This window comes from Delphinapterus leucas, chromosome 1 (genome assembly GCF_059928025.1).
Source record: "Delphinapterus leucas isolate spDelLeu-1000000601 "Yukka" chromosome 1, BTC_Dleu_Yukka2, whole genome shotgun sequence".
Classification (NCBI taxonomy): Eukaryota; Metazoa; Chordata; class Mammalia; order Artiodactyla; family Monodontidae; genus Delphinapterus; species Delphinapterus leucas.
The window spans coordinates 99071707-99215885 of record NC_143129.1 but is presented as its reverse complement, the minus strand read 5'-3'; the positions used below and the strand labels follow the sequence as shown (position 1 = coordinate 99215885).

Here is a 144179-nt window from a genome sequence, read left to right as displayed (position 1 = left end):
AGAAGAAATAGAAAATATAAACACATCAATCACAAGCACTGAAATTGAAACTGTGATTAAAAATCTTCCAACAAACAAAAGCCGAAGACCAGATGGCTTCACAGGCAAATTCTATCAAACATTTAGAGGAGAGCTAACACCTATCCTTCTCAATCTATTCCAAAATATAATAGAGGGAAGAACACTCCCAAACTCATTCTACGAGGCCACCATCACCCTGATACCAACCAGACAAAGATGTCACAAAGAAAGGAAACTACAGGCCAATATAACTGATGGACATAGATGCAAAAATCCTCAACAAAATACTAGCAAACAGAATCCAACAGCACATGAAAATGATCATACACCATGATCAAGTGGGGTTTATCCTGGGAATCCAAGAATTCTTCACTAATGCAGAGCAACAAATGTGATACACCATATTGACAAATTGATGGATAAAAACCGTATGATCATCTCAATAGATGCAGAAAAAGCTTCTGACAAAATTCAACACCGATTTATGATAAAAGCCCTCCAGAAAGTAGTCATAGAGGGAACTTACCTCAAAGTAATAAAGGCCATATATGACAAACCCACAGCCAACCTCGTTCTCAATGGTGAAAAACTGAAACCATTTCCACTAAGATCAGGAACAAGACAATGTCACCACTATTACTCGATATAATTTTGGAAGTTTTAGCCATAGCAATCAGAGAAGGAAAAGAAATAAAAGGGATCCAAATCAGAAAAGAAGAAATAAAACTGTCACTGATTGTAGATGACATGATGCTGTACATAGAGAATACTAAAGATGCTACCAGAAAGCTACTAGAGCTAATCAATGAATTTGGTAAAGTAGCAGGATACAAAATTAATGCACAGAAATCTCTTGCATTCCTATACACTAATGATGGTAAATCTGAAAGAGAAATTAAGGAAACACTCCCATTTACCATTGTAACCAAAAGAATAAAATAACTAGGAATAAACCTACCTAAGGAGACAAAAGACCTGTATGCAGAAAACTATAAGACACTGATGAAAGAAATTAAAAATGATACAAACAGATGGAGAAATATACCATGTTCTTGGATTGGAGGAATCAACATTGTGAAAATGACTATATCACCCAAAGCAATCTACAGATTCAATGCAATCCCTATCATTACCAATGGCATTTTTCACAGAACTAGAATAAAAATTTCACTATTTTTATGTAAACACAAAGGAAACCAAATAGCCAAAGCAACCTTCAGAAAGAAAAATGGAGCTGGAGGAATCAGGCTCCCAGACTTCAGACTATACTACAAAGCTACAGTAATCAAGACATTATGGTACTGGCACAAAAACAGACATATAGATCAATGGACTGGGACAGAAAGCCCAGAGATAAACCCACACACATATGGTCACCTTATCTTTGATAAAGGAGGCAAGAATATACAATGGAGAAAAGACAGCCTCTTCAATAATGGTGCTGGGGAAACTGGACAGCTACATGTAAAAGGATAAAATCAGAACACTCCCTAACACCACACACAAAAATAAACTCAAAATGGATTAAAGACTTAAATGTAAGGCCAGGCGCTATAAAACTCTTAGAGGAAAACACAGGAAGAACACTCTATGACATAAATCACAGCAAGATCCTTTTTGACCCACATCCTAGAGAAATGGAAATAAAAACAAAATTAAACAAATGGCACCTAATGAAACTTAAAAGCTTTTGCAGAACAAAGGAGACCATAAAGAAGACGAAAAGACAACTCTCAGAATGGGAGACAATATTTGCAAAAAAACAGCTGACAAAGAATTAATCTCCAAAATATACCAGCAGCTCATGCAGCTCAATATCAAAAAAACAAACAACCCAATCCAAAATGGGCAGAAGAGCTAAACAGACAGTTCTCCAGAGAAGGTATACAGATTGCCAACAAACACATGGAAGGATGCTCAACATCACTAATTATTAGAGAAATGCAAATCAAAACTGCAATGAGGTATCTCCTCACAACTGTCAGAATGGCCATCATCAAAACATCTACAAGCAATAAATGATGGAGAGGGTCTGGAGTAAAGGGAACCCTTCTGTGCTGTTGGTGGGAATGTAAATTGATACAGCCACTATGGAGAACAGTACAGAGTTTCTTTAAAAATCTAAAAATATAGCTACCACATGACCCAGCAATCCCACTACTTGGAATATACCCTGAGAAAACCATCATTAAAAAAAGTTATGTACCAAAATGTTCATTGCAGCACTATTTACAATAGCCAGGATATGGAAGCAACCTAAGTGTCCATTGACAGATGAATGGATAAAGAAGATGTGGCACCTATATACAATGGAATATTACTCAGCCATAAAAAGAAATGAAATTGAGTTATTTGTAGTGAGGTGGATGGACCTAGAGTCTGTCATACAGAGTGAAGTATGTCAGAAAGGGAAAAACAAATACTGTATGCTAACACATATATATGGAATCTAACAAAAATTTTGTTTTGAAAAACCTAGGGGCAGGACAGAAATAAAGATGCAAATGTAGAGAATGGACTTGAGTACACGGGGTAGTGGAAGGGTAAGATGGGAAGAATTGAGATAGTGGCATTTAAATATATATACTACTAAATGTAAAATAGACAGCTAGTGGGAAGCAGCTGCATAGCACAGGGAGATCAGCTCAGTGCTTCGTGACCACCTAGAGGGGTGGGATAGGGAGGGTGGGAGGGAGACACAAGCGGGATGGGATATGGGGTTATATATATACATATAGTTGTTCACTTTGTTATACAGCAGAAACTAACACAGTATTGTAAAGCAATTGCTCTCCAATAAAGATGTTAAAGAAAGAAAAGAATTAATATAAAGCCAGTAATCTTCAGAAAAGAAGAGGTTGGTTGGGCTTGCCTTACTGGTTGCCAGAAATGATGGAACAGAGCTTAGAAAAGCACTACTGATAAAGCAATAAATAATGAATTTGACTACACTAAAAATAAAAATTTCTGTTCATCAAAAGACACTATAAAGCAAATCAAGCGATAAGTAAAAAACAAATCACTGAATGGGAAAATATTCAGAACACATGTCACTGATAAAAATCTCACAGTATATAATGAATTCTTACACATTAATGAGAATAAGAAAATCCACTGGAAACCTCAGAATATTTCTACAAGCACTTGAATAAATAGAAACTCCAGATGGCCTATAAGCATATCAAAAGATACTCATCTCCATTGATCACCAGGAAAACACAGAGATGATCAAGGAAATCCACATTGAAACAACATAAGATATAATTACACATTTATTAGATCTACAAGAGTTAAAAAGAAAATCTAACAATACTCTTGTCAATGTTATGGCAAAATGGAAATTCTCATACCATGATCGTACCATTATGGGAGCACATAAGTGTTACAATTTTTTTGGAAAACTAGTATGATATTATTTAGTAAAATTGAATGTAAACATACCACGTGGTTCATCAAGTCCTTACCTGGGTAGGGAAACTTTTCACCATGAACCAGAAGGCAGGTACAAGAAGTCCATAGCCATTTTGTTTATAACTGTTCCAAACTAGAAACAATCACAGTTTATGGATAGAATTAAATAAAATGGGTTATATTCTTAATATGACATATAATACACTAAAACATGAATGAATCTCATAAAAATAAAAATAATGTATAAGTATAAATACAATATATATGTCATGATGTTGTTTATATAATGTTCAAAACTGGGCAAAGCTATTTTGTTAGAACACATTCATAGGCACTGCCATATTTAAAAAAAAATTAGGAAAATATCACTGCAGGAGCCAATATAGTGTTTGCCTTTGTGAGGAGGGAGAATTTTGTAATCTTGAAGGCATAAACAGAAGGCATATCTGACATCGCTTTTTTTTTTTTAGAAAATGGTGGTGGTGACATGAGTATTCCCTTTATCTTTAAACCTTGCATATATATATTATATGTATGTTTCTGCATATATATTTCAGTTAAATTTTTTTAAAAATCCATAGCATACCTGGTGTTGATAAGCAAAACCCATTTTCTCTCATTTCTGGTTAATAGCTATGCTTCATTTTTCAGACTTGCTTGCAGTTAAGGATGGGTGTAAAACAGCATTCTAGCCAGTAGTATATGAGTGGACGTGATATGTAGGACTCCATGGCATGGCACAAAATATTTCCTAAATGTGGTCCTCCATGCTTTTTTTTTGTTTCAGATGACTGTAATAAAAACACCCAGCAAGGCCTTCGAAGATCCCATTTTGTGTTGGTAGAGGATCTTGAATGGTCCTGTCTGTTTGTATGTGAGTAGGAAATAAGTGTCTATTGTGTTTGGACCTTTTAATATTTTCAGCCTACTCTGAGTAATATACATAATATCTAAATTTTTCATAACATTAGAAGGAAAAATACGGAGAGTTCGTGTTTGCATAATAATCTCTTAACACAATTTTTATTGGTATTATACTAATTATTTTTTAATTTCTAGTGAGCAGGGGCAAGTCTCTGATTGGGTATCTTAAAATTATTTTTCTATAATTCAGTATGAATGAAACAAGGTTAGATCTGTAATTAGTAAAGAAGCAGTAGTTACACACATTAGCTGCAATAGGGAGAAGTTTGAACATTTTTGTGATTTGAACGATGTTCATGTTTCTCACCATCTTCAGATATGACTGAGGATTTAAATTGCTTTTGTCCTGATCCGTCATGGTCACAGAGGGACTAATCTGATGAACTGTGAAAATTTTAATGTCTTAATTACATTGATTGATTTTTAAATGATAGAATAATCTCGTATCCTGGAAAAGTCCTGCTTGCTCATAACACATAATTTTAAAAAATATACTGTTGTATTTAATTTGCCAAAATTTTAAGAATATTCTATCTATGGTAGTGAGGAGTATTGGCCTGCAGTTTTTTTCCCTGTAATGTGGTGAGAAGTATTCCCTCCTCTTCAATTTTATGGAAGAGTTTGTCTGGAATTGGTATTGTTTCTAAATGTTTGGTACAATTCTACAACAAAGCCCTCTGAGCCTGGAGTTTCTTTGTGGGAAATATAATAACAAATTCAATTTCTTTAATGGTCATAGGACTAGTCAGGTAATTTACTTCTTCTTGAATAAGCTTTGGTAGCTTGTAATTTTCAAGTAATTTGTTCATTTAATCTGAGTTGTGGGGTTTATTATCATAAAGTTGTTCATAACATTCTTTTACTGTCCATTTAATACCTGTAGCATCTGGAGTGACAACCTCTCATTCCTGATATTGGTTATTTGTGTCATTGCACATCATTTTTGGATTAGTACGGCAAGAATTTTATCAGTTTATTGATCTTCTGAAAGAACTAGATTTTAATTTCACTGATTTTTCTCTACAGTATCTGTGTTCTGTTTCACTGATTTCTGCTCTTATTTCTTTCATTCTGATTATTTTGGGCTTCATTTGCTCTTCTTTTTTTAGTTTCTGAAGTTACCCCAAAGTTACTGATTTGAGGTTAATGATCTTTTTTCTTTTCTAATACGTGTCTTTAATGCTATAAATTTTTCTTTATGTAATAATTTAGCTGCATAATCTATATTTTGATATGTTGTGCATTCATTTTCATTCAGCTCATAATATTTTTTAATTTCCTTTTTCAGGTATTTTTAGACATGGATTATATAGAAATTTTTTTTTTAGTTTCCAAGTACTTAGCAATTTTCCAGATCTATTTTTGTTATTAACTTGTAATTTAATTACATTGTTGTCAGAGAATATTTCATAAAACTTGAATCATTTTCAGTTTATGGAGGCTTGTTTTATAGTCCAGAACAGAAGATGGTCTAACTTAGCAAATGGTTCATTGCACTTGTAAAGAATGTGTATTCTGCCATTGTTAGGTGATGTGTTCTACAAATATCTATTAGGTCATGCTGGATGATAGTGCAGAAGGGTGTAACCCTTACTGAATTTCTCTCTGTCTTATTAATGACTGAAAGAAGGGTATTGAAGTCTGACTATAACTGTAGATCTGTGCATTTACCCTTCAGTTTTATCAGTTTTTGCTTCATGTGTTTTGAAGCTATGTTATGAGACACATAAACATTTAGGATTATTATGTTCATTTTTCATGATTATAAAATGCTTTTCTTATCCATGATAATACAGTTTCTTCTGAAACCTCATTTTTTCTGATATTAATATAGCCATTACAGGATTTTTTAAAATTAGTGTTAGTATGGTATATCATTTTCCATCCTTTTACTTTTTACTTATTTAGGTCTTTGTATTTATAGTGAGGTGTCTGAGACTTAGAGAATCTGGATGTATTATCAATCTTTCTCTTTAATTTTAGTTGGTCCAGTCCATTAAGGTTAAATTCTTCCCCAAACATGTCTAAAACACAGAAGTCAATTATTTTGCACTTTCATGGAATTATCTCAAGACCTATTCAGTGTATTTTAGATCAACTGAAAATGACAAAATTTGTAAATTAAAAAAAAAAGAATTCAATATTTGGATCAAACATGTAGATACTCTACTAGTCCAGATCAAAGTCACATACATTCATCTTTAAAGCAGAAATTCACAAAAAAGATTAATTTTTTTTCTGAGGGTATTTTGGTGTATTTATTCATGACAGTTTTGTATCTCAATTACATACTTTTAATTTTCTACTTGGAAGATGCCTATTCTGAATAAAAAATTATTTTCGAGACACTGTCCTCTGAATACTATATTGAAAAAATCCAATTAACTAACCCAAACTGCAGTGCTCCAGGGCATTCTTCTTTTTCAGTGGAGAAAACTATAAAAATAAAAATTAATACTCACAAATAAAAACATAGTTGCACAGAGTTAATTTTTTTCTGTTGATTTACCTCCCCCTACCACCCAACTTTCTAAAGTATATTATTATTTCCCTATTTCTAAAATTAGTCACTAAGATTAAAGTATTTCTTAGGGATTTTTTTTGCCCCTGCCAGACACAAACCTTGACAGCTATCAGAGACTTTATCTAGAAGAAAACAAACATCAAACCTGTAGCATTTCAAGGATTTTCCCTTCCTAAGCTTTACTATTCTATGTGTCAATATTGATCATTTTGTTTGTTTTTCTATCAGTTAAACTTCTAAACCAGGGGGGTTTCTGTTTTAGTTCCTTCTCAAAAGCCTATAATGCTGTTAAAGAGTTAAATTTTAAAATTAGGATAAAATTTAATCTTGACCATGCCAATTATACAATAATAAACCTTTTGTGTATTTATGTCATTCATTGTTTTTTAAGCCAGTTTGTTGGGGGGAAAATACTAAAAAAGAAATATTTTAACTTTCTGGGCTCTTAATTTTCAAGGACTAAATATATTCTCAGAGTATTTCAGTAAGAGGGAATTTATTATAAGAACACATGGGAAAATGTAGCCTTAAAGGGACTGGAACATTTTTCATTAAATAAGACAGTTAAGAATACAACAACACAGCCAAAGGTAAATACCTGAACAAAATATAGTAACCTGCACTATTCTAACTTTGTTGTATACATTCACTTTTAATTCTTGTATAGAATTTCAATGACAAAAAACATAAAAATAACTATATATCTATCTTAACAGGTATATGATATGTAAAGATGTAATTTGTGACATCAATAACATAAAAAGGGAGTGAATCTATAAAGAGGTCCAGTTTTTACATGTGATTGAAATTATCATCAGTTTAGAATAGAATGTAATACCTTTAGGATGTTTTATATAGTTGAACTGGTAACCACAAAGAAAGCACTTATAGAGTGTACACAAAATAAAATGAGAAGGGACTAAAAGCTTGTCACTAAAAAATAGTCAAGGAAATACAAAGGAAGGCAGTGAGAAAGGAAATGAAGGACAGAAAAGCTATAAGACACACAAAAAACAGTTAGAAAAAAAATGGCAATAGCAATTACTCCCCTGTCAGTGAGTTCCACAAATGCAAATGATTAAATTCCCTAATCGAAAGCCATCTATTTCTGAATGGATTGAAAACAAACAAACAAGCAAACCCGGGATACAACTATATTCTATCTACAAGAGACTCACCTTAGATCTAAGGATACACAAAGACTGAACAGAAAAGAATGGAAAAAGAAAAATAGAGCAGAATAATTTCAGACAAAATAGACTTTAAGTCAAAAACTATTACAAGAGACAATAACACTGTATTATGATAAGGAGTCAGTTCAACAAGAAGATAAAACAATTATAAATATGTATGCACCCAAAATCAGAGCTTCTAAATATATGAAGCAAATTTTGACAGAATTGAAAGACATAGGCATAGACATAGATATAGATATCCACACAATAAAAGTAGGAGACTTCAATATTTTTAGTAACAGATGGAACAGCCACAAAGAATATCAGTGAGAAAATAGAGGACTTGAACAACACTATAGACATATACATATATATTCCACCAAACAAGAGCAGAATATACATCCTTCCCAAATGCACATGAAACATTCTCCAGGGTAGACTACATACATATTAGACCACAAAACAAGTCTTAACAAATTTAAAAAGATTGAAATTGTACAACATATCCTTTCTAATCACAATGGAATGAAACTAGAAAGCAATAGCAAAAGGAGAGCTGGGAAACTTTACAAATATGTGGAAATTATACAACACCCTATTAAACAACCAATGAGTCAAAGAAGAAATAATAAGAGTAATTAGAAAACATCTTGAGACAAATGAAAATGGAAACACAACATACCTAAACTTATAGGATGCAGGAAAAACAGTTTTAAGAGGAAAGTTTATATCTGTAAATGTATACAGTAAGTAAGAATAAAGATCTCAAATCAACAATCTATCTTTATACCCTAAGGAGCTAGAAAAAGAGCAAACTAAACCTGAAGCTGAAAGAAGAAAGGAAATAATAAAGATTAGAACAGTGATAAATGGAATAGAAAAAATCAACAAAACTAAGTGTTGATTTTTTTGAGATAACAGAATTGACAAACGCATAGCTAAATTGAATCTAAGAACAAAAGAGAGTAGACTCAAATAGGTAAAATCAGAAATAAAAGAGGAGACATTTCAACCAGTGTCACAGAAATAAAAATTATTATAAGAGAATACTATGAACAATTGTATGCCAACAAATTAGATAACTTAGAAGAAATGAATAAATTCCTAGAAACACCCAATCTACCAAGATTGAGTCATGAAGAAAAATAAATAGGCACAGACCAATAGCTAATAAAGAGATTGAATCAGTAATCAAAAACCTCCTGACAAAAGAAAGCCCAGGACTTCAGTGGAGAATTCTGCCTAACATTTAAGAAGAATGAATGCCACCTTCTCAGACTCTTCCAAAACATTGAAGAGAAGGGAACACTCACTAACTCTCTTTGATGAGGCCAGCATTACCCTGATAACAAAGCCAGAGAAAGACACTACAAGAAAAGAAATCTATAGACCAATAACTCTGATGAATATTGATGCAAAATTTCTCAACAAAATACTAGCAAACTGTATTCAACAGCATACTAAAAGGATTATACACCATGACCAAGTGGGACTAATTCCTGAAATGTAAGAGTGTTTCAACATATGAAAATCAATCAGTGTAATACACCATATTAACAGAATGAAAAAAAAATCATTTGATCATTTCAGTTGATGCAGAAAAAGCATTTGACAAGATTCAACACCCTTTCATGATAAAAACACTAAAAACTAGGAATAAGAGTTTACCTTGACATAATAAAGTCCATACAGTCATACCTTGGAGATATTGTGGGTTTGATTTCAGACCACTGCAATAAAGTTAATATCACAATAAAGTGAGTCACAAATTTTTTGATTTCCAAAAAGTTATATTTATAAATGTTATATTTACACTATACTATAGTCTATTAAGTGTGTAATAACATTATGTCTAAGAAACAATGTACATACCTTAAGTAAAAAATTATTGCTAAAAAATGCTTACTATCATCTGAGACTTCAGCCAGTGATAATCTTTTTGCTGATGGAGGGTCTTGCCTCGATGTTGATGGTTGCTGATTGATCAGGTGGTGGCTGCTGAAGATTGGGGTGGCTGTGGAAACTTCTTAAAATAAGACAACAGTGAAGTTTGCTGCATTAATTGACTCTTCTGTGAATGATTTCTGCTCTCTAGCATGTAAAACTGTTTGATAGCATTTTAACCACAGTAGAACTTCATTCAAAATTGGAGTCAATACTCTCAAACTCTGCCACTGCTTTATCAACTAATTTTATTTAATATTTTAAATCATTTGTTTCTTTTTTCATCAATCTTCACAGTATTGTCACCAGTAGAGTAGATTCCATCTCAAGAAACCACTTTCTTTGCTCATCCATTAGAAGCAACTCCTCATCCATTAAAGTTTTATCGTGAGATTACAGTGATTCAGCCACATCTTCAGGCTCCATTTCTAATTCTAGTTCTCTTGCTATTTTTATCACATCTGTAGTTACTTCCTCCACTAAAGTCTTGAACCCTTCAAAGCCATCCATGTGAGTTGGAATCAACTTCTTTCAAACTCCTGTTTATGTTGATGTTTTGACCTCTTCCCATAAATCACAAATGTTCTTAATGACATCTAGAATGGTGATTCTTTTCTAGAGGGTTTTCTATTTACATTCTCCAGATTTATCGGAGGAATCACTATCCATGGCAGCTATAGCCTTACAAAATGTATTCCTTAAAGAATGACTTGAAGGAAATTTCTTCTTGATCCAAAGGCTGCAGAATAGATGTTGTGTTAGCAGGCATGTAAACAACATTAATCTCATTGTACATCTCCATCAGAGCTCTTGAGTGACCAGGTGCATTGTCAATGAGCAGTAATATTTTTAAAGTAATCTTTCTTCCTGAGTGGTAGGTCTCAACAATGGGCTTAAAATATTCAGTAAACCATATTGAAAACAAATATGCCATTATCCAGACTTTTATTTATAAAGCATAGGCAGAGCCAATTTAGCATAATTCTTCAGGGCCCTAGGATTTTGGGAATGGCAAGTGAGCATTGGCTTCAACTTAAAGTCACCAGTTGCATTAGTCCCTAACAAGAGTATGCACGTCCTTTGAAGCTTTGAAGCCAGGCATTGACTTCTCCTTGCTAGTTATGAAAGTCCTAGATGGCGTCTTCTTCCAATAGAAAGCTATTTCATCTACATTGGAAAATCTGTTGTTTAGTGTAGCCACCTTCATTAATGATCTTAGCTAGATCTTCTGGATAACTTGCTGCAGCTTCCACATCAGCACTTGCAGCTTCATCTTACACTTTTATGTTATGGAGATGGTGTCTTCCCTTAAAGCTCATGAAGCAACCTCTGCTGGCTTCAAACTTTTCTTCTGCAGCTTCTTTACCTCTTTCAGCCTTCATAGAATTAAGAGAGTTAGGACTTTGCTCTGGACTAGGTTTTGGCTTAAGGGAATATTGTGGCTGGTTTGGTCTCCTATATAGACCACTAAAACTTTCTCCATATCAGCAAGAAGGCTGTTTGGCTTTCTTATCATTTGTGTGTTCACTGCAGTAGCATCTTTAAGTTTTTTCAATAACTTTTCCTTTGCATTCACAACTTTTACAACTAATGCTATAAAAGACCTTGATTTTAGCTTTCAACATGCCTTCCACACTAAGTTTAATCATATCTAGCTTTTGATTTAAAGTGAAAGACATGACTCTTCCCTTTACTTGAACACTTAGAGACTATTGTAGGATTATTAATTGGCCTACTTTCAATATTGTTGTGTCTCAGGGAATAGGGAGGTCTGAGGAGAAAGAGAGAGATGGGGGAATGACTGGTTGGTGGAACAGTCAGAATACACACAACAGTAATCAATTAAGTTAGCCATCTTAAATAGGTGCAGTTTATGGTGCCCCAAAACAATTACAATAGTAACATCAAAGATCACTGATCATAGATCACCATAGCAATTATAATAATAATAATAAAGTTTGAAATACCATGAGAACTACCAAATGTGATACAGAAATACAAAGTAAACAAATGCTGTTGGAAAAGTGGTGCAGATAAATTTGTTCAATGCAGGATTGCCACACACCTTCAATTTGTAAAAAACGAAATGTCCGAGGAGCACCATAAAGCAAATGCTATAAAATGAGGTACACCTGTATGTCAAAAACCTATAACTAACATACTCATTGGTAAAAGACTGAGCTCTTTTCCTCTAAGATCAAAAACAAGAGAAGGAGGCCTGCTCTTGCCACTCCTTTTCAACATAGTATTGAAGGTCCTAGCCAGAACATGTAGGCAGAAAAAGAATAAAAAGCCATCCAAACTGGATAGCCAGAAGGTGGAGGAAGGAGGGAGAGAGGAGTTGTTTAATGGATATAGCATTTGAGTTTTTCAAGATAAAAAAGTTCTAGAGATGTTTCACCATGATATTAATATACTTAATTCTACTGAACTGTACATTTAAAAATAGTTAAGATAGTAAATATTATGTTATGTGTTTTTTAACACAATGAAAATAAAAAGCTCTTGATTTCTTCATTAATTCTAATTTAGAGGAAGTTTATCCATGTCATTAAATTGTACATTTAGCTATACCATTTCTTTCAAATAGCAATATCATTCTTTTAATATTAATTTGTGTTTACTTTATTGTTCTTCTCTGGCCACTTGAATTGAAAGCTTAGTTCATGAACTTTGGATATGTTTTGTTTTTTAATAGTTCAGTTTAAGCTGTGCATTTTCCTCTTAGTATAAGTTTATACTTAACTTACATGGTGTGGTATATATTACTTCAACTGTGATTCATTTGTAAGAAACTTGTAAGTTTTACCCTTTTCCTGTTTTGCTCTTTTTCTGCTTTGATATATAGTAAAATTTTTATTGATATAATTCATTTTTAATTTATTTTGGTTAGCGAAGATGATTTATACATGCTTGTTTTTAGTAATATTATGAGCTACATTTTTCCATGCAATATGTAATTATAATGCTCTTTTCTTTTGCTTGGCAGAAAAATCTATATATTTTGATTATAGTAAACTTGTTAATTGTGTCATTTAAATCTCATATATAAGTATCCATTATTTATCTACTCAACCTGCTGATTTATTAGAGAGTTATGTTAAAATTTTCCACTATGTTTGTAGTTTTATCAATCTGTTCTTTCATTTCTAAAAGTTTTTGGTTTATTTCAAAGTTATGCTATTAGTTATTTAAAGATTGATGACTATTAATTCTGCCTTGGAGTTGCTTCTTTGACTCATATGAAGTTTGTTCCTCCCCTCCTGTTTATGCTTTTCACCTTCAATTCTATTTTGTTGGTGTTAATATTGTTTTAACTACTTTCATTCATGTTATTTCTATGAATTAGTTCTAGGCAAGGAGAAAATTATATATGCTCTGTCATCTTTATCCAAAAACCTTAATAAATTTTGTTTAGAGTTTTTTCAGGGTCTAAATGTGGTTAGTTCCAAAGAAAGATCTTTCATTTGATGATTTTATTCTGAGAAGAAAGATGCAAAATGGAGGAGCTAAAAAAAAACTAAACTGGAAGAGAGGAGGATGAAATCACTACATAGTGGGAAATCATGGGTGAGGAAATTTTTCAATAATATTTTCATTGGTGGAATAAGCAGGAGGAGTTATAGACAGAATAATTTGATATTTTAAAAAATATTTTAGAAAATATGGATATTTGGTTTTTGATATAATTTTCTTTAATCTCTCACAAACCCTTCAGTAATACCTATACTTTTTATCAGCGTTTTAAAATGCCATCTGTACATGTGCACATGTGTATATTTTTATTGTGATGTTGAGCAGAAATTGGCCTTCAGTCTCTGAAAACAGAGACTGACCATGGAAACCTAGTCTTATTTGAGTCACAAAAATATTTGGGGCACATCACAATGCTTGATTTTTTTATGTCCCTCTTTATTTTTAAAAATCCTTGTCTACTGGAAAAAATATATTTGAAATCTTAGATCAAAATTAAAGTAAATATGATTTTCATTCTCTGTCACCTAATTCTTATTAAATCTCTCACCAAAATGTTCACATTAGGGTCTACTTTAAGTAGACTCTTCATGGATCTAAGATAACACCAATCATACAACAGATAAATGGTATATTGATTCTTTTATATATATATATATATATATATATAAAACAGTATGTCAGAATTTTAAAGTGTGGACCAAGTGATATAATGTGCATAGAGTACATTTACAGACTGTAGTTTAGATCCATATTTTCTTTTTGAAATCTAAAATCACCCATGCTGAGACAGAGGAAAAACTATTTGACTCATTTTATGATGAGGTTATTGAGTGCAGTTGTTAAGCATTTTTCTTAAAGTTGCCTACTTGCTGTATAGTGAAGCCAGAATTCAAACTAAATTTTTCTAACACTCAAAATTCTTTCTTCAATAACATAATTATTTCCATGATAAATTTAGCATAAAAGTAAAAGTTCTAACATTCAGAAAAACAAAAAGCACATGTGGTGAGAACTATGTAGGAAACCAGAAAATTACACATTAATGCAGATAATGTGTTTTTGAAGATTAAAGCTGTTTTTTATTCATTTAACTCTAACATATGTGACTTTACTCAGACTCATAGCTCTACTTAAAAAATAAAGTGATTTTTTGGTGGTGAGGGGGACTTCCCTGGTGGTCCAGTGGTTAAGACTTCACCTTCCAATGCAGCAGGTGTGGGTTCAATTCCTGGACAGGGAGCTAAGATCCCACATGCCTCATGGCCAAAATAAACAAACAAACAAACAAAAAAACAGAAAACACCCCAAAAAAACCCCCATAAAACAGAAGCAATATTTTAACAAATTCAATAAAGACTTTTAGATAATGGTCCACATAAAAAAAAAAAGTGATTTTCATGGTCATGAAATGACATTTGCTTTCATCTTCCTATGGCTCTGTTTGTGTGTTACTTGCAATAGAGTGTTCATAAAGCAATGTATTATTAAATCACTCAGACATAATACTCTACAAAGAGCCTATGAAAATGATAATGACTATTCCTAATTAGCTGATCATCCAGCTATAATTACTGTAGGATAAATTAGGCTATGAGTATTAAAGAAAATAATGAAGTGCTTCTGCCACAGTTTTTTTTTTCTTTTCCTTTTTTTAATGCAGTACATTTAGCTTAGAAGGACAGAATAGGTTTAATTTGCCCCCATCCTCTGTCTGTATAAATAAAGCAAATCAGAATTTCCAAAACCTAACCTGAGAAGTTTAGCTAAAGGTTTTATTGCAGAACAGCTCTCTTGATGGGGAAGTACTATTTATCACCGTCGGTTTTGACCCCACTTGTTTTGATCATGTTATATTTCACATAGAAGACTTTCATGATTACCTTTGAAAGAGCACTGATCTGTTGTTGTTTAAAAAAGGCAAATAGAGCTCTGAAATCTAAGATTGTGGTTTTGGATGAGATTAACCAAAATGTATTATCACATTATGTTTGAATGATTGACAGCTTGTTACTTGGAATTTATGTCACAAATGATTTTGTATGTAATCATATTAGTCTAATAAAAATCAAAAAGTGGCATCAAGTACTCATATTATTAAAAATAGTCTTGCTGAATTCTCTGCATTTGCATGCATAATTAGATAGAAGATTCAGATGACAATTGACATGTGACAGCTAATATAAAATCTAATGTAAAATGAATGTTTAAACACTTGAAAATGGGTATGCCTTTCAATTCCTTAGAATTAATTTAGAAGAAGCCACTTTAAACTATAATAGGCAACATGAATCATATAATTTTGTGATTTTGAACTACTTAAAGACAAATCCTTATTTATATAGATTCTTCTTGATTGTATTCTCTGTCTACATATGATCCTTGGCAATTTTAATTCAGATTTCTGTCTTGCTTAAGATTTAGCTTTTAAGTAATTATGCTTTATAACACATTTGGGTCCTTAAGTTTGAATGGGTTCAGCATGGTAGATTAGTGCATGCTAGATTCTTCTCACCAATGTATTGGAATCCTTACATTCCGGCATCAAGTGAAAAAAATTTAAATGATGATGAACTTAGAATTTTAATAGACCGTAATTAATCTCCTCTAGCTTTTTCCTAAATGTGAATCTAACATATCTGCTTTCTATACTAATTATAATATTGGTTTCAACAGTCTAATTTGTCATGCAAAACAGCTTTTATGTTACTTTAAAGTCAAAGTGGTACAGTTGGTAGAAGTTTGCTAGTTTTGAATACTGACACATAATAAATACTCTAAGAAGTTCTGCTGAAGCCTTGTATTCTTAGAAATCTAAAGATGCCCCTTTGAATTCAGCAAAGACTTATATATTCTTATCGTTTTACAATCTCAAATATTCCTATTTCCAAGGATAAAAAGAGGGCAGAATACAAGGCTAAATGAGAATGACATCATTCTCTTGGGCCCGGTTTTTCAATGTATTTGAAGGACATATTCTGTTTTGTCTGCTAAGTCAAATAAAAAGTCAGCCTTTCAGAAGGATACACTGGTCACAGTCTCACAACCTGAATCAACCTTTGTCTGTCACAAGGAGACAGACCTCTCAACTAATATTAGAATTCATCTACAATATTCTCCAACTTAACTCATTGAAGTCAGTATCTATATCTTGACTTAGCTGGAGTTAGCTCAAGAGCCCAGGCTCTTGAGATGCTAGTTAAGGCTTCTCAGATGCTCCGTATAGCCCTAAAAGGCTGCATTTATTTGTTCAAAAATATTTATTGTTTGATTAGAATGTACATGGCTCTTGCAAGAGTTGAATGAACTGCAGTGAACAGGTATATATTAAGCTGACTTGACGGAGCTTACAATTTATTGAAGATAGATTTTAAAAATGCCTACCAGAAGAAACGTAGCAATACAGATTATAATAAAATTTATTAACAAAAAAGAAAAATAGGAGAGGCGTTAGAAAGACTTTCTGTAGCAGACATATTTCTTCTTACAAACTGAATGGTGAGAAAATGTTAGCCAGAAACACAGAATAAAGAATATTCCAAGGAACAGGCACAACATGAACTTCTTTCCACACCTGATATCTCTACATATTTTGGGATGACCACTCCACGTATATTTTCTTTTAAATGTGCTGCAATGTCATGCCTCCAATATTTGTTCAAGTTGAACATATACCTGCTTCAATGTTTCTATCTATGTAAGATTCTCTGTGTTTAGCAGATTGTATGTAGGCAGTTTGCAATACTGGATATCTCACACAAATCAAAAAGGGTAGGGACTTCCCTGGTGGTGCAGTGGTTAAGAATTCACCTGCCAACGCAGAGGACATGGGTTCAATCCCTGGTCCAGGAAGATCCCACATGTCGTGGAGCAACAAAGCCATGCACCACAACTACTGAGCCTGCACTCTTGAGCCTGCGAGCCACGACTATTGAGCCTGTGTACTGCAGCTACTGAAGCCCCCACGCTCTAGGGCCCATGCTCTGCAACAAGAGAAGCCACCGCAATGAGAAGCCTGCGCACCACAACGAAGAGCAGCCCCTGCTCTCTGCAACTAGAGAAAGCCCACGCACAGCAAGAAGACCCAACGCAGCCAAAACATAAAAAATATCAAAAAGGGTGGAAATATTCATTCCTTATATTTTAAGGTCAATACTACACTTTTGCACTTGTGTGCCAATATGTTCTAGCATACTGACTTGTATTGAAACTGCATTCTGGGGTTTGAGATAGACAAAATATCACTGAGAGTACACATTTATTTTTATTCTTTGGTTGAAAAGAAAGCAATAATAGTAAAGCACATGCACTTTATCACTGGAATTAAATTGGTCATTGACAACTCAGCTGTGAGCAAGTTTGAGAAAACATTGGTACTACTTAAGTCTCTGGCTGTGCAAGGATAATGTAAGCTAGAAAGAAGTCAGAATGAAGCTACAGGCTTGTGAAACTGGAGAATCAATGTAGAACAAATTTATTCTGTTTTTTTTTTTCTTGCTGAATTGAATTTTAGTGCTTTATAATAATTCACGCATGCTGACATAGTAGTAAATAAAATATAAATGTATTTTAAATCTTGATACTAACAGAATAGAAAAAAACAAATTTTATTAACTGCCAAAATGTTAAAATATACCAATTTATATTTAAGACTTTAAAGTGTTTATACCTAGTGAAAAGTAATTTTATTTATTAGAAGTGTCTCTCCATTTGAGAAAGGACATTTAAGGTAAACTAAAGATTTGCTTATTTCTGTTAATTGGTTAAAGTACTTTTACTAAAATGACAAGTAAGCTACATCTTATTCTTACTCTCTCCCCAACAATTTTGTCTAGATTTTTTTAGAAAAATAACACAAGTTTTAAGAATTTTCCTTAAATGAAGAAAAGTGAAGTGAAAATTATTTATACTGACTACATCACCCTCATGAACCTGGTATACTTATGCAATTAGGAAGATCAAAATTTCAACTCCATCTTGTATCTAAAGAGTAATGAATTGCTTTAAAAAATCAATAGTCTGAAGGAAATTGTTGTCACACTGGAATAGACTCCATCATTACACATTTATCATTTGATTTATTGAGACTTTCTGTGCTAAATATGTAGCTTCAACTCACTTGTCATGTCAATTTTTTTAATGCATCTCAGACCTTTTTGCACAAGAAAACAATAGAGCTAGTTCATCAAAAGCATTAATCAAAGCTCATAACAATTTGTAGCTCCTTTTCTTTTTTAGAATTTACTGAGTGACTTTGTGTTTATTTCCTCCATTGAGCACTAAAAAGTAAGTCAGGCAAGCACATTATCCCCATTTTTGTAGATGGTTAAATTTAACCACAGAGAGGCTAGTGGTTTGCTGAAGACTCACATCCAGAAGCTGATTTGGAATCTGAAGCCAAATTTTCTGAATAAATTGAATACTTTTCACATCATTCACTTTACAAAACCTGAATTTCTATCAATAATTAATATATGTTTTAGCTCTATCCCCAAATGTATACCCTATTTTATAAGAGAGCTTCACATTTATATTTTTATTGGAAATCCATCATTTACTTCACAGTACTAAGTTGTCCCAGCTCATAAAAGCCTTGGCAAAAGTTTAGTTTTAGGGAATATCATATTATAATACTACATTGGAATACACCATTTTCCCTATCAATGTAGAAGCCCAAAATCACATCAATTGTTATTTTTAAAAATCAATTAAAATAAAGGGGGTGGGGAGAGAGAGAACAACTTATATTTTATTTGGTTATACTAGTTTGTGAGCAATATTATAATGTTAACAAATTATAATCAATTTAAATCAATCACTGTGTAATTTTGGTTCAATGGGAAATATAATTGAATATTGATAATTGTCTAAAAGTTCTATCGGAGCCTATTTACAGCCAGATAGATGAATGCAGGATGTCATGGGGGGAAAGCCAACACCATGTTGGAAAGCCAAGCTATAGGATGTTGCTTTACACTCTTATTACTGCAGTTCATATAAGATATTTCATATATATTATCTCTATTTTGTTAACTCATAGCTTTGAAAATGTCTAGGGGTAATGCTAGACTTCAATAATGTAGAGTGCATTAAGTGTTATTTTGATCAGAAACTCAGCAAAGTTCCCCTCACACACACTCTAAGTTAAAGGAAGAAGTATATGTGGTATTCGGTCAAGTTTTGGAAAATAAAGAAGCTCATCATCCTCTATTTAGTGTTCTATGACCACTATAGTGACTTCCTCATCTGTAGTCACATCCCCCACCCTTTGGATAAGTATATATATTAGAGGTTCTTTTATCTAATAGACATGAACAAAATGACCCCAAAGACTTACAGAACCCATGCAGCAAGGCAAAGCAGAACATATTTCACTATTCTCATCTTCATTTTTGTTTTTGTTTTTAGTTAAAACCTTACCAGTTTAGCATGATGGATGCTTATTGCTTTGATCATGATTTTCTTCTTATTTCCTTCATTTCCTGTGTGACTAAAACACTCCCATCGTCCACATTCTGTTCACTTAATGGAATCAGTATATGGAAACATTTGAAACCAGTTCTCATTAATCATGCATTTCCACCACTGCTTCAGTGAGTAATTGTATCTATGTGTTAATAGTCTTAAAAGAAACAAGCTTATTTTCTCTATGTGTAGTCCAGTACAGAAACCTTGATCATGAATAAATATTAGCTATAACTCATCATGTTCCATAATATATATATTGAGGAATTTATTTTGGTTTAATTTTGAAAACTCTGTATTTATTTATAGATTAGACAATTCCAAATGGGGATTTAATTTATTTCATATTTGCAGCTATATATGCTTTTCCATCTAGAAAACTTAACTTTATTAAAATTACTTTTTTCATTTTTCTTAGGCTATTGAAATGTAAAAGCTAATTCCTCAATATCCAGAGCTACGAAAAAGTAGTTATCTAGAGTACCCAGATAGGCTTATTTAAAACTCATGCATGGGTGTGCTTAACAGTTATTATTTGATTGAGCAGATGTGGCAGTTTATAAACATTTTGTATTATATAAAACTAGAAATAGAAGGTCAAACAAAAAGTTGAGTATTGGTACAATTAAATTTCAGAATCTAAAATTTCTCTCCATAGGCAAGGATGTAGAATTTAGTTAAAACATTTTAAGTAAATTTAGCTGGTCATAATTCCTCTTTTTTGTTCTGCTATGAGAGGCAGCTCTTAAATTACACTCAATAATGATTCTTTTTCTTCCTGTGGGAGAAGACCTTTTAAGTAGTTAGATTTACAGCAGAGCTACAATTTAAGACTAGATAATTTGCTAGTATAGATACTATTCTTTATTCACAAGTAAACCATTGCCAGCTTTGTGTCCAAGAAGGTTTAATTTCTTTAGTCAAGGAAAGAAAAAGAACATGCATTTCTTTCTATTCTTTGTCATACTAAAAGTTTTGATAGTTCTTGCAGTAAAAATCAAACAAAAGTTACTTTGTTAAACCAATCATATTCCCCAAAATTTTCTCTTGGAAACCATGTTAAAACAATAAAACCACTAGCATTTTGTGGGAAAACCAGTCCATGGAATAAGACTTGAAAAATATGAAATGAGTCTCTATAAATTATTAAAGTGGGTTAATATGGACACAGATCTGGGACCAGAGCTGATTGGGTTAAGGTTTGGAACTTGTTCTAACTCAGGAATGTTCTAGGGGTAGGGAAGGACGGCCATACATTAAGAAAAAAAGTCTAAAGTGACCTTCTTTTTTTTTTTTTTTTTTAAATTGGAGTATAGTTGGTTTACAATGTTGTTAGTTTCTGCTGTACAATGAAGTGAATCAGCTATATGTATACATATATCCCCTCCTTCTTGGACCTCCCTCCCACCCCAACCCCCCCATCCCACCCATCTAGGCCTCTATTTTGTTTACAAGCTTTTGTGAGCTTCTATTTTGTTTACATTGATATCTAAGAGAATTATGTTTAGTAGATGAAACCCATTATCATTTATTACTAACGACTTTAGATTGTTGAGAATAAGAGTGGTTGAGACATACTTGTTCTAGATGTATCATCTTGTTAGTATCAGTGCACCATTCAGAAGCTGTGGAAACTAAAGCAAGATACTGATTCTAGGACAGTTCCAATGTTTTTCAATTTTCATGTAAGAGTAGGACAGATACTTGGTTTAAAGAAGAGACCACATTCAGGATTTTGGATTGAACTTGTCTTTGGAGAGCTACAAGTCAGGTTCCATAGCTCCTCTCCACTTGGTGTTGTCTTAAGGAAGTTAAAAAAGAAATCACACTGTTTTCTTGCCACCTTCTGTAGTCAGTCTTTTATAACACCTGTTCTGAGGGGAAAAACATATAAAGCTTAAGAAGCATTACGCTGAGGATTGAACACACTCACCCATACAAGGTTATGTGGATTTGACAAAATCGTGAAGCTAAATGGTGAAATTGGGGAAAAACCCCTTGGTTTTATTGAAGAACTATACTAAAACTCATTCAAGATATAACAACAACAAAAATCCTAATTTTTTATTTACAATTAGTGTAATACTCCTAAAAATATTCCTACCTTGGTTTTTCTTCCGGGATTTGTTGGTTTGTTTGTTTATTCAAATGTTTCACTGAGTGCAGACACCTGGAGTACTGCAAAACATGCATTATCTATAGATTCAAAAGGAAGATTTTTGTCCTCATTTGTTCCCACTATCAAATGTATCTGGGTTAGCATACACAATGAAGATTAATGACGTATCATGAGTGCAGTATGGTTCCTGAAAGGCTTCTACAATTTGGAATAAAGGTCTTAATCACATGAAAAACAAAGCTGTTCATGTTTGGTGAAATAGTATTTCATGGAGATACACAATATTTTAATTTTAAAACAAATAAAAATGATTTTGTTTGTAGATGATTCTCACCTCCTTGGCAGAGCTTAAGACACTAATCTCCTGCAGTTAGTGGGCAGACATAGCTAAAGACCAGTCCCAGGACCTAATTATAAGAGTGTCAGAAATTCACAATAGGCTGAAATTATCAGCCCAGCGAAGTCACCTGTGCCAAAAGCAGTCTCTTCTAAGGAAGGATTCTGGCCCTCAAACTGAAGATGGAGATATGTGAGTGAAAGAACTTGAGAATATTGAGCTCCCAGATTTTCCTGAACTCTAGGTGTACAGAGATTTTCATTTTACCAGTTGGAAAAGTGGTTATGCTCTCCCCATTGCTTATTTGAATATTATGTAAAGGCCTTCAATACAGATGCCTTAGAAGACAATGCTTGTCCTCAGGATGTCTCCACTTCCCCTCCTGACTAGCAAGACAATGATTAGGATTAAATTTCAACATGCTTATCACAGTTTGGAAGTGCTGAGTATGGTAATAGAAGAGAGGGATTATGCACCAAAGGAACTGCAGGAACTGGCTAACATACAGAGCAGTAATTAGAAAAGAATGCCTGGGAGTATGTATTGAAGGTGGAGTATCAAGGGGGGATTAAATATAAAGCTTCCTAAGACAGAACGTGTTGACATGGGGCACTCTCTTGCTACATAGAGTTTACCACCCTCGTGAAGGCTGCAGGAATTGGGTCTAATACGCTGCTGTAATGCCTCTAATGAGCTTAGAAAATGTGATGGCCGTATAAATAGAGATTCCAGAATAGCTTTGGAAGGAAGACTGTGGAGGAAAGGATAAACATATTTGGAAAAATAGCAATGCTAGACAGGGTTTACTCTATGAGGCAGGGATACCCGGCGGCTGTTTATGTTCCTCACTTTTCTGAAGCAACCAAAAGTATATTGATGATGGGAACAACAAAACTCACTGAGCTTCATGGAGGCTATACTTCGTAAGACAGTGCTGATGGTAGGAGTTGTTGTGACAAAACTGGACCCCATGACAGCAATGAGAAAACCAGGATCCCAGGTTAAACAAAGTCTGATGGTAGTGTTTGTGTTTTAGAAGCAAGGTGGACAACAAGATCAGAATGGCATCTGGGGCCCTAACTTGCTGAGAGAAGGCATCATTTTCTCCATGCTCAGCTAGGTCATTGGGGGTCTGTTTATAAATGGAGTCCTGGATCTAGGGTCTGTGTATTTATCTTTCTAGTTCCTAATTGTAATAAAAACAGTGGAAATAATTAGCAGTTGTAAAAATCTTACAAATTGTTTGTCCAGTAGAGTAAGATCCATTGCAGTAGGAAAACCAAAGTGAAAGCCCCTGAAACTTTCCCCTGTTACTAAGACGGTAAATAAAAATAGCATCCAATCTTAGAAAGAATGGCAATGATTAATGCCACCCACAAGCTCTAATGGTGCTACACAAATACTTAAAGATTCAGTGCTAATGTTCCTCTTACATTTACATTTAATTCTCCTGTCAGGTGAAGACCAGAGTGAACATGGCAGATGACAATGGACTACCATAACTTAACCAAGTAGAAACCCCAATTGCGCTTGCTGTGCTCTATGTGGTATTTTTTTTAACATGGTTTTGGGTAAGTAATGAAACTATTGATGGGAAAAATGCTATCATTTCATTACCCATCTGGATGGAGTATTAGAAATAACTTGTATTTATATGAGATTGACAGTAATCTTGTCTAAAGGTTAGGTTAATTCTCTTGCTCCCTGTCATAATGTAATTAAAAAGGACCTGGATGGTCTGGACATTCCAGAGGCTATGACATATGTCTTCAACAAATAGCCATTATATACTTTTGGATGTCATGTCCCCAACAGGTAACATACAAGGAGTGGATGTAGCAATGGCCCCTTTTACCATCACTCCCGGTGACTCACTTGTGAAGTTCATGTCTCCTGATCCCATGAATTTCAGCATTGTTGGCCTAGAGGTCCCGGGTTCTGACAGGGGACACAAGTAAGAGTTCCACTAACATGCAGTTAAAGCTTCTACTCTTTGGGAAATTAGTTTCAATAGACCACAGAGCACAGAAGGAAGTTACCAGTTGTCCCTGGATATCATGAAGAGGAGGACTGATGCTATATAATGGGGTTTGGAGAAACATGTTTAGTACCCAGGTAATCTACTGGAGCATCTCTTATTATTCCTATGTCCAGTTTTAACTGTAAATGAGCAAATAAAGCAACCATATACTCATTAGAGCATGGTAGCCAGGCAGGCCACCTGCCCCCACAGAAGTGCTCTACAAGGGAAAGGGAATCTCTTTCTTTTTTTGCGGTACGCGGGCCTCTCACCATTGTGGCCTCTCCCGTTGCGGAGCACAGGCTCTGGATGCGGAGGCCCAGCGGCCATGGCTCATGGGCCCAGCCGCTCCACGGCATGTGTGATCTTCCCGGACTGGGGCACGAACCCAGTCCCCTGCATCGGCAGGTGGACTCTCAACCACTGTGCCATCAGGGAAGCCCCGGGAAAGGGAATCTTGAGTGTGTGCTAGAGAAGGAAGATAATGAGTATCAGTTAGGCTTCCTGACCAAAACCTGAGGTAGCACGTGTAGCTTATCCCACAACTCTTTCTTTAATACGTTTTCTCAGAATATGACCAACTAGACTCTTGTAAAAGGAAAGAAGTGGATTTTCATGGTGCTAGGAGTGAATTGTAGGTTGTTTTTTCATGCACCACCCTATTCCCTATCAAGGGTCATTTTACTCATCCACCATATCAGTAAGGTGCAAATAAAATGGCTCTCTGTAAAAAAAAAAAAAATCTCTGACTTGTAGTACTTGCCAATTTCTATTGTGTAAAATCTCCCATCATGGCTGCTTTCAAGCTGCTACCAGTTTAACACCTAGCCTGCAAAATTCATGAACGTTCCTGCTGTGAATGTTGGCTGCAAAGAATTCACAGGTGAGCCCTCTCCAGAGAAATGTCTTGGCTGGATGGATAATTATGCTATCCACTCCCTACTACTGGGTCAGCAGGAGGCTAATCAATGAATGGCATGGGGATACAAAAGGTCATCACCCTTGCCTCAAGTTAGGAGCAACTCTGATGTTTAATTTGTGTTTCTGAGGTCCCCATGGCAGCAGGATTAATCCAGTCTCCAGTGAGGATCACATCCTTGCTTAACTTTCTCTCCATATCCTATTCTGCTTCTTTCTCTCCCATTCTTCTGAGAGCGTGCTGTGAAAATATAAGAATCTCCATCTCAGACTCTGCTTCTACAGAAACTGACCTGAGACATTCACCAATAAACCCTCCCTGTTCCTTAACCTTTATGTGTGACTGTGTGCTATTTTCCTTCATTCATCTTGCCAAAGCTCTACAAACATAAGTAAATGACTTCTATATTTGCTTTATGCTTTCTTTCAAAGAAATTCATTTTCAAATGTGAAGAATAGAATCAACATGGTTGATAACATTAATGAATAATTTCTACTTATATTCCAAGAAGAAAATATATAAGTGGGTATTTTGACTTTGAACTAATTCAACTCTTAAAACTCAGAATATCTCATGACACTAAACAAGTTGCAATCACAAGACCACCATCAGAAAATCTCAAAAAGATAAGCCAAAATCACCAATTTTTTAAAACATAACACTGTGAAATAGTGACACCAAATTTAGTAAGTAGAACTAGTATCTTAAGAAACATGAGAATAAACACAAAGGAACTTAAAATATAGTTAATATATTTAGAGGAGTAAGAAAGTGTGTTAAATCTTTGAAACAGTATAAGTCACTTACAAATATAACTAAATAGAAATCTTTGAAATAAAAAATAAAATCTACAAGAAAAACCCAACTAAATTAATGACTGAATAATAATAAAATAGGCTCATCTGAAAGGCTATTTGGCAAACTGAAAAATTGAAGCCAGGAAATTTCCCATCGCTAAAAAGTCAGAGATGAGAAATATTTCAAAAGCCTAAAAGGCAGAGGGTATATACAAAAAGATGCAAAAAGGATAGATCCAATCTAAGAGCAATTCTGAAAGGAGAAGTAGAGGCAATATTCAAATAAATAATATTAAAATTTTCTATTAGCTAAAGATAATGTTCTTTCTAAAATTGAATGGTTCCACTAAATACCAAGGAAGATAAACGATGATAGATTGGTAGATCGGTAGATTGATAGATGATAGATAGAATGATAGATAAATAGACGGATAGATAAAACTTGGTGAAATTTCACTACATCTTGGATAAAGGCTGCATTACAGCTATGTGGATAAATATCAATATTAAACTTGAAAGGAAAAGTGAGAAAAAGGTTTTATTTAATTTAGAGTGTAAAAGGAAGGATTGTATCTTGAAATAGGATTCACAGCATAGAAAGTAGAAACATTCTCTGTGAGAGGGAAGAGCTTCCTGTCTTCCAATCTTTTTACCAACAAATACATAATTTCAAATGGTAAAGTCTTGATATGTAAAAGTTACGTAGAACTATTAGGAGCATAACTGTTTCCTGCCAGATCCAGCATTAGATAGACAGTTACATAAGGCTGGAGTAGTCCATCATGTATCTTTATTCAGATATGTGCTGGTGACCACCTGACCTGGGCTCTGTGTACTTCATTAATCTAGCTAGGGGTTAACGCTGTACAACATTGTAGTCCATGAACAACATCCTTAGTCATCATTCCTAATCTTCACTGTGGTACTGCCTGGTGCAAGAATGTTCCTGAACTCATTGTTGTGGAACAAGAGCAGCTTCATTATTACCCAAGTACCTGTTAGGGTTGTGCTTGTAAACACTGAGATTGGATATTGGTTTATCCTGCAAAGGAAAACTCCCAAACACTTCTGGAAAAATATAATAGGTCCTCTACCAAAACAAAGCAAACAACAAACAAAACAACAACAGAAAGAGTTATATTAGGTTTAGATTTCTTTTTGGCAACACTAAACGTTAACAGTAGGCTTTTTTTTGTTTGTTTTTTTTCTTTTTGACACATCAGAATTTCTCAGAGCAAGTTATTTTCTGGATGTAAGATATCAGAGGAGGTCATTGACTTTTTCAGGTCAATTGGTCTAAAATTTTAAACCAGACATACTTGAGGTTATTTATGAGAGCTATTCTGTGACAGAAGCAATTTGCTGTAATTCTAGTCATCCTCTTGGTTTTGCAGTGAATATTGTTTTTCCACCTGTTTCTTGGACTTCTTATCACACCAGGATTAAGGCACAAACTTTTAGGCACATTTGAAAAACAAGTGAAGTTTTTGTAAGTTGATTTTACCTTTCTCAGTGCAATCTTCTTTACTTTCCACTAGGCTATCCTTCCCCTCCTTCTTCCTACTCCTTCTCCAATATACATGAGGCCTCCAGCTACTCCTTTATTCAGAACGCTTGGACTCCCTATCACTGGCACTACAGTACATTCCTGGCTCTGATCTGTCCCCTCTGAAAACTCAGACTTTCTCCTTTCTGATGTAAAATTACAGTGTAATTAATACTTGCTGGGAATACACAACACAGTGTATACTCTGTAGTCAGATATCTGGATTCTATCCCCATGTTGGTTTACCATAACAAATACCACAAAGTACCACAGACTGGGAGTATTAAACAATAGAAATTTACTGTCTTATAGTTTTTGGAAATAACAGTCTGAGATTAAAGTTTTGGTAGGGTTAGTTCCTTCCAAGGGCTGTGAAGGCAAATCTGTTCCATGCCTCTCTTCTACATTCTGGTGGTTTGCTGGCAATCTTTGCATCCCTTGGCTTCTGCTACATCACCCAGATCTTTGCCTTCATCTTCACATGGCATTCCTCTTGTGTGTATGTGTCTTTCTTCAAATTTCCCCTTTTATAAAGGAACAAATGATATTGGATTAGGGGCTGCCCCTATTCTAGTACAGCCTCTCAATTAACTAATTACTTCTGCAATAACCCTATTTCTAAATAAGTTCACATTCTGAGGTATTGGGGGTTAGGACTTCAACATATGAACTGGGGTGAGGACACAATTCGATTCATAACAACCGTAACTACCTGAACCAAAATTTTTGCTTCTATTAAAAGTAGAATGACAGGGACTTCCCTGGTGGTGCAGTGGTTCAGAATCTGCCTGCCAATGCAGGGGACATGGGTTCGATCCCTGGTCCGTGAAGATCCCACATGCCGCAGAGCAAATAAGCCTGTGTGCCACAACTACTGAGCCTGCACTCTAGAGCCTGAGAGCCACAACTACTGAGCCCTGCATGCCACAACTACTGAAGCCCACACACCTAGAGCCCGTGCACTGCAACAAGAGAGCCCCAGTAATGAGAAGCCCATGCACTGCAACGAAGAGTAGCCCCCACTCGCCCCAAATAGAGAAAGCCCACACACAGCAACAAAGACCCAAAGCAGCCAAAAATAAATAAATAAATAAATTAATTAATTAAAAAAAATTAGAATGACAGAATTATTTACTCATAGTGTTTTTATGAGGATTGAGAGAATTAATATCTAGATAGCATTTAGAACAATGTTTGACATGTAATAAGCACTCCTGATAGTGACTAACCTATATATGATATTAATACATTTTAATAAAGATGTTCAGGAGAAATGATTTTAACTCAGATCCACCAGAACTTATGGGAGCTATATGTATTTTCAGCAGGCAGAATTTTTGGTTCTTTATTTTTTACAAGCCAAGCAAAATAGCATTAGGGAAATAATCATGACATTGATACTAAGTGCTGCTTATAGCTCCTGAAATATCAGTCACCTGGCATTAAAAAAAAAAATCACACAGATTTACTATCAGGAAGGTTTTTGGTAGTATGTTCCGATAGCTCTCATCTATCTGGTCACGCATTTCAGGAGAGTCATGTGACATATTCTTTAGCGTTTCATTCAGGAAATGACTTCTGTAGTTTGCTTTATGTGCAAAATTTTGATTTTAAGATAAAATTCTAAATGTATATTTCCATACATTAATGTGGGAAAAAAAAGAAACAATACTAGAAAATCCTCTTAGGCTGTTTAAATTAAGGCATAAACATATTCAATACTGTTAAGATGTAAATTAACTACATATTGCATTCTGATACAGCTGTATAAATGTTTATACTTCTATAATCTTGATAATAATAAAGGATTGAGGTTATTTTTATACATGTATTTTCTAAAAACCCATTAACACCTTTTCTACCTGCTTGCACTTTGTGTTTTATGTTGTGATATTGACAAAATTATCAAATTCTTGCTGCAGTTTGGCTTGCACATTATATTTAATTGTGCTGCAAGCTCATATGACTAGAGATTATAAGAAACATTTTTAGGCAATTAAAAAATGAGCACGAACCCAAGATTCCAAAGTGATGGAAAGAATTTAAATGGGGCAATAAAAATTTCAGACCTTCAGAAGAATTTGCCATTCTGACAATGTAGACCTTAACTCTCCTATTTGGTTTCTTTAAATCAACTTTATTGAGGTGATGCCATACAATAAACAGCACATAAAGTATATAATTTGATAAATTTTGACTTATGTATATATTCATCCATCATCATATTTGAGATAACATATCCATTAACCATAACTGTTTCATTGTAACCTGATCTAACTATTACCTCTTGGCCCTATCCATGCCTTACCCTCTGTCTCCAGGAAATCATTGTTCTACTTTCTGCCACTTAGCTTGCATTTACTAAAATAAAATATAAATGGCATCATGCAGGATGTACATATTCTTCTTTGGCCTCTGTCACTCAGCATAATTTTGTGAGATTTATCCATGATGTTTGTGTATCACTAGTTTATTCTGCTTTGTTGCTGATTAATATTACATTGTTTGGCTACATATAGTTTGTCCATTTACCTGTTAATGGCCATTTGGGTTCTTTCCATTTTTTTGGCTATTACAAATGAAGTTGCTATGAACATGAATGCACAAGGTGTGTAGTGATATATGAATGTGGTTATCTACTCTCTCGAGGATACTTAACCTCTGTAATTTAAAATGGTCAGATTGATCTGGGTCAAAGTGGTCACATTTGACTTGGGACAGAAAATGAGTTTTAAAGTGATATGTCTGTAAAGAAATTATCATCTACTCAAAAATCTTTAAAAACTTGTCATAGAATTTTGAAGCAGCCTATGAAAAAATATAACACATCACTTCAATATAAAATTGGATGAGCCTACTGACATTGTGGAAAAACTAGGTCATGTTGGTCACCTGTGATTTGTGTGCTGGCTCTGTCAAAAAAGAATTCTCATTTTGTAAGCTCCATTTTATATCAATTATGACCAATATTTTCAAATTTTATGTTTTTCTGTAAAAAACAAACAAACAGAACCCCCAAAACAGTGATTAGAAAGTTTTGGTGCTCTTTGCACAAGTTGAAAAATGCCAATATTTGACAAAATGTCTTATTTCTATACTTTGATGAAGATGATCTACAACTTATTATGATTCTTTGCTTTTAAGTTTGGTTTTGGTAAGTGGTAGCATCAGAGATTGCTGCTGATCCTGAAAATCCTATTTACCTATACAAAAGTCATCTTTTTCATTAAAATCAGGTCCTGTTCTAAAGGTTTTGTTAAAATTGGGAGCAGAATATCAAGATGTTTCTTACATGAAAAAAATAAACTGTGTTTCCAGAATATAAATATAAATATAATTTGACTGAAAAATGAGATAAATCTTTTGATGTAAGGCTCTTGATCACTACTTTAGATGCTTCCAAAAAATGATGAAGTCTATTGGCCAATGTGTTCTTTTAGATAGCGATACCATAAGAAATAAAATATTTGAATATTTTTTGTGAAAAAATTTGATTAAAAGTGACAAAGTCATTAGATAAAAATGAGAAAGACTTTCATTGTACAAATAAATCTGTAGACATTGAGGAAACTAAACAAATTTTTTAAATGATACTCTTAGGAGTGACCATTAATTTGCAATGTGTATTTTTTTTTCTAATAGATAATATGAAGAATGGAAATCTTGCCAAATACAGCTTCTGTTGACTTGAAGACAAAGAAAGTGATGTAATGCAAACTCAATTTAAAGGGCCTTGAATTCTAGTGTTTCTTGAACATAAACATTCTCATCTCATAATAATCTTTGGGATCTCAGATTCTCCATCTCTTTATATATCTTTGGGAGTCAAGGCTTACAGAAAATAGCAAGATAAAAATGTTGACCTAGGGCTTCCCTGGTGGCGCAGTGGTTGAGAGTCCGCCTGCCGATGCAGGGGACATGGGTTCGTGCCCTGGTCCGGGAGGATCCCACATGCCGTGGAGCGGCTGGGCCCGTGGGCCATTGCCGCTGAGCCTGCGCGTCTGGAGCCTGTGCTCTGCAACAAGAGAGGGCACGGCAGTGAGAGGCCTGCGTACCACAAAAAAAAAAAAAAAAAAGTTGACCTATTAGATTGCAAAAATGACACTGATTTGGGCATGTCAACAAAAATTTACAACCTCAAAATTTTATTCATGCCCTATAACATTATTCTTTCCATTAAAAATTTACTCTCTGAAATAAATTTGTATTTATTTCATTTTTTTTAGGAGGGGGCATATTTTGCATAAAAATGAAATCACAAATATTATGTTCATATTTTATACTCATAAAGAACATCATTTAAAATGCAACAACATAGATATATCACAAGAAAATTGTATTTAAAAGCAGCTGTTATTGTTTTTATTCTGAAGGTCTGTGGGAGCCATTTCCTTTATCAGACACTCAAAATACAGAGTCAATATACACTGATCTACAAAATATTTAATCAGTTTGTTAGTAGAAATTAATTCTATCTTTAGGTGTAAAAAGCACCTTATTTGACAAAAGATGTGATTAAGTTAATGATCTTAAGAAGAGGTGCTTATTCTGGATTATTTGGGTCCGCCCTAAATGCCATCACAAGTATCTTTATTAAAAGGAGGCAGAGGGATTGTAGATACACACATTGGAGAAAGTGATGTGAAGATGGTAGCCGAGATTAGGGTGATGCTACTACAAGTCAAAGAATGTCAAGGTCTTCTGGCAGTAGAAAAGGCATGGAATGGATTCTCCCCCAGAGCCTCTGGAATGACTTCTGTTGATACCTGGGTTTGGGGCTATGGACCCCATAACAGTGAAAAAATAAAGTTATGTTGTTTTAGGCCACCAAGATTGTCATAATTAGTAATAGCTGCCCTAGGATACTAATACAGATGTAAATAAAAAATTTGTAACACGATATTAGAAAATAGAATTCAGTACTAAAATAATTTTATGCCATGACCAAGTAGAGTTTATAACAGAGATGCAAAACTATTTCAAAATTTGAAAATTAATCAATGTAAACCACTAGTTAACAGGTTAAAGAAGAAAAATCACATGAACATATAAATTGATGTAGAAAAAGCATGTGATAAAACTCAACATCTTCAAATATCTACAGCTAACATTATACTTAATGTTGAAAAATTGAATGGTCTAGCCAGTGAAATAAGAAAAAAAAAAAAGAAGTAAAAGACAGCATAAAATATCATACAGAGTGCTGTGGTCCTCTAAAAATCAGGAGGGACTTTCCCTCAAACCGAAAGTTGATTCTCATTGCTTTTACTGATGATGACACATGCAAAAGGGTGTGAAAAGGTGAGAGCAAGACCTCTCAAGCAGGCCAAACATGGCTTGAGAGAGCAAGGAAGGAGACTTCCTGGGTTTTTACTCAGGCTGGGATGAATGTTCCTGCACAGTCAGGGACTTGTGTTATCTAAATCTCCCATGGGCTCCAAAGAATACTCAGACTTTCTTATTGGTTGTCCATATAAGGAGCAAAAAGGGAAAAGGGAGTGGTGAAACTTAAAGGTTTTCAGTAAAATGTAGTCAGGCTCTTTATCACACAAATGAGAAAGGAAAAAATAAAATTTCCCCTATTTGCAAATGACATAATTGTCTATGTAGAAATCTCAAGGGATCTAAGAAAAAAAAAACACTTCAAGAACTAATAGGTGACTTTAGTGAGGTCATAGGATAGAAGATGAACATACAACAATCAGCTTTATTTCTATGTATTAAATGTAAAAATTTAGACACTGAAATTAAAATATAAAACCATTTACAATTACTCAAAAAAGAAATACTTAGATGTAAATATAGCAAAATATACAGGATTTGTATGCTGAAAACTGTAAAAGTCTGGTGAAAGAATTTAAAGATGTAAATAAATGGAGAGACATTATCATGTTCACTGATTGGAAGACTCACCATAGTAAAGATGCCAATTCTCCCCACATTGTTATATAGGTTTAACTCAATTATCAAAATCTCAGCAACATTTTTTGTAGATATTTACAAGATTATTTTAAAATACATACAGAAAAGCAAAGAAACTACAGTGGCTAAAACAAATTTGAAAAAGAGTAAAGTGAGAGGAATTGTTGATGCTGGAACAATTGGGAATCATAGGCAAAAACAAAAAGAAGAACCTTCATCTAATTAACACAACTTATACAAAATTAAATCAAGATGAATCACAGATTTAAATGTAAAATATCAGACTATAAAACTGTCAGGGAAAAAATGGACAAAATATTCAAGATTTGGGGCTAGGCAAAGAATTTTTAGACCTGACAACAAAAACATAATATATATAAGGAAAATTTGATAAATTGGACTTTATCAAAACTAAAAACTGTTTTTCCCTGAGAGGAACCCTTTTAAAAGGATAAAAAGACAAACTACAGAGTGGAAGAAAATATTTACAAACCACGTATACAGCAAAAGACTAATATCTGGAATATAGAAAGAACTCTCAAAAGTCAACAGTAATAAAACAATCCAATTAGAAATGGGCAAAAGACATTCCTATTGTACTCATCAATGGTCAAGTGATATAACTTCTTATAAAGATTCACTTTTGCTGTTTATTGGGTTTTGGATAAGAAAATCTAAATTGTTACACACCTTGGAGAATGTTAGCTGTGTTTGTGCCTCAGCTCACTATTATAGGAATTGTTCTGGCTAATTTAATTAATGGAAGGTCAATAATATTAAAAAAGCTTAGAATGTCTTTGTTTGGAAGTAATAGAATACCCTGTTACAATGGCTTTAAAAATTGGGGTTTATTTTACATAATGAGAAAAGTCTAGAAATAGGTAGTTGCTGGCATTGAATTAGTAGCTTAACAATATTAGGGCTGTTGTATTTAGTTCTCAGGTTCTTCCCCTCATGGTCACAAGATGACTGTCACGACTGCAGCCATCATATTAGCAACTGAGGCAGGATAAAGACAGAGAGCTAGAGGAACCAGCAATGTTTGTGCCAGACAGAACAAAAACTTTCCTAGATTCTCCACAGCAGTTTTTCAATTGTGTCTCATGGTCTAGAGCTGTGTCATTTGGCCACCCCTGGCTGAAACTCAAGAAGAAAGAAACTTGGAGATGGAGATTTGGTCACTCAACAAAGAGAACCTGCCACAGGCATGGAAGAGTTGTGCTTATGGAAGATGATAGCAGCACTGAGAATAATTAAAGGGGCTTCCTTTTTAGATATCTGAGATGTCTCACTAGATATCTGGTGATCTGGTGACATGGGGCCCAAGTAGACTGTTGCCTTTTGAGGAAATAGAAGATGAGTCTTGTGGGAGAAGATATCTGTCTGGAAGAGAGCCAATTCAGAATCTCATGGACAGACTAAATGAAGAGTTTACTGCTTTCCTATCCTTATTATATAAAAAAGAAAGACAGTCATTTTAATATCATTGAAGAGAAATGAGCTCCTGAGAGCCTTGATGAAACTGTAGATTTCTTGTTTGTTTCTTATGGTGGTCAAATAACATTTTACGACACATTTTATTAAGTTCTTTTGGGAGTGTGAAGCACTGCTCTTTTGGAACTTTTTTCCCCAGATATATGTGTGACCTTTAGTGGAATTCCCCATAACAGTGAAGTTGATCCTTAACGGCAAAGTTAAATCAACACAAGGATTACCCACAATGCACCTTCAGAAGGATGCTGAACATCATGTTTACTCAAGAGGGAAAATGGGATGCTCTTAGGTGTTAAAATCTAAATAGAGAATGAAATAATTATAATCTAAAGTACTGAGCATACTTGCATTTCATACCTTGGTGGGTTTTTTGGTTTGTTTATTGTGATGGTGTGTTTCTCTGTCTGAAATTTCTCTCCATGCCTCTCCCTTTCTACCCGATACAGAATTCGTATATATCTTTCCTAAGTCAAATCACTATCAGTTTTTCTGCCAGTTTTTTTCTGAGCCCAATACCTTATTTACCGCTGCCAAAATTCATCATCATCTCTCTAGAACTTTTAGAGATAATCTGGCTGGATTTATGAACAGGTTACTTTCAGTACTGACGAATTGCGTATCTGCTTGTCTTCCTTAAAACAATGGATATATTACTTCAGTGTGGATGTATAATTTATTTTTGAATTCTTAACACCTCACAGAGACATTCAGTCATTCATTTGTCACCTGTAATTCATCTAATAATATTTTCTGATTTTCATTAGTCACTTATAATTAATCTAACACTTAGTGAATGTCTATTATCTACTTGGCAGTAGTTTAGTGATAGGTTTGTAAGGGTGAAAAAAAATATCAGATTAAGTCCTGGCACACAGTGGTGAGAGCAGTGAGACAGAAACTTCAGGTAATCTAAAATGTAGTGTGAGGAGTAATATACATGTAGGAATGCACAAGGTAAAATTAGGGTACGTATTTTGCAGTAATAAATTTTTGTTTAATTGTCACGGGCCACCATCATATATATTATGCTGATATATGATGGGCATATCATATATATATTCTTTGAAATGTGGTATGAGGATATTCATTGTCATAGAGTAAGAAAAAACAGACTATTAACAACCAAAGAAGTCTCTGGTTTCTGATGTGAGCATTACAGAACCTTTTAAAAGAAAGAATAGAGAATGGAATGACTAGAAAATAAATTATTATTCAGTAATTTATATCTTTATTTGATGCCACCATTGTAGTGTATATATATATTTTTATAAGCTCTACTGATAATTTTAAGAGATGCTGAATTTATATATAAATATCTATGTTTATATCTCTATCATCTATCTATCTATCTATCTATCTATCATCTATCTATCTATACACTCACTCAGGTACTATTTCAAGTATTTGGTATTCTGTTGCTAGCAGTACTCTTGCTTATCTCTGAAAAAGGCATGTGAAAACTGAACCAAGCTGACGTCATCCTCTGAGTATAGCTGTATCCTTTTTATTCTCTGAAGTGGAGATGAACTGAAGGTACCAGGCACACAAGTACTCTTTTCCCTTCTTGTACATAGTATAGCTCTAATTTTACTATTTTCAGGTTTGAGAAGTTTTAAATTAAAAAAAAAAGTCTTTTTGTAATGCCCTACACTATGTTTTTTTGGACCTCTCACTGTTGTGGCCTCTCCTGTTGCGGAGCACAGGCTCCAGACGCGCAGGCTCAGCGGCCATGGCTCACGGGCCTAGCCGCTCCGCGGCATGTGGGATCTTCCCGGGCCGGGGCATGAACTCATGTCCCCTGCATAGGCAGGCGGACTCTCAACCACTGTGCCACCAGGGAAGCCCTACACTATGGGTTTTGGTTCAGACAAATTGTGTTCATTCAAGCCATCCAAGTTTGAAATCGATCAATCAATCAACTTAGAAACATCTATTGAACTCTCCTACAAATGGCATTCACTAAGACAAGTACTACATACAGCATTGGGTAATTTAAATCCAGCTTTAGTGGTTCTCTCAGAAGGCAAATAAAAGTCATATAATTTTCATATTTCCTTCGCTTTGGAGCAACCATCATGATTTAACCCATGACACATTGCTCTTTATAATGAACATGAATGTTATTTTAGCATGATAATTTCTTTGTGTTTATGTTGAAATTAATCAACAATAAGGACCTCTCTCCATAAATATACATGTATTTAAAAACAAATGCAAACCTTGGGGACTTCCCTGCTGGTCCAGTGGTTAAGAATCTGCCTTCTGAGGCGGGGACATGGGTTCGATCCCTGGTCAGAGAACTAAGATCCCACATGCCACACACCGGGCAACTAAGCCCGTGTGCCACAACTACTGAGCCCGCATGCTCTAGAGCCTGCAAGCCACAACTAGAGAGCCTGCACACCGTAACTAGAGAGTAGCCCGCACAATGCATCTAGAGAAGCCCGCACACTGCAACAAAAACACCCTGCATGCCACAATGAAGATCCCACGTGCCACAACTAAGACCCAACACAAATAAAGAAAGAAATATTTAAATAAATAAAAATAAAATGCAAATCTTCTTTGGGAATAGAAATTTTTTAATAGAATATAATTAACTTGTAGAGAATTGAAACACTGAAGTTTCATGTGATGTTTAAATACAAATGATAAATTTATCATTTAAAAAAATCTGAGCATTACATTTTCTAAATCTTAGAATTTTATTTCCTTACGTTTCTCTGATGAAAATAATTCAAATTAGACTATGTATTACATATAGTTATTTTCATCAGGTACATTTTCTAATTTATCCACAGGGAGTTACAGATACAGAAAAGATCAAAGCATAGATATGGTTTTACTTAATAAGAAACTATTCCTGTTTTTTTTAAAGCAGCATTCATCATTCAACAACACTCAGTGTGTATATAAGAACTATATCCCAAGAAGCTGAGAAAAATATAAAGATGAACAAGACACAGTTCTTCTCCTAAGGGGCATTTAATCTAGTAGACAGTGTAGAATTATGCTCACAAAGAGCAAAACAATGCAAAAAATTATATTTGGGGCTTCCCTTGTGGCGCAGTGGTTAAAAATCTGCCTGCCAATGCAGGGGACATGGGTTCGAGCCCTGGTCCAGGAAGATCCCACATGCCGTGGAGCAACTAAGCCCACGCGCCACAACTACTGAACTTGCGCTCTAGAGCCCATGAGCCACAACTACGGAGCCCACGTGCCTAGAGCCTGTGCTCTGCAACAAGAGGAGCCACCGCAATGTGAAGTCCACACACCACAGTGAAGAGTAGCCCCCACTCTCTGCAACTAAAGAAAGCCCGTGCACAGAAACAAAGACCCAACACAGCCAAAAACATATTAAGTAATTAATTAATTTAAAAAATTACATTTGATAGCATGATAAATTGTTAAAGAATTCAGAAGTAGGGGAGGAGGAACAATTATTTACTGGTGGACAAAAATTATAACTAACTAACCTCCAGGTAACCTAATAGCTTCATTAACTAAAACTCCCCATCCTCTGTACAAGTTATACTGATTAATGTCCCCCAAATTCTCAAAACTAGTAACTAAGCTACTCTTCAATATGGCCATACCTATCTGCATCCAGCAGTTGAACTGAATGCCTACCAAGAGTCAAGTGTGTATCCTCAAATCTGTTTTTGCCAATAGTGTTTATTATTACAATCACATAATTTATAATGAAATAGTATTGAAATATTGTATCTTTAAAAATCATGTTGAAATCTCTGGGAAATTTTAATGAAATGACTCTAAGAATTGCTTTCAATATAGAAATGTGATAGATATTTTAAAATATTTGAAAAAATACATCAAATTACTTCATATACATCTTTGTTCTTGCCCCAGTTCAAAGAAAATAATATTGAAAGTTGCATTCTGAATATGGTGAATAAATCAAAGATTAGAAAGTTAACCTTCATTTCATACATTTTATGAAAAAAATAAAATATTAAAGGTGTCTGTAGGCTGCACTCTTCTAATCCATATCACTTTTAAACTTCATTTGATTCCAACAATTTTGTGCAAGCTATAGTGCAGGTATTATCATCCTCTTTTTGCAAATGAAAAATTAAGCTTTATTTAAATTATGACTTCCCAAACCACACAGCTAGATGACCAAGATGGAACTTTAACCAAGGTTATTTAAAGTTGGGTCCAATGTTTGTTCCTACCTCTTTATAAGTAGAATATTTTGGGGAGAAGAATTAATTTGCTATCATGGAGTAAACTGATCATGTATATGTGAAATGTATATATATGAAAAAGAATAAGAGATAAAATATCAGCACACTAGTTGGTTGCATAGTGTCTCCCCCGAAATCTTTGTCCACCTGGAACCTCAGAAAATGACAATATTTGCAGGTATAACTAAGGAAAGGAGCCCAGGATGAGATCATTCTAGATTACGGTGGGCCCTATTTCAACAGCAGGTGTATTTATAAGAGACAGAAAATGCCAAGGATTGCCAGAGCTACCAGAAGCTTGGAGATAAGTGTCAAATGGATTCTGCCTCAGAGACTCCAGAAGGAGCCAACCATTCCAACATCTTGATTTCAGACTTCTGGATTCCAAAACCATGAGTGAATAAATTTCCATTATTTTAAGTCACCAAGTTTGTGATAATTTGCTATGGAAGCCATAGGAAACTAATACTACTATTAAGACACATCAATGAGAAGTCATAGGTGTATTTTCTGTCAGTATTAGCTCATTTCAGGAGTCAAATTACTACTTATTTGTCAGACATTGAAAACCTTTGGTATTATAAAGGCATTGCTCTTTTTTAAAGAAACAGAAAATATTTCTGTACCTATTCTTTTCTACTATCTCAGTTCCAGAAACAATGAGTTTTTTCTATTTAAAATGGCATTAAAAATCAGGAAAAAGGGGCTCCCCTGGGGGTGCAGTGGTTAAGAATCCTCCTGGTCGATGCAGGGGACATGGGTTCGAGCCCTGGTCTGGGAAGACCCCACATGCTGCAGAGCAACTAAGCCCATGCACCACAACAACTGAGCCTGTACCCTAGAGCCCATGCTCCGCAACAAGAGAAGCCACCACAATGAGAAGCCCGTGCACTGCAACAAAGAGTAGCCTCGGCTTGACGCAACTAGAAGGAAGCCCATGCACAGCAACAAAGACCCAACACAGCCAAAAATAAATAAAATAAAATAAAATAAATAAAACATTTTTAAAAATCAGGAAAAATATCTAATAAAAAATACTTGCAAGTATATTTCTCTAGTAAAAAGACCTCTTTTAAAAAGTAGTTTAAATTGCTGTTTTTTAATTTAAAACTCCATGTGATTATGTTGGTTCCAAATGGTTCCACTTACAACTATTTTTTCTTGCATTTAGTTGTGAAATAGTGGGCTACATAAGGCCAAAAGTGAACTGCACATTTGTTTTTTCCAGTTTGAAACATAAAATTGAAAAATTTAAGAGGATTATAGTGGCTCAGGGATAAATGAAGAGAATATGCATTGGAATTTGTGATTAACTTGATTCAATGATAAATATTGAAAGGAATTTTATCATCTATAGTTTAATAAAGCTGTTTTTTAAAATGGGTTTTTCACTCTGAAAGCTAATTCATGTTAAGTAGCTACTACAATCAGAAATTTGATACAGAAATAGAGTCCAGGCCACTAGCATTTGGTTCAGAAGGCCACATGTAAGAGTCATAGGTGTATTAGTCAGGGTTCTTCAGAGAAAGAGAGCAGTAAGTTATTAATTAATTAATTATAAGAGTTGGCTTATGTGATCATGGAAGCCCTGGTGCCTCAGGATTTACCATCTGCAAACTGAGGAAACAGGAAAGCTGGTGGTGTAATTTAGTCCAGATCTGAAGAACTGAGAATCAGGAGTACTATGTCTGAGAAAAGGAGAAGATGGACATCCCAGCTCAGGCAGAGGAAGTGAATTTGCCCTTCCTCTGCATTTTAGTTCTATTCTGGCCCTCAGCTGATTGGATGATACCTTCTTTACTGAGTCTATTGATTCAAATGCTAATCTCTTCCAGAAACACCTCACAGACACACCTACAAATAATGTTTTACCAGCTATCTGGGCATTCCTTAGTGCCCCCAAATTGACACATAAAATTAACCATCACAATAGGGTACCAGAAATGTGCTCTTCTTTTACCTCTCAGCTGTACTGCTACCCAGTTTGGCTAATCATTGACCCATGCGTTCAATGAGTGATTCTCAACCTTGGCTACACATCAAAATTACCTGGAAAATTTTTTTAAATGCCTGGGCCTCACCTCCAGATATTCTTATTTAAATAGCCTAGGGTGTGACTTGAGTATAAGGATGTTTTAAAATTACTCAGGTGATTTTTATATACAGCCAAGGCAGATACTCATTGAATTAGATGTTTGCATCACATAGCTAACCACTACCAACCCCCTAACCCAACTCCAGGAAACATTATCAGAGTGTACTTTATTGAGATAGTCTGGGCTACTGTATGTAATTTTAGCTCATAGGGAACTTTTTCACATAATATTATGTAATTTTTCTCCTGGAAAAATATAGACCACTCCACAGTAAAGAGAATTATTATATTTATAGGCTTGGAAACAGCTAACTCTATTCTATTTTATATATCAGTTAGAGAATAGAGCATGGTAAATTGTTCCTTGGATATAGCACTGTTTCTCAAAGTGTAATCTTTATACTATCTCTATTAACCAAATTGCTTAATAATAAATAAAGAAATGAACAAGTAAGTAAATCACGTTCTTGAACTCTCCTCCAGACTTAACTGAATCAGAAATTCTGATTCTGGACATCCATGGTCCAGTCAGCTAATGCTAGAATGACTGGTACAAAGCATTGTAATCTTTGGGATACATGTGACCTATAAGAACTCTCCTGATTACTTTGTTCATCTGAGATTTGTGATTACACATGTAAGAGCATGTCCTGTACCAGTGAATGTTTAGAAGGGAACTGTCTTAGACAGATTTGTCATTTACTAGCATTGGTCAAGCTGCTTCTAAATTTAAGATTTATGTCCATTAATATCTAGCTTAAATGGAATTCTTTCATGCTATAAAAAAATTTCACTATATGATAATAAAAAGAAATTCTGAATATGAGGCCCAGAAATGTATGTTCTTAAGAAGCAATCTGGGGGATTCTAGTGTACACTAAGGTTTGAAATACATTGGTACAAGAACTCTATCCTATCTAAGCATTTACATTACTCTCTTCTAAACTGGATTTTTACATCTCATTATATGTGTAAAAGTAAAGCATGAATCTGAGAAGGAAAAAAATGAATACTTGACTTTAAAAAGGTTAAATGTATTAAGCATTATAACTCGGTTGTCTCTGAGAAATTCCAGTGCCAAATACTTAGAAACACAAAGTAATGACTTAGCTAATCTCCGTTCATATGGAATCTATTAAAAATTTTAAATACCCCCAAAGATTATTGAAAGAGCACTTCAAATTTTAAGTGGTAAATCTATTAATAAAATTTCTGTGTGTAGATAATTTTTGTATATGAAATCTCTTTTTTTCTACTGACATAAACTAACTTCAAGGAAAATTAGAAAATTAAGAAAAAATCTTTAAAGGTGGAAATATCTTCAGAGGTAACAAAGTTTAAATTCAGAGAGGAAAATGAGATATATAAGACTGAATTCCAAACTAGATTTTTCTCTAGTTTTTTCTACATTGGCCATTTCTCCTTTATGTGTTCGTTTACTTTTCTACCCCCTTAGAACCAATCTTTCATAATCTAATTTCTAAATATTATTTCAAGCCATTCTGGTCAAAGTTACCATTGCCTCTCACTTGGACTATTTAAGGTCTTCAATTTGCCATGGAAATGCCCTCCAATTCATTCTGGACATAGTAGACCAATTATATTTTCTAAAATATAAATGCTACCATGTTATTCTCTGGCTTAAAATTTTTCAAAGTTTTCTTATTATACTAAAGATAAACCTCAAGTCCTTTACATATATTACAAGCTCTCCATGATTTGGCTCTTGCCTTCCTTTCCAGTCTCACAGATGTGGTTCTCAGTGGGGGTTTATAGAGAAATATTGAAGTTTGTATGGAGTGCTATTCTTTGTCACAAAAACTGTGTGGGAGGGGCACTATTGCCATTTACTGGATAAGGACTGGGATATTTGATATCTTTCATTGCACAGGAAGTGTCATATAATGGAAAATCCCTTGTGGCTCTTACATTTCTGACTAGATATCATGTAGATTAAAAAAATCCATTTAAATTATTTTAGCCAAGGATGTAAATCACTTCTACATATGAAAACAAATATTTTTGGAATGCTATTAAGATTTGATCATTTTCCAGGTAGGTAACTGCTGTGTAAATCAAGAGAAGAGTGCACTTTATTTGGAAGGTTACCAAGAATTGCTTACCATTTTGGAAAATCATGCCACATGTGCAAAGCAATGGAAATTCAGCAAAGTTAATTATTGTTCAGGTTTCAGCTCTAATCCCACCTAAAATCTGTCATGCTGGGAAGGAAAACTGACTTTTAATGATTAACTCCACCCCAGGGACACAGTTTGAGGGAAAGTTCAGGCTGAAATTCAGTCAGCACGAATGTAAAAATAACTTAGTCCAAACATAATAGATACTAGATGTATGATAATGTCTAGATACCAGCAATACTGAATGGTAATCTACTTATTACTTGGGACAAAAAAGTCCCATAGTTAAAACTCAACTCTGAGATTCACAAGGATCAGATAAGATTAACACTGTATAGAATTATCAGGGAGTTTTAAGGAGGAATTGAGATGAGTTGGCATTAGAAATGTATACCGCTTGGTTAGGTAGAGTAGAAGGCAAAATGGAGATGGCAAGGAGGAAAAAGGAGATTAAAAATACTGAAAGGTAAGTAGCAAAAAAAAAAAAAGGCACATTTTTGTAATTTGGAATCATGAAAATATATCACCACCCAGAAAAATGGCAAAACCTAAATGTGAACTTTGTCCTTTAATGGAAGAATCTTTTCAGCAGGGTCATGAACTGCCATGTTGCACAATTCCAGCGGTTAATGTTTATATTGTATTTTGTGTTGCTCCCTGAAGTTGTGTAAAATAGATGCCTTTCTTAGATTATTACCTCTTTACTGGGGATATGCCCTTTAACAGGATAATTCTGTTTCAACTTTCACTGTAACACTATATGTCTGTTATCTATTCATTCCACATACATCTTGTCACAGGCATATTTAATCATTTATTTCAAGCCTCAGTCATTTAAAGCTTTGAAATTGATTGAAAATAGAGGTCAGGTTAGAGAGAAGATATTTCTTTACCTTCAGAATGCTAATATACTTGATTGAATGCATGAAGAATTGCACAGACTTTGAGTTGCATTTGAAGAATAGGATAATGTAGTGTTCCCTTGCTTAAGCATGTTGCTAATCCAGTGCATTCATATTAGAATGTTTTATATTAATTCACCAAGAAAGAACGTGTGCATCTTGTATGGGTGTCGGGGGGAGGTCTGGGGGAGGCATTTAAGAATTGCCAAGAAGTTCAGCAGAGGCAGAAGGGGACTTGGCTATAGGTTTCTGAGCCACTTTGCCTGTTTTTCAGAGTAAGGAAACTGCATACAAGAATATATGCTTGTCCCTTCCACAGTCACAGGCTTGCTATTCCTCAGAGCCATTTAGGGCTTAATATTGCAGATGCAAACCTACTTTTTATAACTTCCTAAAGCAGCTTCTACAGTATGGATTTGCTCAGGGATACCCTAAAATATGGATATTGTTTAAAATGTAGTTTACTGATCATTTTTACTTCCCCTTCACTTCCATGCATGGAATGAGAGTGAGTACTGAATCAAGTTTACAGCTTAAAATTGTACTAAAATTCTGATTACAAGAAACTTAATAATCATGTTTTACTTCTATTGTTTAATTGGCTGTAAACTGTTGATGGTAATCTTCTAAACAATTCCTATCAAGCTTACAAACTTAGGCCACATTATGAATTCATCACATAGTAGTGTACTCCTACCAGTTTTATTGTCAATCCTGGTGAAACAAATTAGGCTAATTATATCCTGAAGTTTAAAGTTTTGCTTGAGACTTTATTTGCTCCTGAATTACAAATTTAACAAATCAATTTTTTTCCCCAAGGTGTAATATCCCTTTAGTTTGCCCATATGTTGGCCTACCAGCCTTATACCCTGTATGCCTTCTCTTCTCTCCCAGTCTTCTACTATTTCTTATTTATATTGTTTAATCAACAAAGTGAATAAGAACAGAGGTTCTGGACAGAGACTCCACAAGTTTAAATACCAAATGTATTGGTTACTAGCTATATGGCCTTTGAAAAATCTTTTATGTCTAATTTCCACATGTAAAAATGAGAGTGAAAACACTATTGATTTTATCCATTTGTTATGATGATTTAAGGAGATAATGCATGTATTCAGATTAGCACAGTACCTGACATGTAAACAGATTCTATAGATAGTAGTTATTGTTATTTATGGTGTTACATATTTAACATAATTTCAGTAAATTTATTGTCAAATTTTTCTATTTGCTGTTTTTTACATATTATAATAATATGGATTTACATAGATTTTAATATTCAAATAAAGAAAACATTTAACTTGTCTTCTTTCTTTAGTATTTTTTAGCATCATAACCAAATATCTTTTATTAAATAGACATATTTTGATATCTTGTTTTTATGTAAAGTGCACAAGTAAGTGGCAAGCTATACTTCACAAAAATTTAAAGAATTATACTAATATGGATATCTACACATGAATATAGTCTAATGATTTATCTATAAAATTGTTGCATTTTAAAATATTGGGCTGTGGCAGGAGGACATTTACAGCATTGAACCTTTATTCCAGTAATTCTCACCTTTTAGATTTTAAGAAGTAATTTCAAAGGAAAAATAAAAATCATGAATCCATACCTAAGAGTAATTTCACTTTCTGTGAAATTTTTGGCTTTTAATCAAGAAAATATATGATTGTTCAAAGCTACTATAAGTTATTTCTTTTAACAGGATTTATAAGTTTCTTCAAGACAGCAATTTTTAAATACTTATAATAAGGCTATGTGTGGGGCTTACATTACTCGGGTTGAAACAATGTTTAGTGAACCAAACCTTGTAACTGCCCAATACTTTCAGACTACTGATTTCACCTCCAGGAATACCACGTCCAAAGAAAGAGTGCACTCCCTTCACTTACATTATCTTTTTAGTTCATTTTTCCAAAGGTAACTATTCTCTAGCCATTGGTAACTCAAGCAGAAACAAAAACAAGTAAAATCAAGTAATGAGTGGCATATAAAGTTTTGCCTCACATTCAAATAGCTACTTTAGGAAGCAGAAAGAATTTATTTTTTCATTTTGTGTTTTAAAGCAAATTTTTGCCTTTTCCAATAGAATGCTCAAACTTTCACTTCTTAACCAAATTGGCAGCCACTTTAGAATCAATGATGTGCTTTAGTGTGATAACCAATAAATTTGGTTACATACTATATTTTTTGCCAAAAAAAGAGTCCTTTAGTAGTCAGGAAAATAATTCAATAGATATTATTAGACCTAGTGTAAGACCCTCTCGGGTTAATAAAAATATGTTTCAATATTAATCATAACTGTGTCACATACCACTGTTATTTACAGAAAGACTTCTCTTGACTGATGTCCAGAAGTTACAGAGGTAAGAATTAAATAGCTATATTCTTAACAAGTATTTGTTATTGCGATATTAATATCAGACAAAGGAGACTTTAAGACAAGGAGATTATTGAGAGAAGTTTTCATAATGATAAAAAATGTCAACTTGAGGAATATATAACAATATTTATTTGTGCTCCCCTGTATTCAATATATATAATGTCAAAAATTAACTAAAAGAAAAAAATAAGCAAATATCATAATTGCCAATTTTAACCCAGCTTGGTATAAGAAACATACAATTAACTACATAATTAAACATACAATTAACTACATAATTAATTAGCGTATATAGAACATTGCACTGAACAATTTCAGAATAGATGGTCTTTTTAGGTATACAGAGACTACATTTAATCAGTTTTTAACTGTAAATTTACCATATGCTGGGCAATAAAGAAAACCTTAAAAAAAAAAAGAAAACCTTAATAAATTTCAAAATGTCAAAATCCTACAGACTATGTCTTGAGCCTAGAAGAAATAAACCAAAATTGAATAATGACGTAACAAATTTAACAGAATATAATTTTATAGTCCCCAAATGTTTGGAACTTAAGCCCTTCAAAGTAACTTCTGGGTCAAGAAAGATCCACAATGGACACAAAGATAGCCTCTATGTAAGAATTCCATCTTCCCTGTGGCAGAAACCATGTGAATTGTCCCTGAGTCTACATGGAGAAGGAAAGACACTCAGCTATCTTTGCCAGAGTATTTGGCATTTGGGTGAAGCCTCTCTGAACCTCACATGAGCCCAGTCACAAGGTAAAGGTAATTAGCAACTCCAGTCTGTCATTGGCAGGATGAATAGAAAAATTGCCAACCAAATTCTATTTGAATTCCTGACTCACAAAATTGTGGTATATAATGAAGTGTTGTTTTAAGCCACTGAGACGGCCTTCTAGGTCAGCTGAAGCTGCTAGAACTGTCATTCAGAATGATAAAAATTTATTCTGAGACTAAAATCCAAGTTCAACCATTATTTGAAAGGTACTTCAGCACAGGAAAAGTTTGGAGAAAGAACTACTCCATCCCTTGCTGGTGCCAAGGGATTATTATGGGGATTTTGGAAGCTATGGGGGGTCACAGAGTACACGCAGTTTCCTATGTCTGGAGAGCAGGGAACATAGAGAAGGTGGAGCAGGATGTAGTCTCTGGGGCTAATGACCAGTTAGTTAGGCCTGGTGTTTTGAATTGGTCTCAGCTTATTGGTAGTGATGCTACTGGCTAGGAATGCCTATGCACTCACTTGAGCCTGTATTCCTTGTGGCAAGTGCCCACAGAAATTTCCCTGAATACAACCAATGCTATGGCATGATTGGACCCTTATGCTTTTTCTATGATTGCAAGACTTACCTCAGCAACAACCATCAGGGAACTTTGAAAAACCTAAGGTTTACTACTCATGAGTACTGAAGAATGCACAGCAGGTCTGGGGCCACACAGTGAGGTTGTAGGTAGAGAGAGAGAGACAGAGACAGAGAGAATGAGAGAGAGAGGAGCGTGTCCCTTGGGTTCTACCATTACTGGAGTCGTGGGTGGGGACCTAGGGTTTCATGGGTTCACGCTTCACTGGCAAATTTAAAACATAAGAGCAGGAATGGGGGTGAGGGGTTACTCAAGTGGTCAGTTATCTAGGTTACTCAGGGCTTTCTAAAAGGGGAACTTCATGGGTGGAGGTGGCCTTGTTTCTTAACTAGTTGTTTGGTTAGTAGCTGTGTCATTCAGCTGGCAATTTGTTTATTCATGATGGATGTCTTTGAAATCAAAAGCTTAATGTTGGGCATTTACATTACAACCAAAAATACTTATTGTCAGGCTCTTACACTACACCTGTGTTTTAGTTGGGTGAGTAGGAAGTTACTGGACATGAGGAATTTTCCAGGAGCCTTGACATTCTCATGGGACAGCTGAAAAACTCCTACTCATTCTTCAGTTGCTGAATCTAAATGCTCTGGAAAGGATGGGAAGGGTCTGTGAGTTTCTCTTGTCTAACCTGCAGGGACTAAGACATGCCTGAAGAAAATTTGTCCCACTTAAATAGTGTCACTGCCTTGGTGAAGAAGTCACACATGCAAAGATGTGACCAACCAGAGAAACGATGCTGGACTTGAGTGTCTTAATGGACTCCAAGGAGGGAAATGCTGACACCCTGGACCACCAAGAATGGTATGTATTTAAAAAATAATAGATAGTGATGATTAAGGACTAGAAGTCTTACCACCACCACTAACATCACCACCAGAGCTCCACAAATGCTTTTTAACCCTCTAGCACTTAGATTAAATCCAAAAAGCATCCTGAAACTTGATGAAAAATATTCTGTATATAAATGAAAAAAATTAGATTGGCTGATTTTGCTCTGACAAGACTTATATTACATTTCAACCTCTAGGATAAGCAAGAGCTATAGTTAGAATTTAAATTCAGTTGCAGAAAAGTAAAGAATACTGATTTTTTTAAAGGTTTTATTTAGTATTATACTTTTCATAAATTTACTATTCATTAGTGTGCTTTAACATAAGATTTAGTAAATATTCTATTTTTACAAGTTTTATTTGACCACAATTTATCTATTAACCATTTTTGGAATCCAATATTAAAGGTCAAATTCAAAATTTACCAAGTACCTAAGGATTTAGTGAATTTAGTTAATTTTGATAATTTTAAATGTCATAATCAGAACATGTTTTTATCAGCTCTTTCTTGAGATACAAATATAAATTGCTCTTTTATATTCATTTATAGTTATTTTCATACATAAAGGCTGTTCTTAATCATCTTTCCCCAGTCCTGCTGTCACAGAGATAGAAAACAGTATAATACATTTCAATCTCCACAGGTCACTTAAAATTATCAAATGACCTAGAGATAAAACAGACTATGTCTTTTACTAAACCCCAGGAGTCACTAATGTTTCTTTTAGCCTAAAGAAATAAGACAATTTACTTTTCTTGCTTAAAGTATGATAAAATTCACTTATCCAACTTAAGAACTTTGTTTCATTTATATGTATATATTTTTTTTTTTTTGCGGTACGTGGGCCTCTCACTGTTGTGGCCTCTCCCGTTGCGGAGCACAGGCTCCAGACGTGCAGGCTCAGAGGCCATGGCTCATGGGCCTAGCCACTCCGTGGCATGTGGGATCTTCCCGGACCGGGGCACAAACCCGTGTCCCCTGCATCGGCAGGCAGACTCTCAACCACTGCGCCACCAGGGAAGCCCCTGCTCTGATCTTTGTGATTTCTTTCCTTCTGTTAACTTTGGGTTTTGTTTGTTCTTCTTTCTCTAGTTTCTTAGGTGTAAGGTTAGATTGCTTGAGATATTTGTTGTTTCTTGAGGAGGATTGTATTGCTATAAACTTCCCTTTTAGAACTGCTTTTGCTGCATCCCATAGGTTGTGGATCATTGTGTTTTCATTGTCATTTGTCTCTAGGTATTTTTTGATTTCCTCTTTGATTTCTTCAGTGACCTCTTGGTTATTTAGTAATGTATTGTTTAGCCTCCATGCATTTGTGTTTTTTACACTTTTTTCCCTGTGATTGATTTCTAATCTCATAACATTATGGTCAGAAAAGATGCTTGATATGATTTCAATTTTCTTAAATTTACTGAGGCTTGATTTGTGACCCAAGATGTGATCTATGCTGGAGAATGTTCTGTGTGCACTTGAGAGGAAAGTGTAATCTGCTGTTTTTGCATGGAATGTCTTATAAATATCAATTAAATCTCTCTGGTCTATTGTGTCATTTAGAGCTTGTGTTTCCTTATTAATTTTCTGTTTGGATGATCTGTCCATTGGTGTAAGTGAGGTGTTCAAGTCCCCCACTATTATTATGTTACTGTAAATTTCCTCTTTTATAGCTGTTAGCAGTTGACTTATGTATTGAGGTGCTCCTATGTTGGGTGCATAATATTTACAATTGTTATATCTTCTTGGATTGATCCCTTGATCAGTATTTAGTGTCCTTCCTTGTCTCTTGCAACATTCTTTATTTTAAAGCCTATTTTATCTGTTATGAGTATTGCTACTCCGGCTTTCTTTTGGTTTCCATTTGCATGGAATATCTTTTTCCATCCCTTCACTTTCAGTCTGTATGTGTCCCTATGTCTGAAGTGGGTCTCTTGTAGACAGCATATATATGGGTCTTGTTTTTGTATCCATTCAGCAAGCCTGTGTCTTTTGGTTGGAGCATTTAATCCATTCACATTTAAGGTAATTATGGATGTGTATGTTCCTATTATCACTTTCTTAATTGTTTTGGGTTTGTTTTTGTAGGTCCTTTCCTTCTCTTGTGTTTCCCACTTAGAGAAGATCCTTTAGCATTTGTTGTAGAGTTGGTTTGGTGGTGCTGAATTCTCTTGGCTTTTGCTTTTCTATAAAGCTTCTGATTTCTCCATTGAATCTGAATGAGATCCTTGCTGGGTAGAGTAGTCTTGGTTGTAGGTTCTTCCCTTTCATTACTTTAAATATGTCATGCCATTCCCTTCTTGCTTGTAGAGTTTCTGCTGAGAAATCAGCTGTTAACCTTATGGGAGTTCCCTTGTATGTTATTTGTCATTTTTTCCTTGCTGCTTTCAATAATTTTTCTTTGTCTTTAGTTTTTGCCAGTTTGATTACTATGTGTCTCAGCATGTTTCTCCTTGGGTTTATCCTTTATGGGACTCTCTGCGCTTCCTGGACTTGGGTGGCTATTTCCTTTCCCATGTTAGGGAAGTTTTCAACTGTAATCTCTTCAAATATTTTCTGGGGTCTTTCTCTCTATCTTCTCCTTCTGGGACCCCTATAATGCAAATGTTGTTGCATTTAATGTTGTCCCAGAGGTCTCTTTGGCTGTCTTCATTTCTTTTCATTCTTTTTTCTTTATTCCATACTGCAGCAGTGAATTCCACCATTCTGTCTTCCAGATCACTTATCCGTTCTTCTGCCTCAGTTATTCTGCTATTGATTCCTTCTAGTGTAGTTTTCATTTCAGTTATTGTATTGTTCATCTCTGTTTGTTTGTTCTTTAATTCTTCTTGGTCTTTGTTAAACACTTTTTGCATCTTCTCGTTCTTTGCCTCCATTCTTTTTCCGAGGTCCTGGATCATCTTCACTCTCATAATTCTGAATTTTTTTTCTGGAAAGTTGCCTATGTCCACTTCATTTAGTTGTTTTTCTTGTGTTTTATCCTGTTCCTTCATCTGGTACATAGCCCTCTGCCTTTTCATCTTGTCTATCTTTCTGTAAATGTGGTTTTTGTTCCACAAGCTGCAGGATTGCAGTTCTTGCTTGTGCTGCCCGCCCTCTCTAGAAGCCCCAATTTCTTAATCTGTCACTATCTATGGAGTATTACAAAGAAAAATAATATGATCAATGCAAAGTGTCTCACATGGTCCCTGACACTCAGGAGGTACATAATAAATAGGAGTGGATATTGTTATTAATATGTAATAATTTGCTTTTCTAATGAAGCTGAAAAGTTCAAAATTCTTTAGAGAATTCAATCAGGACCTTTTTACCATACTGTGGTCCATGTTACCTCTTGATACAGAAGCAACATACCCTAAGGCATTCGTTCATTTACAATGTTCATTTTAAATATTCGTCCATTGTAAATATTTGTTCATTTACATTCGTTCATTTGTAAATATTTACAAAATTTCTTTCCATCTCTTTTAAGGTATCCTACATAAAGAAAAAGAATCTGTCTCATACTGATTTATCTTTCCAACTCACTTTCCCAGCTATTACACACATACAAAAGCAACAGTTTTCTATAAATAGAGGTTCACTTTTTTTTATATAGATTTTTTTTTTTTTTTTTTTTTGCTGTATGTGGGCCTCTCACTGTTGTGGACTCTCCCGTTGCGGAGCACAGGCTCCAGATGCGCAGGCTCAGCAGCCATGGCTCACAGGCCTAGCCGCTCCACGGCATGTGGGATCATCTCGGACCAGGGCAAGAATCCGCGTCCCCTGCATCGGCAGGCAGACTCTCATCCACTGTGCCACCAGGGAAGCCCTCATATAGATATTGAGTTATTCAGGCTTTTGTTTTGTTTTCCCCAACTACTTTAATTTCCCAATTGGGCTGATTTCAATTTTGTAAATAAATAAATAAATAACAAATTACCTATAGATGTGGGTGTATTTCTGGCCACTCTATTGTGTTTTATTGATTTATTTGCCTTTATTTTTGCCAACATCACACAGAAAAGATATTTATATATGAAAAGATATTAAATTCCCAGTATGTGTGAGATGTGTTACTTTGCCAATATGGTTCACCCAATTTTATTTAGGTTTAAAAAATTTGATATCAAAAATATCAAAATGGCAGGCATTAATTTTATAACTGAGTATATTACTAAGGATATGAATAAAGAATTATTTTCAGGCCTTTTTAAGATAAACAAATTTCACACAAATGTTATTCTTGAATAAATATTAAGCAGGCTGATTGATGATACTTGATTTAGACAATGTTTTATTTGTCCTTCTTTGTCATGGGCCATTTGTAGCCATCAACTAAAAATGTTTAGAAAAGAAAAAAAGAGAAAAGAGTTTCTAGAATATTAGCCCCAATAGAAGATTTTAAAAGCAAGGAGAAATCCCTATCACAGCAACTTGCACAAAATAGGCAACAATAAATATATGCTGTATGAATCAATGCATGCATGAAAAAATGAATGTTCTTGAAATAAAGATTGCTCTGACCATAATCTACAATATTATGATTGACATAATAGCTACTTTCATATAATGGCAAAGGCTGATCATCCTGAGATAATATAACAATTTTAAGAAATATCAGGTTTTGAAATAAGATATGAATATGAACTCTGTTTGTCTCACCTTTCACAACTATATAAGGCAGTATACATTCAAACTTTTATGTTTGTAAAATTTCTTTCCATCTCTTTTAAGGTGTCCTACATAAAAAAAAAAGATCTGTCTCATATGGACTTATCTTCCCAACTCACTTTCCCAACTATTACACACACACAAAAGCAACAGTTTTCCATAAATCTTTCGATGGTTGGTTAATTCCAAGTCAGTTAGGTGCTCACAGTGTGTTAAAATTATAATGTATTTCTCTTTCTGAAGTTTGGATTTAGTTCAGACCTTGGAATGTGGAATTACAACAAAACAAATCTCACCATTTGGAGGTTTGCAAGTCATATTTTTTACCTTTTTTGTCACTGCATCTCTTTACAAATTCAAAAGTACATGAGAATAAACATACACTATTCCCTGCAGTTTGTGAGTACAACAGACATTTATGACAAGTAAATTGCCAAGAAAACATTTACAATAAATATGATTTTGATGATAAGTTGTACCTTTAAAATAGAAATTAAAATTTCCAGGCATCTAATTTTTATATTACAGACTTAGGAATAGACTCTTCTCATTTGAAGAATTAAGTGTGTTGATAATTACAGAGTAACAAAAACTTACCAGCTACAACTGACTGCACTGCTGTAGAGCTCAACCCTATGGAAGGCTTAACTTTTTTCCCTAGTTGCTAATAAACTTCCCAAGTTGCTAAAAAGCTAACTTACAATACAGATGATGCTTCATAAAGACAGGTCTATATAACATCCTTGGGCAATCATGTTCAGATACTGCAGACTTTCAGGTTAATGAGAAAGTTGGATGCAAGATCTGTGAAGCTTGAAATCAGTGAAATTTCAAAAAATAAATGTTGACAAGTTTTTCAAGGGTCTGTAAATATGATAGAAAAGCTTACCATTTGAAATTTTCTAATTGACTCAAAGTCATTCTCCTAACAACATTTTTGGTTAAAAGCTGAGGGAAGGTGAAGTTGGCATGGGTGGAGCCTACTTCAGAAAGTATAATCCTTCTTAATTTTAGCTAAGAGACTATTGAAACAGTTTAAATTCTATGGAAGGCAAAATATTTAGCCATTTCCTTTATTTCCCCCAGAAGTAATCAGGAGTCCTGGTGGTTATTCATTGGGCCTGTAATTTAATTTTGTTCAAGTAAGCAATCTGAGAAGATGCTAATTGAAAATTAGGACTTTTCAGATGTAGTTAACAAAAAAAGGCATAAAATAACACATGTGTACTCCTACAGTATCAAGACTTTGCTTTTCTGAATACTGCTCGTACCTGAACTCTGGAAATCAAGCAACAGAAGGCATTTTAGATATTCCTCTGTCAATTTCTAACAGAAGTTATTCATATATTCATTCATTCAAAAATAATTGTTGAGCACTGACTCAAAAGTTCTTGGTACTATGCAAGTTGCTGGTAAAACAGAATAAGAAAGGATGCCTATCCTCAAGGAGATCACCAACTCATATAGATTCCAAATTAGTTATTGATATTTGCAACATGTTTTTATAGGTACTATAATAAAGATAATTAAAGCACAATGAAGAAAATCTGGTCAATCCTCTTTGAGTTGGTGAAAGCACACAAAGTTTCACAAAGAAGATGAAGCTTGAGCAGAATTTTAAAGAAACAAAAAAGATTTCCAAAGATGTAATATAAAGAGAAAGACATTTGAGAATGAGGAAATGCACATGGGTACCTTCTTGACTGATGATAAAAATGTACGTTACAAAGCTACTTATGTCCTTTTGATATAACGTTTCTACAGAGGGCATTGATATGTAGCCTAGTTTGAAATATTGTATGCCCTAAATTTAGGTGTGGGGACTATTGAAACATTTTCACTACCTTTACCTGGAGCCTATTAAGTATTAAGCAAACAAAATATAATCACATAATGTGGAACACTTTACTGATGATTTTTGTGTGGTTCCTTAGAAAAGAATTTTCTCCATGCATAGGTGTTAATAGTCCGATCACGTACTTCAAGAACAGAGAATCATATTTCTAATGTGTTATTTGAATGCAATTGCGGGGTAGTTTTAGACTATAATCTTCTGAAATATTGTAGGATTTCTTTGCTTTAACCTGTGCACATTTGAGCTAATACATTTTGTTACTAGAATTTCACAGATCAAATTCACACAGTTGTTTGTATTCTCTCTTCCTCAGATTTACTAATTTAACAAATGATTTGTTAGTTTCCAATCATAACACATATATATGTAACTAAGTTGTTTCTTATTTGGGAGGGAAAATAATGTAGTTTCTCAAAATATAATATTATGACCCTCAACTGCTAGGATTAATGGATAAATTTGTCTTCTTTCTCCAGTCCCCAGCCTCCTTCCCTGGTATGTCCTTCTCCAGAGATAAGGGTGGGTGTCACCATTCAAATGCATTGCCTTGATGGTGGAAGACTATGAAACTGATGTATTATTCTCCATAACTGGTTCTTTGTTGCTGTTGCATGTTCAAAAGATGGAGATCTGCTATCACTGTTGAAGCGTAAATTCCCCTTTATATTGCTCACCTTAAACTATTAATGTCTTCTGAAGATCTGCAACTCTTCTGCAATCTGTCTGGGCAGATCCTTCTTCTTGCACTGCTTTCACTATTGTTGCGAAAGACCTTTGCTCTTTCCAATGCCATTCCTGTTGTGCTCTTGGTTTTCCTGAAAATATAAACGAAAAATTCACATTTGTGAATGAAGGATTAAGTTAATAAATATTGATAAATCTAACTACTTAAAAAAAATTATGTACTCAGAAAGCCTACTCAAAACAGAAAGCATTGACCAAGAACTCTTATACATGAGCAGAGAATAACACATTTTTGGTGGTGTAGGCTGAGAACAGAAAAGTTGGCCTCAGTCATGCCTTTGACAGCCAAATAAGGAGAAATTTGCGGGGGAAGGGGGTCAACATCCATATCTGAAGCTGTAGATTTCCTCAGGCAGATAATTTAGTTTCTTAAATATAAAAATAAATAAGATGTAATCTTTGGCACTACAGAAGCTTATAAGTGCATTGAATATATGGAAGAATACAGAGTAAAATATAGTAAAAGCATATAGGTGGGAAGAGGGATGGATGATAAGTAGAGCAAAGTAGGTAGCAAGCAAGCAGGGAAAAAGGTCCCAAATTAGTACATGGCATTATGTTTTGGAAGCATGGCTTTAAATTCTGCCTCAGAAACATGGCATAGAGGATGCTGTCTATGTGCTCCTAAGATCTCCTTCACTGGACCAGTGCACCTCCCCGCAGCTTTTGACTGTTGACTCATAATTCCTTGCCTCTGCCAGAGCATTGCCCTCACCTGAACTGGATCTGCCTCTCTGAGGAGTTTTGCACCACAGCAAGATCCCAATGACAGATGGACCCTGGGATACAAAGATAGTGTCCCTGATCCTCTTGCCTCATGGTGGAACCCTCACTCTCCTCCTGAGAGCATTTCTTTAATGCATCACTTTTAAAATAAAGATCATCTAAGGCTCTGCTTTTCGGAATCCTACCCAAGGTGATGCCAAAATGCATTCTTGGAAACAGATTATAAGGACAGGGTTCTTAAGGTGGCTCATTTGCTAGCAGAGTGGCAATAAAACCCCTAAAAGGTAGGAAAAATATCAATAGGGCTTAGGATGCTGTAATAGCGACTGCTCAGACTTTCACCAATTACCTAGAACAGGCTGTTTATGGAAGGGAGTTCTCCAGCTGGTACAATATTTCTAACATTTCAGAGGCAAAATGTAAATAGCAATTATAAGAACGGTGGAACTTGATGGCTGTTGCTAAGTGTCACTGATGTACTGAAGAGAGAAAATTAGATCAATCTTGGGATGGTCAGAAAGCTTTCTGGGCAGCTGTTTTGGACACTCTTATTGCCCACAGCCAGAGGGAAGAACAGAGATGAAGACCAGGTACAGGACCAAATTATAAGACTGGGAGATCTGTAAAGAAGGTGGAATTTTAGTCTAGACAAGTGTCCAAGGCCAAAAACGTAGCCTTAATAAGAAAGGAGTGATCCTGAGACTTTAGACAGGATATGTAGGCTGATGCACTTGAGAACAGGGAGCCCTCAATTCACCTCATAGCCTCAGTACCAGCCCGCTCTACCTCTCACCTATGGAGAGGCCTCAAATGAGTCAGATGCCTTACAAAACATTGCTTGCCCTCCTCGGGATCTGCCCCACCTACCTTGTTCTACATGCATAATTAGAGAATAATGTGCCACTCTGTCCGGTGAAATCATTTTCCAGTTAGAGAAACATTTGGGCAAAAATAATAATTTGAGTAAATAGCATTTATTCTTAAAATGCAAAAATCACTGTGGGAAAGCTGACCCTTATTTATTGTACTTAGTATGAGCCATGCTAATCAGGCCAGCATTAAGCAAGTCTGACTGCAAAAGAGCTTGGCCTTCTATGGGAGGAGATGGATTATATGCCGAATGAGCTGCAAGATCCGGCTAACATGTATCAGCAGGAAAAAGGAAAATATGTCCAGGAGTGTATTCTGAGAGTGCTGGAACAAAGAGAACAGACAAGAGACTGAAAAATAGAGTTGTTTTTTTTTTGTTGTTTGTTTTTTCTGGTACGCAGTCCTCTCACTGTTGTGGCCTCTCCCATTGCGGAGCACAGGCTCCGGACGTGCAGGCTGAGCAGCCATGGCTCACGGGCCCAGCCGCTCCGTGGCATGTGGGATCTTCCCGGACCGGGGCACGAACCGGTACCCCCTGCATCGGCAGGCGGACTCTCAACCACTGAGCCACCAGGGAAGCCCCAGAGTTTTTTGATATGAGAATATTTTCTCATGATACAGGATTTAACATCCTGGCAAGGGGCTTGGAAAGTATTCCTAATACACTGTTGGATTGGCCCTTAAGCTCTTGGAAAATTAAATGGCCCACACTAATTGAAACAGGGAAGCTAGAAATCTGACAGATTGGCATAAAGGATAAAAAACTCAAAGAATTGGGCATACTAGGTTGAGTCCACCATAAAAGATTGAAAACCTACAAGATGACAATTTGTCAAGATGAAAAGAAATGTGCTCATAAGGAGGACACCAGCATCACTGAGAACCCAGCAGTGGTCATCCTTTGTCCACAGGTCTGAGGAGGACATGCTCCCTTGTATCAGTGGGATGATAGGAACCCCACATAGCAAAAGCCAGGTGGCAGCACTTCAGTGCCAGAAGAAATGTGGATGTAATTACTAAAATGAGCAGCAAGGTCAGAATAGCAGCCAGGGGCACCTGGCTTGCCGTGATCTGTGGAAATGCTAGTAGAACATGACATTCTCAGGTCAAAATAGATGGCTGCCAGCAAAAGAACTGAATATAAACAGGTTCCCCCCACTACCGGAAAGTAGAGGGTGCCTTTGAAAACTTTCCTAAGCTGAAGTGGCATATAGTGAAGAAGCAATCACCCTGGGGCACATCTTGCTAATTAATGCACAAAATAAATTGAGATAAAGCACAAATGCTCACACAGTTCAAAGCTCTGTCAGTGTGGTTTCTGGGAAAGAACTTGGCGGTGCCACTCTTGCTGCTCAGGGTGCACTGCCTCTATAACAGCTCCCTGAAAAACAAACACAACGCTATTTTTGCTTTTCACCTTTTCTGTAAAAGTGAAAATCCTCTTCAGATTTCTTTTGGTTAGTGAAAACAGGTACTAATATTGGTCTTTTGTAAAAGTGAAGTGGCATAAAGCAAACTTTCAAAAAGTAGGAGATACCTGTATATATAAACAAAGAAGAGGCAGAATGCTACCCAACGTAGAGTAAAAATCCTTTGCCTAGTTTCTAGAATTGAGCCTGTGTTCAGATATAGAACTATTTGACTAAAAGAGAGGTTGTGTCTCCATGAAGAAAGACCTTGCAACAAGAGGCAGATGACAATGTATGCTGTTGGTACCCCTTTACTGGACCAGTGTACTGTTTCCCCAGATGTAGGGAGTGGTGGTTTCTAAGGGCTCACAGATGTCCCTTGTACAACATATTGGCTTTGAGGGAATGGGAGCTGTTTTGCTCAGGAGATAATATGCCCCCTGATCTCCAACTCCTGAGGCTGTCAGAGGCTACTGACTGGATGACACAGGGTACAAAGGGCTGGCCCCTTGCCTCGATTGGGACCAACTCTGTGGTGCAATTGATGCTCCAAGATGAGCTTAACTTTCTTACCCTGCCCTACCTTGCTTTCTCCTAAAAGTACTCCCTCAATAAACACCTTCACAAGTGATTTCACGAAAGTCACTAGTTCAGACTCTTCTTTCAGAGAACCCAAATTTAGAACTATGCTGACAGTGAAAATCCTGTCTGTTCTGGAGGCAGGAGAAGAGGCCTGATGGCATGTTGTTGTACCCTGTGGGTCCCTCTCAGTGTTTAGTCCACAGCTGAGGGACAGTAAAAGTAATCTTGGCTCTCCCGGTTGATAGAGTATGCAAGTGATAGCTCCTCTACATACACCTTGGTTCCATCATCTGTAAAATTAAGCTATTAATAATGTTTTTGGGATATTATATCCATGAAATATACTCATTACAAGACCTGGCTCAGAATAAGTGTTCAATACATGGTAGCTACTTTAATTATTTTGTAATAGCTTTTACATGCTATTTCTTCATAAGACACCCTATAAGATTTATTAATAATATTATAAACATTAAATGAAAGCTTATCTATGTGTTAGACCCTGTCTTAAAGCATTTTACTTGCATCCATGTAATCGTTTCAGTTACTCTGTGAGATTAGCAATATGCATATTTATGTTTTGCATATGAAGAAGCTGAGGAATATATGGATACATGGCTAGACCAAGTTCTCACAACTGGTGAGCAGTGGAAATGGGATAATAAGTGCAAACTCTGATTCCAGAGCCCACACTCTCAATCATATACTTTGCTGCTTCACTGTCATTTGTCCTAATGGTGACAAAAAATTTAAGAACTAATTTGAAGGTAGATAGCATTTTTTAATAAAGAAAATACAAATATTGTGTCTCCCTTAATGCCATCATCATTTTCCTATCAATGCTTTTTTGGGAGTATTTAATCATTTGGATAGGTTACATCTGCAGCACAAAAAAATCCCAGTAAATACCTTTTATTTTACCATTTGGTTCCTATTGTGATGCAAAAATGGTTTGGATGGGAAATATGTGACTATTATGTTTTAGCAGAGGAAATTTGGAAACAGCTTGGCACTAAATCTGCTTATGTAAGTCATATATTTTTCTATATAGAACTTGAAACTTTACAAATTCTTTCCTATGTGAAGATTAGCTTTTCAGAACTATTTTGTATTTTGAATTGTAGGAAATTCTTTAAATAATACAGGAAAGAAAATGCCTTCCTTGATTTCTGCATCTTTTAAAAATTTCTTTTGATGATAGAAGCTAAGAAGCTGATGGTTAAAATTATATGATACATTTGTGGTCAATTTCATATAATCAACACATTTTCCTAGTTCTAAGTATACTATTGAAGGCATAGTTGTAATAGTAAATTAGTGTATGTGCCTGCCATTATGCTAAGCAGCTAATCTGTATAGTAATACTATGAAGTATTATGATCCTCATTTTATAATGAGGAAACTAGGGGTTCCGGGGGTGCAAGGAAACCACCACAGTCACAGGGACTATGACACATCAAAGCCCCTTCTCATTTTAATCAATATGTTATGCTATTTCCCTGAAGAAAAAGGCAGAATCACTCAATTTGTAAGAATGTAGGACATGTAGTAGACATATGGAGAAGTAGTGGGTAGGAGAAGAAATACTGTATGTTTTCTGGTAATTTACTGACAGGACTAAAATAATTCAGATACATGCTTGTGTTGTTTGAGCAAGTTACTTTCTATTGATTTCTTAAATGATGCAACTTTAAATCCTCAAACATATAGTCAATTCAATTAAGAAAAATCAGTCAAATTGTTTGTTTTGGGGGTCGATTTATCAGAAGGTTTAGAGGTGTATTCAAAGAGCAATGCATGGAATCATACACCTGGATTTGAATTGTGGCTTTTCTCCTTGTGATAATTCCTAACCTACTTGTGCTCTATTTTTGGCTTCTGTAAAATAGGATAATATTGCCTAACACTTATGGTTGTGGAGGAAATTAAAGATCTTGCATTTGGTACATGATAATTATTGCTACCATCATTATTAGACAGATTTTATATAAGTTTTATGACAACCATAATTCAAGAGTTCGGTGTTTTTTTTTTTTCCCTATATTAATGACATTATGCCACATAGAATCCAATCATTATTATCACCAAGGTAAGTGCATTAAAGTAACTATTTAAAATAGTCTTTGTTACTTTAGTACCTAGAAAGATCTTTGTATTAGTTTCCTAGTATTGTTGTACAAGTACCACAAACTACGTGGCTTAAAACAGCAGAAATTTATTCTCTCATAGTTCTGGAGGCCAGAAGTCTGAAACTGAGGTGTTGGCATAACGATGCTCCTTCCAGAGATTCTGGAGGAGGAGGCTCCTTGCCCCCTCTGGCTTCTGGTTGGCTTGCAGGTGCATCACTCCAATCTCATACCTCCAACATCACACAGATATTTTCTATGTCCATGTCTACATTTTCCTTTTTTCATAAAAACATCAATCATATTGGATTAAGGGCCCACCTGACTCCAGCACTCATTTTAACTTAACTAATTACAGCTGCAATGACTCTGTTCCTATATAAAGTCACATTCACAGGTATCAGGGGTTAGGACTTCATCATAACATGTGGGGGTACACAATTCAACCTATAACAGTAAGTAACTTTTAAAAATTGTCAATGGCTCTATTTCAGTGAATCTAGCATTCCCCCTAGTCCTACTAGTCCTTGGTTCAACCTGACATGAAATCAATCCCACCGTTTTCACTTCCCCTCACCCCCAGACTCCCTTGGTTGTTACCAGTATGGCTGTGGGCTTCCCTCAGACCATATAGTCTTCCAGTTGCTACTTTGCATCACATACTCCCTGGATGATTCCTTTGTTTGGCATTTACTAGGATATTTTTCCCCAGATTATTACTTGTTGTAAGAATCACTAACACAGTTGTCATGTTGTGTCATTTGCCGATGTCTGAGCATAGATTATATCTGGAGAAATTTTTATTCATCATCAAAATGATGATTTACAGACTCTTAGATGATATGAAAATTTATCAATTTCCTGACATATATAAAATGCTCCACCATATCATATTTATTTAGTTTGGAATATTATGCACTCACATGCATATTATTGGTAAAACCAGAGATCAGTAAATCACCATGCTGCTACAAAGCAATGTCTTTATCCATAAAGTTTCTTGTCCTTCCTTCTGTGATATCATTTTCTTATTCACTATTTGTATATGTTGTGGAATAGATGTATATTTATTTACAGCTCCCATAAACTTGCCATATTTATATAACTTTAGTATAGACTGCCTTATCAGTGGCTCAGATAATTTTTTATACTAAAAAAAATTAAATTTCAAAGCTAATTCTGGAGTAATTAAAGATTATTGTCTCATGAAAATAAATTATTTAGAAATAAATTCTTTATTTTTATGTTCAAAATATATTTTTGGTCTCTCAAGCATTTTCCCTGCCAAGTGAACTATTTTTTTAGTAAACTCATCGAACAGATATCTGTACCAGCACCATGGCAAGCATTTGAGAGTTACATAGACATGTAAATCAGGGTCTTGACCTCAAGGAGATAAGATTCTATGAGGGGAGAATATGATGATATAAACTACCAATAGCTACATACTACAAGACAGAATGAAACCAGTGCTATAGAGACATGTGAGATGCTATAAGCGAAACAGAAAATGTGGTTGTATGATTCAGACAGAGGCTTCAAGTAGGAGAAAACTTTGACGGGCTTTGCAAGATTAATGGAATTTCTGAAGGGGAGAACACTTCAGGAGAAGGCACCAGCATGAACTCAAGCATTCATTAAATTCATCAAATATCTATGAAATGGATTTTCTGGGCAGCAATCTTTGTTTAGTACTGAGGTAGCTACTGAGATGAATTAGAAAAATAACTTGCTCTTAATGAATAGGTAGTCTTTACAAATATGAAATTCAGCTGAAATAACAGAAAAAAATCTCCTAGGGGCTGGATATATATTCAGTTTGACCAAAAAGATTGAATTCACCAAATCTTAGTGCAATTTCCCACTTCACTTGCCTATCATATTGCAGCCTAGGTAGATTTGTTTCAGTTTATAGTGATGCTAAAGAATAATGATTCATTACCCCAAAACAGACTGTTTGCTTTATTTCTATTTATTGTTCAGTTATGCTTTAAACATGGCTCACTGTGGTATGTTTCTTTAACTTTTATAGTTTTTCTTTTTCTTGTCTTCATTTTCAAGTCAGAGCTAAACCATTATTCCTCACCCCCACTGTATAGTTTATTTATGTCTGTAAATCACTTTCTTCACAAATCTGTATTATTAGACATTTATTACTTTATATATCAGTCCTTATTAGATGGTGATTTCTTGTAAGACACATATTTAGTTTCATTTGATAAGAATATTTTTCCAAAAGTAAAATATGACCTTCCTACAAATGAAAAATGAACATGTATGAAATATTTTTATTTAACTCATTAGTTAATGAGGGAACCAGTTAAAGTTAAAACTGGTTCAAATGAGACTCCAAAGTACAGACATACATATAGGCCATTGAAATATGAAAATGAATTTGCCAATAGGTGCAAAACTGATCAATATCCACAGGGTGGAAGTTAATTTAATACCCATGGGCCAAATTGGATCTCTATGGACAAGAATTACTTTCATTACTATCAGTATTTTTATACCTTATTGAACTATAAGATCCAACCCAAGAGAAGACTCAGACATCTATTAAATCAGAAACTTAAAAGGATCTGCTAGAAAATGCTCTACTTTCTGTTGAAAGGACACACAGTCCTTTCACCCATTTCAAAGGTTTCAAAGGTTTTTACAATGAAACATATGTCTTTTTTACCTTTATGTGGTATTCAGTTGATTACTTCATTGTTGAATAAATGTATTATGTTTGTTTAGCTTCTTTCCTAATCGGGTAAGGAGAATTCTACCTAAGACAAATATTGGTGTAGCAAAAGAGCCTTCGAACTGGTATTAAAAGAGTTAGAGTCCCAACTCTGTCATTAAGTAGTTATGTGATATTGGGCAAATCTTACCTTCTTAGAACTGTATTCCTTTTGTCTGTAAAGTGCAGATAATAATATGAGTTCTCAAAACTTACTTTGAAAACACAAGATTAAAAATGTGATAATGCTTTCTAAATTTTAAAGTGCTTATCTAAAAGTGAATTGTTATTTTTATGGTATTTACTATCAGGTTTTCTCTGTAGTTGTACAGCCCTTCTATTTTTTTTTTTTTTTTAATCCACTAGTGTACCATTAACTAGATCGCTGTGAGAATGATGCCTCTCAGGAAGAAGAAAAAAAATCTGACAAATGCTTCTGCATTTAACCCTATTTTAAACTCTATAATAATCTTAGAATAACTACTTGCTCTTTTGGAAGTTTTCCAACATAAATACATGAATTAAAGCTTTAGAGATTTATCTTTTTCTTCACAGAAGGTTTCATGCTATGAGCAATACTTTAAAGATGTCTAGGCCTCTAGCTCAATGTGCACTCTAAATACGGAACACTGGGATATGGTTTTATTCTGATCTACTTTTGAAAATATTTTAGTGAAGAGAATGATTTTCATAGATTTCTTCTTTATGCCAAATTTAATAGAGGTCTTCACAGAGCAATCACTTCATTTAAAGGAGAAAATAGATTTTTGATCTCTTATACACCTGCTGGTTTGTGTGAAATGCTGTTTTCTCTAGTGTATAGTTTTTATTTTTTGGCTAGTTACTAATGTGAAACGGGTGGAGTTGATAATACTTTAAAGATTTTAAATAAAATTGTAAAGGCTCCTGAGGCAGAAGATTCATGTTTTATCTGCATGAGATACTTTTGAAGGCTTTCATCTATAATAATCCTTTCATCATGAGGTGATGAGTTGGAAAAGAGGAGTTGATGTGAAAAGAATTCAAAAGATGATACAATAGAAAAAAGCTGGTAAATAAAAAGCACTGAACCCCTGATTAGTTCACAAGCTTACTTTTAGATCATAATATTTGAATACCATGGATCTCTGCTTTCCTCTTCTTTCCTTTCTTCTTCTCCTTTCCCCTGTGAACCAACATCTATACTATTTCTCAATACTGACCACAAAAAGAATAGGGGGGAACTAAAAAGTGGAAATTTAATTAAACTGATGAGATAAAGTCATCTTAATATTATTCCATGAAAGTATTACAATGGAGAAAAGGAGTAAGAAAGAAGTTAGTGAGAAATATAGTCAATCTCTATTCTTTCCTCAGTGGATTCTAAGTGCATGTGCTACAGAAAGAAGACTCAACTTTACCGCACCTTAGCTTAGCCCTGTAGACAACTGCCTAAACTGAGTTATCCTAATAAAGAAGAGCATAAAAAAGTGACTGTAATAGCATGTAACACAATTTTCCCTTTTGTCTCAGATTTTTAGCGGATCCTCCAGAAGTCAGTTTAGTAAGTGTGAAGTACCCTCACATACTGAAGTGACATTTCAGGTTATCTATGAAAGATGTTTAAAGAAAGTCTGAAACCAGACTATCTGAAAATCAAGGTTCATCACTCACCACCTCCAATAACGGAGATGGCATGGAATGTATTGGAGGTTTGATGAGGCTATTGAGAGAATCTGTTTAGAGAGTATATAAGTGTATTGTGTGGTTCCCCATTCCTTGGAAAAGAGGAAATTAGCAGACTGGGGAGGTTAAGAGAAGTTTTGGCATCAGCTAACACTCAGAAAATATCAACAACATGTACTCCCACACATGCACAAAATTGCATGTCTTTCTTTTTTATGTCTAGTTTTTTGCTAAAAAGCAACTAAATAAATTATTTTTGGATTCTCACAAAGGCCACAAAGGACAGTACTTTTTCAGCAAATAAAAACTAGTGAATAATTTTTTGTAATTAAAAACTTACTTGAAGTGTCTCGTCAATGATAGTGATCCAATAAATATTTGTTGATTTATGAATAGATGTTGGATTTTAGATTGAACTGGCAAACTGGCAGGATAGCCCCAGAAAAGCATATGTTCAGGGAATTAAGGAGCATCTAATGAAGGAATTGTCTTAAGGAAGGAAGTAACCAGGGATGAATATCTAAACCTTGTAAGAAAATTGAAGTCTGCAGATAAGAATCTTGAGAAAAATGCCAGTTGCCATTAGAGTTCATTCTAGCTATCTTGGACTTATATCTGGGTCCCAGGGAGAGCAGGGACTGTAAATAAAAACCAAAAGAGAAGTTTTACCTACCTCTGAAATGCATTGGGGAGCCCTCTAAAAGAGTACAATACCAAGGAGAATCCTATTCTTCTTGTCTACAACTCTCTCCTCTCTCCTCTCTCCTGTCCCTGCTCTAGGATGGCATGGGCCAACACAAAGCTTTAGCATTCTGAAGGCTCAAAGGAGAGATACTGACGCTGCTGAATAGCTGACCTGATAACAGCCCCAAGTGGATGAGCACCGATTCTCCTGGACACGGTGCACTGGGGAGAAAATAAGGGAGTTTTCTTGGTGCCTAGAAGAATGCTTGGACATTGGAGAATTTCATTTGAGAGGTGCAATATTGGGATTAGGCATGGCTTGAAGGATTTCTAGGGACTTGGCAGAGGGCTGAAGACAGCAGATTGGGGAAAGAACTGGCATAATATAGATACCTAGTTTAAAGTGGATTTACACATACCCCATAGAATGGTGAGCTATGTAGAAATGCTGTTTACAGAGAGTAAGCTCAGTTATTTTGTTAGCCTGATTTTTTTTCAAATCTCTCAAAGAAGCGGGGAGGTTACAGAAACTGAGTTGACCATATAAGGATTTATTTTAGCAGCATGAAATAAATTAGTTATTTTCTAAGTGCCATCTTTCTACAATATTTACATGGTCAAAATTCTATTCTATTACAATTTCTTGTTCCACAAAAGAGGATTTATAAGGCAATGAAACCCTGAAAGTACTGTCTATCTTAGCCTAATATGTCACTAGCTAGTTAAAAAAAAACAATGGAAAACGGCTAAAACAAGCATTTGTGGCTCCATGCCCAAATGTTTTATTTCCCTTAAAAAACCTGTTGGAGATAAACACCTGCATATTTTCCAACATGATCTCATTTTATAATGGGTGTTTGGTGAGTAGACTGTGGTTCCAGGTGTCATTGTCTTTCCATTCTCTGACATTCAGAAAAGTATCATTCGCATGACAAATGAGTGCACCAATCTTGGTAAGGAAGGGCCATTCTGCTGCGGGAGGATATGCAGAAAGGGACCTGCAGCTGAGGCCAATTTAGCATAACTCCTCTCTGCTTGGCTAGCTCCTTTTGGGCTTCTCTTTGTATCTATGGGATAGAGGCTCTGAATGTATTGGTTTGTATTGCAACTGTGGCAATAAACAGTAAGCTAAGAAATTCCTGCTACTCTTTGAGTTAAATCCGCTTTTATGTTAGTCATCCAACAGAGGCTTCTGCTATATATAAATGGAACACACTATTTATGAAAAACTTAAAGTGAGTCAGTGATGACATATCTTAATATTCCTCTAGTTCTTTTGAAGTATTCATGAAAATTGAAATACCAGCCCCCATAGATCTGAACAAATTTTGCACATATATAATCCATTCTTAATACTTTCCTTTCCAAAAGTCTGTACTGTAGGCTAAAGGAAAAAATAAAACCCAAACCCCCTCAAATAAACAAACAAACAAAGCACCTTTGTATCAAAAATTGAAATTGATCAGGTATGCAGGTATCAGATAGACTCTCTCCAATCTCCCATTCTCCACCACTACTTTGCATCAATGTAAACACACAGAACAAAATTGTGTAGAAAATATTTATGAAAATACACTCTTTTGGTCTTTCCTTAAGTGTGCAGAGAAGTGAGAACTCAGCTGTTTGTAAATGGTATTTTCTATGTGAGTAGTTGAACAAAGAAAAAAAACAGGTAAAATGGATGGAGACATACATAGCTGAGAGTTGAAACAAAGAGACTTTAAAAGCCACATTTGAAATCATAGGAAAAGAAAAATGTTTCCAACCAAAATGCTAGATAGATGATACTGTTTGCAATCTTCATTTATTCACTAAGTAAATCTTAGTAAACCCTTACCAAGTATAAACTGCTATTCTGGACAGTGGAAGTAAATTTCCTGTCCTCCAAGAGATTATAAACTTCTTGGGGAGAGAAAAGTTCTATATATATGAAACAGCTGACAGCTATGATTTTTTTATTATTAAAAGAAAAGAGATTCTAAAATGCTCACAAAGCAGATTAAGTGCGTTTAAGAATTTATCTATGTCCAAATTTAATTTAAAGGCCCAGAAATTTATATTTCTAACCAAGATTTATTTCCTAAGTTTCAAATATCCAACTGTACACTCAACATCTCCACTTGAATGTTTCAAGGGGACATAATATTCAACATGTTTAAGAACTAACTAGTTATTTTATAATGAAAATAACTCCTGTTTCAGTGTTTTCTGTCACACTAACTGATCCAGTTGCACAAAATAAAAATCCTGTGTTTCTTTGCATCAGTTCTTCTTCCTCACTCACATGTCTAATTCACTATCAATTCTTGTCTCTTCTGTTAAGCTTCTTAAATCTGGGCATGTCTCATTCTTTGGTGCCACCACTCTATTCCAAGCTATGATATTCTATTATTTAGATTCTCTGTTGACCTAAAAACTGGTCTTTTCTTATCCACTTTGGACTTTTCCCCATTCTTTCTCTGTACTGCCGGCAGAGTAATTTTTTCTGAAAATACAATATAATGTGTTATCTCTCTAAAGGAAATCTTTCAATGTCTGCCATGCTCCTAGGATAAAGATCAAATTCCTTAATAAAGCAGATCAGTTGATTTCTTAGGAACATGTGATAGAAAAGGTGGCTCAAACTAGTATTAGCAAAAAGAGGATTTTTCAACCTTGTTTACATAAAACTCTAGGGAAATGGCTCACCTCAGTCACAAATTGTTCCCCTTCCTCTATGCAGCAGAGCCTAGATGTCTTGGGTCCCCTGATACCCTCAGTTGATGTTAATAAGAAACAATTATATGTCATGTAAGCCACTGAAATTTTGAGGGCTTTCCCCCTATAGCTTAACCTAGTGAAAACTGAATATATAATTCAGTTCTATAAATAGGGTATCTATAAATATGTTATCTGCCATAACAAAATACCAAAATATGTGGCATTGGTTATAGATGCAGAGGGAAGGCAGTGAGAACACTGTTATAAGAGGTTAGAAAAAGGAAGACCACAGGATTCTATTGTGAAATATTTGGTAAAATGTTCATTTGGAAGGCAGAATATGTAACTTTGAGCTTTAGTTTAAAAGGTTTTGATCAAAGTAATGGCAGCCTGAGTTTGTCATTATTTGCTCCATTTGGAAAGGTATTTCAAGTAAGAAATGAGCTCAGGGGAAAAATGGTTTTCACGTGAGAAAGAAGGGAGACTACAGAAACTTAGAGACTCACAGAGTTGAAAATGCATCTTTTCTTTATCTCAGCTGTTAAAAGATTTTCAAATTAAGGTCAAACCCAAAGGTAAAAACCAAATCAAGGGTGTGGTCATAGAAACATAACCTCTGGACAAAGACAAAATCAAAGGAGTAAATGTCAGATTTTCCTTATGTCTGATTTTATTAAGTAGCCTTCAGTAAATCCTTTCATTTTGACAAAATTTCTTAAAGATGAGAATGCACTGTTGTGGTCTCATGGAAACCTGATAAACATGAAGACCCTAAATTAAGTCTAGAAAGAGTGACAGAGGTATATATCAGGAAAAATTGAGAGTTTGCCTATTGTCATATACCACTGACTAGAATCAAAGAGATAAAACCAGCAAACTTTTTGAGAGAGATGTATCACCAAACTGTTATGTATCTGGATTAAAAAGACTGTAAATATTGTAGATGTAAAATTTCCCATCATCCCTCAACTCTCCACAGGTAGAAAAATTTGCTCAATGGCAAGGAAGGCATACCCCAATACTGCCTTCTTTTTTTATCTTTTTATTTTATTTTGAAATATAGTTAATTAACAATGTTGTGTTAGTTTCAGGTGTACAGCAAAGTGATTCTGTTATACATATCCCATTGCCTTCTTAAACCAGGCCAAGGAGAATATTCTCAAAGGCAGAGCTAAGTACCTTGGAGTACCAGGGACAGAATTGTTAATTCTATGGGACATAACTGGAGCCTAGTCAAATAACATTCCCTAGGTTAGGGCCAATCTTACATTTGCCCAGTGGGATTTCAGGATTTCTGAGAACGAGTGATTACTGTGAATATATATTTTTTCTGTTTCTATGTGAATATTCATTGTGATTATCCTGTCCTTTTTCCCTCACTGTACTTTGGGTATACAGGGGAGCAGATAACCTGTATTTTTAATTGAAAGTTCTTTGATTCAAGAGAAGCTCTAACAGCATCTAATTTGTATCCCAAGATCTTGGGTTTTGATCCTACTTTTACTTCAACAAAAGACATTTGAATGCTTTGGGGAGGGAGTGAATGTATATTTTCCTGCAGAATGGAAATGAATACTATGGTAGGTTGTATTATTGGTTTACCATTATTCATTCCCTTCCCATGTTAGCCATGCTTCCTGGAACCACTGTCTCTGGGCTTGGCCATGTGACACACTTTTGCCAATTTGATATGAACATTTGTGACTTTTCACACATCTGAACACAGGTTTAACTGCAGCTGAGTGACTTAACTGGGCTCCTCTTATTCTACTGCTCCTCCATGAACACTCTTCCCAGATAGATGTTCGTCCCTCAGCTCCGATTCTGGTTGAGAAGGCATATGTAGCCAAGCCTAGCTCATCCAAAGCAGAGCCCAGCAGAGCCACAATTGAGCTGTGCACCTCATGTAATATATATGAGAAATGAATAGCTGTTACATTGTTTAAAAAATTGTTCCTAATACTGTATAACCCAGAAAATACAGATTTCCAATATTTCAAACTTTAATAAAATGAGAAAATTGTTATAATACTAAGTGCTCATAGCAGGGTATAAATTTGTATGTACAGAATGATCCCAATTATATAGAAAAATATTTAGAGCTATATGTGTTTATTACATGACAGAAAAACACTAAAATGTAAACAATTGTTATTTTTTAAATAGTAGATTTAAGAGAGATTTGGGGCTTCATATTCAGAAGATCTAGATTCAATTCCCAGTTCAGCCACTTACTATCCATATGATTTGGAAATAAACAGTTTAACTTGTCTTCCTTTAACCATATCTGTGCCTATCTCACTGGGATATTGTGGAATTAGGTAAAATATGAATGTGTATTAATATGTATTAAAAAAATTAGCACAGTACTTCAGAGTAACCTGTAAATAAATTTTAACTATTATTATGATTGTGATTTTGATATTGTTATTATGATAATTTCCTGTATTTCCCAATTTTTTAATATTGGATATATGTTACTTTTAGTCAGAAAAAAAGTCAAAATCATAAAGGTAGAAAAATTAAACTGCCAAGCTCCTATATAAAAACATCATAAAATACTAAATAGCCTCTCGATGATAAGGAATTGCACGTAGCCAAAGGAATAGTGAGCAACTAGCAGACAAGCCAGAGCAGCAGTGTGCTATTCTGATTAACAGGATATGGTCATCAGCAAACCTGACTGATTAATCTCCACGTATTGTAAAGAATAAGTTGAAAGTGACCTAGAAATGAGAAAAAGGACAGAGGAGTCATTGCAAAAGATATCCCTCTCTGGAAACTTAAGAACAGTCTTTGTACCCAGTGGGATGCAGTTTGATGAAGTCCTGGCTTATGTGCTAGGAAAAATACCTAATAAAGACTTGATGCCTGCAGAGAGGGAACAGGCTGAAATCTAAGCTCTTACACTTCTTTATTGGGAAACAACCCAGAGACTGTGAATTTTTAGCAGAGTTAGAGGATGTTGTAAGTATAGACACTTACAAGGTCTCTAAGATCAAAAGGGTCTTCTGAGGTCAAATCTTCCAGAAACTTGCTGGGTCAGCAGTGAATAAAACAGAGCTAGGATGTTTTTTATAAGAACTAGAAGTATAAATATGAGTTATAAGTATGTTCAGAATCTAAAGATGGTGGTAGAGGAATAGACATTAATGTTCATAAATCACTTTCATAATACAGTATATTCAAGAATAAGCAACATATCTTTATTATACAACTTTTTATACTAGGCACTGTGAAAATAACACTCAATAAGGAGCCATAAAACCATTTAATTCGGCTCCTAAATTGCATCATGACTTTGTATGTGATACCATATTGGGATGTCAGATGCTTCATTTATAAGAAATTATGGGGGCTTCCCTGGTGGTGCAGTGGTTAAGAATCCACCTGCCAAGGCAGGGAACACAGGTTTGAGCCCTGGTCCGGTAAGATCCCACATGCCATGGAGCAACTAAAGCCATGCGCCACAACTACTGAGCCTGTGCTCTAAAGCCCACGAGCCACAACTACTGAAGCCCGCGCGCCTAGAGCCCTTGCTCCGCAACAAGAGAAGTCACTGCAATGAGAAGCCTGCGCACTGCAATGAAGAGTAGCCCCCACTCGCCGCGACTAGAGAAAGCCCATGTGCAGCAACAAAGACCCAACACAGCCAAAAATAAATAAAAATAAAATAAATAAATTTATAAAATTATGGTTGCATTACATAATCTTTTACGTCCCTTCTCTTTCTAACCTTTTCATATTCTTTAATTTCTTCAACATCTTGATACCAAGGCATATTTCACTGAACATTAATATGTAACTACAGGTAATTGATGCCTAAAAATAGGCACCTTCAAAATTGAAGTGTAATATTAAACACAGTTTACAAGTCATGTGAATGCAACTCAATGAACTTTCAAAAGTGTACAACCACGTAATCGTCACTCAGATCAAGACACAGAATATTATCAGCTACCCAGATGTCCCTCTCGTATCCCCTTTGAATCACTCCCTTTTCCCAAGGGTAACCACCATACTGTGTTACAATAGCAGAAATTATTTTTGTCTTGTTCTTGAACTTTATAAATATAGAAACATACAGCATGTCTTTTTTTTTCTGCCTAGCTTTCTTCATTAAATATTAAAGCCATCAGATTTTAACAAGGACTTTTAAAACAATAAGTAAGTAATATTTTATTTGAGATGGCACAGATGGAAAATGGATGCTTTACTGTTAAAGTCTAAAACCTGTAATCTAAAACGTACCATCCTCTTGCTTTGTGACCACCTAGAGGGGTGGGATAGGGAGGGTGGAGGGGAGGGAGATGCAAGAGGGAAGAGATACGGGGACATAAGTATATGTATAACTGATTCACTTTGTTATAAAGCAGAAACTGACACACCATTGTAAAGCAATTATACTCCAATAAAGATGTTTAAAAAAATAATAAAAAATAAAATAAAATAAAGCAGAAAGTTAAAAACAAAAAACTACCATCTTCTAGTAGCTGTTTTCTCACATATTTGTAATTAATCTCAAATAAAACAAACAAAAAATAAGTTGAACTAATAGCTGAACCAAACAACTTAGTCCATTCCCTCAATTTGTATAAGCAAAGTTACACTTCTATTAATTTAAAATGCCATCTGAAACTATTTAAAATTAAATTTTACTCAGTTCGACAAAATTCTTGATGTTTTGCTACATGGAATGTATAATATTAGGAGGGAAGAATGAGCAGAAAGGTAAAAAGATGTGGTTTCTACTCTTAATGTAAGCTTACAAAGTATTTTAAATGATGTAATGTAAGCTTAGACAAAGTATTTGTCTAAGTAGACTACATGAATTGCCAATACAGTTACATGTTTTGGTAAAAGGTGAGGAATTAATGAACAAAAATGGAAAAGAGATCTGATAACTTGCTGGGGAGTACAGAGAAATAGTTTCAAATGAACTGGAAGATTCAGGGAACTCTAGAGAGATGCCACTGGAGCTAGAAATTGGAGCTTGTGATAGATTTTAAAAGATGGAGAATGGGGGTGGGCTAAACCAGGGGATTATGCTTTCCAATCAAAGGGGACAACCTAAGCAAAAAAAAATTATCAGTTGGGCTTCCCTGGTGGTGCAGTGGTTGAGAGTCCGCCTGCTGATGCAGGGGACAGGGGTTCATGCCCTGGTCCGGGAGGATCCCACATGCCGCAGAGCGGCTGGGCCCGTGAGCCATGGCCGCTGAGCCTGCGCGTCTGGAGCCTGTGCACCGCAATGGGAAAGGCCACAACAGTGAGAGACCCGTGTACCGCAAAAAATAAATAAATAAATAAATTATTAGTTATCTATTACTTCATAACAAACATTCCAAGAAGAAATTCCACCTGTGGATGGCAGCATCTGCTCCTGCCTAAAAGATTCCAGTCTGCAGGCCTTCCCTACAAATGTCAGACTCACCAGCCTCTGTAATTACAAGAGCCAATTCCTAGGAATAAATCTCTTTATATATACATATGTGTGTATACACATGCACATGTATATACATAATTATAATATATATACATAATTTTAAAGTATATTTACCTGACATACCTGACATAACCTGACCCTCCCCTGGTACTATTCAGTGGGGAAAAATGGAACACTGGGGAGCTTGCCCTTATTTTTGCCTTTTGTTTCCGTTATCTCAGTGAGGGAATAAAAGCTTGATTATTACTTCCAAAAAACAAAACAAAAATGAAAACAAAAAAATACTGCTAAATTTAGTGGCTTTAAACTTATTTTAATACTTAGGTATTTGCACTTTGTGCAGGGATTATCTGGTGTTGTTTGCCTTTGCTCCAGGAGGTTTTAACTGAGGTAAATCCACTGTCAGCATGGTTCACTGTCATAGTTGGAAGGTAAGTGCTTACAGTCTGCTGGAAGCTCAGTGGGGCTGTAGGTCAGAGGGATGTCTGGCAGCAGTGATCCAAAAGTAAAGATTTCAAGAGAACAAGGCAAAAATGCAGGATATTTTTATGGTCTAGCCTTGGAAGTCATATAACATCACTTCCACCATGCTGTAATTGTCTGGGTTGTCACAAAAGCCCACACAATTTCAAGGAGCTAGTACCTAGACTCTACCTCTTGGTGGGTTAATTTCTAATTTCTAGAAAACATGTGGCAGAGAGCAGTATGGTACTTGCTAGGGGCTATAGGGTGGGAGAAATGAGGAAAGGTTAGTAAAATATTGCAAACTTTCAGTTATAAGATAAAGTCTGACCATTTATATGTATAGCATGTATAGTGTGGTGACTATAGTTGATAATACTGTCTTATATAATTGAAATTGGCTAAGAGAGTAGATCTTAAGCATTCTCACCAAAAGAAAACCCAGAAAAGGTAAATATGTAAGATGCTGCATGTGTTAACTAGATGTGAGAATTCTTTCACAATGTATATATAATATCAAATCATCACATTGTGCACCTTAAATACATTACAATTTTATTTGTCAATTATTCCTCAATAAAGCTAAATAAAGACATAGAAAACATGTAGGACAGGAGCATTTTTGTGTCCTTCTTTGAAAAAGAAAATATGCCACTGATGCCATTTCTGTCCTCTGACCACAGTAAATATCATCCTTTACGTTTGTAAATTCTCCCCTCCTCCCTCAACCCCTCCACATTATCACTGTATTGTGGAATAAGCCTCACACTCAGACTTCAGGTTTCTTAGTTCCATGTGTACTATTTTTTTTTTACTTAAAAAAATCAATGAACTAAAGAGATGATTATGACCTCTCCACACACTCAGACCATAATGATAGGACAGGCATAAGACAATCAGTATAGACACTCCTGCTCGAAACAAAAGGAAATAGGAGGTTCACAGCAGTCACTGGTCCATGTCAATCCTAAAACCCAACTGGGCACATACTATATCAGTTTCTTGATTATGGATAATTACTACTCTGACTGTTGTTCTCTGGGATCTTGGTCTGACTGCCTGAGATCTTATTTCATTCTATCTTTTGCATAAAAAAAAACAAACAAAAATTTAAAAAACCTGAGATTGAAACTGAGTTACCTTCTCATCCTGCTTCATGTCCATAAAATGATGGAGATTCAAGGACCTTTATCCATTTTGTACTGTGTCTGTCCCTTTTAGTACAAGCTGGCAGTACTACCACCAATATATTTCTCTTAAAGTGTTGTGGATTATTCTATGAATCTTACTGTGATTCTCTCCGCTAGACAAATCCACAACCTTATGAAGCTGTTGTGAGACAATGTATCTAAGATTCTTAGAAGTTCTGTTGTTTAGTAGAAAGAATTTGTGAATCATTTCTTTATGATCTTTAGGGGGCCCTTTGTCTGAAAGGCTCTGTGAGTCCCAGACTTATATCTTTCCAAGGGCTTAAAAAGGATCCTAGATTCCCACTCAGGATTTGATTAGCCTGAGGTCCTTTCTTAATCTGAAAATCATTTGTCAAGATTATCTAAAAATGAGAATCAATTTTATTTTTTAATCTAGTACATCTTGGCTTTTTTATATTTAACAAATTCTCTTTAGCTCATTTCTATCTTCCTACATTTTGCCAGTAGCAACAAGAAAAATACAGGCATTACTTTCAATATTTTGCCTTTAACTGTGCTTAGCTGTATCATCACAATCATCAAGCACATTTCCTGTTATCTACTTTCCTGCAGGTGACGGAGTTGGCAGTCTTTCTGTCACACAGATCTCCTTCCCTTCAATTTTTAATATCATTTTTCTTACTTTCCTGTAAGTCTTCACCAAGAGCCTCCTTGAAGCCCTTCAGGGCCTTAGAGTTTACTAACAGTCTCCTCAAGCCCTTCAAGCTTCTGCCTGCTGCTCAGTCCCAAAGACAATGCTACTACATTTGAGGATTTTTGGGGCAGCAACCTAGATGCAGGTGCTAAAATCTATTACAGCTCATATTCCTGGATAATAAACCACCCCAACATTTTATTACCACACACATTCTATGAATCAGACATTTGGGAAGAGGCTAGATGAATGGTTCTTGTTTGAGTCTCTCATGAAGCCGTGGTCAGATAGTAGCTAAAATGGAGGAGTTGGAAGCTGGTTGGGCATTTCTCTCTCTTCACACAGTCACACAGATTCTCCGTATTTTCTCCATGTGGGGTAGTTCGGGCTTCCTTTCCATGTGACAGCCTCAGGACTTCAGCATGAGTGTTTCAGTAAGTAAGCAAGGTGAGCAATGCATAGTCTTTTCTTACTTAGCCTTGGGGATCATGCAGCATGATATCCATCACATTCTATTGGTTATAAGTGAGTCATAAATCCATAGATTTAAGGGGAGGGAAATTGGATTCCACACTTGAAGGATGTGTCAAATTTCTAGAACAGAGTTTGGCAAAGTTTCTGCAAAAGGGCAAAGAGTAAATATTTTAGGCTTTGCTGGCCACATATGATCTCTGTCACATAGTCTTAATTATTTTATAACTGTTAAAAATGTGGAAAAAAATCCTTGCTTGTGAGCAGTAAAGATCAAAAGAACAAGGTGGTATAAATCTAAGCTGATTTTCTTCATAATCTGTAGCTTGGCAAGTTCCGTTCTAGAAGAACATGTGGGATGAAGGATATTGCTGCTGCAGCATCTTTAGAAAATACTGTATGCCACAACAATAAATATGAAAAAGACTCTCAGACAAGATGACCACTGGGGATGGATATCAGAGTGTATAAAGTAGAGTAGAAAATTAGACTCAGTGTAAAGAATAATAGACCATGCATACTTAATAATGTTTTAATATTTTATTCTACACATTCATTGTCAGTTCTTATGTCCATATTTATAAAATAGCTTCTAAGTTCTGGAGGCTGTATGAAGCATTGGTAATATACAGGTAAGACTAAGATATGGACCCTATATTTGAAGAGTTTACATTCTGTTTGAGGGACACACACATAGATACATGATAGAAAAGCATGATCAGTGTTGTAGGAAACATTTATGCAAAGTGCTGTCAGAGACTAGTGCATAGAAGGAAAATTAGTTTTGTATTGAGGGATGACTTCAAAGAAGAGGGAGTATTTGAAGGATGAATTTAAGTTATTAAGCATGGAAAGGGAAAAAAGAAAGAAGAAATGCAAAATAAAATAGACATGAAAATGCATGCTAAGCATTTCCCTGGCGGTCCAGTGGTTAAGACTGCACTTCCACTTCAGGGGGCACCGATTCGATCCCTGGTCAGGGAAATACGATCCCGCATGCCACGTGATGAGGCCAAAAACAAACAAACAAAAAAACCCAACAAAATGGAAAATGCATGCTATATTCAATGAAATGTTATTAGGTTAGGATTGCAAAGTTTTGAATAACTGGTGTGAGAATAGTAAAAAAATAGATAAAACCAGTTTAGGAATGATCTTCAATAGCATACTAAAAAGTTTGAGGCTTTTGACCAGAATTTTCAGACCCTTTATCTTGAATTCTAAGGATTCATCAGAGGTGTTCCAGAATGTAGTGAATAAGAAGATTCATGGGGTGAAACTCTAGACCCTCCACCCTCTACCACTCCCATGCCTGCTTTGGCTCAAGAAACTCTCTTTTTATCTATGGACTTCATTGCAGAGAAAACAATAAAGAGCCATTGTTAACATGATAAAATAAAACTGATAATCACTGCTATATGCAAAGAGGAGTCACCAAGTGTTTTAAAGAAGGGGAATGATGTGCTGAATTATGGTATTTTTTAACTTTTTTTTAAAAAATTGGAGTATAGTTGCTTTACAATATTGTGTTAGTTTCTGCTGTACAATGAAGTGAATCAGCTATATGTATACATATATCACCTCCCTCTTGGACCTCGCTCCCACACCCATCATCCCACCCATCTAGGTCATCACAGAGCACCAAGCTGAGCTCCCTGTGCTATACAGCAGGTTCCCACTAGCTATCTATTTTACACATGGTAGTGTATATATGAATTATGTGTTTTAAAGTGCTATTCTGATGATCTTGTGGAGAATGTGCAGTTTGGAGGAAGTAGACATGGAAAGCAGGGACACCAGTTAGGAGGCTGGTGAGTTGAAAAAGCTTCAGTTAAAGGCAGTGGTAGTGCAGTTTATAATAAATGCATTTAGGAAGCATTTTTAAGGTAATGCAGAAAAAAACTGGATGTGAATTAAAAAGGGAAAATGTAGCCAAATAATGATTCATAAGGTAATTGCAAAATTTTCTCTGATGCAAATAGCATAAGAAAAGCAGGTTTGGAATTTAAGGAAGGTAATGAGATTCATTATGAACATATTAGGTTTGAGATATTATCAAAACAATAATACTTAGTAAGCAGTTGAAAATACAAATTGGAGCATGAAATAAGAGTTAGAAAATCTTAAACGGAATCCAGATAAAGACTGGAGAGCAGACGACATTCCCATCGGACAAGTGTAACAAAAAAGAAAAATGAAACAAGACTGACCCCTAGGGAGTCAATCATTTAAGAGGTAGTGAAAGAGAGTAAAAAGAATTGAGAAACAGAGAAAAAGGATCAGGAAAGATCAATCAAAGAATCCAAACTAAAACAGAACACGAGAAAGAAGTAATCAACAGAATCAAATTCATCAGAGATGAAGTAATGTAAAATAACTCAAAAGAAGCCACTAGTTATTGGGATGAGAAAGTCATTAGGGAGTTTTGCAAAAAGTTTTGGTAGAAAGGTGGGGAAAGAAGTCATATTTGGTATGTAATTTCAGGGCTGTATTATCTTGGCTAATCCTGTATTTCATATTACTTGTTGGGTCAATTTATATTGACTTAACAAGTGCAGAAATTACCTCTGTTAGAAGTTCTCAAAGAAAAAAATAAAATCAATAGCACAAAAAAATTACTAAATTTTAAATTGTAAAATTAAAATTTGCATTTAAAATAAATCTCTGAAATTTTTCAAGTTTAATTTTTTCATAAAAATAGTTCCATAAGGAAATATTGAGAGAGCATACTATATATCTGAAAAATGTACATGGAACAGTAAACACAGACATTCTGATAAAACTACTAGATTATAATAGAAGGAAAATATCCTTTAGGCCTCTAGGAAATGTCACTTCTAAGTGAAGGAAATCAAATTATTATTAGACATTTCAATAATAATAATTTTATGCCAGAGGACAATGAAATAACACATTTAATACTCTAGGAAAGAAATGTGAACCTGTGACTTTATATTCAAATAACTGACTTTCAAATAAAAAGACTGTCCACTGTTATAAATAATACAGGTACATAGTATTTTCACAATCACTTCCACAGGAAGTATTATTTCCATACACATTTCCTGTGGAATCTGTTAAAGAATTAGATTAGCTTACTAAATGACAGAATAACATCAGCATGAGTACTGGTGATAAACATAAAAGATACATTTTCCTTCAGAACCAAGATTAGACAACGATTATAAAAAAGGACACAAGTGGTTATAATAACTATTATCAAGGAGTAAAGTATGGCATACCTATCGCTCTGATGACGTAGAAAGAGTATATTCATAAACAAATAAGAAGAAAAGTGAGAGGATCATATGGAAGGTAGAATAAACTTGTTTCAAAATTATTAATTGAGACTAAAATTTGTTATTATATATCAGATACTGTGGTAAAGGGAGGGGAGGTCTAACAGCTAATTTCCTTCTTGCTCGCAGGAGGGTACCAATACACAATGAAAAGAAAAAAGGTCATCAACTTTATATATAGTTATTAATGAAAAGCAAGCATTGAAATAAAAATAAAAACCATTTTATATATAAAAATAAACGTTGAGTAAATAAATAAACCACATAATGAAATGATTATATAAACTATATAAAATGGTTAACACAGAACAAACATATCAATCATATCAACAAGTGCAAATGAGCTTAACTAACCTATTGAGTAAGAATATTTTCATATTGCCTGGCAAGCAGCATATTAGATAGTAAATTGGCAAAGGGTTTCATTTTTTTTTGTTTAGGCCTAGCCATGCAGTGTGCAGGGATCTTCGTTCCGCCCCCTGCATTGGGAATGTGGAGTCTTAGCTACTGAACCACCAGGGAAGTCTCTAAGGATTAGTCAAATAAAATATGGTATGTCCACCAATGAGACAGAGCAATAGATGGTGTGGATGTCACATAATTAGATGCAAATTATTTTTAGTTCATCTGAAGTACCCATCATTCTGAATCTTATATTCACTCTCTCCTTTATTTTATAGTATAATTTTATTGCACCTATATGTGTACTATAGAGTATATTTTTGAATTTTAATTCTTTTGATTAATTAAAAATTATGTGTTGTGCTTTCTGTAGGACTTATTTTTCACTTCTATTAATGTTAACATCTATGTGGTTCTACTTCATTTGCTCTGACTGCTTCATAATAGTTGTAGCTGTGTGTGTGTGTGTTTGTGTGTGTATGTGTGTGTTTGTAAACTTATTTGTCCTCTTTTCCATTGTTACCCACTTAAGTTTATTCTAGGTTTCTGCTATTGTAAATAGTTTTATTGTGGATGGATAATCCTGTACCTGAATGAGGTAAGGAAATATTTTCATCCTTTTTCACACAGTTAATTACTTTTTCTAACTTATTTTGTCACTCATTTGACCTGCCAACTCTGGCTTATTCCAAGTTTCATACTTGCATAGGTCAGTGTGTGGGCCCTCTATTCTGTCCCCTTGGTCTATTTCTGTCAATATATCAAAAGCTTAATTACTATGGTTTCATAAGTGCACTTCTCTGCTCTAGGATCCATCCTTCTATCTCTTCTTAGTTTCCTATTGTCTTTCAACAGATCCTCAGTCTTTCCTTGTCTTTCAGGATCTTGACACATTTGAAGTACTGATAAGTTATTTTTCAAATTCTCTCAGTTTGAGTTTGTCTGATATTTTGTCATAATTGGACTGTGGTTATGTTTCTTTGGCAAAAATACCGTAGAAATCATATTACATTGTATTGTATTGCACCATAGGAATGATACTGTGTTTTTCTGAGCACATCATATCATGGAGTTCATGATGATGCTGCTTTTTACTGGTGATGTTGTCTACTGGTGATGTTGTCATTGATTACTTGGTGAAGGTGTCTTCTGTGGGCTTCCTCTACTGCAGCATTACCATCTATCACTTTTTATTTAATAAATATTTGGGGAGAGATACTTTAATATGATGCAAATCCCATTTCTCCTCAAGTTTACACTAACTTTAACATCCATCAGTAGATCTGGTCTGCAGAAATGATTACTGTGATATTTGCTTAATGCTGATTTTCTACTTTCCTCTTTCCTTCCACATTTATTAACTGGAATTATATGATAAAGAAGAGCCATCTCTTATTTCCAAATTGAGTATTTATTTATATCAGTGAAGACTTGTGGATATTTCTTTTACTTTATGGGTTAAATTTCAATATTATCATTATTTATTTTGATGTTCGGACTGTTCCAGTTTGGACCATTAGAAGTGCCCCCAGGTTGGCTCCTGTGTTCTTTTGCCAAGCCCTTATGTTTCTTTGAGCACTTTCTTATTTTCTGGAACCAGGCTCATTATTTTTTCTGCATAGTCCTGGAATTAACCACTTCTCCAAGAAGCTCCAGTTCCATTTATTGGTGAATATTTAGAAACCAAGATAGAGATGCTAGGTATGCATTTGGAGGCCATTTTGAATTTAAGAATCGCAACGTATGTTAAAAAGCAAGACTCACACTCACCAAAGAAAAGATGTTTTCATTCTGAGGGAAATATTGGAACTGAAAATGAGGGAGATTCAGATTTTATACACACATGAAGACCTGTTCTCATTGAGTATAATTGTCCACATTATTTTAAATATTAATTCCCTTTTCTCTTCATTAGTATATGCAGGTGATTGTGTCTAAGTTAAGTTTATATAGTACAACCTCACCATAGTATGAAATTCCAGATTAGGGAAAAGTTTTCTCATCTTGGGGGAATCAGGGAAAATTATTCTTGTTCATTGACTCTTATTGGCAATTGAGAAAAATCCAATGTTACAAGCAAAAATTAAATATATAAACAAAATAGACAAGGAAAGGTGGCTTTTGTTTATAATTTCACATATCCTTGGGAAGTACAGGCCTCAGGGACAAATGGAGCTAGGAGCCCATTTGAACATGTTCAGGACTCCGGCTCTGTCTAACGTTACAGCTTCTTTCTGTGTTGTTGGATACAGGTTTCAAATTACTTTTTTAGCAACTTCATTTCTGGCAGATGCCATGCCTCCTGTAGCATAGCTTAGTCATCAAATAGGAGCTGAATCTCTTTATGCAGCCCAATCAACAAAAGCATGAAAATGGACTATTTGGCATGGCTTGGACTATATGTCCCTGAACACATCAACAGGGATCAGGAGATGTAAATCCACAATTAGGACCCCTCACTAGAATCATATATGGTAGAAATGTGGGAAAAATAGTTCCCCACAAAATGGAATTCGGTCTCAGAGAATGAGTACTCAGAATAAAAACCAAGGTCTTTAGTCTTAGACAATAATTTAAAAAATAGCAACAAATCCATTACATGGGTGTGTGTGTGTGTTTATGTGTGTGTATTAGGGAATATCCTGTGCAAATGAAATTGGAACCTGGAAGTCAAGGAAGCACAGGAAAGCATGACGTAATCAGAGGAGCCTGGAAGGCAGAATGTATGTGGTGTACAGGATGTACAAGATGTAAGGAGATGAGGTGTGTTTAGCAAGAATATGAAGGATGTCACAGGAGATAAGTTCATAAAGAGTTGGGTTAACAATTTATTTATTTTATTTTTTTAATTGAAGTATAGTTGTTGTACAATATTATTAAATTATTGGTATACAATATAGTGATTCAAAAATTTTAAAGGTTATATTCCATTTATAAGTTTTTATAAAATATTGGCTATTTCAGTGTTGTACAATATATCCTTGTAGCTTAGTTTATACCTAATAGTTTTTACCTCTTATTCCCTTACCCCTTTATTGCCCCTCCCCATTCCCTTTCCCCGCTGGTAACCACTAGTTTGTTTTCTATATCTGTGAGTCCGCTTCATGAAATGCTCAGAAGTTTGAACCTTATCCTGGAGTTGGTAAGATCTATTTATATATTTATTTTTGTCTTAACTAGGGCAGTGACATTATCAGATTGCATTTTGCAAAGCAATCACCTTGGCAGTGGTTATTGGATGGGTCAGGGGCAGAAACTCCTGTTTGGGTGAGGAAGGAGAGAGCTCCACCTAGGGGCAATAAAAAGGGGAATAAAAGGAAAATCAACAAATTCTTCAAGCTTATTTTATTTGAAGGAAATGGTAAGTCAAATAGGATTCTGGTTTTGATTTGGCCAAATGAGCAAATGATTATATTATTCACAAATAGTGTGATCATCCATCCTCATTTGCCTAAGACTGCCCAAGTCTACATGCATTGTACCTGCATACGAATTAATTAGTGACCCCTTCACTCTCAAGTGTGTCTTGTCTTGGTCATAAGATTATTTATAGAGAATAAGATTACAGAAGCAGAAATGGGTTTGAGGGCGAAAATAAACTATTTTAGAATACATGTTTGTGCTACATCCAATTGCAAATGACCATACCAATCTGATTAAATGTGCCAGTGTACTATTAATTTACCTATGTTGATTAGATCAGTTATTTTGCATCCTGAATGAGATTTGGTTCCTAAGTGGAACTGTTTGCTTCACTTTGTTCCTTCTCTACCGACTACCTCTTTAGCTCTAACCAACTATCTTGCAAATGTACAGACTTAGGCACAGGAAAGCTTGAGTTAGAATATATGTATCGATTAGCACCAACTTACTACAATTCTTGGGAAAAACCTCACAAACTACAGTCCTAATGTTTATGGTCAATAGCTGCTTTTGCATGTGAAGTAAAGCATATGTGCAGTGAACATATTTTCTAAACCCAAGCCTTAGATATTTGATCTGATAAAATTGTTTTGTGATGCTTCTTAATATAAAATGCAGAAAATGAAGTAGACTATAGATAGTAAAATATTATATTTTCTGGAATTTTAATGATTTACATGGACAAAGGAACGAAATATTTGAAAAAATACATTTTCCTTGAAGTATAGGAATTATAGCCATCATAAGATTTCAGGATAATTTAGGAAATATTCTTTTATTTCTTATCTTAATTAACACCTTTAATGTAAATTATACTGATTTTCTTACTTTCATTTACCCTTTCACATTTCATTCTGAACATCTTCCACAGAATATAAAATGTAGCACGGTAATTTAAAAATTATATATCCTTTCCCCTGAATTTAATTAAAAATATTTGCTTTGTTAGATTTCCTCCTATATTATGTATATACATTCCTTAGATGCAAAATAACAAATAAAAACAGAATATCTTGAAAAGAAATTCATTTATTCTTCAAATACTTCACTCAGCTTCAGGATATATTCTTAAGTTTCAACAGCTATTTACTTCATAGTTTTATAAATGCTTCTGCTATTTTCCAGCACAGTATTTATTGCCAAAAATTTGTTATAGTTTTACAAATCACTTAAGAATATAAAAAATGCAAGTATATAAATATTCTTCCTAATTTTTGCCATGTGCAAAAATACCCCACAAAACCTTATCATGCCAATGAAACACTAATAGACATCCTGAAAAATAATGTTAAATATTCATCTGAACCCCCAAATCACTGTGAATTAGTGAATAGATATGGGATAAATTGAGCTTTAGTGATATACTATAAAAATAGTAGCTTAAGTATTTTTGGCTTTATAAAGAATGATAGAAAGTTTCCCCATGTGACTGATGGTAAATATTTTTAATATGAGAATGTAAGTTTAGGCTTCAAGAACTCATGGAGATGGGGAGATGTTAGTCAAAGGGTATTAATTTCCAGTTATAAAATGAATAATTTAATGTACAGGATGATGATTATAGTTCAATAATATTGTATACTTGAAAGTTGCTAAGAGAGTAGACTTTAAATGTTCTCACCAAAAAGCAGAGAAACAAAATGGTAACTGTGCGAGATGGTAGATGTGTTAACTAACCTTACTGTGGTAATCTTTTTGCAATATACATGTATATCAAATCAGCATATTGTATACCTTATACTTACACTTACTTATGTCAATTATATCTCATTCAATAAAACTGAAGGAAAAGAAGCAACTGAACACTCAAATTATAAATAATGCACATTTGCTCATTTGAACAAAAAAGAATTCACGGAATGAGAATGTTGTGATTTATTTTTAAAAAGGAATAGGATTTTTAAGCTGAATCTACTGTAGTTCTGATAACAAAGCTGATGTGTAGGTGGTAGGATGTTGTATTGAGCTAAAAAGGCATTTCATAAAAGGAAGAATCAGATAGGAAAGAGAAAGAGCAGGCAGAAGAAAGCAGAGTGAGTTGACTCAGGAAAGGAAGGCAGAGAAAACCTCATGAGAAAAGACATGACAGTAAGGAAGGAGACATGACAGGAGGAAGCCAAAGAAATAATAGGACAGATTTGGGTCTGGAAAGAGTGGAAAAAACATTGAAAGTGTTGCTAAAGTGTGATTCCACATAATAACTAATGGAAAAACCTGCTTCTGAAATGAAGAGAAATACTGGTCACATTTTTAACGTGGGCATTATTCTAGTTAAGATGGTGAGATAAGATACCTGTAGCCAAAATTGTGTGCTGTAGGAGTCATATGATTGACAGCTACACTTTCCTTAGAAACTAAGAGATTTCCTATTATATGAGAAAGGCACATATATAGAACACGCAGGGCTATTCTTCCCTCCCTTTTCCATAGTAAATAGGTAATACCTTGTGATCCTTTTCCCTTTGGAGCCTGGATGTGGTCTCATGACACTTCTCATTATGGTGCTTCAGAGGACCACTGCCAACCAAAGCTGGCACATGACGGACAACCTCTTTCCCTGATCTATGTTGAATCTGTAAGCTTGTACTAGTCAAAGCAACATAATATAATCATATTATATGGTTAGAAATGCATCAAACAACATTGGGTTTGTCACCTGCCCACAACTGTTGAATCTTTGCATTAGAACTTTCCCAAATTTTGACCTACAGTGAAACTAAAAACAGAACCACTGGGAGAGGTTTTATAAAGGAGGGAAAATTCTTAGGTCTAACATTTGGGCAGTTTGATGCTCTTTTCTATTTTCTTAATCTTCTTCCTAAGATGAGTATTATGGATTGAATTGTCCCTCCCAAATTAAGATATCAAAGCCCTTGCTTCCATTACCTTAGAATGTGACTGTATTTGGAGATAGAGCCTTTAAAAGAGGTAAGTTAAAATGGGTTCATTAGTGTTGGTCCTAATCCAATATGACTGCTGTCCTTATAAGAAGAGGATTAAACACAAGACAACACAAACTGAAGGGTGACCATGTGAGGACACAGAAAGAGGGAAGAAATCTTAGCTCTCACAAGAAATCAAGCCTACTGATACTTTGATGTTAGAACTCTAGCCTCCAGAATTGTACTTTTTTATGGCAGCCCTAGTAAACTAACAAAATGAGAAACATTTCTCAGTTCAACACATCACTTTAAAATGCAAAGATTTTAACTGACAGATCACTCCATTTTTATAAATTCTGCTTTTTCCCCCGCATCACTACTTTTTAGAGGTAAAATTGCCATGAAATCAAGCCAAGAATTTATCAAAAGCTTTATTTTTAACTGAATGTTATGTGTAGCAGATGATTTTATTAGAGGAGTCTCCTATCAACACTACATTTTGTGTCTTTAACTATTGTATATTGTGAATTAGCAAAGTATTATCTCTTTCCTTCATTTCATTGCATAGTATATTTTTACAAAAATATAATGCATAGCATATTTACACAAAAATATATTTTTTCCCGTTCATTTTATCCAAATGTATTCCATTGTATTTAATTATCTTGGTCATAATTTTCACTGAATATACTTTCTCTTTATACAACAAATAGTATACTAGAACTATTTTTTACCTTTCTTTTGAACTATATATTTCTATTTGTTGCTTTTGGCTAGTTTTGAAACCTGATAAAGCACTTAAGATGCTATTTTCACATTTTGTATAATTTCATGTTTAACATTCATAGTCTGTGCATTGATATATAGACATTTGATGATATAATTGGTGTTTCCGATTTTCTAATTATACTTTTAAGTTAATTAATAGGAAACTTGTTCATCGTTAGGTTTTGTTATTTTTTTACAGCCCCTTCCTCCTGTTCCCACACCATTAGTGGAGTTCTATATAGTACATTTTTCATGCATATATCTGAATATATTTTTCCCTTTAAAATCAGGTCTACAAATACTCATATCAAAAAGACATATTCTTTCTAATAGTTTTCTCAATAACTTTGGTATGTGGGTATCCTCATCCTTATTTTACAGATGTGAAAATGTGGTGAAGATAATGGGTTTATGTCCAGGAATAGAATTGCTCTTAAAAACTAGGAGTAATATCACTTAAGAATCCTAAAGAAAAAGAATTGGTCATCAAGGCACATCTGACTCAACTGGTCATATCTGTGAATCTACAAAGATTTTTTTTAAAATTAATAAGCTCATTATTTTTCTTGACATCCACAAACAACACCAGCATCTTCTGGCTTCTTTCCAAGCAGGAAAGATAACCCATTACCCAATGAGACACAGATATGTGTGCATATTTATACATTCAGACACACATGAACAACAATTTTAAATTCTATATCTTACCAAAACAACTGCAAATCACTCTCAAAGTAACATGCTTAGGTTTTTGAACCATCTACCATGCTTGTTTACCTGCTGAATATGCAATTAGCCTTCAAAACTCAGATTAAGGATTACCTTTTTATTAATTAATTAATTAATTAATTTATGGCTGTGTTGGGTCTTCGTTTCTGTGTGACGGCCCTCTCTAGTTGTGGCAAGCGGGGGCCACTCTTCATCACAGTGCGCGGGCCCCTCATCATTGCGGCCTCTCTTGTTGCGGAGCACAGGCTCCAGATGTGCAGGCTCAGCAGTTGTGGCCCAGGGGCCTAGCCGCTCCACGGCATGTGGGATCCCCCGGACCAGGGCTCGAACCCGTGTCCCCTGCATCGGCAGGCAGGCTCTCAACCACAGCGCCACCAGGGAAGCCCCAAGGCTTACCTTTTTATAAAGCATCTTCTGACTCTCTCTGATTAGCAAAGACTACTTCTTTCTATGTAAAACTTTGTATTGTTGAACAGTTGATATCCTATCGTCTGTATTTATTTGCATTACTGCATTTTATTAGACCATAAAAGCTCCGTGAGTATAAGAATTTATTCATCTTTTTTTTTTTTTCAGTATGCGGGCCTCTCGCTGTTGTGGCCTCTCCTGTTGTGGAGCACAGGCTCCGGACGCGCAGGCTCAGCGGCCATGGCTCACAGGCCCAGCCGCTCCGCGGCATGTGGGATCTTACCAGACCGGGGCACGAACCCGTGTCCCCTGCATCGGCAGGCGGACTCTCAACCACTGCGCCACCAAGGAAGCCCAGAACTTATTCATCTTTATATGTTCAGTATTTTGCACTGTTTGGCAAATAAGTACTCGAAAATGTGTGTTGGATTAAAGAATAAATATATATGAAGTGAAGTCTCTAGATATAAACCAAATGAATATGGTTTTTGCAGGGTTCAGACAACCTAAAAAATTGTGTGCTTGCATTTTTGCATTGAAAAGTGAAGTGTGTTAATGTCTTTTAACTGTTAAGAGATGGAGCTGGGCTATTAGAAATAAGACTAATGAGTTTAATGCACATGGACCATATCTCATTTTTGCGCCCCAGCGCCTACTAGAATAGCAGTAAGGGTAAATGATTAATGGATAAAAAGATGATTATGTGTTCATTTTTTACTAAGAAAATAAGAATATTTGCAGTTTTGAATGAGGTAATATGGAGTCAATATATTTTTGAAATTGCTAAAAGTGTTAAATAGCAAATATAGAATATGTAGTGCACTGAGTTTTAAAAAATCAAATCTCTGATTATGTAATAAACTGGTTTGCTTACCTCTCACTCTTGGTACAATTAGTATATAAGGTGAAAGAAAAAGAATATACCTATTCAGATAGAATTGTGTTTTCCTAAAATAGATAGAATTCTTTGCCAGGATTCTGAGGGACAGTAGTGTTATGACTAATTGTATGTAAGGGCAATTTAACTGAAATATCTTCCATATTTCTGATCACTGGTGGTAGTCTGGTTGGCTCATGAGCATCTACATCCTTGCTCAGAGATCATGATTGTTCCTTTTGCTTTGCCACACAATACCAAGGGATGACTGTTCCAGATGGAGGATAAATATTCTTTAGTCAAAGATATAGAAAATGAAGCTATAAAGGAAGGAGAGAATTTTATAATATAATTTCAGCATATTTGCATTTCATCATCATTTATGTACTTCACTTTCTATATATTTCTAACTAGCAGTCTCTATTTCTGCCGTCAGGAATCTATGCATTGCAAACTCAGGCTTGTGTAAAATGATGAAATTCTGCTTCCTGAATTTTAAATGCAAAATCTGGCATGCTCATTTACATGAGAGGAAATTTGTGGTTATGGCCAACAGCCACATTTCAGTACATTCAAACACATATTTAATTACGAACAAAAAAGTATAATATCTAAACAAATCAAATGGCATACTTTTTGTACACAAATCAGTTGCATTTTTGGTTATTTCCTCCTATTATTATCTGACATTTATATTCTGCTTTGGTGAACTTTGTTTCCTCACTGTCTCCCACTTGCCATCATTCTTCAAACTTCGCCTGTGGATCTCTAACAATCTGGAGCACCCTCACCTTTCTTTTCTTCACTGTTCAAGTTCTCCATATTTTATAAGACTAAACACTTGTTTTCTTCTTACCAAAAGCCTTCCAGAAATATTTCAATCCCACTTAAATTTCCTTTTTGCCCCTAATGACAATCACCACCTTACTCCTTCTTAATTGTTTTAAATAAATATATCTTATTTCTCTATAATAATAATGAGACTTTTAATGACAAGGACTATGTCCTATAAATTTTTAGTGTTTTCCATTTCACTAAACTTAGTGGTAAGAACAAGATTCAACAAATATTATCTGAACTGAAAATAACAGGTCTTGAAAAACAGACCTGTCTTTATAGTAGAAAAACAGTTATCAAATCTTTATGACAAATGCTTTAAGACTGAGGAAGAATAAAATTGACATGGCAGTATAATAGAGGCTACTAAATTGGGAGCTGACATTGTGATCACAGAAATTGTATGCCCTGATGAGGAGGTGAATATAGAACGCACTCTATTTTGGTTATCTATTGCTGAATAACAAACCTCAAACCTTAAACCAACAACAGCCATTTATTGTCTTTCATGGTTTTATGATTTGTCGAAACATGTTTGGGTGGATCTTCTGTTGCATGTGGACTTGACTGGGGCTGCAATCACCTGGAAGCTACGTGGAAACATCCAAGGTGGCTGACTTGCACGTCTGACAGTTTAGTAATGGCTGTTGTCTGGGAACTCAGGTGAGGCTGTTGAGCAAAGAGCCCTAGTTCTCACTACATGGCCTCCCCCTATAGTGTTAGGGACAGCAGTGTCTCCCTGCCTATTAGTAGAGAGGACCTCTCTCTATAGCTTGGGTTTTTCACAGAATTACAGTTAGATTCTAAAATGGAGTGTGGCAGGTGTGTGAAAGTAGAAACCACAAATCTCTTCAGGTACAGCTTTAGAAGTTACATAGCATCACTGCCTCCAGATTCTGTTGGTTAAAACAAGTAATAAGGCCAGACAAGAAGAAATAAGGAAAAACATGCCATTTCTTGATAGGAGGAGTGGCAAAGAATTTGCTGTCATCTTTAATAAAAAATCATCTCTTTGATTTTCAAATCCTGGACATTCATCAAATGACTACCTAATTAGCTGATATTTTGGAGTTAGACTTTTCAACTTTTAAAAGTTAATGTAAATGACTGCACTGGATTTTCTATCTTGCAATGTTAAATTGCATTTAGATGACTAAAGTATTACTTTTAGTAAGGAATATTTCATAATATTAATGTGCTTTATCAGATTTGTGTAAAGCAAGTATAATTACCTCTCTTCCTATACCTGTACTATCATATATATAACTTTTAATTTTTGTTCATTTTTTCACCTGTCCACTGAAGAAGACAAAATCCAGAGATTTCTTACAGACTGTGCATCCCAAATGGTGGTCCCAGACAACAAGTCAATCAGCAGCATATATCATTAAAAGCTAGAATGGTTTCAGGTCATTGCCTATTTATTTTTCCAGCTTGACAGACCTAGCTGACATCATTCTCTGAGATTCCCACAAAGTCTTCTAAGGTGATATGATGTTAATAACTCTGTGAGTCCCTGAAACGTTAGGATATAATCTTAGTATAGAAACCACAGAAAACTGAAAGCACCATCAGACATTTTCAGTACTGAATTGAGAATCTAGCATAATTTATCAGAGTTAGCAGTACAAATAAAATAGTTACTTGTGGTTTCTTATAAAAAGACTACCATCATGGCTAGACTTAGAAAAACAGTATCATTTTCATCAGCAACTACAAACCAAATACTATAAAGATTGTCTTAAATTTTCTTTCACACTGACCCTATGACTTAAAATGTACATTTTAGAGAAAAATATATAAATAGTTAAATTATAATACTTATATAATTATAGGATATGTTTCTAGCTTAGGGAAACAGAAGACACATTATTAAACTACTTTTATAATTTGTACTACATTTTTATCATTCAGTTTTTTAATTCTTCATTTTGAAATAAATTCAGACTTACAAAAAGTTACAAAAATAGTCATAGGATTCTTATACGCCTGATGTTCAGTCTCCCAAAATGTTAAAGTCTTATATAACCACAGTGTGATTATCTAAACCAGGAGATTAATACTGATATAATACTGTTAAATAATCTACAGTCCTTATTTAACTAACATTAATTGTCTCAGTATCCAGTTCAAGATCACAAACTGAATTTAGTTATCATGTCCATTTAGCTTCCTTTAATCCCAGGCAGTTTCTTAAATTGAAGTCATTTCTATCTGCATGGAGAGAATGAAAAAAATTCCTAAAAATAGGAAACCATAAACAAGACCAAAACACAACCCTCAGAATGGGAGAAAATATTTGCAAATGAAGCAACTGACAAAGGATTAATCTCCAAAATTTACAAGCAGCTCATGCAGCTCAATAACAGAAAAACAAACAACCCAATCCAAAAATGGGCAGAAGACCTAAATAGACATTTCTCCAAAGAAGATATACAGATTGCCAACAAACACATGAAAAAATGCTTAACATCATTAACCATTAGAGAAATGCAAATCAAAACTACAATGAGATATCATCTCACACCAGTCAGAATGGCCATCAGCAAAAAATCTAGAAACAATAAATGCTGGAGAGGGTGTGGAGAAAAGCAACCCTCTTGCACTGTTGGTGGGAATGTAAATTTATACAGCCACTATGGAGAACAGTATGGAGGTTCCTTAAAAAACTACAAATAGAACTACCATATGACACAGCAATCCCACTACTGGGCATATACCCTGAGAAAACCATAATTCAAAAAGAGTCATGTACCAAAATGTTCATTGCAGCTCTATTTACAATAGCCAGGACATGGAAGCAACCTAAGTGTCCATCAACAGATGAATGGATAAAGAAGATATGGCACATATATACAATGGAATATTACTCAGCCATAAAAAGAAATTAAATTGAGTTATTTGTAGTGAGGTGGATGGACATAGAGTCTGTCATACAGAGTGAAGTAAGTCAGAAAGAGAAAAACAAATACTGTATGCTAACACATATATATGGAATCTAAGAAAAAAAAAAAAAAGGTCATGAAGTATCTAGGGGTAAGATGGGAATAAAGATACAGACCTACTAGAGCATGGACTTGAGAATATGGGGAGGAGGAAGGGTAATCTGTGACAAAGTGAGAGAGTGGCATGGACATATATACACTACCAAAAGTAAAATAGATAGCTAGTGAGAAGCAGCTGCATAGCACAGGGAGATCAGCTAGGTGGTTTGTGACCACCTAGAGGGGTGGGATAGGGAGGGCGGGAGGGAGGGAGACGCAAGAGGGAAGAGATATGAGAACAGATGTATATGTATAACTGATTCACTTTGTTATAAAGCAGAAACTAACATGCCATTGTAAAGCAATTATACTCCAATAAAGATGTTAAAAAAAAATCAACCCCCCCCAAAAAATACATGCAATATTATCATCATTTTTCGAATATCAGTATTAACTCCCCTTTATGTAGTAGGATCTGAAAATAATTGTGAAACTGTGCTCAGTTGCTTTTTAGTCCCCAAAATAACTTCTTACAAAATGAGAGAGTGGCATAGACTTATATATACTACCAAATGTAAAATAGCTAGTGGGAAGCAGCCGCATAGCACAGGGAGATTAGCTCAGTGCTTTGTGACCACCTAGAGGGGTGGGATAGTGAGGGTGGGAGGGAGACGCAAGAGGGAGGGGATATGGAGATATATGTATATGTATAGCTGATTCACTTTGTTATAAAGCAGAAACTAACACACCGTTGTAAAGCAATTATACTCCAATAAAGATGTTAAAAAATAAAATAAAATTTAAACCAGTTTAAAAAAAAAAAAGTTTCTTACAGATAGATGACATCCAAAGTAACTCAACCATTTCAAGGACATGAGTTTGGCCACTAGATGACAATAGAGTCCTTTTCTTTCAGGCTTGCCCAGGTTTCCAGTTTAAGGATTACCACCAGTGGCATCTTAACGAAAGGCTTTATAATATTCTAATACTATCTGGAGATGACACATTATGCTAGAAGATTCAACATTGTACAGATCACATTGTCTTATAATTATCTGTTTTAGTGTCTGTCTCCCCTACTACACTGTGAAGTACTTAATGAACCTAGTTATCTTTTATTTATTCTTACATTCATGATATCCAATACTACAGCCAATAATTTATAGTTGACTGTCAGTACATGCTTAATATATACATTGCATATATATTATATATTTATATATATATATATATAATGTACTCTCTCTATATATATCCATTATACCTTTAAAACAACTTTCAAACAAAATAAGGATTAATAAATTGCCAAATGTTTTATGTACACTCTATACCATTTAATGCTTTGTTTTTCAACAGAATTGAGATTTATCTCTAAATTTGTTCTTTGCAGGCTGGTTTGGAATTCTTTATTGGTCAGTTGCACCAGAAAACAGTACTTAGTAACTGTCTAGTCTTAAGGTTGAAGGGTATTCTGTCTGACTCATGCAATCTTCTTAATCAGCTTTTAACCAATGGTGACAATATAATCTAGGTTTAGACCAATTAAATGTAAATAGAAGTACACTGTGAGCTTCATATAGAGCTTTTGCTTTTCTTATATAGATGTCATCTTGTTCCCTTCTTTCATCTTTCCATTGAAATGAGTGCAATAAGACTCCTTTATAATGAGGTGCTACATTAGTCATCTTCTGATCATAGGAGACACAAATGAAAGCCAAGGACAACAACCAAGATTATAGTTCCAGCTTTATTGAGCTCCTGAAGAAATGACAGCAATTGCCTACATCTGGAGTGTTTGTATATGAGATAAATAAGCCCTATATGTTTGTGCCACTGTATCTGGGCTTTCTGTTACTTAAAAGCTTGATTCATTCCAAATGGATAAAAAATCTGTAAGTGCTTTGGAAGTAAAAGTTATTATTCTTTGTTAACCAGTTTTTAAATTCCATGAACAGGTAACATGTTTATCTTTATATTAACTTTATAGTGACTAGTAGAGAGCCTCATACATATTAGGGAGCTGAAAAATATTTGCTTAGTAAATTTATGAATGAATAATTTCTGAAATTTCTAGGCAAAGCTTATTTTAAATTGAAGTATTTTTTTGAGATGGCCATCCTTACTCAGAAATAAATAAATAAATAAACAAATAAATAAATATTTCAGGAATCAATAAAAATATAAAACAAAAGGACAACCTATTGAATGGGAGAAAATATTTGCAAATGATATGACATGTAAGGGGTGAATATCCAACATACATAAACACCTCATACAACTCAACATCAAAAAGACAAACAACCTGATTAAAAAAATGGGCAGAGACCTGAATAGTCATTTTTCCGAAAAGGACATGCAGATGGCCAACAGGCACATGAAAATATGCTCAACATTAGCTAATCATCAGGTAGCTACAAATCAAAACCACAATGAGATATCACCTCACAGCATGAAAAAAAACACAAACAACAAATGTTGGCAAGGATGTGGAGAAACGGGACCCCTTGTACACTGTTGGCCAGAATGTAAATTTGTGCAGCCACTGTGGAAAACAGTATGGAGGTTTCTCAGAAAACTAAAAACAGAACTAACATATATGACCCAGCAATTCCACTCCTCGGTATATATCTGAAAAAAAGGAAAAACACTAATTTGAAAAGATACATGCACCCCAATGTTCACAGCAGCAACTCTTTACAATTGCCAATATATGGAAGCCACCTAAGTGTCTATCAACACTTTATATGAATGGATAAAGAAGATGTGGTGTATATATGTACAATGGAATACTACTGAGCCATAAAAGAGAATGAAATTTTGCCATTTGCAGCAACATGAATGGATTTGGAGGGTATTAGGCTAAGTGAAATAAGTCATGTATCAATGTCTTTTGGAATTAGAGTTTTCTCTCTCCAATCCCAGGAATGGGATTGCAGGATCATGTGGTAACTCTATTTTTAGATTTTTAAGGAACCTCCATACTGTCCTCCACTGTGGCTGCACTAAATTACATTCCCACCAAGAGAGTAGGAGGGTTCCTTTTTCTCCACACCCTCTCCAGCATTTATTATTTGTAGACTTTTTAATGATAGCCATTCTGACTGGTGTGAGGTGATACCTTATTGCAGTTTTGATTTGCATTTCTCTAATAATTAGCAAGCTTGAGCATCTTTTCATGTGCTTATTTGCCATCTACAGGTCTGCTTTGGTGACATGTCTTTTCAGAACTTTTGATCAGTTCTCAGTTGGGTTGTTTTCTTATTCTTGAGTTTTAAGAGATCTTTATATGTTTTGGATACCAGTACTTTATCAGCTATGTGTTTGCAAATATTTTCTCCCACTCTGTGTCTTGTCTTTTTGTTCTCCTGAAAATAATTTATTTTTCAAGAAAATAAATTTGAAGAACAATAATATAACAATTTTAAGCTGTAGTCATAATTTGTAGAGATTCTCCACAGCAATAAAACATTATGTAACTCTAAGTATTTACATGACTAAGGAAATATAATAAATAATACAATATTAAATAATCCTCAACTATTTCTGGGCAAATTATCTCCCATTATTTGAAATAATTTCTGAAAAAAATGTGTGCTTATGGTAGTGTTAGGTATTGGTATTGTTGATTAATGGAGGTAAAAGAAATAAGATGCTTCCAGGGTTTTTAGAATATAATGTTGCCGTAACTGACAAATGGTTTATAACTATGAGCTCTTCCTTGTTTCTAAGTATATACACCACAAGCAGAGGCTTGGAACTTTTTAGTGTTACAGATGAGAGTGGGTTTCATGAACTATTTATTGATAAACAACCTATTTATTATTGAAAAATAAGGAATTCAATAATGTAAAAAGAGTTAATTCAATGTAATTTATGCTCAGTGGCCCAATTATAGGTTGATTTTGATCAAGTAACTGAGAATACAGCTGTATTAGGCAGGGTTCCCAGTTTCAAGCAAGCTACCTCTGGCCCATTTAAGCAAAACAAACAAACTTTTTAACATATTCATAGCACAATGTGACAAAGATGGATAGCTATGGAACAGATTTGTACTTTCTATTCTGTCGGATAGAGTTGTTGCTGAGGAACTGCTGCAAATTATGGACTATATCTCCCTTCACCTGTGAATCCATGTGGGTCTGGTGGCTGGATCTCATCTAGGATTGTGAGGATAAGTGATGTGTGTCACTTCATAGAATGGCTTTAAAATGGAGTACTTCTTCATTCCCATTTGTTCTTGCTTTAACTGCAGATGCTGACAAAGCCTTAGGGGGAGATAGAACATAAAGATGAAAACAGCCCAAGCCATCCACTAACTAAAATACCATCCAAGTTCAGTGAGTTGATGAGAAATAAACTTCTATATTGTAAACCACTGAAGTTTTGAGTAGTTCATTCAAAAAGCTACAGTTACCTTAACTGATATATGCATAGAGTTGCTGGAATTCTAGATGATCAGGCTTGGAAAACTGGTAATGATAATGGAAAAGTAAAAGTGAAAACCACAGCCAAATCTCACCACTGAATCAGTTGGGTGAAGACACTTCTGTTTCCACAGCTGAACACTAGAAATTGTAACTTTGCCACTGGCACTGGACACTGGGTTCAGCTGCTGGCTCTGTGGCCCCTGGCACGCCAGGATACTTGAAGTTGTTGCAATCTCTGCAGCTACTATTTTCTATCACATTTGATTTATTGTATAAATAACTTCTGACTTAAAGTCCCAGGTGAAATTGGATGAGCTTATGTCACATACAGGTGTCTAGTGTGCAATGTTGGGTGTTGGAAAAATGAGTATCTGCCCTTTTGGGCCTTTATAGTGGGAGGTGATCACCTAAATTTCTATGCTGAAGAGTCATCTGATTATTAGGCTATTCAGATATACACTAAACTAGCAATTAAGACATTAATTCTGAGAAGTGTACTAGTTACCCATTACTGCACAACAGATTAATCCCAAATATGAAGGACTAAAACAATAAAATTTAGTATCTCACAGTTTCTGTGAGTTAGGGATTCATGACAACTTAGCTGAGTGTTTGTGTCTCACAGCCTCTTACGAGAGACCTGATAGGGGCTGCAGGAATCTGCTGGCTTGATAGGAGCTAGAGGATCGGTTCATAAGATGGCTCACTCACAGGGTTGTTGGTAGGGAGCATGGGTGGACCTCTTCATAGGATCACCAGGTGACCTCATGACATAGAAGCTAGCTTTCCCCGAACTACATAATTCAAGACAGAGCAAGAGAGGCAAATGCCACAATTTCCATTATGACTTAGCCTTATAATTCATACACCATCACTTCTGTCATATTTTATAGGTCACAGAGACAAACCATGAAGCAATATCAGAGAGGACTACACAATGATGTGAATGTTGGGAGATAAGGATCATGGGGAGCTATTTTTTGCACAGTGGCCACCACAGGGAGAGTGGAATTTTGTCACTATATACTTCAGATTTCACTACAGAATGTTAATTGTGGAATCAGTAAGGTACAAATAAGAAGAGGTTATTTTATTGATCTGGGTACTACCAACTATTTCTCTGAGTTTAACTCTTTAATTGCTATATCTACCGATTTCTAGGGTTCCAGCCAATTTTGCAGGGAGGGGAAGAGCTCATCTCAGCTCTTAAAAATGACTGCCAAGACGGAAGAGAGAAGCCGAGTCCAGCCTCATTTCCGGTCCCGCCGCCTGCCAAGCCACTTCTGGTCCAGCGTCCAGAGCTGGGTGTGGCTCTGAGCGTCGCGTGTCGCCCCCGCTGGCTGGGTGTGGTGTTGGGCGCCGCCCCGACTCTCCAGTCTTGTGGTTCCCAGGGCAAGGTGGCAGTAATGCTGACGCTGACAAGCCCACTGAAGCGGGATGATGGTTGGTCTCAAAGGGTCGTTCCCGGGAGTCAGCCACAGCCTCTGACTCCCTCAGCGGGTTTCGGCGAGAGACAGTCTACTTGTTAAAGAGATTGAAGAACTTGAAGCTAATTTACCTTGTACATGTAAAGTGCATTTTCCTCAACCAAACAAGCTTCATTGCTTTCAGCTAACTAACCCCAGGATTTTTTTTTTTTTTTGGTTTTGTGTTTTTTGATAGATGAGGGTTACGACGAGGGTGGAAAATTTCAGTTTGATACTGAAGTTCCTGATATGTACAACGTGGTGCCTCCCACAGTGAAATGCTTGACCAGGATCTGGCACCCCAGCATCACAGAGACAGGCGAAGTATGTCTGAGTTTACTGAGAGAACGTTTGATTGACAGCACCGGCTGCGCTCCCACGAGGACACTGAAGGATATTGTTCGGGGATTCAACGCTTTGTTAAGCGATCTTTTGAATTTTGATGATCCACTGCATGTTGAAGCTGCAGAACATCATTTGCCAGACAAGGAGGACTTCCAGAATAAAGTTAAAGAGTACATGAAACATTATGCCAGAGGATAGGACGAGAAGACTGCAGCGCCGTGGACTGTGCGTTATAAGTTTGTCTCCAACTGAAACAAAAGGGGAGCCTCTTCCTCAGTCCTCGCGCTCCCCTCGGTCCCATTGGGTCCTCAAGTCCTGTGACTATGTTGTCCTGAGGAAGAACCTCTTCATGACTGCCCATTGTAGATGGAGAGTTCTACATAAATACAGCAAGAGAATGTGTTTGGGGTTCTCAAGAGTTGTCCCCTTACCTTAACATGCTTACTTTTTTGCAACTGTACTCTATAGGCTGGTGGTGAGATTCTTGAGAAGTTGTAATGAACTCAGAATTGAGGCTAGAGCTTGTTTCTTTCCCTTCTCCCAAAGTCAGTTCCCTGCACAGGTCATGCTAATAATGTGCTCAGTGTAGCTCACAGATTGGCAATCAGAAACCCACTACAAACTGTGATTGGATGCAAATTCTCTTAGTTCCTTCCACAAATGTTAGCCTTGCCTAGACGTCGTGAAGCTTCCTAAAATGCATAACCATTCACTGTAGATCACTTACTGAAATGCGTATTTTATTTAATGTAAGTACATTTTGGAACATTTGTAATTTGTACGATTTAGTACTTTAATTATTTTTTTCTATTCTCAATTTAGTTTGTATTTTCATTGTATAGAGCAGACAGAAGGATGTTGAGTCAAGCAACTATTGAAGAGAAATACAAAGAAAATATGAAAGAAAAAAAAATGACTGCCAAAAGCATTGCTAATAATTTCTATACCTTCATATTTCCAAGGCAGTATCAAGCAAATGGGCTGGTAAAAACTGGTAAGAATGAAGAGGTAAGATGAGAAGTTGATGCTATTCAGTTGTCTGGATGACAGTTAAAGCACATCATTTAGATGCCAATGCCTGAGGGAGAAAATATTACAGAAATATGCTGAGTATCCAAAAATAATGATGGACATTTAGGACCAGGATGGAACGCATGTATATTGGGAAAATACCAGCAGAGGAAAGAATGCATGGTTGGAGCAGATAACAAGGAAAAGTACAGAAGGATATAAGGCATAAAGTGGAATGGGGGAACAGATCATTTAGGGTTTTATAGGCAATTATAAAGACACTGGATTTTACTTTGATATAAGAATATTTTGGAGGGATTTAAGTAAATCAAAAACATTTAAAAATAGTTTAAGGAATAAGTGAATGCAGAGAAATAGAATAAGACGATAATGCAATGATAGAAGCAAGAAATAATGGTTGGTTGAACTCTAATAATATCTCGGAGTTGGTGAGGATGGATCAGATACTGGATATATTTTGATGGTGCATATGATGTGAGGTATGAGAGAAACAGATAAGCCACAGATGATATCAGGAGGTTTGCCTTGAGCTCCTAAAGTAAGGGAAAGTTTTTTTAAAGAAAAACCTTCTTTTATTAATGGTGGGGAAGATCAAGAGGTTGGTTTTGAACCTGTTAAATTTTTTTAAGGCAAGTTAAACATCTGGGGAAATTTTGATTAGGCAGATTGAAACACTAAACCTGGACATTCTGAAGTGTAGAGGAAGAGGATGGAGAATCAGAAAGGAGACAGGGAAAGAGACAGGGTGGTGTCTCAGAAGCCAGTTGTAGAAAGTGAGTCAAGAGAATGGAACCATTAAATTGTACTAAAGGGTTGAATATGGTGAAAACTGAGTTTAGTCACATTGTGGCCACTAATGACCTTGACAAGCTTTGTTTTAGATGAATAGAGACTGCAGTCCTACTGGAGTGAGATCAAAGAGAATGGGAAGAAATGAATAAAAAGTAGCAAGGAGATATACTGCAAAGGAGAGTAAACAAAGGAATGATGTCTGTAAGAGGGATGGGTGGGAATGGGGGGAAAGAGAGGGAGAGGGAGAGAGAGAGAGATTTATTTTTCCCAAGAGGGAGAACCCAAAGCCAAGTAGAAGTGTCTGGTACCTAATCAGTTTGTGGAATTGAGACTCTTTACTTACACTTATTTAATCCTTCCTTGGTTTTCATAAAGGGATAGTTTACATATAACTGAATTTTAATTCCAAGCAGCTGAGACAAAATAGAAGTAAGAAGAAGATTGATTTTGTTGAAAAATCATAAGAAATCTGCAGCTATACTCTCTTAGAAAACTCAGAAATGCATGGTATATAGTTAAAATCTTAAGTTTAAATACAAGTCTTAAAGGTCTCAAAGTTTTATTCATATATTTGTCCATCAAAAACGTTCTTTTGGGGACAACAGATTTAGTTTCAGGGTGAAACAAATTCCGCTGGCTGCTGGCACAGAGTTTCTCAATCTGTGAGCCACTGGACCCGGTGTTTTGGTAAGGAGTTCACAAAATCTAGTATAAGCATTCCATTGTCTGCAGACCAATAAATGAAGGCATTGTACCTTTAATATGTGACATAAGTAAAGATATCATCCAAATCAAAAGATTGGGAACCACAATTTAGGGCTATAAAATATGCATATCTATCTCATTCTTGAGTCTATAAATTCATCCAACCATGCTCTGAGTTTCTAATTTTGTGCAAAGCAATGTACACAAATAAAAAATGTATTAACCCTAAACAATTGTAATTTGCATGTTGTGCCTTAAAATAGGCTTTCAAAGTTATTTGAATAGAGTTTTACTGGGATCTGATAGTATCTTCGTTCTGCAGGAGATAAATTAGTTTAGAGCCTGTATCTTGGCTTATATAGTAATTACTTTTTAATCAGTTAGAAGTTGACAATTTACTACACTTTCTTACTTACATTATCTGGTTTTGGAGTCAGTAATAGCAACAAGATACCTTGATCCGGAAAATCCTGGTATTTACAGTTGAGGTAATAGCAAAATAAGATAGTCCTTATCTGATAAAAATACATGCAAAGCAGCATTTTTGTCTTACACAGTAGAAAAATAAGAAACAGCTTAATTCCCTTCTCTTTGTTCCCATAGCTTTAGAACTGTTTACCTACACACAATATAAAGCAGATTAGTTTCTGATTACATAGAAGGTGATTCATGCTATTTGGGGGATTACATTATATTTTTAGGATTATATCATATTACAATATGTTTTTATTTTGAACATTTGTACAGGAACATTATGGAATAATGAATGACTATATCCTAAAAAATTACAATACACATTGACTTAATTCCTTGAAAATACTTTATAATAAGTATTTCTTACGATTTATATGTCATTGAACTCCTAACTCTGTCTGTCTTTCTCTCTGCTTTTTAGGTTTTAACGTCCAGGGAATCTGTCTGGCATTTTACACTTTATACACAATTCTTCCTTCTCAGACGCTGTCCTCTCTGGGCATCTGTGACAATACAGCTTTTGGATCTCTTACCTTTCTGAGTCATCTTTCTCAGTTTCTTATTTATTTATCTGCTTGTTTGATTTTTAAAATTTTTATGCTCTTTGTTCATTGTTTGTTTGTTTATACTCTTTCTTATCCTGATCTTTAGATATTTTTTACTCTAAAGGCTTTTGCATTCAGGTGACATCTTTAATTTTTTTTTTTTTTTAAACTCACCAGTACAGTATTCCTTAACTCTGACTTTGCATTACAATCACCTGGGGAGATTTTACAAAACAGGATTGCCTGCCCCCCACCACAGAGATGTTGCTTCAGAATTTCTCAGGTAGATCCTGGGTGTTTTTATTTTTTTAAAAGCTCCGTAGGTAATTTTAAAGTATAGCCAGATTTGAGAACCAGTGCTATTTACATTCTCCCGGAGTGATCTCATCCACTCATAAAGCTTCAACTACCTGGTCTACACAGAAGATTTATAAATATATATCAGCAGCTCTAGCTTCTCTCCTGAGCCACAGGCTTGTTATAGATAATTGCTCAGTTTGCATTCCTTCTTTTCTTCACTCCCTGAATGTTTTTGAGTGCTACCAAGTGCTAGGTGCTCAGCTAGACATAGGGATTCAGAAATGAGCTAGATATTGTTACTGCCTTCAGGGAATTTAAGTAATATATGAAATAAAGACAAATAAATAGACAACTAAGTACTGTGTTGTCATAGCCACTACAGAGGAAAGACGAGAACGTAGGATATACACCCAGATTGGGCAGACTTGTAGAACTCGGGGGACTTTTGTCTCAGGTATGTACAGAAGATAAAGTATGTCTTGAAATATGGAAATATATTTTCTAGGTGTAAAAGATGGTGATATGGGGAGAGAGAGGATTATTTACAGAAATAGGGACAAAGAAAACTGGGATATATCTGGGGAAGTACACATACAGCTTTCTGTGGCAGAACTGTCTCCTCTTCATGATTTCCCATTAAAATAGTTCTGCTAATTTTATAACTAAACTTCATAGAACAATTATATCTATCAGTTAAAGGGTCTTAGTGAAAACTCATGTAAGAAAAATGTATATTTATGAACTCAAAAGCAAAATAATATGTGGGAAGTTGCCAGTTATATTCTAAAACATAATTGGTAGAATGTTAGATATCTATTCATGTGTAGATATTTTAAAAACCACATTGAATATAAACGGGGGACACACATCTTCACTGCTACTAGTCCTGAGAAAGGCAATTACACTCCCATATGTAGTCTGTGATATTCTCTGTCACTGTGTACTGTCATTGTCTTGAATATTTCAACTGTTTCTTTCATATTTAGCTTTTGTTTTTGCCTAGAGTTATATAATAAGTCACAAAAGTTTTTAAAAAGTTGAAATAAAATTCAAACAGAAGGTAGCAAGGAGCATGACAAAAGGGATTAAGACAGAAACACTACAGCACCATACAAAGAAAATCAGTAACAGGAATATGAACATAACTGCATTTTGCAATTCTCTCATGCTAGAGCATCAACCATGTGCCCTGATGATTTACCAACCTTTTTTGTGATAGAGTTCTTTCAGGTGCACCAAAATGATGGAGACTATCAGATCCTCTGAATCTGATAATTGGTCTAAAATATTCCCTTCATCTCTCAACTATTCAGCATCATAAACTTTCTTTTACAAAATTTTGGGGTTATAATTCATGTATCATGCAATTAACCCACTTATGGTATACAATTCAATCATTTTTATTATATTCACAAAGTTGTGCAACCATTAGTCACCATAATTTTAGAACATTTTCACTACCTCAAAAAGAAAACCCACACTACTTAGCCCCCAGCTCCTAAGCCCTCATCTCCCCAGCCCTAGGCAATAACAGATTTACTTTTTGTCTCTGTAGGTTTGCATGTGTGTGTGTGTGTATGTGTGTGTGTGTGTATTTCATATAAATGGAATCATACACTCTGTGGTTCTTTATGACTGGCTTCTTTCACTTTAGCTTGTTTTTAAGGTTCACCCATGTTGTAGCATACATCTGTATTCATTCCTTTTTTTACATCAAAAATTTGGTTTATTTTTAGTGGTCTCATAACTATTTTAGTAAAGTTGATTTCCTTTGGAATTCAATGAATTTAGCTATTTTATTGTGGTAAAATACATATAAGATGTACCATTTAACCCATTTTAAAGTGTACAATTCAGTGGCCTAAGTATATTCACAATGTTGTGCAACCATCACCACTATCTTGTACCAGAACTTTTTTGTCACCCCAAATGAAAACCCATTAAGTAGCCACTCCCGTCTCCTTCCCTACAGTCTCTGGCAATCACCCATCTGCTTCTGTCTCTATGTATTTGGCTATTCTGGGTATTTCATATAAATGGAATCATTATAATATGTGACCTTTTGTCTCTGACGTCTTTCATTAATTTAATTTAATGTTTAATGATGTTATTCTGAGCAGGGACCTGTGACACCATAGTGAACTGTAACTTGTAAATGGACAAAAGAAGATTTACAGCAAACTTCTCATTGCACAAACTGGCTTTTAGCAAGAGAAAAAAATGCCTATTGAGTTTGTGTTATGTGCTAGTAGCGAGGTCTAAGTACTTTGCAAGTATTTTTCCATCTTTATTGAGCTATAATTGACAAATAAAAATTGTATATATTTAAGGTGTAAGACTTGATGTTTTGATATACGTATACCTTGTGAAATAATCCCCACAATCAAGCTAATTAACATGTCCATTACCTCACATAGTGACCATTCCTTTCTGTGTGTATGTGATCTACACATTTAGCAAATTTCAAGTATACAATTACAGTATTGTTAGCCATATTCATACTGCTCTACATTAGATCTCCAGAATTTATTCACCTTGCATAATGGAAACTTTGTATCCTTTGATCATCTCTCCCCATTTCCCCTTATCCCCAGGCCCTGGTAACCACCATTCTACTATATGCTTCTATGAATTTGACTATTTTAGATTCCTCTTATAACAGAGATCATACAATATTTGTCTTTCTGTGTCTGGTTTATTTCACTTAGCATAATGTCTTCTAGTTTCATCCATGTTGTCACAAAGTTCAGGATTTCCTTTATTTTTAAAGCTGAATATTATTCCATGTCTGTATAATATCTCATGTATGGATATACAATGTTTATTCATTCATCAGTTGATGGACATTGGTGTTGTTTCCACCTTTTGGCTATTAGGAGTAATATTGTTATAAACCTATGTACCTGTGGTCAACTGATTTTCAATGAGGGTGCCAAGACCATTCAATGGGAAAAGAATAGTCTTTCCAACAAATAGTCATGAGGCAACTGGATATCCATATTCAAAACAATGAATTTGGACCCGTACTTCACACAATATATAAAAGTTAACTCAAAATGAATCAAAGACCTAAATATAAGAGCTGAAACTAGAAAACTCTTGGGAGGAAAAATAGGTGTAAGTCTTATGACTTTGGATTAGACAAGGACTTCTTAATTATGACATCCAAAGCACAAGCAACAAAAGAAAACACAGATAAGTTGAACTTCACTGAAATTAAAAACTTTTGGCTCAAAGGGAACCATCAAAAAAGTGAAAAGGTAACCCTCAGAAGGGGAGGCAATATTTACAAATCATATAATTGATAATGGGATATTACCAATTATAAATAAAAAATTCTTATAACTCAAGTCAAAAGACAAAAACCCAATTTAAAAATGAGCAAAAGACTTAAATAGACATTTTTTCCAAGGAAGATACACACATAATTAACAAGTACTTGAAAAGATACTCAACATCATTAGTCATCAGGGAAGAGTTTTAAAACCACAATGAAATACCACTTTATACCCACTAGGAAGCTGATTTTTTTTAAAAAGGAAAAGGAAATTAACAAGTTTTAACAAAGATGTGGAGAAATTGGAATCCTAAATCCACTGCTGGTAGGAATGTAAAGTGGTATAGCCCCTGTGGAAAACATTTGATATTTCCTCAAAAAGTTGATAAAGTTACCATACAATCCAGCATTTCCACTTGTTGGAATTGCTACCAAGTACACGAAGAAAATTGAAGACATATGTCCATACAAAACCCAGTATCATAAACTTTCACAGCCAGTGACAAACTGTGTCTGCTTCAAGTCTCCCTCCTCAATGTTTTTCATGCTTCAATTTTCTTTCTCATTTGGGAGTAAAAGTTCTTTTTGTGGAATCACTTAGCTTTTTTATTGAATATATTTAATGTATTTTTGTCTAACAAAAATTCATTTATTTGTGTTTTGGTTTTGCCTTGCTGTACTGTAAATGATAACATCTATGGCCTGACATACAAACAATATGTGTTATTGCATAAAAGTCAACATCTTGTTAACAAATATATTGAGTTTTAGCAATAAAATGGAGATATTTTAAGCATTGTGCATCCTAACACTATCAACTGTTATATGTTTTATTACACTTTTCAGAAATGTGTTAGGGATTTTAGCTTGACAACCAAATGTTGATTAATTTTTTCATTGGGAAATGGGGCCCTAATTGGCATTTTCATACATTGCCTAATTTTAGGGAAAGGATTACTGATGTTATGTTAAAAAAGCAATGCCTTTATTCCATTGTGCCCAGAAGACAGAGCTTCAAGGTGCTGGCCTGTTGAAAAAAGATGTAGACAGGTTTTAGATCATAATGAATTGTATCTACCATGATAATATATATATATAAAGATGGCTTTGGAAAGTCTTTGAATGATCTTAGTGATATGAATTTGTTTGAACTTGGAAAATTTCTTCTACTGTCAGTGTTGAGACAGGAAGAAAGGGGCAATACTGGAGGTACTGGGAGTAGCTAAAAGACTGTAGTGGTAATCTGTACAAAAAATTCTGAGAAATTTTACAGAAGCAAAGAAAAGGAGGATAGGAAGTAGGTGACAGATTTTAGAAGTGTTAAGGAAGTAGACTCAAGTGTACAGGAGGCCAACAAAGGGTGAGCATAAAATATTAGTGTCCAAGCTTGGATAATTTTCAAAGTTAAAGTGGCCACTATTTTTAATTGCACTGTGTACGCATACATAGTCTGTGTGTTCTGAGGAAATCAGAGACCTATAGCCATCCTAATGATGTATCATGGAAAATAATAATAAGAGAAAACATTTCACAAGAGCATGTATGTGTCAGGCATCATGGTAAGTACATTCCATAGGCCCTATTATGTAATTCAAATACCTATCCCTTACTTATGCCCACTTTACAGATGATAAACACATCAGATAAGTTAAAAACTTTCCAAAAGTGACATCTGAACATCTGCTTTTCTGATTAGGAAGCATATTCCCTTAATTTTTGCATCATTGCCCTATTATTCTGAATTACTGATAAAGGAATAACTCTTCCTCAAAATAACATGCCCAGACAAAATGAGTAATAATATCTTGACAGATGTAATTGGTCCTCATCATGAGGAGGGGGTAAGGCTTTTGTTACATTTTAGGGTAAGGGAGAAATTTATTTGGCACCACATGATCCATATGAGCTCTTCTTGGCTTCCACTTGCTCAGTTTTGATGGGAAATGGACAAGTGTAGCAACCCCAATTGGAAAAGAGCATCATGACAATGTGCTCAGGTCCCTCATATCAGGCCAACAGGAAAATAACCGGAAGGCCCCTTCCCTAACACAGTCAATAGGAGAGACAAGTGAAGTGGACTTTCGCCATCTTACTCCAAAAGAAAACCCCTGGAGGAAACTTGGAAAAGTCAGTGGGACGAACAGCAGTGCCCACCACTGTAGCTGGTTTCAATTGAAGCCACAAATAACATTAATCATCTTCCTCCTGTATACCCAGTCCAGACTTCCCTCCCCCTCAGTACCTCTTCTGGTCTTGAAACTGAGTGGGACCCTGTGGGGCTCCTGGGTACACATCCTTTCCGTGTCCCCCATTTTTTGTTTTTGGCTGCACCACGCTGCATGAGGGATCTTAGTTCCCAAATCAGGGATCAAACCCGTGCCCCCTGCAGTGAAAGCGTTGAGTCTTAACCACTGGACTGCCAAGGAAGTCCCTGGTGTCCCCCATTTCTTGTTTGTAGGAAATAGGCTTTATTCACCCTCCTTGACCTTCCCTGAGTTCCAAAGGGCAGGTTCAAACAGTAGCTAATCAGGGAAGGGAGGGGATGCAGAAACTATGCGGGGAGGAATCAAGAAATAATAGTGCAGCCTTGGGACAGTATCCTGGTTCCTCCTCAAGGAATATACCTAACAATATCTTTGAGTTCTTCAGCAGAAACTAAGGCCCCCACCCAGGTGGAGGATGGTAACTTCAGGCTGAGCACAGGATTCCTGGAACACCACCATGTTACATCACCACCAACCAGTCAAAAGAAAGTCACACACCCTGCAGCCCTCACCCTAGATTTTGTGTTCCTTTTCTGGGCCCGGTGGTGACCATCCTGTTGGACCTCCTGTTTGGCCCTTGTCTGTTTCAGCTGCTCACAAAGTTTATCTCGGACAGGCTCCAACATTTTCAGACTAAGTTGTTGTTACTACAAGGATGGAAGCCGACTTCGGACATGAAATACCTCAGTTTAGATAAGGTAGAGAGAGACTTCTACTCTCCTAGCCAGGATGGCACCCACTTCCAGGAGGAAGTAGTTACAGAAGAAAGAGACCTCCGCCCCAATTCCCAAGAAGTATCTTGAGTATGAAGTCTCTCGGTAGGGGGGAGTTGTTAGGGAACCATTGACTGAAAACACCTGCCCTGGCCAGCTTGCATGGATTATTTCACAACAGGAAGTCCCGTTAAGGACCATGGAACTGACCAGCTGCAGCCAACCGGAATTCGGTGGGGGGGGGGGGGGGGCAAAAGCAGGGAGGAGAAGCCAACCCATATATGTCTTGCTGAAAACCATCTTGACAGAGAGATGCGTGCGCTGCCTGGAAAGGCCTTTAATTGGACCACATATAGGCACAGGCAAGATGATTGGCCAGAGACAATCCAAAAGACTAACCCCACCTCCATAAAACCCTGAGACTGTGAGGCACTTGGCAGAGCAGTCCTCCTGGGTTCCGTTACCCTGCTACTCTCTGCTCCAGAGCTCTCTGCTTTGTCAGTATGTGTGTCTCCTCGGACAATTCATTTCCTAGTGTTAGATGAGAATCCACTCTCGGCCCTAGAAGTAGTCACCATTCCCATAACAACTGCAGATATAAAACCTAGACAGAATGCCCAGAGCAACTGTTTGAGGATTTGAAAAGTAAAAAGTAGCAGGGGAAGAAAAAACAGAACTCAGAACCTGAGGTAAGTGTACCTTTGTTTTTGTTTTACTTTGGTATGATCTAACCTGAGCTCAATGTTGCCTGAAGCACAGACATGGCCACCGGAGCACAGACAGGAAGAGAGCCAAAAAAAAACAAGCTAGTTTTGGCTCGAAGAGCATAAAAAACCCTCATTTTTCCATTCTTTCCTTTTCTCAGTTCCCTCTCACCCTAGGCCCACAGCCATCCTGTGGTGGCAGTGGCAGCCCTGTCAGCAGGATTCCCAAGGAACCAAAATTCTTAAGGAGGGAATCTTCCTCTGATCAGTGGAACTGTAGCCCCAAGGGGTGAGGCAGGGGTCGTGAAACCCTGTTAGTGTTTTTCTTCTCTTCTCTCCTGCTGCTTGATCCCAAATGCAAATGCAGCAATGGAAAAGCATGGCAGTGGGGTAATAAGCTGCAAGTTTCTGACTGGAATAATGAAAAAGGGACCACTAGAAAACCAGAAAGTACTGGAGAGACTGTGGAGAGGGGGTTGTTCTGGGCAAGCAGACCCCATGAGCTGTGTATGTAGTCCTGCACTTACTCCTGTGCTGCACAGGCAGAGACCTGATCCTCATTAGAATATCAAAGACTGGAGAACTGGACTAAGAGACCATCTGTTGGCCAGTGGTAGAGCTCATGTGGGAGAGACCCAAATAGTCCATCAAAGATTTTGAACACTGAGGTGACATTGGAACCACAGTGTACAGAAGGTGGTTGGAATTGTGACCTGAAGAGACTTTGTATTTTAGAGGAAAGAGAAATTCTAGTTAGAAGATGAAACGGGTACTCAAGTACACAAAGCACTAGATTAGACACAAGCCTGCTATAAGTATACAATTTGTTCAAATGGCGAACTGGATTAGGTGCCTGTTGATACCAAGCAGGGCCCTGTGGGGCTCCTGGGCACAAAGCCTTTCTGTGTCCTGCATTTATTTGATTACAGGAAACAGCCTTCACACAGCCTTCACTCAGCCTCCATGACCTTCCCGGAGTTCCAATGGTCAGATTCAAGCGGTTGCTAATTAGGGAACGCAGGGGATGCGAGACCCGGGAGAAACAGTCAAGAGAAACAACAGTGCAGCCTTGGGGCAAGGTCCTGTTTTCCCTGGTTTCCCATACACAAAACAATATCTTTGAGCTGTTTTGCAGACACTGAAACCTCCTGCAGGCGGGAGAAGCTAACAATTATTTATGGTATGCTGCACACAAGCATGTAGACCCCAGACCAGTTGGAACCTGAAGGTTGATGATGCTGACTCCTGCCTACCTCACCACCAAACCATCAGAAGAATATCCATTAGCTGATCATGCCCTCTTTGAACCATTACTGTAAAACTTCTCACTATCCACTGCAAGTTGGGACACATAGTTTTTTGAGACAGAAATCTACTATGTCCCCCTTTGCCTGGCAAAGTAATAAAGCTATCCTTTTCTATTTCACCTAAAACTCTGTCTCCAAGATTTGATTTGGCACCAGTGTACAGAGAAGCTGAGCTTTCGGCATCACTGTCTTTGAACAGAAAAAGAGATTTATACTTACATCCACTGTCAAAAATAAGCCAGCAATTGTAGTGCTGTCAGAAAAGTGTTTAAAGGGAGTTCCCTGGTGGTCTAGTGGTTAGGACTTGGCACTTTCACTGCTTTGGGCTGGGTTTGATCCCTGGTTGGGAACTAAGATCCTGAAATGAAAGCCTAGTGGCACAGCAAAAAAAAAAAAAAAAGTGTTTAAGCAGTAACATAAGAAACATAAAAACAAAAAACAAAACATCACATCTGATCTGTTAATTTTTTCCAGATGTATATGAACATCAATGCATTTTAAAATTACAGGTCAGATTAACTGTACTAAACTCTTAATCCTAGAGGTTTGTGTTGCATACTTCCAAAGATTTAAAATTTTTTTAAAACAAATATATATTTTTAAAACAAATCTTTGTGAGTTATATTTTGCTTTTTAAGTGCAAGTAAATAGTTACTAAATATTGGTGCTCAATTTTCTTTTTTTAATTTTTTCTAAGAAAATATTAGAGGAAACACTAGATATTAATTGCAGAACTGAATGATTTCCCAAGGAGAATAGTTATTTATTCATGAATGATAAAACACAAATTATTTCTGGCACACTAAAATAGGGCTTACATTTGAACTTCAGCTAACAAACTAAGAATTTTCCCTTATGAATCTAATTATAAGTGTCATTTCAAAAACTACTTTTACTTCTGCTTTGACTTAGTGATAATTTTAATTTCTAATAATTGGAGTATATTTAAAGTTTCAAAAGGTAAACAAGATATAGGTTTATCTTTTTCATTTTATAAGTTAAGGATGCATTTTTCTGATCCGTTTTCTCACACTCACCAAAGAGGAAAAGAGAACAAAATATAATTGATACTTGGTAAGGAATTAAATAAAATTACCTTGTTCAGGTGCCTTATTTGTTGGGATATGTTTTAATACAGTTTCAGTTTCTTTAATGGCTTTTAACCTATCCAGATTTACTATTTCTTCTTGTTTATATTATGATATTGTTTATTTTTGAAGAAAAACACCTCTTTAATCTATATATTTTAAGATGCTTAAATTTATACAACAGTTATATTTTAAATGTAACTATATCTGTACATGACATCTTTTTTATTACCAATATTATTTCATTAGACAGTCTGTCCTCTTAGTTTTAGCCCTGTAAGTAGTTTGCCAATTTTAATTCATCTTTTCAAAATCTATGTTTATTCTTTGTTCAATTTAAGGTGCAATTTTACCTTATTATTTTGTTCCTTACTATGTTTTAATGAATTATTTTCTCACTGCTACTTCTTGAATCCCACTTCTTCCTTCTGGCTTCATTTTTCTTTTTGTTGAAGGGATAATTTGTGAGTCTAAATGTCTTAAAATGTCTTTATTTTGCATGTACTCTTTTTTTCTTTTTTTGCGATACGCAGGCCTCTCACTGTTGTGGCTTCTCCCATTGCAGAGCACAGGCTCCGGACGCGCAGGCTCAGCAGCCATGGCTCACGGGCCCAGCCGCTCTGCGGCATGTGGGATCTTCCCGGACCAGGGCACGAACCTGTGTCCCCTGCATCGGCAGGCGGACTCTCAACCACTGCACCACCAGGGAAACCCTGCATGTACTCTTAACAATAATTTTACAGTACGTATTGTGTCTACAGTTCTATTCTCTCAGTACCTTTCTCATGGCATCTACATTTATTTTCTGGTAATTTGGAGTATTTTCTTTAATTCTTCTTGTTCACCAGTTTTTCAATGATATGTCTAGATACTAGTTGAAAAAAAACTATATTTTGTGGATTTTTCAACTCATGAAATTTTTCAACATATGGAATTTTTTTCTCATAGATTCTGGGAAAGGCACACACACAACACACACACTGTCATTATCTCATCGAATATCACTTGTCTCTGCTTCTTTATTAGAATATGTTGAGACTTCTTGCTCATCTTCCATATTTCTTAGTGTCTCTTAATTATCATTCATTATTTAACTTTATGCTGCATTCTTAGAGAGTTTCACCATTATAATGTAATCAATAAATTCTCTTTAACTATGTGCAGTTGTTAAATTATTTTAGTTATCGTTTTCATATATATATATATACACACACACATGTGTGTATATATTTCATATATATATATACACACAATATATGTATATATACATATATTTATGTTGACATTTTTACTATATTTTTAATTTCCAAAGTTCCTATAAAAATTTACCTTGTTTTCAATTTCATAACTGCCCTTTAACATTTAATAAATTCTAGTTGTTTATAAACATTATTTCATTATTTATCTATGTAAGAATTATAGAGTTGCTCTATTATCTTCTTTTTTTGACATTTTGTTCAATCTGTTGAAAGTCTTTCATGGAAGCAGATATTCTTTTGTGTTTGGCATTTCATGTTTAAGAGCTAATCTGCTGAGCAAGCCCCTCCCTGTATTGTGATTGGGTTTTAGGGAAACCCTGGTCCTGTGGAATGTGTAGTTCTTTAGTTAGAAGCTTTGCTTGTGAATATGGGTGGTAGACTTTTAGGTTTTGGTCCCATATGCTCACAACTTGTACAGTCCATCAGAGCTCTTGAGTCATCTTTTATGTATGAAAAACACAATTCCAGCTTTAGACTTCATGAGTGGATGCCAATTATAATTTCCTGCCAAATGCAAGGTGTTTGTCTTCTGTCCTCAGCTGGCCTTAGAATTCTTATGCTATATGTCTCACTCACCATAGTGAGTTTCATTTTTATTTTTAATCAAGATATTTATTTCTTATTTTTAAACATGGCAAAGTGTTTTTTAACCTGACAGTATTTTTTGTACAAGTATAATTTGTGTACCATGAATGTACTCATTTTTCTTTTGGCCATGCCATGAAGCATGTGGCATCTTAGTTCCCCGACCAGGGATCAAGCCCATGCCCCATGCAGTGGGAGCATGGAGTCTTAACTACTGAACCACCAGGGAAGTCCCGGAATATACTCATTTTAAATGTACAGTTCATTGAGTTTTGACAAATGTATAGACAATCGAGATATATAATAGTTCCATGACCATATAAATTTACCTCGTCTATTTTTATTTTTAATACAAGTTTAAAAACAATTTCAAACTTTATAGAAAAGTTGCAGGTATAATACAAATAACTTTCTTTCCTAAACCATTTGAAAATAAATTGCCAAACAATGCCGCATCACCCTGAATATGTTGTGGGTAATTTCTTATGGAACCACAATACAGCTATCAAAATCAGAAAATTAACACTAATCAGTAATTACATTACTAAATCTAATCTTCAGACCCCACTCAAACTTTGCCAATTATTACAATAATGTCCTTTACAGCAAGAGGATACAGTTGAGAATTATGCTATTTAGTTATCAGTTCTTTATAGACTCCTTCAGTCAGAAATTGTTCTTCAGTCTTCCTTTGCCTTCTATGACTTCAAAATTTGAGCGTACAGATCAGTTATTCTGTAGAATGTCCTTTGATTTGGTTTTGTCTCATATTTTCTCGTAACTTGATTTAGATAACGTTTCATTGACAAGAATACTAGACGAGTGATGTGTATTCTTCTCATTGCATTTTATCATTTATACACAGTTTCGGGTTATCTTAGTACTGTGCTGTTCACTTTGATCTTTTCATTAACAGTCATGTCTTATGGTTTCCTCCATTTGCAAACATTTTCTTTTGCCCTTTGTGATTTTTATGTATTTTGTGGAGAGAGACTTTGGAATAACTCATTACTCACCCAACTCTCAATTTATTCATTTATTTATTTCAGTGTGGATGCACGTACCCTCATTTATTCAATACATAATGATTTACTTTTAATTTTGATACTGATATTGTCCCAGAGTTGGCCAGTTAGAGAAAGCTCCTTTAAACTGGCAGTTTTGTCCTCTTGGCATGTCTCCATTTTATTTTAAGCAGTTGTTTGTTTTCTGGCACAATGAATGTTCCAGGCTCATCTTGTAATCTCCCTGTTGTACCCCTGGATTCAGCCATTTCTCCAAGGAGCCCTCATTTCATTTAGTGGATAATGATATTTATAATCCAGCATGTGAGTACTCTGTGTGCTCATTGCTATGGGGATTTCATCTACACAAGCTCCTGTCCTTCAACCTAAAATGCCTGTGTCCACACTGCCTCCAACTCGTGTCACTCCTTTATTTTTTTTAACATTTTATTGGAGTATAATTGCTTTACAATATTGTGTTAGTTTCTGCTGTATAACAAAGTAATCAGCTATATGTATACTTATTCGTGTCACTCCATCTTTCTCCTTCATTTCACTTTTAGACATTTTTAAAGTCTATATTTTCTCTCTTCCTGCTTTAATCTCATCTTGCTTTTAATCTCATTATTCTACTTCACAATTTAAATCAGTCTCCTACTTTGGTTTTCATGTTGTAGTCCTTAACATTACCATATTGTTCTTGAATAACATATAAAAATGCAAAAAGTATCACTGAGAAAATTACTATGGCTGCTAAAATTATGAGCTATTCTAATCTACTTATAATATATGACATCTCAATATATCAAAAGAAAATATTCTTAAAAATGCAAAAATATTGAGATATCAGAACTTTCAAATTAATTTACTTACTTCTGGGCTTAATAATACCTTTTAAAATTTAAATAATATAAATGGAAAAAAATGATAATTATTTTATATCACACACCATATAATGCCAATAAGATTGTGATACCAGTTGCTTCCAATCTACTCAACTTTTACAAAATTATGTTAGGAAAGAATTTTAACTTTGATTAGGTAGAGTGTAAAATTTAACTTAAATTTTGATATCAATAACATTTTTTTACTTTCATACTACATTGTCAGTGAAAAAATGGGTAATTTCTATTCATGGTAAAGGAAACCTCTTGTAGTGCCTCGAAAACCTTCAGGAAAAAGTCAGTCATGGGATAGCTCAAGAAAAATATAAAAAAGGTACAATGTATTATAAATTTACAAAAATATGAGTGCCAGAACAGATGATTTTAATAAGACTGACTTTATCTAGATGAATTTTGAGGCACCCAAATTTATAAATATTTGGTGAGAATACTCAAGCACATTTATATTTCCCTTGTTTAAAAGACCGATCACATCCTGGCAAGGGCTAATATTGTCTGGTTCACCGATTTAACATCCAAATATTTGCCTGCAAGCAAGCTGTGTAAGCGTGCTTCATTATAACTGGTAATTGGCAAAGGATAGATAACCTTGCAAGAAAAGGAAACACAAAAGAGATTTGAGGCTTGTTATCAACACACCCCAATCCCAAGATTCACATTTACGGTAAAATTTGGTGCTTTATAACTACAGTAGCAAGTTAAAGATTAGTTATTTTACAAATACTTGTTGAGCACCTACTATGTCACTGTGCTAGTTGCTGGAAGGGCAAAATTGAATAAGATTGAATAACATACAGTTGCCCTCAAGGACTGATCTTATAATTTAGTAAGTTTAGTGCTTATAAATAAACAGCACATTTCATTATCAGTTTAGAAGCACTGTGATAAGGATATGTTCAGGATGTCTTCCCACTGATGAAGACAATACCCATCCTGGGGGGACCACACTTTCATACGCAAGTCATTTTGTGTGAAGATGTCATCTTTTTGCTATAGATGCTCCTCTAGAGTGATTTATGCCTCTACATCTTAGATATAAATCTGCTCATGTGACCTGTCTATAAAATAGGTGGTTGAATTTAGACATCAGTACTCTGTATAAGATGTGGATATATGATAGACTTTTAGTTGTAGCTATTTATTTTAAAATGTCTTCTCACTCTTGAAACGTTTCAGTAGATAAATCATGAAAGCACCTGGTCAGTTTTGATGTGGCAGTTTACATAGCCATGCCTGCTTGACTGTTGCATTAAATCACAGCCTCACTCAACTGTCTGAGGTGGGGAATCCAAGAATCACTCTCCCTAGTATTCTGAGACAATTAGACATTGCAGCCTTCAGGTAGAACTGCTATCCATCTGGCCAAGAGAGGAAAATTTGACTCCTTCTCAACCATCTGGATGCCATATATCTTGCTTGGAATAATGAACACCAGTGATTCTTTCCTATCCTCTTTGACTAGGGACATTTCCCTTTCCTAATAAGGTCTCTGAAGGATTGGGAAGCAATCTTCTGTAAGCAAATTTAATCCACATTTTTTTATTATTAATATATTGGAAAAACATTTTCAAAAGTATCTGTATTTTCTCTTTATTGCTTTATATGTCTGTTTCTCATTTTTATTGTTTGGAGCTTCAGTAATTTTCTTATTATTTGTATAAAATTTAACATTTTTAAAACTTTATTGAAGCATATTTTACCTGCCATATTATGCATACACATCAATGGCTTTTGAAATAAATTTACCCAATTGTACAAATATCACCAGAAATAGTATTAGAATAGTTTCATCACCCCATTAAGATCCCTAATGCCCATTAATTATTAGTCCTCACCCTGCTGCTCATCACGCCCTACCCTAGACAACCATTAATCTATTTTCTCTCTATAGATTTGCCTTTTCTGGATATTTCATATAAATTGGAACCAAGACATATGTGATGTCTTTTATCTGGCTTATTTCAATAATTTATTCTTTATCAATAATTTGTATGTATCAATAATTTATTCTATAATAATAAATTATTAATAATTTATCAATAATTATTTATTTAATAATAAATAAAATAATTTATTTATTATTAAAATAATTTATCCTTTATTAAATCAATAATTTATTCTTTTTTATTCACTTACTTGTTTTATTTATTCTAAATTTTTGGTTGTTGATTTTTTTTCTTTTTTTTATTGAAGTATAGTTGATTTACAATATTGTGTTAGTTTCAGGTATACAGCATTATGATTCAATTTTATATATATATAAATATAAATGTATTTTCAGAACCTTTTCCCTTATAGGTTATTACAACATATTGAGTATAGTTCCCTGTGCTATACAGTAGGTCCTTGTTGGTTATCTATTTTATATACAGTAGTATGTATATGGTAATCCCAACCTCCTAATTTATCCTTCCCCCCACTCTACTATTGAACAATATTCCACTGTAAGGGTATTCCATTGATTTGTCTATCACTTTACCAGTTGATGAACATTTAGGTTGCTTACAATTTTTGACTTATAAACAATGCTGTTAAGAGCACTCATGTGCAGGGCTTCTTTGGTGGCACAGTGGTTGAGAATCTGCCTGCCAATGCAGGGGACACGGGTTCAAGCCCTGGTCCGGGAGGATCTCACATGCTGCGGAGCAACTAGGCCCATGTGCCACAACTACTGATCCTGCACTCTAGAGCCCGTGAGCCACAACTACTGAGTCTGCATGCACAACTACTGAAACCTGCACACCTAGAGCCCATGCTCCACAACAAGAGAAGCCACCGCAATGAGAAGCCTGCGCACTGCAACAAAGAGTAGGCCCTGCTTGATGCAACTAGAGAAAGCCCAAGCACAGCAATGAAGACACAACGCAGCCAAAAATAAATAAATTAAATAAATAAATTTTAAAAAAAGAACACTCATGTGAAAGTCTTTGTGTGGATATGTAAAAGTTAACATTTTTTGAAATGGTGTTGATGTCATCAATTTGATAATATTTGACATCAAACTGCAAGTCTTTTTTCAGGCTGTGCTGTGTGGTATGCTGGATTTTAGTTTCCTGACTGGGGATTGAACCCATGCCCCCTGCATTGGGAGGATGGAGTCTTAAGCACTGGACCACCAGGGAAGTCTCAACAAGTATGTTTGTTTATTGTTCATATGGTTATTGTGAGGATCAATGCAATATATAAAATGGAATTACTGTTTTATTTTTGTTTTTTTACTTTTCAGTACTCACCTCTGGGTTTAATTATAAATTGGAATTTGCAATTTTTAAAAAATGTTTTCCTCATTTCTCATAATTTTGTGTTATTGTACACTTCCACTGCCTTCATGGAAAGTTTCTGTTTTCTTTTCTGTCACTGTTTCTGCTTTTCATACCAAAAATCCTGTTCCTTGCTGTTTTCAATGTCTCCAAGGTGAATTTTATAATTATTTATAATAATTTTGATATATTTAAAAAAATAATTCCACTTTCAGCTCATCTTGCCATCTCCTCATGAATCTCAGTTTCTATCATTTTCTACCTTATTTAATCTACCAAATAGATACTGTCTCAGATTTTTATCTTTTTATATTATTTGAGCTTTCTGAGTTAAGAATCCAGGCAATCACTTATTCAACTACTCAGTGTCTCAACTTTCTTATGTGTAAAATGAGAAAATAATAATTATAGTAATAATGCCTACCACATTGATTCATAGTCAAGAATAATGACAAATTACTTTCCAGATAGAACAGGACATGGTACAAAATAAATGCTCAAAGGAGAATAATCTAGGCAAAATACTACAGTTTTGCCTTTGTGAATCATTCTTTACCTAAAACTGGATGCACAATAACAAATGATAAAAGAATGATTTAACTTCAGCCAGAATTTCAGCTCTTGCTAGGAAAGAAATTAAGTATTTTGAGTACCTGAGGTATCCCTGAGCTATATTAGGCTCTTTGGATATTTTAAATAATTGAATCTCATTTCACTGTAATGTAACTTACACAGCCTTTTCTCCCTCACTGAGGAAACTAATGTTCAGAAAGATCAAGAAACTTTCTTAAAGTCACACAGCTATGAGAATATATATGTGAAACTAGATTTATAACTTAGATCTGTTAAAACATAAACCCATGTTCTTTTTACTATATTACACTAACATTTATTATAATAGTTTAGATAAAGCTTATCTTTAGTCAATCACTTGACATAATCTTGTGGTTTTATTTTACAAATTTTTACATTTTCTCTGGTTGAAAACAAACAGATATTGTGGATTTCATTATGCTCTAAAAATATATGGAAACATGGGGTGCCCACCCTATCTTGTCTCATGGATGCCAAGCCAAAGCCTTCCTATTGCCTCCTCCAGTGACCCATTCATTTCCTGAGAACTTTCTCTGGTGGATGTTCTTTTACAGGGGAGTTCTAAGGAGTTAGTTTCCCTGAGAGCAGTCTTCTAGCACTGAATTTCTTCCCCTTCTGATGTGAAAATGGTGAAAGGTACTATATATAATCTCTTGAGCTCCCAAAGGCGCTTGAAACTAAAGTACAAAGTGAGAGTTTACTTATTAATATTAATTAACATACTCTTTTATTAGCTTTTTTCCTATCCTTGTTGCCCCACCGGTGCTTCCTGAAATCAGATCCTCTCCCAAATAAACTCTGTGTTCTCAAATCCATATCTCAGGGAATTCAAACTAAGACAAGTGGGTCCATCGTAAAAATATAAGTTGTTTCAAAATTTATATAAATTCTTGGCTGATGCATAATGAATTAGTCAGACAATTGAATTATCTTTGATATTCAATCTTTTTTTTTTGGCCGCGCCACACTGCTTACGGGATCTTAGTTCCCTGACCACACCCTCAGCAGTGAAAGAGTCCTAACCACTGGACCCCCAGGGAATTCCCTCAATCTTTAATATTTGAATTAAGATAATTGATTTACTAGACAAAAAAAATGAATCAGTATTTCCTTGTCAGTCTTTTATGTTTTTTTTAACAGACCACATAAAGCCATATAGAACTAAAAATTCTGTGAACTAATCGGGCATTTAATTTCTAGTCATTAAACATATAAATAATTGGTACTATAATTTTAATATACTGAATATTTCATATTATATCAAAATATCTGTTATTATAAATACCTTGTGTATTAATATTAATTCATTTTAACAAATACCGCTAGAAGACATTTGCAACAGACCATTATATTTAAGTATATTAATTTAATAGCTATTTTAGTATTGTTATTGTAACTTTATTGCTAGCTATTAAAAGGGTATATATATCTTTACACTAAGTATAGATTTTTCTGTAGTAAACATTCTGAATTTTTTCCTAATAATAAAAATCCCTTAGGTATTAGATACTATACATTCAGATATGTAAAAGATATAATTTAACTCCAGGATTTGGAGTTAAACATTTGTCTAATTGTGTTTTTACATATTTTGGGAGGAAATTACTCTGATCATGCTAAGACTTAGAAATACAGAAATGATTAGTACGCACCAGACAAAAACTGAATAAACTAGGACTGCACTCTTTACTGTTTATTCTTAGAAGTGTTTCATTTCTAGAGAAACATCCTGCTGCTGTGGTTGTCTTCTTCAGAACTTGCTCAAATTCCCCAAGGACTTTTTTTGGATCGCTTGCCACAAAGATTACGTTCTCTTTGGAGTTCAGACACCATACGTCAAAACACTGGAGCTTTTGCAAGTTTTCTTTCAACAGGGGAAATATATCCCCTACAGACTACAAGCAAAGCCAAAAGAGCAGTAAACAACTTCCTAACTCTCTTCTAGTTTCCTTCATTAAAGAATATGACTATCCTGTTCCTTTCTTATAGTATGTTTCGTTATTATTACTAAATCAGTGAGATGAATATTGCAAATGTGGAATTACAGTAGACCAATTCTTACTGCTTGTTTGTTTGCTTTTTCTAGGTACATGGCTTGATTAAATATAAACAAGAAATATAAACAGGAAACAATCTCAAGATTGTTTCTGAAACAAATATTTTCTAAATTTAATTATTGCATGTTTCCAAGTAGACTAAAAATGAAACACTCTGGAATAATATAATGCAAGACTACAAATAGAAGCAAATCACATCAATTTTTTTTTTATTTAGTTAATTGTGCTCGAGCTCCTTATGTTTTATTTTATCTGTTCCTGAAAATAGAAATCATCTGAGTTCTAAAATTGATTTATTACCATCCATGTCATTATTACATCTATGCAATTTGGGAAAAGTTATGGTGATGATTCCCAATATAACTGTACTTTTAACAAGTTCATTCATTTCTAATTATGATTTTTTAAATTTTTTATCTGCTTTTTACTTTCTGTATATAGATTTATGACTCATATCTCCATCATAAGCCTGCCTTTTTATTACCCAATGTCATCTTTATCCTGTTTATTGTTTTTAATCTTTTAAGATTTTCCACCTTGTCTAATATTAGACAAAGGCAACCGTTCTTATTTACCTTTTGTTTGCATATCTATTTGTTCATCTCTTAATTTTAACTTTTATTTTTCACCATGCTTAGAGTATGTTTGTTATAAATATCATCTAAGTTATTTTCTTTTAACTTCAATCTGATAATTTTTGTATTTTAATGGAAGGAGTTAGTCTGTTAACACTGTATGTAATGATATTATTTATTTTATTTTCCTTCATGTTTATTACTTGCTTTATTTTATTGTTTCCTCATTTTCATTTCATCTGCTTTTTTGTTCAAGGTGTTCATTTCACTTTCTTTTCCTTGCCAATAAAGAATTTCTATTGTCTTTTTCCATCTATTAATTGTTACATTTCTTTTCCCTGATCTTGTAATCAAGCACTCTGTATCAAATATTTTTCAGTGTAAGATGCTCAAATTCCCTTCTATTTCCTTGAACGCAAATAAGATAGATCTTTCCAATATTCTTATTTCCAGTACTTTCATCTTTTCTCTTTTGCTTTTACCACTCCTTTTCTGTTCTGTAGACATCACTGTAATTATTTTATTTCTCTTCCTCTCTTCACTTGCCCTCAATATTTTGTTGTTATGGTGATATTCTTTTTTTCCTTTTTTCACTACTTTATTAACACTAAACTAAAATTTTAAAACAACTAAGAATCTTAGAGGTTATATTCCAGTGGACTCACTATAAAACAGTCAGAGTTATAACTTCAACTGATTAACAAATAACTTTACAGTTTTCCAAAGTTTTATGTAAAAAAAATTTTTTTTAAACATCTTTATTGGAGTATAATTGCTTTACAATGTTGCGTTAGTTTCTGCTGTATAACAAAGTGAATCAGCTGTATGTATACATATATCCCCATATCCCCTCCCTCTTGCATCTCCCTCCCACCCTCCCTATCCCACCTTTCTAGGTGGTCACAAAGCACTGAGCTGATCTCCCTGTGCTATGCGGCTGCTTCCCACCAGCTGTCTATTTTACATTTGGTAGTGTATATATGTCAATGCTACTCTCTCACTTTGTCCCAGCTTACCATTCGCCCTCCCTGTGTCCTCAAGTCCATTCTCTATGTCTGCATCTTTATTCCTGTCCTGCCCCTAGGTTCATCAGAGCCATTTTTTTTTTAGATTCCATGTATATGTATTAGCATACAGTATTTGCTTTTCTCTTTCTGACTTACTTCACTCTGTGTGACAGACTCTAAGTCCATCCACCTCACTACAAATAACTCAATTTCACTTCTTTTTATGGCTGAGTAACATTCCATTGTATATATATGACACATCTTTATCCATTCATTTGGCAATAGACACTTAGGTTGCTTCCATGTCCTGGCTATTGTAAATAGTGCTGCAGTGACCATTGTGGTACATGTCTCTTTTTGAATTATGGTTTTCCCAGGGTATATGCCCAATAGTGGGATTGCTGGGTCATATAGTAGTTCTATTTTTAGTTTTTTAAGGAACCTCCATGGCTGTTATTCTAATACTAACCAGAATTTTCCGTATAGTAAATTACTTTTATTTCAAAAGTTCTTCTTTTAGCTTTTATATTCCCCATTTCTATGCTGTCTATCCTTATAAATAAGTATATCTCAAAATGTTCTTTGCTTACTTCTTTTCTTTCCTACTTTCTTAGCTTGAAATCTTTTCAATTTTTCATCTTATGTTTGATTAGAATCTTTTTTCAAGTATTTTTCTCAACTTTGGAGTATGACTGTCAATTGCTTAGAATTTTCTCATGCCTGCCCTTAGATACCTCTCTATATTTTCTTTCTAGGTAAGCTTTTTTTTCTACTATCTAGAAGATTGTGGTATTTCTCTTCAATCTAACACCTTTTATTAGGATTTGAATTGTTGTGCATCTAACCTGGAACTTAGGGAGTTCTTTCAGTCTATAAACTAATGTTTATTTGGTTGATAGTTTTACTTCTATCATTTGTTTAATTATTGCCTCACCTTTATTAATCTTTTTTTTTTTCACTTGTTCTTCTTCTGAAGCTCCTAAGTATTAGGTCTCCTGAATCTACCCTCATGTCTTTTTATTTTTGTCTTATGTTTTTGCACTGTGCTTTGAGATATTTGTTGCACTGGATCCTCTGAGCTACTAATCCATGTCTCACCAGTGACTATACTCTCTGTAAATTTATCTACTAAGATTTTAAGTGGAAAAATCATGGGTTCCTTAGTCATCAAATCTCTTGGGGTGTGTGTGTGTGTGTGTGTGTGTGTGTGTATTTCACTTGAATATCCTTAAACTCTCTTCTTTTCTTTTTTTTTTTGAATTTTATTTTATTTATTTTTTATACAGCAGGTTCTTATGTGTTATCTATTTTGTACATATTAGTATATATATGTCAATCCCAATCTCCCAATTCATCCCACCACCACCAACCTCACCGCCACTTTCCCCCATTGGTGTCCATACATTTGTTCTCTACATATGTGTCTCTATTTCTGCCCTGCAAGCCGGTTCATCTGTACCATTTTTCTAGGTTCCACATATATGCATTAATACACAATATTTGTTTTTCTCTTTCTGACTTACTTCACTGTGTATGACAGTCTCTAGATCCATTCACGTCTCTACAAATGACCCAATTTCATTCCTTTTTATGGTTGAGTAATATTCCATTTTATATATGTACCACATCTTCTTTATCCATTTGTCTGTCAATGGGTGTTTAGGTAAACTCTCTTATTTTCATAGCCAGGTTTTCAGCAGTTCTGTTTTGCTACTGTGTATTATAACAATAATAATGTGTTTTATTATTGTTGTTCAGCCAACTCTTCCTTGACCTGGCTGCTTGGGTCCCTTGAAGGAGCTGTTAGTTTTGTTGTTGTTTTGACTTATTTGACTTGGGTCTAGTTATTGAAGTATTAAGACAAAAACAAAAAAGATTGAAGAAGGGTAAGGGGCTTCTATCCCAGGGAATCTATGTTGTATTATATAAACATGTAGGCTGTCAGTTACTGGATAAAGCACCTAAGCAAAATCTTCTTATGCCTTGACCCCCTGAACTCACCAAGCCTGACCTTTTGGTGAGAGCAAGGCCGTTCAAGTGAAGCTGATACATTTTTTTGGCAAGTCCTCTAATCTCTGCAAAGATCTTCTGTAGTTCAAATATTTCAGTTTCTTACACCTTATTTTTTGACACTGTTTTCTGAGTCTTTTTCTCCAATACTTGGCCATTTTCTGAAGGAGGAAGTCCAATGCCAATTCTTTTGTTTTCTATGTTGGAACCTCAACAGAGTTCCTAGCCTTATTCAAAGAATATGTGTCTGAAGTCTCCAGAAGTTGGTTCTCTTCATCTACAACACAAGGCATTCTAAAGCTGTAAAATTTTTGCCTCAGAGCAAGTATCCAAGAAATCCAAGAACCCTTGGAATTCATCAATAAAGTGATTTTTCACATGAAATTTTAGCAATCATGTAGTTTCATATTTGTAGAAAAGGAGTTTCAAAGCCACTAATAGAAGATGAACAGAAAGTAGCCATTGTCAGGGTTGTTGCTGCATGTTGTCCTCTCTGTCACATGTTCTAGGAGCTGTTGCAACCATAGATCTAGGAAGAACTGCTAAGTAAAGTCAATCAGCAACAAAATAGGGATCTATAAAACTTCCAGTTTTCCATGAGTCTCTCTAAAATCTTGGTCCAAAGAGAACAAAATGCATACTCATAAAGTTATGGTGAGCCCAGAGTACCTAGCTGACCAATTTTAGAGCTTTTTATCTATTTCCTTGTGGTTCCAAGAATATCACTGTCCTATTTTTATTTATAATGTGGAAATAAAATATTTTATTTTAGAGTATATTATTTTCCAGGTTCTAGGGTCTTTATATGCATTATCTTATATAATGTAAGCTTTACGGTAAGCTAACTATGTAGCTCTATTTTATAGACGTGAAATGAAAGCTTGCAGAAGTTAAATGCTAGACTGAAGGTTACAAATAGCTAGTGGTAGGGCTAAGCGTATCCACCGCAGAGAAAGAAAATTGACAGTGGTAAATGAGAGGCCTTATCAGAATGCTATTTGATTTCTGAAGGAAAGATGTTATGTAAGTCAAGAGTTACTAAAATTACATGTGCCTTTTCAACCTTACACAGATAAAAGCAACTTATATTACTTCAAATGCCAATCTGCTTCTGGGGACACACACTTTCTGGAAACAGAATTGCTTAATAAAGTACTTGGCTACTCCATTTGTGACAAGTGTATTTAAAAATGTTGTGAAATAGCCATAGATTATGAACCTCATCACACACATGGCTATTAATGCAATGAGACATGACAGAGCATGAAATGCGCAATATTCATTCACATTGAAGGCTAAGTGTCATCAGTGCATCTATCTGTGAATTAATATAGTATAACACACTCCTGGCTATGGAATGTCACACAGTGATGGTAAAATGCCTTAATCAAATATTATTTGGAAAGAACAAGTAGATGCTGTCACATCAATGACAAGGTTTAAATGTGTTCAGCTAAATAAATTATGCTGCACTATAGTCACTGCCCATTAATCCCGTCAATTGTGTAATTATTTTGAATTCCCTTATTTGAACTACATTTCAATTCTGAAGTCTTATATAAATCACAGGACATTGAAAAGGTAAATTAAAATCAGCAGTATAGCTTTTTAATTCCATGTTCAGAAATTTAAGCATATGTAAAATATAAATTGGATCATATTCACTGTTATGTGTCTGAGGACAGAGTCATGCTCCACTGTACTTTTGCTTTTCTCTCTCTCTCTCTCATATTTGAGATTTCTCTTTTTTTATTAGCTACTTCCCCACAGTCTATGTATAAGTGCTTCAGTAATTTTCATATTTAAAATTTACCTCCTTAGGTCTGGCAGGGCCCATTTTTCTACTGTTAACAGGAAACATTCTCAAGTATAATTCCCATTGACTATCATCACCACCTCACCTCCCACTCCATTGTCAACTGAAAACAATCATCTGTCTACCTAATACCTCTACTCCCATCTCAAACCCCAATCATTATACTGAAATTGCTGTAACTAAAGTCAACAATAATTTCTCAATTAATTATTTATGAGGAATTACCTTCAATTCTGTGAGTCTTGTTTGACCCCTTTTGTATTTGACAATATCCATCACTCCCTTCCTGAAAAATTTCTCCTCCTTGGTTTCCATTACACTACTTCTAGTAGGTCCCCTTTGGTATCTTTGGTTATTCCTTCTCAGCCTTCTCCTCTTCCTCTTCACATTCTTTAAATATTCCTGTTTTCTACAAGTCTGTTCTTGCCCTTCTTTGTTATCTCACTGCACTCACGCTGGGAAAGTTTCTTCATACCCTGAGTTTTCAGTGGTCGTTATTCAAACATGAACACTAGCCTGCAGCTCTCTGAGCTGTAGTCTCATATATTTGCTGCCTACTAGACACCTCCATCTATGGGATCTTTAAATTCAACATGGCCTAAATAATTATCCTTCCATTTATCACTTCATTTATTTTACTGTAATCCCCATCTTGATGAATTGTTTCACCATTAACCCATTTATCTAAGCCTAATACCTAAGACTCATCTTGTTTCCCACTTTCTCTACCTCCTTCACCATAAAGAAGTCTCTATTGGCTACTTTCTCTAAGTAATGGAACATTACTTTCTCTAAGTAATGGAACATTACATCGTCAATCTATGATTTTTACTAGCTCTGGATGTTATGACTTGGCCTTTTATACAAGTAGAAATATTTTTGTGGTAGGTAATTTTTCTTTCAATGTTTTAGTGTATTTTTAAATTTTGGTTAGATTCAGTGCATTAGATAAATTTATTACTTGAAATTAGGTTTTACATATACATTCCTAAATTCCTTATAGTAATTTTTTAATGATTGGTTATACTTTATCAAGGACATATTTTCAAAGCTAACTCAATGTTTCTCAATATTTTGTATTCTACCCAGTTTGAAAATGTCATTTTGTTGTGTGTGTGTTTCTGTGCGTTTTGGGTTTTATACAATTTTATTATATGTGTAGGTTCATACATCTACCAACACAGTCAAAATACAGAACAGTTACATCACCAAAAGGATCCTTCATATCACTCTTTTATTATCACACTCATGTACCTTCTTCCCTTCTCTGTCTTCTTATTCCTGAGCCCTAGCAACTACTGATCAATTTTCCATTTCTATAATTTTATCATTTCAAGAATATGGTATAAATTGAATCATACAGTATGTAATTTTTTTAACTCAGAATAATTTCCTTGAGATTCATCCAAGTTGTTTTATATACCAATAGTTTATTACCTTTTATGGTTGAATAATCTTCTATGGTATAGATATATGCTATGTATTTTAATAATCAGGAGCTATAAGATATTATAATATTTGCTAAGTTTGTTGTTATTATCATGATGGCAAGTTGCATTATGGAAGAAAATCACCAAAACATAAAATAGAAAGAAATGTCAATCATATAAAATTAATTTTCATATTAAAGATAGTGCACTAATAAGGAAAAATGGAAGACTTACGGTTAAAATACTAGTTTTCAAAATAAAATTAACAATTTCCCCCCAAATCAGTACAAGTCAAATATAAACACAAAATAAGAAATCTCATTTCTTAATTTTTTTCATAACAATTGTGAAATTTAGGTAAGAATACTGTATTGTTTTTCTAATGATGTGTAACAAATTACCAAAACTTAGCAATTTAAAACAACCCTCATTTATTATCACAGTTCTGTTGGTCAGAAGGTCAAGTGAACTCACTTGGATTTTTTGTTGTAGGTGTTACAAGACCAAAATCAAAGTGTCCACTGGGCTGGGTTTTATCTGGAGATCCAGGTGGAGAATCCACTTCTAAGCTTACACAGGTTGTTGGCAGGATTCATTTCCTTGTGGTTGTAGATCTGATATCCCATTCTCTCGACAGCCATCAGCCAGGCTCCACCATCTCTCCTAAAGGTACCTCCATTTCATCTCATGTGGCCCCTTCCATCTTCAAAATAGCAATGGCTCATTAAGTCTTTCTCACTCTTCAAATCCCTCTGACTTCTTCTGCTACCAGAGTGAGAAAATTTTCCTTTTAAAGGGACTTAAATTTCAGTTCCCTTTAGTGCCACTAACTGACAATGGGGTTAACAGACACCTTATATTGTGGGGGGGGCTTCTAATAAATTTTGCTTTGCTCAGCCTTAGCCCTGAGAACATCTGCTGGTCCGGAAGGAGGGGCTCACTTTTCTGAACTTGTAAAATAGATCTTAGCTTCAGGACAATCAGCTACATCTGATATGAAAGGCAAGGCAATCTTTAAAAATCCTCAGGAATTTGCTAGGGAAAGATGGAAGTAGATGGGATATCAGAAGTGAATCTTAGAGTTCTGTGACAGATAGGGCTGCACAGGAGGGAGAATTGTGAGAGGCAGTCATATTGGCCATCACCCTCATGCTTTACCCTTCAGAATGTGTCCAGGTGTGTGTCAAGCACAAAATAGGTAAATCTACTAGGAAGGGAAGACAGGTCCTAGAAATGGAACAGTTAAACAGGAAAACTCCCGAGTGACTATAGCAAAGGTACATGTTTAATTATTTTACTTAAGAGATGGAATGTTAGCCATATTTTTTTGAATTGTGGGGAAAGAGTTTGAATTTCTGGACCAGTCCAAGATAGTCTTCTAATCAAAAATTAAGCAAGTAAGAGACTTGTTGTCATCACTGTGGGGAGAAAAATCAGACGCAGCTGCATGAGGAACATAGACATATGAATCTTCAGGGTCAAGCACATAGGGAGAAAAGTCATGTCTGGATAAAAAGAAATGGACAATACATCTTCTAGAGGGTGCATGAATCTCTCTGAAAATACAAGTAATAAATAGTATGACTTTATTTTGAACAAATGTTTAAATGGATCTAATAATTTTTAGTTGAATGTAAGAACCATAAGGCAGCAGTCCTCAACCTTTTCGGCACCAGGGACCGGTTTCGTGGAAGACAATTTTTCCACGGTTGGGGCGGGAGTGGGAGGGGGATGGTTCAGGCAGTAATGTGAGCAATGGGGAGCAGCAGATGAAGCTTCACTCACTCACCTGCCACTCACCTCCTGCTGTGCGACCCAGTTCCTCACAGGCCTCTGACCAGTATCGGTCCGAGGCCCAGGGATTGGGGACCCCTGCCATAATGTAAAACATGCTTACCTCACTTTCCTAGTAGAGAACAATATTAAGCTGGAAAAAAAAGATCCAGGGGCTTCACTGGTGGCTCAGTGGTTGAGAGTCCGTCTGCCAATGCAGGGGACGCGGGTTCGTGCCCTGGCCCGGGAAGATCCCACATGCCACGGAGCAGCTGGGCCCGTGAGCCATGGCCGCTGAGCCTGCGCGTCCGGAGCCTGTGCTCCGCAACGGGAGAGGCCATGGCAGTGAGAGTCCCGCTTACCACACACACACAAAAAAGAAAAGATCCAGAATATCTATAGACAATATAAATGAGAATTTAAGACAGTAAATAGAGATATTGTTTAAGTTCACCTTGCTAAAAGTTTTAAGCAATTCCTAGGAGGAAAAAATTGAAGATAGAAAAACAATAATTCTAGGATTTTAAAAAAATTTTTATTGGAGTATAGGTGATTTACAATATTTTGTGAGTTTCTGCTGTACAGCAAAGTGAATCAGTTATACATATACAAATATCCACTCCTTTTAGAGTCTTTTCCCATATAGGACATTACAGAGTATTGAGAAGAGTTTCCTGTGCTATACAGGAGATCATTATTAGTTACTTATTTTATATATAGTAGTGTGTATATGTTAATTCCAATCTCCCAATTTATCCCTCCCCCCCCTTTTAACCATAAGTTGTTTTCTACATCTGTGACTCTATTTCTGTTTGGTAAATATGTTCATTTGTACCATTGTTTTAGATTCCACATATAAGCGATATCATATGATATTTGTCTTGCTCTGACTTACTTCACTCAGTATGACAATCTCTAGGCCCATCCATGTTGCTGCAAATGGCATTGTTTCATTCTTTTTATGGCTGAGTAATATTCCATTGTATATATATACCACATGTTCTTTATCCATTCCTATGTCGATGGACATTTAGGTTGCTTCCATGTCCTTGTTATTGTATATAGTGCTGTGGTGAACATTGGGGTGCATGTATCATTTTGAATTATGGTTTAATCTACTGTTTTTGAAAGCCTATTTGTTTAAAATATACAAATAATGACTATAGCATGAGTTAGTCATTCTCAATACACTAAAGCACCCATGTATGTCTTAATATAAAACAAAGCTAATTGAGAGAGCCAAAGCTATCCTGGAATGGTCCCTGTGCCACATATATCCTATTCATAATCCAGTGTGGAAGGGAGCATTTGGGACCACTGAAATATGTACCCACACTTCCTAGATAATTTCAGAAAAGACAATCAGGATAAGTCACAATTTGCTCCATATCCTTGTTTACTTCAGTCACCAGAAGAGGAAGAGCACCTGTGTCCACACCAGGGTCCAGAAAGGGGAAAGAAACTATACCAGTTATTTGAACAATGGGGATTCAATATAAATAATTGTTAACTAGATACAAAGTTGTTAATGAGATAACTGAAAGAGTAAAAAGAGAAAAGAAATGTAGCAACTATAGAAGCAGCTATCAACTTGAGAGCTGAGGGAATGAAGAGAAAGGTTTGGAATTACTCTTGGTAATTTAGAACAATTTCCTCTTTAAAATGAGGCTAATATTCTCTAAAATATGTGCTTTAGAATTCTGTGATTCCATAAATTATGCTCAATTAATCATTGTATGATAAAAAAGCTAGGGTTATTAAAACCTAAAAAAATAGTTTAAAAAATATAAGGGCTTGCATATTAGTATAATGCTATCTAATGCATGAAATAAACCCAAAATTATAATGGCCCAACCATTATTGAAGCATATTTCTTGCTCACTTAAAAGCTGTAAAAGATGTCTCTGGTTATTGAAGAGATACTCCTCTACTTACTGACTTAGAGACCCAGGTCCTCTCATCTATGGCTCCCCTATTCCACCAGTCAGTATGCTCATCTGCATCAAACTGGGAGGAGAAAGAATACCTAGGATTTATACATGGTTAATTTTTATGATCATGCTTTCAAGTGGTGCTCATTATTTCCACTCACATTCTATTAGTGAAAACTCAGTCACTGTCTAGACTAACTGAAAGGAATGTAGGATAATTTAGTCTAGCTCTGTTCCCAGTAGGAAAAGAAACATGTTTGATTATCCCCTAACAATCTCTGCTACAGCTAGCTTTATGAAAATGTCTAAAGAAATGACATTTTGAAGTCTAAAATTTCTAAGTTAAGTTGCTTAGTTAAAAACCTATTGTTTTTTTTTCCCAAAACATATCCAAATTATTTTATTTTTTAAAAAATTTGATTATCCTTTTTAAAAATTTTCTTTAGAATTCAATATTTTACTTAAAAATAAATCACTATACATCAACTAATTTTGTCTTACTTGTATTCAAAATGAAATGATTTTTAGTACCAAGTTATCACATTATGTTGAAATATTCTATTTATATATTAATCTCTCCTACTGAAATTTAAGCCATTCTGTTCAGGGACTATATCTTTCTCATCTTATGTATCCTTAGCATCAACTAATGCAAAATAAAACCATTTAAACTGTAATAAATGACCTTAAGTGAAGTAAATGCTTTAAATCTTCTAATTTATACATTTATCAAACATATTCAAGACTATTAGTGCTATAAAAGGTATTTTTAAAAAATGAGCACCATGAAATTATGTACAGACTTGGAAACAATCATGGAATACAAACAGGACTGTCAATACATCTGCAGGAAATGTGTTCTTTCTTTCCCTAACCAAAATCTGGACCCAGAGCCAAAATTAATATGATACCTTCCCTCAGTCTGATACTCCATTGTGATGGTTAATTTTGTGTGTCAACTTGAAAATACCACTGGCTGTCCTAGTTCTCCAGTTTGTAGATGCCAGATTATGGGACTTCTTGGCTTTCATGATCACATGAGCCAACTCCTATAATAAATTTCTCTCTCTCTCTCTCTATATATATATATATACATATATGTACATCAACATACTGAAGAATCAACATACCCAATGGTTTGTTTCTCCCCAGATAAGGATCAAGAATAAACCTATTAACTATTCTTGAAACTTAATCTTTACCCCCATTGTCTAGGCTCAAAAAGGGAACTGGAGCTCTACTTCAGTGAAGGTGAGTGAGTGAGCTGCCAGAAATGAGCAGCCAGTAGGCTCTGACTCTTGAAAGGAAAATGTAAAGTCTAGAGGCTTGAAGGATGGGTTTTATCTAAAAGCTTTGTGGATTTTGGCAAAAAAAAATATTTTTGCCTCAGTTTCTTCGATTTGGACTAAATAATTTCTAAGGTACCTTTATTTCTAAATTCTAATAAATGTGGTAGTTAGGAACTTTTGCTCTAGAGAGAAAGGACCTGGATTTGAATATTGACTCTCACTCTGTAAGCATGGGTGAGTGATTTCATCTCCCTAAATCTTAATGTCCTCATTAACAAATTGGGGATTATAAGAGCACATTCATTATAGGTTAGCATACTGACTCACCTATAAAAATAGCTGAATAAAATTTAGTTATTAAAATTTCTATTACTGGATGTCAATCTCTCCAACTTCTCATAAAGTAACACTTTTTCAAATACCTCATTTATGTAAAATCTGAAAATCAATAAGATTGTTATGAGGGTTACAGGGGAGAAAACATGAAATAATTCTGTATAAAATAAAGTATATGCATTGTTATTAACTGCAGAGTATTTATCCTTCAAGAATATGGCTTTACTTGGTAATTATAAATTTATTCATCACTTTCTGCTCACCCCACATATATGTTATACATGGAGGGGAGAGTTGTAAAGACAACCTAACAGTTTGACTCAAAATGATTAATTGTTTTTCTTCACTAGAATCAGAGACAAGAATTAATTGGGAGATACAAATGAATTATAGTCTTTCATTCACATAGGTGAATGTTTAGATGCTAAAATATATAGTCTTGAGAATAACACAAAACACTGCAAAACAGGTGGAAAATCTGAGCGGGCCTTTTGGGATAAGTAACACTTCCTTATCTATAAATGTTAACAATACTATAATAGAGTGGGGAGAGAAAAGGGAGTGGTGGCTGTGGAGAACATGCCATGGCCACAAGAAAGCAAAGAATAAAAGGGGAAGACACACTGAAGAGAACTTCTGAAAGTAATTACAGTAATTTTCAGGCTGGAAATTTGTATTAAATGAAATCAAATCCCAACTTATGATTATGAAAAATAAGTGGAGTTTTAGGAAAAGCCTTTGTGGGGAAGATAAAAATGAGATCAGCAAACCAGTGCTGCTCAAATGAACAAGCAGGAAAAAAGCAAGTATATACCAATGCTGTTTCTTACCTAGAAATTAATAGGTGTTTCAGCAAAGCTTTATCTCCAAAATGCTAAACTCCTAACTTTTAGTTTTGCTATGGTCACATCACAATAAATATTCACCAAATAGGAAATTTAAAAGAAATGCTGTGTGAATTAAACTGTACTTTCAAATCCCGGTTTTTGATACCCAGATGTACCTAATTTTGTTGAAGGTACCAGGTAGTCTGAAGTTAGATTTCACAGGAAGTTTGAGATTCTCCTTTCTTTCTTGAACTCAGTGAAATTTTTCAGCACTGTAAATCCCTTTGAAGTCAGGTCGATATGCCAATGTTGAATCAAATTTTGTGAACTTCAAAGCTCACTCTGTTGTAGAGGATATCTTGGTGAGGCTAGATATTGCAAAAAGAAATGAGAATACGACCTGAACATTTTAACTAACTTGGTTTCTAAAGTAGTCTGTTAATTTCTTATTTGTTGAATATTCACCTTTTTTATATACTTAAAATATCTAATACTGAAGTATTATTACTATCATATTCCAAAATCTTACTTTGTACTTATTTTATGCCATAGAAGTCTGATGAGCTTACTTTATATGGGAATTTTACTTTTTTCTTACATGAAAGGGTTTTGGAAGGAACATAGAATTTAGAATCTTAGAATCTTCATGAAGACTTCAGCTATGCATTCTTGGGTAAATTCATTCAAAAATTAATAAGAACATATAATTACAAAATTTTTATAAGAAAGAAATAATGTATGTATAAATGTTTAGCATTCAATTATAATACATTTAGAGCATTTGACTAAAGTTAATTTCTTTCCTTTGTTTCTTCTCCAGGAAACACTGAAAATTTTCAGGACCATGAATGTTCAGATTAGGTTACTTTGATTAACCACCCAAAGTGACAGATATTTGGGCAACACACTTCTCCCTTTTGTATTAGAGAGAGATGCTATTATATTAAAATGCTATTGTAGAGCCATCATCAAACAAATCAAAAGCTATTATAAAAAATGACATTAAGCCTTACTATACCACTTGAGAGCAAACACTTGTTATTTAATTAAATGACCAGATCCATTCTTTATCAAAGAAGTATTGAGAGTCAATTCTGTACTAGACACTATTTTTGTCAAAAATAAGTGAAACAAGCACCCCTGTTGTTGTGGAGCTCATATTTTAACTGTGATAAGAGACAATAAAGAAAAGAAGAAATAAATTCTATAAAGTAGGAAACGCTATAGGAAAAAAATGCCCAGCAGAGTTAGGTGGATCAGCAGTGGAGGGTTTCCCTTGAATGTGGGTTGAATTTTGTATAAATTAGTAGGGTAAACATTACTAAGCCTGTAATGTTTGAGCCAAGACTTGAAGCTGAGAGAGCAGGGGCAAGCACTATGAATACCTGGTGAGGGAGTCCATTTGAAGCAGAGGCAGTGACAGTGTGAAGGCCCTAAAGCAGGAAGGAGTATAATTCTAATGTTTCATGAGCCTGGTTTGCTGGAAGCAAGAAGGAGAATAGTAGGAGATGGGAAAGGGGGGTAATTATGTAGGATTAATAAATCTATTTTAAGAACTTTTAATTATACTGTAAGTGAATTAGCAAGAGCCATGGGTGGGATTTGTGGAGAAAACAGAAATGCTTTGGTTTGTATTTTAAAAGGACAGCTCTGACTGCTGTGTTGAAATAAATAGTAGAAGGACAAGGATGGAAGCAGGGAGAGCTGTGAGGAGCTACTGCAGTCCTCAGAGGGAGGGATGAAAGTGGCTCCCAGGAGAGTGCTAGCAGTGCAGGAGATGGGGAAGTAGTCGTAGTAGTCGGGTTCAGTATTACATTTCTGGGATCATAGAGTATTAATAAACCTACAAGGAAAGGCTGATATCTTCAGATAAAACTTGGCATAAAGTATGGTTTCTCATAGCTCATATTGAATGTAATTCTGTCAGGCAAATTCAAAATATTATCTCAGATTTTTTTCTTTATTAGTGTTAATAGTTGGTATTTAATTAGATGGATGGGTGTTAGAGAAAGAATTAAACGTATTGAGAAAAAATGAATTACTTGCCATGAAAGTGAAGTTTTAGGGTATTTTAATATAATGTAAAGTGTCTTTTGGATGGTATTGTATAGAATAAGTGAAATAAAATATCAAAAACAATTACTAACTTTTTAAAGTCAGTTAATGCTAAAGCCAGAATCTTACAGATTATCAAGAGCAATTCAGTTCATAGTGGGTGAAGTAGTGGTTAAAAACTGTTTTTAGAGCTAGAAATATTTTGGATAAAACTCAAATGTTGGATGTATTTAGGTATTTTTAGCTTCCTCCTCTTAACAAATGAGATGATAATGATCACCTTTTTAGGATTTAGTAAAATTATTTGGTATGCAAATAATTTTAATAAAATTGCATGTAATTATGTGTAAGATACATATAAATTACTTAGCACAGTACCTAATATCTAGAAAGTGGATACCCCATGGCCAGCCTTCCTTTTCCTTATAAAATTAAATTCTGATTTTCTTTTGGAAGGAGAATCTGTTAGCTATTGAATAAAATCTGTTGAAACTATAGTCAGAAACTGTTTCAGTTAGGGCTGACTCAACTTCTATAAAAAAAATAAAACAAACATAAAAACATCAATAGCTCCAAGTATAGTAGAAGTGTATTTGTCACTCGTATATGAGTCAAGGGTAGGTGTTTCAGGATGTGAGAAGTTCTCCTCAAAATAGTGATTTGGAGATTCACAGTATTTCCCATTTTGCAATTCTACTACAACTTGAAGGTTGTTGGAAATCTGTATTCAGCCAGCAGAAGGGTAAATACAACAGAAGGAATTATGTCTACTTCCTAAGAGACCAGGGCTTTCTGCTTATAGTCCATTGATAAAAACTAGTCATATGGCCACACCCAAGAGTAAAGGGAAGCTGAAAAATAGAGCCCTCAGCTACTTTAGCTATTTCTCAGCTATAACTTTATATACTGTGGAAATGGAAAAATAATTTTGGTGGATAGCTTGTCATTTGCCAAAGTCATTGAACCATAGGTCAAATGTCAGCACCTGAACTAATGTTGGCAAGTGGACGCTATTCTCTTTCTAGCATATGTTTTTTTGGAGTTATTTTCTTACTGGTTGATTTGTGGATTACAACATGCATCTCAGTTTATCCAAATCTACTTGAGATTTACACAAACAATTGCAGCGAGATATAGACAATTTGCTCACTATAGTTTTCTTCACTTCCCTGCCTTTGTGCTAGCATTGTCAAATATCTTATATCTATACATGTTATTAATCCAACAGTACAGTGTTATAATCATTGCTTTATAAAATTTTAAGTTTCTTGAAGAAATTAAGAGAAGATAGGAGAAAAATATATTTATGTTTCTTTTAAATTTACCTTTTTATTTACCATTTCTTGTACTCTTCACTTGTTCCTGTTGAATAGTGTTACTAACTGATGTCACTTCCTTACTTCACTGTAGCTTATACCCACCCCCCTCTTTTGTCCTGTTATTGTTAAAGAGGATATATCTCTATATGCTATAGGACCAAAAATTTCATTTTATAGATATTTCTTATTGTATTATTTTTAAGATCAATGAAGACAAGAAAGGAGAAGAAATATATATACTGTCTTTTATAGTTACTATGTAATTCTATGTAATTATCTTTATTGGTAGTCTTTATATCAACTGGAATTACTATCTGGTGACACTTCCTTTTAGCATGAATAACTTCTCTTAGTATTTTTTTAAGGCACATTTACTAGCAACAAATTCTCTCAGTCTGTTTCATTTTACCTTCATTTTGAGATAGTGTTGCTGCATATAGGATTCTTGCTCTTTTCTTTAAGCACCTTGAATATGTCATCCTACTGCCTTTTGGCTTCTATAGTTTCTGATAAGAAATCAATGATCAATCTTATTGGCGTTCCCTTGTACATTGTATGTTGTTTTTCTCTTGCCGCTTTTAAGATTTTCTCTATTTCATTAGCTGTCAACATTTTGACTATGACATGTCTAGATACGGATCTTTTAAAATTTATCCTACTTGAGGTTTTTTCAGCTTCATAAATGTGAAGATTAATATTTTTATCATATTTGGGAAGTTTTCAGCCATTATTTCTTTTAATAATTTTTATGCCGCTTTCTCTTTCTCCTTTTCTTCTGGTACTTCCATTAGGCATATTTTGTTATTCTCAGTGGTGTCTTAAAGGTCTCTGAGGTTCTATTTATTTTCCTGCAATGTTTTTCTTTCAATTCTTCACTGTATGTTCCGATAATCTGTCTTCAAATTTGCTTATTCTTTGTCCTGCCAGCTCAAATCTGTCCTTTTAGTAAATTTTTCATTTCCATTATTGTAATTTCAACTCCAGAATATCCATGTAGTTCATTTTTAAAAATAATTTTCACCTCTTTATTTATAATCTCTATTTGATGATTCACTGCCATAATATTTTCCTTTAATTCTTTAGATACAATTTCCTTTGGTTCTTTGAACATATTTATAATATCTGCTTTGTAGTCTTTGTCTGCTTAGTCTAAAATCTGGCTCCCCCAAAGCAGTTTCTATTGCTTGCTTTTTCTTCTGTGTATAAAGTACACATAACCCTGTTTCTTTGTTTCATAATTTTTTTCTTGAAAACTGGACGTTTTAGATAGCATATTGTAGCAATGCTTCCCCTCCTTCCCACCAGGAGTTGTTAATGTGATTGTTTTATGTTAGTTTATTTGTTTAATGACTTAGATTAACTCTAGGAAGTCTATTTTCTTTGTAATGTGAAGCCTCAGATGCCACTGCTTTTTATTCCCCCCCATTTTTATTTTTACGCTTGGCTGCCTAAGAGCCACCCTAGGTCAACATAGCTTAATGTTCACCCAGTGACTGATTGGTCAAAGGTTGTGATTATGTGTTACTTTTTGTTATGATTAATTTCATTGTGCTATTAGCCTTCTCTTCATTTCTCACAACTCAGACCTCTACTTTTTTTTTTTTTTGACAATGCCTTAAGGTATGTATTCCTCCACACTCTGTTCCAAATAAAGTAATCCACCTCAGCAAAGCTGTAGAGCTGCCAGTCTTTCTGTCTAACCTCTTACCAAGGCAGAACCTCTGCACTATTGCACTGGAAGTAGGGGTAATGGCCGGTTCCTCTCTCTACCCTATAACCAGGAACCAAGAAAGGATGGTAACCCCTGATTTCTCAGCTTGCCTCTCCCAGCATACAACCTCTGCTCTACAGGTAGGTACTGGGGAATGCAGGCAATCAGGAACCCAGTATTCTTGGTCACCCTGCTTGGGGTAGAGACTCTGCCCTGTGAGTGGAAACTGGGTAGGGAAGGGCCTTAAACAATGGGTATTTTCACAAATCTGAATCCTTATAAAACTTGAAATTTCAGAATACTACTTTGTTTACATTTATTCACCCAATTTTATTTGCAAAACATCATCTTTTTCTCTCTTCTTTTTTTTCTTTAAAGAAAAAGAGTCTGAAAATATGCCAACATTTTAATACTAAAGGAAAGAATTTTAAAAGATGGAAGCTATATCAACTGTTTAGGTGAACACTATATACAATTGTTACTTTTTTTTTTTCTCCAGATGTCTCATTTCCTTTAAATGAAAAATACATCATTTGCATACATTTGTCTCCACATGTTTCATCTTTATAAACAAGTTCAATAAAATATTTTGTACCTCTAAACCTTTCTTTATTTGACTAGATTTTAAATCTGTGAAAGAATAACAAAGCTTTTCAATTCCATGGGATATCAATTAAGTGCCTGCTGAGATTCTGCCCTAGTAGCCAGCTGAAGCATCACTGCTCTGAAAATTAAATGGGGCCGTTCGCTCTGGTTGTAAGTCATAACCCTATGCCAGATAAACCACAAGTGATTGGCTCTTAAGTTATACAAGGAAGGTTTTGCATTTCTTTTGTGGGATTGATTTTCACAGTTGGCTATTGAGAATAATATTATAAAGTGCCATTTACAATCTTTCTTAATATAATGTGGTAATTTACATTTCTATCCTCAGTGACCTGAAATTTGAAATTTATTGAGAAGTTTTTGTAATTTTCCCTTAACAGAGGATTGTATTATTTGAGAAGAAAGAAGCCAGTTATGGTTTTCAGATTGCTGTGTGACTATGTAAAACATATTTTGGGAAGTGATAGGATGTATTTATTAACTAAAGAATGACAGCCTGCTTTTTAAATCCAAGATTTTAGCTCTTATGTTAGTTAAAGCAGTATGCACACTTCAACCAACTGAATCATCTGTGGAAGCAGACAGCTACTGTCAGACACACAGTATGGAGCCCCAGGCCTCTTTCCTTGCCAGCAGACCTGTAACTCCTTAGGCATTAAGTGTGACGGGAACACCTGCTTCTTTCTTCATAATTGTCCTTTCCTTAATAATGACATTCATTTGCAATATCATACCATATAAAACTTTGCACCCAGTAAAACATAGAGTTGATTAAAAGAAATGGAGATGAAGTTTTGTGCTACTATAAACTGTTTAATAGAGTATGAAAGTGAGGTGAATCTCAGTTCTGATTTTTATTATAAAGATTACATATCTCATGACATGATTTCAAAGGTTTAGAGCCAATAAACCTGACCTTGTCTTCAACGTGTAAAATAGAGAAGCAGCACATATTCATACTTACAGCCAAGGGCATAGGAGGCAAAGTCCCTACAACTCATTTCCATTTTCTGCTTACATAATTTTCTGTTGGTCAATTTAGATCTTGTGTCAATAAAAGTGAACACAAAGACAATCCTTCAGTGTGTGTGAGGTTATTAGAGATGGGAAATTGAGAGTCAATAAAACTAGTACCTTTAGTTCTTTTGTATTCAAACAGAAACCTGAAGAACACAGGTATACATGGAGTCCTTTCCATTTCACAAAGTTGGCCACAGTTGCGTCCTCACCATGCATTAGGCATTGTAAAAAGTGAAGAGATAGAGTTCATTCAACGAGCTATCCAGTTACCTATTTTTAATTAATTAATTCAAGCCAGATACTGTTCTTTTTTTTTGACAGACCATTTAAAATTTTTATTTTTATTGGAGTATGGTTGCTTTACAATGTTGTGTTACTTTCTGCTATACAGCAAAGTGAGTCAGCTATACACACACATATATATATATATATATATATATATATATATATATATCCCCTCTTTTTTGGACTTCCTTCCCATTTAGGTCACCACAGAGCACTGAGTAGAGTTCCCTGTGCTATACAGTAGGTTCTCATTAGTTATCTATTTTATACATAGTAGTGTATATATGTCAATCCCAGTCTCCCAGTTCATCCCATCCCCCCCCCAAACTCCCTTGGTGACCATATGTTTGTTTTCTATGCCTGCGTATCTATTTCTGCTTTGCAAATTAGTTCATCTGTATCATTTTTCTAGACTTCACATATAAGGGATATTATATAATATTTATTTTTCTGACTTACTTCACTCCATATGACAGTCTCTAATTCCATCCACATCTCTACAA

The 144179-nt window shown here is 35.0% G+C and overlaps 1 pseudogene; it reads left to right on the top strand.

Moving 5' to 3' along the window:
* The first annotated feature begins 99971 nt into the window (after positions 1–99971).
* LOC111179923 (NEDD8-conjugating enzyme UBE2F-like) lies at positions 99972–101423 on the top strand (annotated as a pseudogene).
* Positions 101424–144179: the final 42756 nt, after the last annotated feature.